Genomic DNA, 127,649 nt, shown 5'->3' with positions numbered 1-127,649 from the left:
TATATTTTTTTAAATCTGTTTTTGCTTTTCAATAAAGCAAGAGGAGGCTCACGAGCAGCAACGCAACAGTATACCGTATCGATTATAATAATTATAGGTGGTGAACATCTGCTGTGCCATCTGTCTGAAACCACAGTCACTGTATTAAATCCCTGCATTTATTGTATTAAGTGCAGCGACAACGCCTGGCTAGGAGCCATGCAGTGAAACCTGATATTGAAACCTAATGGTTCTTGTTTCTTTTTCGTCTATTACACTGCCGCTCTAATAGTTGGGTCAAACTATTACATGGCATCTGGCGCCCAAAGGCCCCAATGGTGTCCAATGCTAATTGAATTTGGCTGGCAAACAATCAGCGCAGCAGCTCAACATGTCTGAACCTGATGAGCTGTTGATCACCAGCGCATCTGACAGAACTGTGGCTTCATAGCAACTGAAAACGTTTGGAGTACAAACTGTCTACTTTTCTAACTCGGGTGAAAAGCGTTCGCAAAATAGGAAAATCTAAAATGTCGCATTTAAGATCGCAGTTTATTCCACATCTCAACCGTCTATCTTGGATGCGAATGCAATGATGGTTGCCAGTTTCTTTTTCTTTTAGAAGCATAAATGTCCCTCCTGCACAGTGGGAGGCACCAATACCCTGCTAAGGATGAGTTACATGTAAATGTGACTGAGATGAAAAGCCTTTCAAAAACTATCCAACAACCAACGTAGTGAAATAGGACTGAAATCAAATCAAGGTTGAATACAGACCCAGAGCCTGAAATCACTGTTTCATTCATCTTTCATTCATTCATCTTCTATACCCGCTTCTTCCTATTCAGGGTCACGGGGGTCTGCTGGAGCCTCTCCCAGCTGTCTTAGGGGGCGAAGGCAGGGTGACACCCTGGACAAGTCGCCAGTTCATCGCAGGGCCTGAAATCCCTGTTTCTTCTTCTGCAACTGTGTGAGTCACTGCCAACTGTGGCCCTCTCTCAATATGTTCACCAGCCAAGATTGGACTGGTGAACCCTGGAAACGCACCTTGGTCTGTTTACACTTCTAACGCCAGTGAACTTGATGTCCTGTCAGCACAATTTTACACCACAGAAAACTTTGGAGCAAAATGTTTTAATGTAGGCGGTATTTCACAAAAAAAAAAAGAAAGAATAAAACGACCGTAGATTTGAGTTTGAAATGTATGCCAAACATTGAAAGAAGCTCTTTGTTACACAAAGCCATTAATATATGGGAATAATTCCACGCTGGATCCGGTGCAAAATGCGTTCTGGGCCTCTGGCTGTCTGGACAACGCCTGCTACCGATGTGAACCTGGTCAAGTGGGCCTGTCTGGACCACGTCCAGGAATTTCATCCGGACCTGGTGAGCTGCGGTCTTGGAATTGGAGAGAGAATTAGAGGAGGATGCTGAGGTGACGGCATATCCTCCCCTGCTGGGAGGAGGTGGGTGACCAGCGGAGGAAGGACTCAAATCCCCTCAGACACGTCCGCGCTTGACCACAGCTGCCTCCATCACTCACATCCCCTGTGCCCCTCCGTCGATGACATCATCATTGTCATCACACCCACCCCCACCCACTCTTCCTCTTCCCCTGCTCTCTCTTATGATGGAGGCCAGAAGCTGGCGGAGGGACCTTGTGAATAATTAAGGAGCTCTGGTGCACTTTATAGCCAGGCCTGCAAGGCTAGCCGGGACATTGGCCCCCGAGTGCATTAGTATAATAGTCAGGGAGGAAACTAGCCCTTATTGACCAACATAATCAATAACTGGGATCCTGTCTGCTGCTGAGTCCCAGGGGTGATGGCTGGTTGGGGTGGCGGTGGGTGATGGGGGAGCAGCGAGTGTAAAAATAGAGAATACTGACCAAAATGTGAGAGAGAATAGCTACACTAATGCTATGCCAACTAAAGCTACACTAGCAGTGCTGCTTGACCGAGGGAATCCAGCAACATTCTACAGTGAGGAATGTTGCTGGAGGAGGCACTTGGGACGCTCATGAGCAGGTGAGCGACTTTAACAAGGAAAAGTGCTTTATTGGCCACTAAATTCCCAGCCAGTGGCGGTCGTAGAGCCTCGTCAGCTCAGACCTCTCCAGTGGAAATATTCACTCAGTGAATAGTGGGGATGGGGAGGTACAAGAGGAGAGAATGGCTGCGTTTTAATTTGGCAAAGTGCTTCCTCAGGGTTGTACCCAGAGGGCAGAGGGTCATAAACACTGGTACTAACTAACCAAGCAGCAGAAGATATTATATAGAAGTTAGATAGAGATTCTATGGAAGAGGATTAGTGCCACAAGAGGAGAAACCTGGTGGGATGACGCCTGTTTACTGCAGTTTGCTTTGAACTGTGGGTACCTGGGTTCATCCACCATCCACTTTGTTCACAAAATTTACATTTTACTTGCGTCGACTTTATTCAACACATTTTGTTGTTTTTACATCGACTTTTTTCTCACAAAATGTTGACTTTATTCATGAAACTTAAAACTCGAAATGCAACAGATCCTCCCTGTGATATTGTTTCCTCTTCTTGTGGCCCTCACCCTCTTCCGTAGCGACGACCCTGAGTCTGATGCATCAGTGGCAAAGGTTAAACCCCTTGATTGGTGTAGAGCCATGCTTGGCGCTCATAGACCAGCAATAAACAATCACCGGCCACTTTATTAGGTTTGGCAGGTTATCGTCTCCGTCCAGTCTGTCAATTCTGACCTCTGACCTCTGGTAGCAACAGGGCGATTTCCATCACATACTGTAACTGTTTCCCATTGAATTGTTTTCCCTCTTTTTTGGGAGCGTTCTCTGTAAACCCTGGATGTGGTTGTGTGGAAAAGACCACAGTAGATCAACAGCATCACTTCCTGTTTTATTTTGGCAGCCTGGTCTTCCCTTGCGTGTCTTTAGTTTTTCTTCTTCTCCTCGTTTCCCCACCTTCTGTGATGTTCACCTGCGTCTGGTCGTTTGTCCTGGAGCTTCCTCACCTGTGCTCCTCAGCCCTCTTGTGTTCACAGTCGTCTTCAGTGCATCGTTGTGAGTAGTTTCTGGCTCTCCAAGCCACTTTCTGTTGTCCATGTTGTGTTGGTTGCAGCGTCTGTCCCCACTGTCTGTTGAAATCTGTCCGCTCTTTGCCGTGTGGAGATGAGACCACATGACAAGGTTGATTTACAATGTGTCAGCAGGAGCAGAAGTGTGGCCCCCGCCACTCCTGCTTTCATCAGAGGTGATATTTTACATGCAGACCGGCTCGCCAAGCCGCTCCGATGACGCCACACTGTCAAGATATCATCTTCAAAAGAACAGACTTTTCAAAAAAAAGAAAAATGCTGACTTTAAAATCAAAGGAATGCATGAAAATGTACTCTTTATCTCTTGGAAATTGAAAGGAAAACCTCTGGACGGTCTAAATGCAGTGAGACGTCATCCAAGAAAACCTTAGAGGAAATAATCCCAGAGATGTGTGAGTGCGTGTAGACGTGACCTCATTAGTCTGATCGCTGACATCAAAACACAAACACTGGCCCCAATTCTGTAAAAACTAAGTGGTGTGATGTAACCTTACAACCAGTACACGGAAACATTAGCTTAATAGGCCTTCCGAGCTTATTATTGTATGTTCCAGGGCAACACTAAAACACAGGGAGCGTTGTGAGAAACTCCGAGGTTGTTTCAGTCAGCATGATGTCATGTGAACATCAAAATGTAATTGAATTTAAAATGAGCAAGGGTAAAAGGGTCGGTCAAAAAGCCTGATGTCTGAATTCAGATATCAATGATTCAAGGCTCAGACGAGGGGACGAGATATTGAGACAGTTTCTTTTGTTTTTTGGAGCTTTCATTGCATGTGAAGCTGCACTGCGGTTCATGAAGTTGAATTGTTTTTTTCTCACCTTACTTTTTATTGCGCCACGTAGTTCAAATAGTGTATTTGTACTGTACATGAGTTTATTGCACCTGGGGAGTTAAGAAGCACACATGTTAACACAGCAGGTGGATATGGAAGTTGTCAGAATGCTCAAGATGGTTTGACGGTTGACGGCATTCATACGAGCTTCTTCCCCGGTGCTCAGCGAAGAGGCGTGTCTGTCAATCGTCCTTGTCACTGCTGATTGGCTGCGATGACGCAAGCTTCCTGCTGTTCAGTGTTTGGAGCTTGCGCTGAATGTGACGCATGCGGAACATTTCTCCCTCTCATTGGCGCGAGCAGTGGCCGACTGGCTAGCGATGATGCTAGCCAGTGTGCTGGATGTTTGCAAGATGCACAAAGTTAAAAATCTTCTCCAGAGCTGTGGTGCGGAGCGAGGAGAGCAGATAAAGTGTCTGATGCACAGACCTCTGAAGTGACCTATCTCAACTCACCCATCCAAACTATTTGCTCCATTGAGAAGGACTTGAAATAAAGACTGGGGGGAAGAAACTGAAGATGATTGTGACGAGGACTTCTTGTGGTGTTCCCTGCTCAACTACCAGCCACCAAAAATCTACTACCACCTCCGAAAGCATTTGGAGCTGGCCACGTCAGATCATTTTTTTAGCAGAGCCACTATTTCCCAGAACTTGTGTGGTGGTGGACGGTGGAAAATGTGGAAGCGTACAGCCGCCAGCAGCGCTCGCATCACTCCAAGCACACGTAGCTCCCAGCTACTCTGCTGAGCTCGCTCTCGGAAGCTGAGCGGAGATAAAGTCTTTTGATTCCCCTGAACTTGATCTCTTGATCTCTTGATCTCTTGATCGTCGAGGAAATGTCCAATTCCTGTATGGCTTCATGCAGGTTCTTCTGTCTGTTGTGCAGAGTACCGTGCAGAAACTGACTTGGAGATCTTGTCTGGGTTTTTTTTTTTTTTTTAACCTGGAATTTCTTGAGTTGGATTGATTCCGTTCCGTTGATGAGGTTTATGTGAAATCACGGGGAGCTTGAGCACAACATTTCAACTAAGATGACCTTTACTGGAGGACGACAAGATGGATAAACTCGATTTTTCACTCAAATTGCGAATGCAGTGCAGGTTTAAGTTGGAAAGCTTTGGAAAATGAATGAGCTTTTCCCACCACATGTACAGCTCGTGGTGTATTCTGGTGATACTGCTCGAAAGACGACGAAGGACTGCGAGAGGTCCATGCCGCTCTGACTGAAGTCCATTTCACACCTGGATCAAAACCTTCACTGTTCGGCCCACAATGGGGGCCTTTCTTCCACAACAGCACACGATCTTTATTTAAAAATGTAGAAATGGCAATACTGAATTTGCCCGTGTTTATTTGTTTTTCGCTGCACTTTTAAGCTCCGCTGCAGCTGCCAAACCATTAGCACCCCGCAGAAGCCCAGACAGCTCTGCCGATGGACCGCTGTTTGTTTGACTTTGTCACGTCAAGTTGAAAACAGAGACTCGGCGGAGAAAAAGGTGAGAAAAGTTCCTGAATCCTATTGAAGGGCCCACTTGTTCAGTCTCCAAACACCTTGGACGGTGTTTAGACTGGAATGAGCGGCCCAGCACCTTGACTCCGCTCTTGGAGGATCAACTTGGAGGCAACATCTGAATTTTTGAAATACCAGAAGGTACGAGGCCAAACTTTGCATTCTTTGGACATCTGGGCAGCTCACAGATGAATTGACCAAGAGAAGCTGACGCGTCAGTAGACAGAGGTTAGATGTCAGTGACAATGACGCGTGACGGATGCCAGAATGTTCAGGATGCACAAACGTTAGTGAGCCTTGTCCACTCACAGACGGTATTCTGCATAGCTTTGTTGCAACCAGGGGGGATTTTTGAGTTAATGCCTCCTTTTATGGTCTCCAACCTGTCTGCCCACTCTGACCTCTGACCCCTGACACCCACCAGGCAGTTTCCTCCACACAGCTGTCACTCACTGGATATTTTTCTTATTTGGTATCTTTGTGAAATGCTCAGACGAGCCGGTCGGGCAGCAACAGTGAAAATCGCAGAGTTCAAAGTCGCGTCAAATCCACAGCGAGGGCCACGATTTAAGATGGGTGCAAGGCTCCTCCCAGCCACCAGAGGGCAGCCAAGCGTTGTCTTCGATGGACAGTGTTTTGTTGTCGAAATAACAGGGCCCATCATCAGCCAATAGTGTCTCAGTATAGGGCTTTGTTACTAGATCCTCCTCCTTCTGCATGTTCTGGTTCTGGTTAAGCTGTTTGTATTAACAAGCTTCTGATCATTGTTCCTAATAACTTGGCCGGCGAGTGTCGATCATTAGTCATGCTTAGTGAGATTCACGAATGCCCACAGTCTGGTTGAATGCACATCAATGCACACCACACCACATCAAGGTATACTGTAAATGCTATGCATAGCAGAGATGAGGGGTTGTCTTGCGTGTTAATAACACTTGTTAGCAGAACATAAAAGTACCTGAGAAGTCCTTCAAAAAAATAATAGAAAAAACTCCTTCTGTAGGTCACTTGTGTTCTCAGTTCATTGCATGTGTGTAACATTGTTTATCATGAGGAGATAAATGATTGAATTGCAGAGAGCAGAGCTGTAAATTGTCATGATCTCACTGAGCAAAATCCTCCCTTCTCTTCTATGATGTCAGCACTTCTGGGAAGCGCTGCCTTGGACTGGACTTTTAGATCTTTAGTTTTTGGAAGCGTCATAAATTTTGTCTTTCTTGTAGAGCAAAATTTGGACTGCTCTGTCAATTACTCACGATTCATCACCAAAGAATCCATTTGTGGGGATTTATTATTCTTTGATGACGAGTTATTTGCGGGTCGCTCACTTGAACGGCCGAGCATAAATAGTTTGACAAGTACTTTGCATGACATGCTGTGACATTTCCCTGCAAATCACAGATGTTCCCTCCCTGTGAACTTCTGGCAGTAAACAGACCGAGTCGGCGCCCTTTCAGAGTACAAGTCTTTAAATAAAGCCGGAGATAAGACGAGTGGAATCTCTACCTCAACTCAGTTTTGAGGTCCTGTTCTATTGCCGTGGGCCTGAGGTCATTAAAGTTCATGGAAATGCTCAAGTGGATCCAAGCAAAGTATTAAATCAAGTCTACGGTGAAATATGGAAGGCTTTTAGAACTGGTCATCGAATTGTCCTTCCTAACCATCAGTTGAAGCACAGAGAGGATGCAAACTGGGAAAGCAGTTTTGTTTTCCTGGTGTGATAGGTTGATGTGTTTGACAACCCCAACATGTGAAGCTAATATCTTAAGGCTTCTTTCAGTTTTTAACTGGCCTGGAATGGGTTGAATTGTCTCAGAGTGTCAGTGTGTGTTGGACTTCCCAGCCTAAACTACCCTCACACGAGCTGAATCTCTGTCCAAAAGTCCAACAAACAGCGTTGCAGGCGGCTGCGGCTGCACGCTTTGGAGTCCCGTGCAGGAGGAATCTGTCTTGTAAACCGATATGGCTTTCTACTCATGACCTCAGCCTCCAAGTATGAGTTCACAGTGCGATCTGTGGGTTTAAAAGCCCGGCTTTGCAGAATAACCCAGACTGATTATCGTGCGTCTCAGCGGAAAACAACAGACGGCTAAAAGCTGGATGGGTGAAAAGGTGCTGGAGCCGCTGCTGCTGCTGACACCTCATAATGTCAAGTCACAGCTTTTAATCCTAAACCCGGGGGTTTGTAGCGCGTTGTTTTGACTTGTGTGAGAAGGCCATCAAAGTGAGTCTTGGCTGTGCTTCTGCCTGACAGCCCGGCCAAGACGCTGCTGTTTCCATGTGGAATTTCCTCCCCGTACCTTTGCCGTGTAAACTACCGCAAACCTAGATCTCTAATGTACGGCGCCCCTGAGTGGCCATTGTAGAAAATTAGTTTTTTTTTCCTCGAATGGCCACTCATGGCCTCCGTACTAAGGCGACCAATGGAGGAGTTCCCTTTGGTGGCGGCAGATGATGTCAGGCCCAAAGCGGCAGAGCGGCAGAAGTGTTCAAGCTGTCATCCAGGGCAAATGGCCGCATGACCCCTCTGATGCACACGGCGACTTGCATCATCTTGCACACGGCAGGTGGTCTTACACAAAGCCCTATGGGTGGCCCCCTCGGGGGTCGGGGGTCTCAGCTGCGGATGGGTTCGAGTGACAATAGCTCCCCACCTGGCCTGTGTCCATTAGCTTTAAATAGTTGCAGCTTGATGCGATGTAATGGGAGCTGCGAGGAGCCTTCGCACCCTCAGCTTATGAAGGATCAACACGTCCAGGGTTTGGTTTGAGATGACAGAGGAAAATATCTCGCACCTTTGAGGGTGCAAGAGGCGGTTTAGATGTTTTCTAAAGTGTTTAATGAATTGGGAGTTCAACTAAGTCAATGGGACAGGCATGCGTAAAATGTACAGTATAGCCCAAGTCTGTAAAGTCAGGGTTGATAGACCAACATGATGCAAAACGCTTGTTAGTCTGACTTGTTGTCACATTTAAAGTGTCCGGGCTTTGGTGCGTCCGTTTGACTGATCCGATTTTAAAGTTGCACAAAAGTGACATCTGACACAACGACCAGCACACTCAGTTGGGTTGCAACATAAAAACAAAGAAAATCGTTTCAATGAATGTGGTGTTGATTTGAGTTATCCTGAACATGCAAGGAAAGCAAAAAAAAAAAAAAATTAAACCACAAGGTAATAAGCAAAAAATAATATTGAGGCTCTTTTTTTTAGTCGTCGCATGAGCAAAACATGTTTTCCTTCAGACTAAGCTAATGGTGATCAAGTTAGATAAAATCTTAATATGCAGACTAAGTTACACATTGATTCACCATTTTAGTCTCAGTAAACGACTGATGGAACGGTTAGACTGTCTTAAAGCCGCTCAGACAAAGTCTTCGTGTGTACTGAGCCCTACGGCCAACGATCGCGGTCCAAGAGAATTTTAAAAGTTACACGATGTTGTAGCGCCCCCTGGTGGATGTTGCAACGGCACGCACATCACTGTGTAAGCTTTTTCTTAAAAAAAACAACAAAACTGAGCCAATACAGTTTGCTTTAAAATCTTTAATTGAGGCTTTAAAAAAGTAATTTAGCCAATAAAAGAATACAAGATACAATTTGAAAATACACACACACAATTCTATGAAACGATTTGTCTCGCTGGACCCTTTACAGTGAGGAAAGCCTGTCACAAGTCTCTAGAACACGGCCATCAGAACAGCACTGGCAATCTCAACGCACATAGAAGTTGCTGCATCAGAAGTTGCTGAACCATGCAGTCGGACATCGTGCGCCAGCTCATTTGGCATCAACAGATTAAATTACAAATGTACAAAATCAGCACATGGTGCCGAGACGACGGCGTCTCACTAGGCCGCTTGCTTTGCAAGGTCTTTCACCACCGACGACTTGAGCTGCGAGATGGTGGCGATCTTCATCTGCTTCGAGGTGGAGTACTTGCCTTTGACGGCCTGCAAGAGAGGACAGTTTGGGTGAGAAACCTGGAAAACTGCGGCCGAGACCTCAAAACCCAGCTGCCGGTGCACCTACCAAGTGTTTTGTCTGCCCCTCGGTCACTTTGACAACGTTCTTGGCAATGTGTGCCATCACAGGAATCAAACTCTCTGCCGTGTATTCCATGTAGTGCGCAAGTGTTGCATCCTAGAGGGGGCGTTCAGGACATTTGGGTGAGATTCAGCAACAAGACGCCAGGTGTTTAACACATTCAGCAGTAGCAGACGGTCTCTGAAAAACGCACCCATTCACCGGCGTTCAGGATCTTGAGCGTCAGGGCCAGAGCTGCACACGCCACCATTGACGGAGGGAAGTGGACCATCTCGTAGTCGGTCATGGTGAGCTCCAGAAGATACTTTGCCAGCGTGTGCTGTTCAGCCGTCACCTTGGGGAGGACGACAATAAAACGCACGTGTGAACCAAGGCGGAAACCCACCCAGTGGGAGAAACGACTCAACCTGGCTGCTGGCACACCTCACAAATCTTTGAGGCTCGTCGCAGAAACTGCAGGGGCAGAGGGCGGCCCAGCTTGAACTTCAGCACCCGCAGGATTTTCATCTCCATCTCCCGGATCTGAGCGGTGGTGTAGGCCCTGTCCGTCACGTAGGCAAAGTCGGAGATCTCGGGCGGATACATCTCCTCGTATTTGGAAGCCAGGAACATGGCTGTGACGCCCACCAGCTGCAGCTGCTTCTTGGGCACCGGGTTGTCCTGTTGGGATACGGCAAACATGGTAGCGCTCCGCGTTTGCTGAGCCGACCGACGCAGTTGAACGATAAAGCCCGGCTGGGGTGCGGACCTGGAGGAAGCGGTCGATCAGTCCCACGGTCATGTACATGGTCTCCTGGAGCAGGCGGAACTTGAGGTTGACCTGCACCAGCCAGTCAACGAGAATGCCGCGCATGTTGCCAGTCACCTCCTGTCCCTGCAGAAAGTTGGGCCTGACGTTCTGCTCAATCTGGAGAAAGAAGGAACATTGTTTCAAGTGATGCGAGCGACGGAGAATCGCATGCATGTGAAGTTTGAAAGCTAAATAGAAAGAAAGGCTTTACCTCTACTTCTCTGAGGTATGTGTAGATCTTCTTGACATATTCACTGCAGAGCATGGGGTTATCATAGTCCTCCGCATCCACGTCCCGGACTGCAGTGTCCAGGATGACGGTGGAGAAGGCCTCGCAGAGGTCTGCGGGCTCGCAGCCAGAGGTCTCCATGGGAGTCGGGGAGGCCGGTTCTGGTGCAGCCTGGAACAGGGGAGTTGATTGATGGGATCCAAAACACCAGGCAGTCAGCTGGCCAATAGCAGCCAGTTGTGGACACAAATACTCACTTGAACCACAGGCTCCGGTTCAACGGGAACGGGAACAGGAACAACTTTCGGTTTTGCCACGACAGCTGCTGCCTTTTCAACCTTGGCTGCGGCTCTGGTTGTGGTCTTCTTGGTGGCCTCCACCTTCACTGCCTGTGTAGAGAGGTTTTACGTGAGGCTGCGTTTCAACCCGGGTGTGGCAGAAAGAAACCGTTACTTTGCGCAAAATGGGTGGAAACATACTGAACTCCAATTCAATTTTAATTACTTTCGCAGCCTTCCACCACAAACAAGCCTCCAAGAACAATTTGAATTTTTTTTTTCCATGAACAATAAAGCTCAGCTGGCTTGCGTTGGAGCCAAACTGTACAAACATTCTTCTTCAGTCCCACAAATTGGAACGTGAAACTGCACACACACGCTGCCATTTTAAGAGCACAATTTTACCTTTTTCAGCGGTTCTTTGGTGTTCAAGGCCACGTTTCCGATTTCCCCAAGCGTCGCTCGGGGTTTGAGGGTCGGCCCAGTCACCGAGCAGGCCTTGCCGTTCATCTCTGCCCTGGTCACGGCCAGGCGGTTCTACACAACACAAGAAAACGTTCAACTCAAAAGATCATATGATTTGCCATCGACTCTAAACAAGTTTGTTTTGTTTTTTTTAGAGGAAAAAATAAATAAAATCGATGAAAGAATCGTATACGGATACGAAGGTGAAGCTCTGCCGTTAGGGTTCAGCATCGCCGAAAAACAAAAGTACGATTATAGTCCCGCAAATTGCTCACGATCTGAAATTCCCACCGAAAAGCGAAACTCAATAAAGGGGTAATTTGCAACTTACTCTGGTCACTCGAAGAGCCATTTCGTTCTGCGCGCTGTTTCCACAAAAACACCGAGGAATCGCACTGGTGGTGAACGGAGCAGGGTAGAGAGCAAAGTAAAGTCTCGGTTTAAATCCTCGTTCCCTGCACGGTGATTCGCTGTGCCCTCAGCCAAGCACGCTTCTGATTGGGCGAGCGCAGCCGGTTTAAATGCGTTCCCTGGTCAACGGGATTTTCTCGTCTGTGCGTCACTTCCCTTTCCTTAAAAACTATAACGATTGAGAAAAGAAATCTAAATATATAAATTAAATATACATAAATATTTATAAATGTATAAACATAAACTATTCATGACGTAGAACAAAGAAGTGTACAATAAATTCCTAAATAGTTAAATATCCGGCCATTACTAAAAACAATTATTACCAAACATGTTAATTAAATGCTATCCAACACATTTACTGCTGCCAAACATATGTCTGTAGCTTAGCTGCAGCATATAGCATAGCTGCTGCCCCATAGTTGTAAAATATGCAGTTGTGTGTATCGTCGGAGTGATGATTTGCTGGTGCGATACTTTTGTTCAGATCAAGTCAACTGGGTTGAGTAGTGAGTGCACCCAAGTGTCACCGTGCTGTTAGTCTCAGGCAACATAATCGCTCACTGATTTTGTTTCACAACACTGTTATATTATAGAGTATCAGAGAGTATTCGGACCCCTTAACAACCGGACACGGGACTACCGGAAGAGGAAGTCACACACAAACGAAGCAGATATAACAGATGCGGCCACGAGTTGGCGATAGAGGGCAATAAAGTAAATCTGATTAATGTACAACTCTCAGTCTGGCTGCCTGGCTGCCTGCCTGCCTGCCTGTCTGCCTGGCTGACACATCTTAAAGAAAATAACAGACGGCCACACAGTCAGCTATTTAGTGGGGGAGAGTTTTATTTTCTTATCTCGTCCGAAAGCATTTCACCAAGTTTCACCGCAACACAAAGGTAAGTTCACTAGCACGCGAGCGTGTTGACGCTAAAGCCTCATAGCCACGTAGCATTCGGTGTTGTTTTCAAAGTGTGTTGTTTCAAGAGCAAACCGCAATTTCACTTCAACGATGAAGTTGCTCTTCACTTCAAATCAGTTAAACGCGACATCACACAAAGGGGTCATCATCATTATCACGAAGGACATTTTGTTACTTGATAGTCAGGGTTATTTTTGGTGAATTAGCACGTGCCCACCAATCAGCTATGTACAACTTTCACACTCTTAACTTCGACCTTTGATGTGTTTCCGAGTTTCCACCCAATATAAACGACCGGGATATCGATTGGTTTATGTTAATCTGCTAGTCGCACCGACGATCTCCCCGTTCTTATGTGGCTTTGTAGTCGGCTAACTTAGTTCCATCTGTGTTTAACGAGATGTGTCTTTTTTTTTTTTTTTAATAACCTTTTCACTCAGTAATTTTAAGTCAGGCACATATATTGTATACGATAGTGTTCTACTGTACCACGAATTAAGGCACCTTTATTTTCAGTCCTTGTCAAAATTGTTGCTTTTAAACATACTTGTAAACAAACAAAAGACAAAGCAGTGGCAACAACAAGGCTAAGCAGCAGCGAGCTAACATTAGCCGAGAGATCAGGACAATCCGATCACTGCTCGCTCGCACGAATAACTCGCAAAACAATGATAACGTGATGTCGCCGAAGATTCCATTAAGTTGCTGGCTAGTGTTCAGTCGCTCGTAATATTAAACCCATTGAAGAGTAGCGTTGCTATTTCATCATCATCCTCGTTCTAGATTAGCTTGCTAGCATGACTCAGTGGATTGTTAAAGCGCTGCTGTTGGGGCCCGGTGTTTTCCTCAGGAAGTTGCTCAGACAGCCAAAACACCCGTTTCTAACCCCAGTCTCGTTATTTATTTATTTTTTCAGGTTTTTTCTCTCCCCCCCCCCCCCCCCCCCCCCCCCCCCCGACGCCTTTCTGAACGAATCACTCGACTCTTTGTGTCACTTTTTTTTTATTCCCAAAAATGGTGTTCTATTACCGCGGAAGCAGAAGACTCTTGCTGCTTCCACGTCAGCGTTTTTGTGCCCATTTGATAGGCGATCTGGCATCGCATGCAACACGGCTCAGACATCCGTCCCTGCTTGTATTATTCTCTGGGAAGTCTATAAATAAGTCGCGTGATCTCAGCCTGCCTCTGCCGAGGCTGCTCGTGATCGGACGTCATAGTGGTGCCCCGTCGTGACACCGGAGAACCTCCTACATACACACACACACACACACACACACACACACACGTGCAATACTGACTACAGTCACGCATTTTTAGCATTCTGACTATATACTATAATCTCTTCATCTGGATTGTGGTAGTGGGTGAAATTAGAGCAGTGGTGGAGGAGTGGCAACAATGTTGCGATGAGACTGCCTTAAGAGAGTCCATTGGCAAAATGAATGAACTGCTGCTTTTTTTTTAGTTGTGACCAACAGTAAACAAAACGCACAACTTTTGTGACGTACACAACAAAATCTACACACTATTTAGATGTGTTGTTGTTGTAGCGTAATAGTAGTAGTACATGTTTCAGTTGACAACCACTAACCAAGGACTTGGGCTCGTACTGATTTACTGAATGAAAGAGTCTTCCATCGTGAGTTAATAATCATCTTTCTCCATGAGTTTATTGACTGTAAGTGGATCCAAGTTGTGAATTTGAATTGGTGAAACGAGCCGAGTCAGTCGGAGGCCAGCGGGGTGAAATCCTGCTGGGTGTTGCAGGTTTTTCATCATGTGACCTTGTAAAAGAAAAACATTTCAGAATCTGGTCAAGTGTGCATTATTATGCAACAGACAATTGGACTCCGGCTAAGTGAGCTCTCTGTGCGCTCTGGTTACATAAATATATAAAGGCGAGATCAATAATTCCAGTATTGTCTCTGCAGTTTGTCCGTGGTACGCAGGCTCCTCGTGGCTCTGGATTGGTGGATTTCATTGAAGCGCTTCCTTGTACTAGAATCTGCACTGTTCTTTCCCCTTAGATGCGACACAATGACAAAATGTACACCGAGTTAATTGCACGCTAACTTATCTTTCCTCTGTGATTTCTTGTCAGCTGACAGGCGACGTCCATCGCTATGGCCCAGGAGACCAATCAGAGCCCGGTGCCCATGCTCTGCTCCAATGGCTGTGGCTTTTACGGCAACCCGCGCACTAACGGCATGTGCTCCGTGTGTCACAAGGAGCATCTGTCGAGGCAGAACAACGCCGGAGTCACCTCCTTGGCTTCTGTCGGTAAGGACGGCCGAGTCTGCTGCTGTCAGCTGTCAGTGTGTTGAGCCTGGCGCCTTTAACTCTTTCTTCCTGCATTTCTACTTTCTTTCTGTTTTTATTCTTCTCTTTCTGTCTCTGTCTTTCTTTCTTTCCTTCCTTCTCTCCTCCCCCAGGTGGCAGCAGTGGGCCCTCGGCGGAGGCTGCAGCCATCCAGAGACTGGAGGCCACCCTCAGCAACGCTGCGGCCGCCTCCTCTGCTGAGGTCTCCGACGCCCTCAGGTGAGCGCATGGCCCGTTTTGTTGTCTTCTTTTTTTCCCCCATTTTTTCAATTTGTTTGTTGGCCATGGCTCAGCGGTTGAGGATAACCACAGTCATCTCGCCTGCTGGTTGCAGTGAGGTCGCAGCAGCGGCTGCCGTGACGCAGCACATGACCGAGCTCAGTCTGTCGTGCGACGAGCGGGGAGCGACGGCGAGCACGGCGGAGCTGACGGAGCCTGGTAGGTACCAAAGATGGAGCGCTGCATTCTATCCTTCGCCTGCAGGGGGCGCGCAACTGCCAGCTCAGGGCAACTGAGACCAGCATTATGTTTGTTTATGTTTGTTAATGTTTGTTTGCTGTCCAGCGTGGTTGTTATATTAAACTCTTTGATTACTTGTAAAAAAAAAAATATATATATATATATATTCCATCTCCTCCTCCGTCCAATCGTAGCGCGCCATTTTCGCGTCAATGTGAAAAAAATGTTTCCATGACACTTTTGTGATAGACCTCTGTATGGATACGTGTGGAAAACCCTCCTCACGAGACAAAAAACTGAGCCGTTTCCATCACCAGCTTTTATTCTGGCCAGATTTAGGCCGCGCACAATTCTAGGAGTCATGGAAACGCAGCTCTAGTGTCAGACTGGCTGGAGTGTCTGCTTCTGGTTCTTGCTGTGTTCAGTTCAGGTCAGTGAAAACGCATCTCGACTAAATTGTGTGTTTGTGCTGCTTGTTTGTGCGTGTGCAGTGCTGAGTCAGCCCACAGCCTCGGCCTCGCATCCCTCCACTGCAGGCAGTGAGGAGTTCAAAGCCCCCGAGCCCCTCAAGCCCAAGAAGAATCGCTGCTTTATGTGCCGCAAGAAGGTCGGCCTCACCGGTGAGAACTCACACTGTCGGGCTCGGGCCCAGTTTGATCAAAATATTCAAGCAGGTCTGATGGTCTGAGATTGCATTTTTGTGTGTGTAAAGAAAAAACGTGGATCAATATCTCAAACTCATCTGCAAATGAAAGGTGGCGCTATAGCTTTGCCATTTATCACCGGCTCACTGTGACTTGTACACCACTTGTACATCAACGTCTTGATATTCTAATGTCAGATATTAAAACTAGAAATCACACATTAATGTTTCAGACAGTTTGTCTCATCTACACTGACCTCTAGAGGCATTGTTTCAGGGCTGTGGTGTAAAATGTAGCTCGATTCTTTTTTTTTTTTTTTTTACAATTTTTGTTGTATTGGCAAACAATTAACATACTGCCCATAAATACATTTATCACAGTGTGCGCTCGCAGTACAATAGAAGTAAACGGTTCCCATATATATCAGAATCTCCATAGATCAATAAGTGCTCCCAGTTAGCTGCCATCTGGCACCAGCATATTTCTAAGGAAGCCCGCTGTGGACAATCCAGCTGCCTGACAGCATAGTGTTTGGTATTTAGACTGAGCACTAGGGGGCGTCCTCCAATAAAGCCGTCAACGCAGCGTCGTTCTGCACATCTGCAACCTTTAAAAATGTGAAAGTCAGCGGTCAGACAGGAAGTTGTGTTTGTGTTACCTCGCTACTTTAACGCCGCCGCCTCCCCCCCTCTGCTGCGCCGTGGCAGGGTTCGACTGCCGCTGTGGGAACCTGTTCTGCGGCCTCCACCGCTACTCCGACCAGCACCGCTGCCCCTACGACTACAAAGCCGAGGCCGCCGACAAGATCCGCAAGGAGAACCCCGTGGTGGTGGCCGACAAGATCCAGAGAATATAGAGGAGGAGACTCCACCTGCTGGGAGTCATGTGACCTCCCTGGCTCCCACCCCCACCCCCTCTGTTTGACCCCCCACCCCCCACCCCCCTTTATTTTTGAGATAGACCTTAACCCAAAAACTTTGCCAGTGAAGGAGTCGTTTCCCCCCCGTGGTTTGTTCCGTGTTGAGGTGCACGGCCGCCCGCTCTCACCGTCTGCAGCTGCTCGTCCAACCCCTGCTCAGAGGGGGCGGCCCTGCAGCACTGCCGCACCAGAGGGAAGGAGGAGAAGAAGAAAGAAGAAGATGAAGCTGTGCCGTGGCTGTCCTTCCTCTAGGGGGCACCCCGCCATCCCAGACTGTTACCAGCTGACTGGCTCTGACTGACTGACTGACTGACTGACTGACGCCTGTTCAGCCTCCTCGCTCCGCTTGCTCTCTGCTGGCTTGAGTAGCAAAGTGTGTGTGTCTGTGTGTGTGACTGTGTGTCTTTTCTAAATATTCAACGAGAGCTTCGCCCCTTCCTCCTCCTCCTCCTCATCATCAGACCTTGCGTCCAACTCGACCCCGCCCCCCTCGCTCCGACCTTGGTGACGGAAGCAGGAAGCCTCTCGCTCCTCTGGACGTTTGAAGAAAAGACTTTCCAGCCAGCCTCCATTAAGGCCCCTCCCCCCACCTGCTGGCTGTTATGTGTATTTGCGTGCACGGCTCTAGGGTCACGACGATCCGCTCGGGACTCCTTTTCTTTGCCAGCTTCCTGCCCCGGACGCTCTCTGAGGTGCCGCTCTGTGCCTGGAGTCTGGATGATGTGGACGTCGACTCTTCACATCTTGAAACCATCCGAGAAGAAAGGAAAAAAAAAGAGACTAATTTCTGTTTTTATCGTAGTAGTTGGTTTGTTTTTGTTTTTTTTTCCTTCTTCTTCTTCTTCTTCTTTTTTTTTTTTTTGAAAGGTGAAGTGTGTGACGCCCTGTGACGTAACACGCAAGCCTGAACTTTGTTTTTTCCACATTGGATAGGTTGATCTCCACTGTTGATTTGAGTCACTCGGTTACTGAATGTTTCTTCTCACGAGTGGCAGAGCGCAGCAGCAGCAGCCTGCACTGCCGACGCTCTGCTGCCTCTTCATTCAAACGCACGTGTGTGGTGGTGTAGTAGTGGACAAGCGGTGCGTGAGCTATCAAACAAGGCTATGTGGTTGTGTGTGTGTGATTTAGTCTTAGGTCAGAGGTTAGTCTGGATCATGTTTTATGATTTTAATCACTTTTGGTTTGGCTGCTTCATCCGTTTTTGTTTTTAAAACCCTTTTAGTTATGCAAGTTTGTACAAACACATCTTTATTTATATAACGCAGTGTGTGTGGGTGGGTGTGTGTGTGTGTGTGTGTGTGTGTGTGTGTGTGTGTGTGTGTGTGTGTGTGTGCGCGCGGGTATGTGTGTCTGTGTGGGTGGGTGTGTGTGAGTGAGTGAGTGAGTAACTTTTTAAGTAATGCAAATTAAACTGTGTGATGTGGACGGACCGCGTTCACAAAAATAAAGCGTTGCTTTTGTGGCCTTGGAGTTGCTTCCCCTCTGTTGGACGACTGGGACACCGGTGTTGCGGGACATTCGGTCGACTTCAGTCAGGTCGACCAGGAGGCGCAGAGGAGCATCAGCTTCAAACATTTAAGATATTGCTAATAAATAAAACCACTCATCTCCCTCTTTTCCTTCTGTGCAATACTGAGGTAGCGCTGTACGATTTGATCGATTTTAAATCCAAATCAGATTTTTTTTAGTCTTAACGATGTGAAATAGAGGAAAATTGGAAAATCAATTTTCCTCGTTCATGCTTCCGGGTTGGCGCCTCTTGGCTACCGTAGCTCCTCCTCCCCCCTGGAGAAGCTGTTGACTGGCATCTGCACTAGCTAGCCACAGCAGCTGTTCCAACCAGGAAGTGATTCTGTTTGCTGTCCTCACCACTACCTGCTAAATTATTTTGGGTGGGCCTCAGGGAAACACAGGATGCATATTGGAGCGCTGAGAACTTTTAGAACCTCTTTATATTAACATTACAGTATACTTACACAGTTTGCTGCATACGAGCTTTCTTTTCTGTTATGGTGTCATCTTGATTAAATCCAGAGTCGGTCCAGTCCAAGACTGAGACCAGACCCAGTGAGAAATACCCCTGAGACCTGAGGGCACCTCATCACCTTATAATGTCTGTATGTCCAGGTAGGGAGCAAATGTTAGCAGCAGCACCAGCAGCAGCCAGCAGAGCCAATAGTCTAGAAGGTGCCGTCCGTGACTGACTGCTGGGAAGTGACGAGCGTGTAATGGAACCGTTTTGGATGTGAGGAGGAGCTCCACTCTATTATTTAATGGGGGAGCCTTGTGCTTTGTCCTCTGGTCCAGGACGTCCCACTGAGGCAGCAGCAGAGTCAAACTCAAATACACAGTGGGGACAAACCTTGGACTAAGTTGCAGGCCGACAATATTTATTTAAAAATAAATAAATAAATAGAATAAAATCTTCCTGCAGATAGAACAGTGAACCTTTTCATCTGGACGCAAGCGCGTTTTGCCTCAACCTGAATATGGAACAAAGCAAAGTTTAATACTATACAATAAATAAGTTGCAACTGTAGAATTGAATTTCAAATAAAAAACAAAACAAAACATTGGAATAAAATAAATAAATAAAAATGATATACCTCTTTTTTTATTTGCAGCCTTCTGATTTAAAATTTCAACAGTAACCTTTTTCCACAGGCTCAAAATAAAATAAAAAATAAAATAATCATAAACAAATAATTATAATACCCTTCAATCAACATGCCACCAGTGAACCTACTGCCAGGCCGTGGAGTAGCAAGAAAAAGAGCATAAAGAAAATGTTGATTACAGCCTGTTAAATAGTGAGCCAAAATACCAGCAGAGCATTCTGGGATATGTAGTATTAGCAGTAGATATGATGTACAGGAGTGACAGGCCAGAGGCTCTAGTAGTGAGTATAGTGGCCTCACGGGCCAAATATAATGACGCTGGGGTCCAGAGTTTGACAGCCCTGCACTGAGGTGTGTGTGCTGCAGGCTGGCTGGCTGTGGCTCTGCAGGGTCACCTGGGGGTGTTGACTGCTCGCCGCGTGAGCCTGGAGCACAGAGAGAAACCCAAGCCTTCATTAAATCTTAAAGGGTGTCTGGGTTTCTGTGTCCACTAACAGCAGCCAGTGAGAGTGTCTCTGTGCACGGCAGAGTGCATGGTGGTGGTGGTGATGATGATTATGATGATGATGATGATGATGATGATGATGATGCAGAAGTGCAGTTTCACCTCTTGAGAAGGAGCGCGTGGCCACAGTTGTTGGGGTTCTCGCCACCTGTTAGCTAAAAAACAAATATCTCCATCAACTGAGTGCAAGGACACCTGCTGTGTGTGTGCGTGGGGTTTTTCTATGTGTGTGTTTGTGTGTGTGTGTGTGTGTGTAAGTAAGCCGACACCTGAGTTGGCTGCCAGTGAAGAGCCTGGACAGAGGGAAGGTCAGCCATCCAGCCAACCAACCAGCCAGTCAGTCAGCCAGCCTGGTCCACACAGCAGAGTAGCCTGAAGACACTGAGGAGCCTGAGGACACTGAGGAGCCTGAGGAGTGCAGCTGGTCATCTCCCATCATGCCCAGGAAGCGCCAGACAGCCGCCCCAGACGAAGGTAAGCAAAAGAACGTAGCTAAAGAGGGAGCGATGAGTTCACTGGAGATTTCAGGTGAGCAGGTCTAACTGTGCCTGAGTGGGTGTGGGGGTGTGTGTGTGGGGGGGTGTATAAACATATAATGTATGTATATCAATCCATCCATTTTCCATACTCTCTTATTCCTGAGCTCGGGGTGTGGGGTGTGGGGGGTCTGCTGGAGCCTCTCACAGCTGACACAGGGTGAAGGCAGGGTGCCACCCTGGACCAGTGGACAGTTACTTATATACAGTACATATGAATATGTATAAACATGGATGTGGATTGAGAGCAGGGACAGTGAATGAATCAGAGTGCAGCCACTAGAATAAACTGAACTGCACCGCTGCCGGTGACTGAGTTGAAGATTCAGCTGCATGTTTTTCTGTGTGTCCCCAGTGAGCATCGACATGGAGGACTTGAGTGACAGCGATGGTGAGTGGAGCTTTGAAAAGCATCTTCATTCATCAGCAAGAGTCGCCAAGAAAGCAAAGACCCATCTTCTCCTCTCTTGTTTTCCATGGCGAGCGTAGACGGAGCCGCCAAGGGAAGAGCCAACAGGAGGCCGGCGGCTGGAAGAAGAGGGGGGGCCAATGCAAAGGGCCGGGGTAAGAAAGCAGCAGGTGACGATGAGGACGAGGAGGAGGACGAGGAAGAGGAGGCTCCCAGGAAACGCAACGTGAAGAAGGCAGCCAGGAGGCGAGGCGGTGGTGAGGAGGAGGAGGAGAGCGAAGAGGAGGCTCCCAGACGGAAGAGAGGAGGAGCCGCCAACAGGAAGAGGGGAGGGAAGGCCCAGGAGAGTGACGAAGAGGAGGAGGAGGAGAGGGGGAAGAAGGGAAAGAAGGGAAAGAAAGGAGGCAAGGAGGAGGAGAGTAAGGGCAAGAAGGGAGAGGCCAAAGGGAAGGACAAGGACAACGACAAAGACAAGAAGAAGAAGAAGAAGAAGAAAGATGACAGGTAGGTCTCATTCTACTGCCTGTTGTTGTTGTTGTTGTTATTGTTATTGTTATTATTATTATTATTATTGTTGTTATTATTATTAGTAGTAGTATTATTATACAAAAAAGGAACTGCGTGAAGAACAAATGTTGAGTTTAAACGTCGGAACGCTTCAAACTCTGCAGCCAAGATGTTTCCTCTGACCAGACTCACTCTTCTCTTTTCTTCTGCCGTGTTCCACTGCAGCTCCTCAGATTCCAAGTCCGACGATGATGACGAGGAAGAGGAGTCCATGTCTGAGGGAGAGATGGCCCAGCTGATGGAGGAGGTGGAGGAGAAGAAGAAGTTAATCGCAAACATCAGGAACAAACCATGGAGGATGAAAAGGAGACTCACACACCTCAGGTCTTCTTCTTCTTCTTCTTCTTCTTCTTCTTCTTCTTCTTCTTCTTCTTCTTCTTCTTCTTCTTCTTTAGTCAGCAGAATATCAGCAGTAATATCAACAATGAATTGTTGCTTTCTTTTACTTGGTGAAACTCTTGGGATGGTGTTTGGGCCATTTAAGAATTGTATTTATATTCTCATTTTTGTTTTTATTGCTCTTTCTTCTTTCCAGGGAGGCTCAGCAATTTGTGGATAAATTTGAAGGAGCTCTGGGCAAAGGAAAAGGCAGGAAGTGGTACGCCTACAAAGTGATGATGACCAAGGCAAGTCACATGATCAAGAGCCGCCGCTCACCTCCAAATACAGCAGAGTTTAGAATAGAATAGAATGGAATACTTTCAAATTTTTCAATCTCAGAAATGGATCAAGTTCCAGCGGGACTTCGAGAACTTCCGAACAGCCTGCATCCCCTGGGAGCGGAAAATCAAGGAGGTAGAAAGTGAGTTTCCCTCCTGAGCAGCGATCATTCCTCAGCGGGTGACGGGTGAGAGCTGAATTCCCGTCTCGATCCAGGTCACTTTGGCTCATCTGTGGCCTCCTACTTCATCTTCCTGCGCTGGATGTACGGAATGAACTTGGTGCTTTTTGGCTTCACTTTCGGACTCGTCGTCATCCCAGAGGTACTGAGGAAAAATGTCTTTCCCTTTGCTGACCAAAATGTGCTTTAAAAATGTAAACAGCAACCAATTGGAAGCTGTTTTCACGTCATTGGAAAACCATGAGGCAGTGATTGTAGAAGGAAAGACTGGACAACCTCCGTCTCTCTGTTTTCCAGGTTCTGATGGGTCTTCCTTATGGATCAATTCCCCGGAAGACCGTCCCCAGAGCCGACCAGCCCACTGCCCAGGACTACTCGGTCCTCATGGACTTCAATGTGAGTGTATGGACAAGAGCCAAGCACAAACAGCACCTGTTGTGTGTGTTGCAGAGTATTTGGTAAAATCTGCTTCATTTCATTTCCCTCCTTTAATAAAACCAATGTTCAACAACATAAATGAACAAGATTAGTTTCTTAGGCAGAGAGTATATATACTTAAACTCAAGGTTATATACTATACATACTCACTTTTAAATGGGTTTTGGAACCTGTTCGCTAACCAACCACTAGAGGGCAGCAAGATGTTTTGCCTCTAATTCGAGGGACCAGTTGCGCAATAAAGTTGACGTGATCATTTTGCCTGCTGGTTTCATGCCATGTGACACAGAGGTTTGTCAGGTCAAAGGCAGCCAATCACCATCACCTGACAACATTAGCACCAATCACATCAATAATAGAAGCCAGCGGGGTGGGTTAAACTGTTTGACTGGTGGGGCCACAGTGGGGTGTAAAATATGACAGCGGAGCCGGAGCAGCAGCAGATGAATGGAGTGTTATGGTGGATATGTAGAAGACCTGTTGCTGTAATGTCAATGGAAAATGAAGCAAAGCAAAGTTGCAACCAAATCAGTGTCTTTGAAACCCCACCAGGGTGTTGAGCTCTTAGAACCACCCAGAACCATCTAGAACAATCCAGAACCACCCAGAACTATCCAGAACCATCTAGAACCACCAGGGTGTTTAGCTCTTTATTGAAATGACTCTGTCATGGAGGAGATGCAGTTGTTTGATGACTGGCTGACTATTAATATCATTTCTTCAAGTTTGGCGGGCCGGATTAAAAAGCTCAATGGGCCGCATATGGCCCCTGGGCCGTAGTTTGCCCACGCCTGAGATACGCTGTGTGTTGACAGGGCTACTGCAAGTACTCAGTCTTGTTCTACGGCTACTACAACGACCAGAGGACCATCGGCTTGCTGAAGTTCCGGCTGCCTCTGTCCTACCTCATGGTGGGCATCGGCACCTTCGGCTACAGCCTCATGGTGGTCATCCGCACGTGAGTCTGCAGCGCCACCTATCGGCAGGACAGCATCTCATTTCTGGTTTTTGTTTGTTTGTTTGTTTGTTTGTTTTGCTATCAGAGACTCAACACCAGTGACACCACACAGTCACAGAAACACTTTTGATTTAAAAAAAAAAAGAAGAAAAAAAAATCCCATTATACATTATTAGAGCCGCCGCTGGCCAATCAAGTCATCAGGAGGCGGCTCTCTCGGTTCACTTCAAAGATCCGGTTGGTTGGCCAACGACTCGTCACTAATGTCTGCAGGATGGCCAAGAACGCAGATGTTGGCGGCGGCGATGGAGACGAGGGCGAGTTCACCTTCGCCTGGAAGATGTTCACCAGCTGGGATTACCTCATCGGCAACGCTGAGACCGCAGACAACAAGTACGCCTCCATCACAACCAGCTTCAAGGTGAAGGACCGTCTGCTGGCGTGGAGCTCCTCGTCTCCCCCAGGGTTGACAGAATACCTCTGATCTTTCCAACGAGTCAAGGAGTCCATCGTGGACGAGCAGGAGAACCAGAAGGACGAGAACATCCACCTGCGGAGGTTCCTCAGAGTGCTGGCCAACTTCCTGATCACGTGCAGCCTGGGTGGCAGCGGCTACCTCATCTACTTCGTGGTGAAGAGGTCTCAGGAGTTTGCCAGCAGGGACGACCTCAGCTGGTATGAGAAGAACGAGGTAATAATCATCATGATGATCCGTCCGTCGCTCTGCCAAACTACCAAACCAGGGAGCGCTGCTTCAAACAGACCTCTGGATTCACTCTGAGCATTTGACCATCAGTTGGAGATCATCATGTCTCTGCTGGGCCTGGTGTGTCCCCCTCTGTTTGAGACCATCGCCGAGCTGGAGGATTACCATCCTCGCATCGCCCTCAAGTGGCAGCTGGGCCGCATCTTCGCCCTCTTCCTGGGGAACCTCTACACCTTCCTGTTCGCCCTGTTTGACGAGGTCAACACCAAGGTAGTGCAGCAGCTGACGGATTGTCACAAATGCAGGAGTGGAGAACAAAAAAATAGGATCCATTTAAGTAGAATCTCGAAATCAATCTTTAAGTTTAAACGTGGGCTAAAAGGTCACTGTTACTAAAACACTTTTATTTCACATCATCTGAGGGTCAATATGTTGCTTTTTACCTTGAAATTAATATTTCCATAATCATGGCTAGAAAGTCTTTGACCGCTGGACTGCTGGTTGGATCTTTGAAGTGGCACCATCAGTGCTGTGCAAGCAATCCGCAGCCGTCGTCTTCCTCTTTGCTCCACGCAGCTGGAAGAAGAACAGTCCATTAAGAACGCCTCCATATGGGCCATGAAGGAGTACTACGCCAACTACACGCTGCTGCTCAACGACACCGAGGCCACCCCACCGCCCATGGACCCTTCTGATGTCATCAGGGGACCCTGCTGGGAGACCGCAGTTGGCGTAGTAATGAGAAAAAAAACAACCCAAAAAAACCCAAATGTTCTCGTGTAATTTTAAAGATTTCAAAATCTAAAGTGCTTCTGCTGTCATTTGAATGGCAACCCAGGAGTTTGTGAAGCTGACGGTGTCAGACATCCAGGTGACCTACCTGACCATCCTGATTGGTGACTTTGCCAGAGCCGTCATCGTTCGCTTCCTCAACTACTGCTGGTGCTGGGACCTGGAGGCGGGGTTTGTAAGTCAGCCAATACCATCACTGTCAGGTTGCAGTGTGACAAACAGCTCATATATGATGAGATTTGGTCAAAGGAGCCACATGCATGAATGACCGTCTAAATCATAGGTGTCAAACTCTGGCCCGCGGGCCAAACTTGGCCCCCAGTGTCATTATATTTGGCCCACGAGGCCAATACAGAACCACTGAGCTGCTGGCCCACTGCTATTGTACAGCACATCTACCACCAATACTACAAATCCCACAATGCTCTGCTCAATCAGGGCAGGACGTTCATTGAAGGATTACTTTTCTTCGTCATATTTTTTGAATGAATGGGTTTGTTGTTGTTGTCATTTCATTTTTAAATGTATTATCAGCCTGTTTGATATCTGGTAAGAATGATATAATGTGTGGAGTTGTGTAATAACAGTGCCTGTGTTCACTTCCAGCCGTCCTATGGAGAGTTTGACATCAGTGGTAATGTGCTGGGACTGGTCTTCAACCAAGGAATGATCTGGTACAAACCTGATCTACAGCATTCATTCACATGGTGGAGGTTTTTCTGTCTTTGTATTCTAAATTCTCACCGATGCTCCTCCCCTACTGTGTGAACGTGGTCTCAGGATGGGAGCGTTTTATGCTCCTGGGCTGGTTGGGATCAACGTGCTGCGGCTGCTCAGCTCCATGTATTACCAGTGCTGGGCCGTCATGGCCACCAACGTTCCCCACGAGAGGGTCTTCAAGGCCTCCAAGTCCAACAACTTCTACATGGGCCTGCTGCTGCTCATCCTCTTCCTCAGCCTGCTGCCAGTGGTCTACACCATCATGACGCTGCCGCCCTCCTACGACTGTGGACCCTTCAGGTGACCTCGCAACTGGCAACCCCGTCCAGAATTACTCTGAAAGATCTAATTAAAAGAAATAAAAAAGAAAGACTGCAAATCCCGCCTACTCTAAAATAATCTCCCTTGAAAATATTATCCACTTTTAATACACAAACACACACACACACACACGCACACACACACACTTGCTGTGTCATGCCGTCTCCAGTGGGAAAGCGAAGATGTTTGACGTGATCATGGAGACCATCGACTTGGACCTGCCGGCCTTCATGGGGACGCTGTTCAGCTACGCCGCCAACCCGGGCCTCATCATACCAGCCATACTGCTCATGGTGTAAGGAGACCCACTGGCTCACCCGCAGTGCCTCGACCCACAGTCACTGTAATCTATCTCAGGTTCTTGCCGTGGTCTTAACAGAGCAGGAAGAACCAGATGCAGTGCAGTTGTCAGAAGTCAGAAGTCTTCATAAAGGGTCTGATGGAAGCTGTTTCTCCATGACAGGCTGGCCATCTACTATTTGAACTCAGTGTCCGAGGCCTACCAGAACGCCAACATTGAGTTAAAGAAGAAGATGCAGATGGTGAGTTGACAACACAGGCAGGCGCAAGCATTGAACTGAACAGTCAGAAGTGCTGACTGTCAGAATGAAAGTTATTATTAGATCATCCATATTTTGATGCCCGTGGTTGGTGGTAGAATATCTTTTAATTAGAATATGTATATATATTTAATTACCATCTCCACTGCGTCTCCAACCTCTCAGGCTCGTGAGGAGGAGAAGAACCGCAGGAACAACACTGACAGCACCAACCAGGTGATGAAAGACCTGGAGGACCTGCTGCCCAACCACTCCCTCGCCCCCGCTGCTCCTCCTCCAGTGGAGCCTGGTCAGTGAGCTTCTCAGCAAACACCTCTTCTTCTTCCACTGCAGCAGCAACTTCAAAGCAGCCATTCTTTACCGTCTCTCTGAGTATAGAGAAGAAACCAGAGCCAGCAGAGGCCAAGCCCACCAGGACCAAGCCCGGCAGAGGTGTTCCCCTGCAGAGAGACGTGGCTCTGGCATCGCCCAACCCCCACGCCAGAGGCCCAGTGAGCCACCCGCCAGGTCCTGGTGCTGGTGCGGGTCAGGGCCGAGGCCGTGGGAGAGGGAGAGGACAACCTCCGAGATAACAGCCTCTGAGGAACACCTCTGAGGAACAGCCTGGGGAAACAAAAGACATTCCTGTCAGCTCTCACAAAGAGATGCTCTAATTGAAGGTGTTGAGATGGTGGAAGTCCACTCCTGAGTGCAAAGACCATGATCACGGCCTCATATTTCCCCACTGACATCAGCCAGTCAAATTTAACCAGGAGGCATCTTTGAAACCTGCAGTCAACAGTCCACTGCTCAGTTGTGCAACACAGCAGTAAAAAAAAAAAGAACAACCCAACTTTGTTTTTCTTGACACATTCAGGCACTTGTTGTTGTATTTTATCTGTCCTTTGACATTTTAACTTTTGGAATCAGTGCGTCCTTCTTTCTGGCTTTGCAATAAAGTTCAAACTCTTTGAATGCTGTCCCAGCAACTCAGGATGCTGTCTCGGTTTTATTCATTTCTATTTGAATTCAACGTCTACAGTTTCCTCGGGTGAATATTTAAGAACTGCCCAAAAAGATCAGCAGATTGACTACGGACATGATCATTTGATGACTCAATTCACAATGCAAAAAAAGTTTAATTCAGCATTTCTATGGGAGACACATTCATCCACGCCTCATGTGAACAGACCAAGTGTGTGTAAAGGTGGTGCGTGCTTGGTAGAAAGAAAAAGTCCTGAAACAAACGTGTCAGAAAAGCTGTTTCTCCAGGTCAACATTCATCTCTCTTCATCTCCGCCTGATGTTTCTGAGCAGCCGTCGCCTCCGCCGCCTCCGCCTGGCTCCTGCGTCTCTCGGCTGTTTGATTACAGGGTGAAGCCGCTGCGCTCACAATGCCAGCCTGAGCAGCAGAGTCACACAAGCAGTCAGGTGCGGCCGCCACCGTCGCCACCGTCACCTCTCAGGAATGCTGTTTGATGATTGGTTGATCCCAGCAGGTAGAGAGAGAGAGAGAGAGAGAGAGAGGGAGAGAGAGAGAGAGAGAGAGAGAGAGAGAGACGGGTGGAGCCATTTAAATGCTTCAACAGCTGAGCTCCTCCAACTGGACTGGTAGGAGCGTCTGGCACAGCACAGGTGCAGTTGTGGCTCTCTTTGATTTCTCAGTGAGGAACTTCAAACTTCTGCATGTTCAGATGCTCACCTGTGTGTCTCTCTCTCCTCAGGGGTTTATCCAACATCCAGCAGTGAGGCAGCATGTCGTTCTTCAAGAAGTTCCTCGGGAACATCGTCCACGACCGAGAGACCGACGACGACAAAGTGACTGTGAGTGCCGTCCTGCAGTAACAAGGAAGAAAGAGTAAAACTTTTGAATTCGTTTGACTTCCTGGGTGGAATGAATTTCTGCTGCACCTTCACCCTCCCCGTCTTACCGGTCGCTCCACTTCCCGCAGGCCGTGAAACGTTGTTGCTGTTTTTGTTTTTGCCAGGTTAAAGGTAAAAAGAAGCCAAAGTACTACGGGACAGTTGCACCATATCCAAACTTCAGCGCCAGCAGCGATGCCGCAGTTCTTCAAGACGCCATTGAGAGTAAAGGTGCGTCGGCCGATGATTCACGAAGAGCGTTTCTGTCATTTTAAAGATGGATTCAGTTTGAGGGCTTTTGTGCTGTTTTGACATCTCTAAGCACAAAAGATGATTAAGCTGAGGAGCAACTGTCTTCCCTGGCAGGGGTGGAGGAGGACGTGATCATCTCCGTCCTGGCGAAGAGAAGCAACGAGCAGCGGCAGCGGATCAAAGTCTTGTATGAGGCGCAGCACGGCGAGGTGAGGTCACTCTCTGGTGGGTCCAGCAGTTCCCAGCCAGGAGTTCTGCTGCTGCTGCTGCTGCTGGAGTCCACTGCTTTGGAGCACAAATGACTCAGTGATGCTGTTCAAACCAAGTCAGACACATCAGAAATAGATACCGCACAGTTACTGTGTTGGAGGGTCAATATCAGAAATCAGTTTACATTCTGGAGGTTTGGAGCTCCACCATCGTTTCTGCTGTCACATTTGCTCCAATAATGAGCACAGCAGTGAAACTCGCCTCTTTTGTTCAGCTGCAGCGTTGTGATGTGTGTCATGGTGTCGGCCATTACGTGTCTGCTTGGTCAGGGGTGACTGATGGCACTGTGGCACCACCGTTCTGCTCACGACATGAATCAGCCTGGCCGACGCCTTGATGAGAGTGAAATACACCATTGTGAACAAACAGAAAAAAACACACAAAAACTGGTTTTGCCAGGACAGTGAAGCCACCAAACCTGCTGCTGCCTTCACTGCCCTTCAGGCTGCTGGTGTCATGGTGTCAGAGGGAACTGACTCAGGAGAAGAGAGGAGATTTTCTATGATCACTATCAGTATTTGATATTTCAACATAATTTTGTTGATGTGTTCTTGGTGATGAATGCAGCAGAGACTGTTGATGTTTTTAGAAGGAGGCTCCAGACTCACCGTGCGAGTTTGGACATTTACTTTTGTAATCTATTATTATACTATATCATAATTCTGTCCTATTTCTTATGTCTTTTTATTCCACTGTCTTACAGCTTTGAGATTTTTTTGTATATATTATTATTTTAGTTTTTTTTTAACTCTATCGTTTTTTAGCTGAGTTATTTAGTTTTTAGCTCTAAATGATAACCTGTCTGCGTTTGGGAGGGAAAATAAGATTGATTGATTGATTGATTGATTGATTGATTGATTGATTGATTGATTGCTTGATCAATCAACTCTGTGACGGCTGTGGTGTGTTGCAGAGCCTGGAACGCGCCCTGAAGTCGGCCCTCAGGTCGGACCTGGAGGACGTCTGTCTGGCTCTGCTCAAGACACCTGCTCAGTTTGACGCCTACCTGTTCAGGAAGGCCACTAAGGTGCTTTCAGGACCTCACACACTTCCAAGACCCCAGACAATGTTCTGCAGCTCTGTAGCCGTTTTTTTTCCCATGTACGACACAACACTATGAAACTATGAATCCAGCACTCATCTCTCTATTCTAACAGGGTATGGGCACTGATGAAGACGCCCTGGTGGAGGTTTTGGCAACAAGAACAAACCAAGAGATTCGAGAAGTGCAGCAAGCCTTCAAACAAGGTTTCAAGTCATGTGTTATTCATTTATCTATTTGTATTGTTATATCTATCTATATGTATTTATTAATTTTGGATGTGACCACTGAACTCTTCCTCAGAGGTTTCCAGAGTGTCAAAACTATTTTAATGCTGTCCTTAAGTAAAAGTATTGATACTTTTGTAAAAAAACAAATAATAATAATAATAATAATAATTTGGTAAAAGTAAGTAAGAAAGTACAAGTTCTGAAATGCACTTATAAACAAAAGTAAAAATTATATATTTGTTGCCTTTTAATGATAGTTATGAGCAATTATTTATTGGATGTTTACACTTTTAATAACAATGACCCCAAAGCCGAGGTCCTGCAAAATAATACGACAGCAGAGTGGAAATTGGTCCGCTTCAAGCAACAACAACTTAAAAAAAAAAAAAAAAAAAGATATCCTGTTCTGTCACCCTGACGCTCCTTCTCCCTCAGAGTACGAGCGAGACCTGGAGGAGGTCATCAAGGATGAGACCAGCGGCGACTTCGCCACGGCGCTGCTGGCCATGCTGAAGGCCAACAAGGACGAGAGCGGCAAGGTTGACCTGGACCAGGCCCGCAGGGACGCTGAGGTCTGGGTCGTTTAGTGCACGATACATATTCATAAGCAGCGGTGTAGTCTAGTTAATTCTAGTGGGTGTACTCTGATGAAAGAATGAATAAATAATCAATACTTTTATAATAAAAAAAAAAAAGAAGTTTCAAACACCAATAAATTCTGTGAAGAGGCGCTGAAGCCACGGCTGATACTTTCAAACAGATCAGAACATAAAACGTCTTTTTAATCCCATTTTTAAACTGGAAAGTGAACGTTGTGTCCAAAAACACACTGATGCGTATCTTTGCGCATTTTTTAGCGGTTGTACGATAATTCAGGACCTTTTCTAGTGGTTCTACAGCACTCCACCGCTTTTCACAAGTCATTCCGAGCACATTTATGAGACTCTTTAACCACAGCAGCGCAGTCGGTGTGTTTTTCAGTCATTGAGTGAGTGACTTGTGAGTCGCCATATATACATTATATATACATTTTCCTCCTCAGATCCTGTTTGAGGCTGGCGAGAACCACGCTGACATCGACGTCTCTGCGTTCATCGACATCCTGACCACGCGCAACGGGCCGCAGCTCTCCAAGAGTGAGTGACTGAAAACCTCAAAGCGCCTCAGCCGACACGTTTGAGTCGCTCGGAGGCGAGGCAGCGACACACATTCTTAAAAAGAACCATGCACCCAGACAAACAGGTGAAACCGCACCCTGGTAGGCAACAGGTGGGACACGCCCAGCAGAGCAGGAGCAGCAGGTGGAGCTGGCCATGCTGTTGTGGAGCTCTGGAGAGCTCCGTGCCCATGAAAAACTCTTACAGTCAGATCTGTCTCCTGACAAACTTCTTCCCTTCTCATAAATACCTGCTGTTTGTGTGTTTACCTGTCAGCATTCCAGCAATATGCTTGTCTGAGTGACATCACGCTCCCTAAAGCCCTGGACCTGGAGCTGAAGGGAGACATTGAGGACTGCCTCGTCGACATCGGTGAGAATAATGACATCGCATGCACAGTGAACCATGCCTTATTTTTCCCATGAGCGGCTTTGAATAATACAGGAAGTACCGGAAAAATTAGAATATCCAGTAAAAGTTGATTTATTTTGGCAATTTAACATGAAAGATGAAAGCAACACATTTTATTGAGCCATTCCACGCAAATTGACATCTCAAGCAGTTCCTTGTTGTAACTTTGCTGATTAAGATTTTCAGCTTATTAAAAGCACAAACCCACAAACTCAGAAAATTATTAGAAAATTTAAGGTTGTTTTTTTTAAGCTGCAAGACCTGATCAGCAAAATCCAAAGAAAAAAAAACTTGAAATATATTGATTTGCATATTATTCCTTTATATAATATGTCACATTCACCTTTTAAGTTGAATTGCAGGATATTTTTCAGGATATTCTAATTGTCTGGGTAGTAGCTGTACATTGACACTTGTAAGTTAATGGGTCTAGGTTTCTGTCTGTTATCATTTATGTGCAAATCAGCAGGCAGCCAATCATAAGTGGATCATCTTTTACGCTGATTTCTGGTCATTTGCCAAAATCTGTATTTAAACCAGTTGAATTGATTATCATGACGTAACTGTAAGTGAACAACTTCTGGATTTCACCCTCGGTAAAATCTGCCATTTCAATCCTGCGTAATATCAAAATTCAACTGAGGGCATATTTGAAAACGCAGCTGTCAATGAGTGACATCACAAGGCGCTCCCGTTCACTTCCATTTGTCTTTCTTTCCAGTCAAGTGTTCCTGGAACACGCCTGCTTTCTTTGCCGAGAAGCTCCACAAGGCCATGGATGTACGTTTGTATCTCAACGCGTGTCGGTTTTCCAGTTGTGTGCGTGTGTTGGCGTGGCTGTTTGTGTTGAGTGTTGCTGGTGTGGTGCAGTCTCTAACTGTTCTACACACGAGGACTAACGGCTTCAACACTTGTTTTGCATTGTGTTGCATTCACAATTTGACATCGAAACTTGACTCAACATCAATCAGCAGTTGGCTTAGAAAACAAAAAAAAAGCCAAAAACTTTCCCTCACCGACGACTCTGTTTAGACTCTCCGGCCCAGGACTGTGTTTCCAGTGTTAGCAGAGTGTTGCAGAGTCGCGCATCTGTCTAATGATGGTGAATGTGTTGCACAGGGGCACGGCACCTGTGAGGACACCCTGATGAGGGTGCTGGTGAGCCGGTCTGAGGTGGACCTGAAGAAGATCCTGGAGGAGTACAGTGCCATGTATGACACGAGTCTACAGGAGCACATACTGGTACGTCTCTCTTTCAGTTTCCCCTCTCTTCACTGCTGGGAAAAGAATACATTGCCTGTTTAGTTTCAAAAATGTTTAAGCTTTACTTTTTATTTTTGTTCTTACAGAAAGACACCAAGGGCCATCATCGTGATGTTCTGCTGGCCCTCTGCGGACCTTTCTGAAATGTTGCTACTTCATCAGAGCTGGCAGGCTTGCCTGGAAGATTGCTTCACCATAAAATTTTATCATACTTTTTTTTTTTTTCAATCTGACTGATTCAATGTTATTTTACCTACTTTACCAACTGTATCCGGCTTAAGTAGAGTAAAAAAAAAAAAACTGTAAGTTTGAGATGAATAAAAAATGTGCAATGCCTGTATGTGTTGTTTCAAAGCCCGGGGAACTGTATATTTCTTCCTGAACATCCAGTTGTGTAGGAGTTGTAGTTTAATATTAAAAAATAATGCTTAAGATTCAGAAGTATGTATTACAATGGAAGGCCCTGTGCAGAAGGAAACAAACAAGAAAGAAAGGAAGAAGAGAAATGCTTTCTTTCAGTCTAGTGGTAAATCAGCAATGTGCAAATTATGGCTCTGATCTCAGGAAGCTGAGCCCGAACCGTTTATTATGGGTCACAAGTCCTGCATTTTTCTTTTTTCTTCCCTTCGGAAAGCTGCTCTTAAAGGATTATTTTCTACATAATTGGCTTTGACAAAGGTTTCTCAGAATAAATTGTGTGACCAGACGATCAGATTCAAACTGATTGGGCCTTGCGCCTCTTTCATTTTTATTTAGAACTTTTTTGAGTGCATGTTGCAATCTATTGTTGTATTAAAATATAGATCTAATAACAGATATTGTAATTAGACCTTAAATAATATTATTATCTGAGGGCAGACAAACTTAATTACATGTAATTGAGTAACTTCTTCTTCTTCTTCTTCTTCTTCTTCTTCTTCTTCTTCTTATTATTATTATTATTATTATTATTATTATTATTATTATCATTATTATTATTGTTGTTATTATTATTTCTTCTTTCTTTCTTTCTTTCTTTCACTTCGAGCGGCTTAATCACAAAAAACACAACAAAATCAACGACCGTTCCTCTCCTTTAATGCGTACGTCATCGTTTCCGCGTCAGCTCCATACTCCGCATGCGCAACGCTGACGCAGGGGACCACGTGACGCTTAAGGTTTTACCGTGTCCGGAAGTGTTGTGGGAGCTTTTGTGGCCAGCCTGGACGGTGTAAACCTTCCCGTTTACTGCTCGCCGTCCCATCAGTGTTTCATTCACATTCACGGCCTTCTTCAGGTAGTCGCGAGCGTTCGACACGGGCGAAGTGGCGGTGGGAGAAAACGTTTGATAAAAGGCAAAGTTAATTGAGTGATGTGGCGGTAGCTAGCGTTAGCTACCAGGCTGAGAGGGTTGCCAGCTGGCGGAGGATTGATCAGTGCGACCCACGTTCGTCTTTCCGACGCCATGCCGAAAAACATGGCCCTAGACGGGGTCAAGTGTGGTGTAGCGCTTCGCAGGTAAACGGTGGGAGCCCGCAGTGATGTCGAGCTCAGCGGGGCCATAAGTTGTTGTTGAAACTGGGGAAAAAATAATAATAATGGAAGACAAGTACAACAGCAACGTCCTCTCAGGAGGAAAACTGGGCATGGTGGAAGTGCCCAATTCTAGGTGAGTTTCTCTCCTTTTAAAATTACTTTTAACATTTAACTCGTGTCACCTGTATGGGAACGGCAGCCTAGCAGCAGTAACAATCGATAACAATCAATACATTTTTTATTTTTAAAAGAAGGGAAAAAACAATTCAACTGTGCAAAAAGTAATGAAAAGCATCTTTGGTCACGTGAGAATGTTTTTTTTGTTATGGAGCTCTTAACTCTGGGCATGGTCTCATTATTTACTATGCACATGGCAGTAATGGCCTCAACCTTCAGTTGGCCTTTTTGATTTTTGCCGTCCCCAGGCTAAAGTTTGTCTCATGCAAATGTCTCTCTTTTCTCCTCAGGTTAACGAGATACATAGTTTTACTAATTGTCTCCAAAGTCCTCAAGGCTCTTGGAATCTTTGAGTCTTACGACATCCTCAAAGTCGTCCACATTGTTCAGTTCATCTTTATACTAAAACTGGGGTAAGCGCTCCAGTTGTTTTGTGTTACTTTGGTAGATTTGTTGTGTTTCGGTGTTTCCAGACGATGACAACACGCTGCTCTTTGTTTTTAGGAGTGCTGTTGTTTTGCTCTTCTTTCAAAAGCCTTTCTCCTCTGGAAAAGTCATCTCCAAAAGACAGGTTTGTTCTTACAGCCAAGCTCACACACAAGAAATACAGTTGCGTTGTGACCCCAGTTGATATTAAATGGAATATAAAAATATATAAAATCATCAGAGCAGCCTTTTTCATGCGCTTTCTCCTCTTTTAGCAAATGTTGTACCTCTTTGCAATACCTGTGGGAATAAACCCGGCTCAGATAGTGGGGCCATACTCAGCAGTGGGCAGATGTATTGCTTTATTCTTGATTATTCTTGATCTGCGTGGTGCTACAGGCCATAATAGAACCAGCGGTTCCTCTAAAAACCTGTTCTTCTTTGCAGTGGATAAAGTTACTAAAACACGCTGTGTTCAGCTGTGTCATCTCTCTTCTGGGATTCTTTGGCCTGACCCTCTGTGGACCGCTGAGGTAAACTGTCATTGGACTCTCAGGCACCCTGTACTCAGTGAAATTTGTTACCCTCACACCCAGGCTTGATTTCCCTCCTGGTCGCCATCATCGCTGTTTCTTTTCTTTTTCCAGGACGTTGTTGCTGTTTGAGCACAGTGACGTGGTTGTCATCGCTCTCCTTGGAGTCCTCTTCACAAGTTCTGGCGGAGGGCCGTCTAAGGTAGGAGTGCATGCAGAACAGCACTGGGTGTATATATGCAGTGGCGTCTCAGAGACCTGCACATTAGGATAACTGGCAACTTCATTTTCCGTAGGTGTGTCAGTGAAAATGTTTTTGTCTTTGTGTGTTTTGCACTGTGGTGAAGCAGCAACTTGTCCAGGCAGCCTAATCTTTTATTATTGATGTCTAGTGAACATCATAGTAGTGTTGCTAAAAATGAACCAGTGCTGCTATTATTATTATTATTATTATTATTATTATTATTATTATTATTGTGAATAATGCTGTTAAAGTGGGGAGAGAGTGAAAGACGCGTCAATCCAAAATGTGACCACTTGATGTCGCCGTTTCTTCTTCAAAATCTCCGAATGTTACAAAAATTGCTGCAACTTTTGCCGCCTTTGCGGCACAATGTTAATTTTATTTATTCTCACACATCAACTCCTCTCTGTAATATTTTTCCCTGTGGTGTGGAGCAGACCAGAGGCGCTGCTTTATTCATCATCGCCGTCATCTGCCTCCTCCTCTTCGACAACGATGATCTCATGGCGAAGATGGCGGAGCACCGTATCCTCCTGCTGCTGCTGCTGCTGCTGCTGCTGCTGCTGCTGCTGCTGCTGCTGCTGCTGCTGCTGCTGCTGCTCCACTCCTGGCTGCTGTCTGTTCTTCTCTGCGCTGCGCAGTGTCTCTGTTTATCCCTGTGTGCTCGTTTTACCTTGACTGCTGTGCTTCAGCTGAGGGACATCACGACAGCGCTCTCACGCATTTCCTCTACACCGCTATTTCCTTTTTGGGCGTGGCCGATCACAAGGTAAGCGGGAACATCCTGCAGTCTCAGAGCGGGGAGTTGAATCAATATAAAAGTCATAAGTATGCGGCGTGCCCCTGTGTCAGGGTGGAGTGGTGCTGCTGGTGGCCTCGCTCTGCCTGAAGGTGGCCTTCCACACGGCCTCCAGGAAGCTGTCGGTGGAGATCGGCGGCGCCAAACGCCTCTACGCCCTGGACAACCTGGTGTCTGCGGCGGTTCTGCTGCCCTGGGTCATCGTGCTCTCAGCAACCACGGAAGTGAGTGAAGAGATCCGGCAGAGCGGAGAGAACTCCTCATCAATGACAGTCAGAGTCGAACGCCTGCAGACCGTCCTCTCATGTCGTTGTCGTCCTCAGAGTAAAGTGGAGTCGTGGTCGTCCCTCATCGTGCCGTTCGGGATGATCATCTTCTCCGTGTCCATCCTGGAGTTCTACGTGGAGGCCGTCTGCTGCGCCAAGATGGAGACGCCGCGCTGCGCCCGCTACGGCGCCTTGGCCCTCTTCCTCAGCGCCCTCCTGCTGGCCAACTTCTGGACCCACCCGCTCACCGACCAGCTGCGCTCGGTCAGCAAGGCGCCGGGGGGGCAGGCCAGCACGGAGCACGTGCTCTCCGGCGGAGTGCTGGTCAGCGCCGTCTTCTTCATCATGGGTGAGTGAGCGAGCGCCTGGTGTGGGGGTCACTACATCGTTTCTGCATTGAAGTCCATTGTAAGCATGAAATAATGATGTTGATGCTCTGCCAGCGTGATGAGTTCACGGTGATCAGTCCAGATGTGCGGAGAGTGGGGACATTTGAGTGTTGAATCAAAACCATTTCATTAAAAGTGAGTTAGAGAATTCCAAGTGTGCAAAAGTCAAAGTGCCAACACACTGGCAGTCAGTCTGAAGAGTTTGAAATATAAATCATGTTGCTTTGTTGACTTTGATGGTTTCAATTTGTGTAATGATGGTCAAATATTACACACTTGGTTTTCATTGTCTGAAATCACATTCGTGTAGACATTAAGGCAGCAGCTACAGTGATGTTCCTACAGGGTTCCACTGGATTCTTGCATGCAGCTGCTTCCAATGCAGTTCAGTGCAGAAGTGAGTCAGTGACCCTAAACCTTTGGACGTTTGTGTATTTTGAGTCATTTCACAATCTTGACTTTGGTGCATATTTGCATCGTGCATGTTTCTGTATATTGAGCTTCATACATTTGAGTTCCTCTGGTTGGATCTGCAGTGCAGACAGCAGTAGAAATGAAGAAAAGACTTTGGAGACATTAAATGCAGAGGTTCCTCCTGAGGTTCCAGGTCAGCCGTCAGGACAGTGAGCCACGCAACCACCCACACTGTCATCATCTCGACACCTCCTGCTCCTTCTGTCCCTCTGCAGCCTCCAGCGTTCTCTCCTCTCCATCCAAGAAGGGCCAGACGGGCACCCTGGTGGGCTACTCACCCGAGGGCGTCCCCCTCTACAGCTTCATGGGCGACGCCCTGCAGCACACCTCGCAGTCCCTCCCTCGCTTCATCAAGGACTCCCTCAAGCAGATCCTGGAGGAGTACGACTCCAGGCAGATCTTCTACTTCCTGTGCCTGAACCTGGTGCGTGCAGTGAACAAACCCCGGGCGCATTGAGCTCCGCCAATCAGATTCGTGCATTAGAAGAAATAAAAAGATGGCTGGAAAGACGCCTCCAGTCTCTCCAGTTGATGGCAGCTTCTAGTATCTTCTGAGCCGCTCTCCTGGCTCAAGCTTTGCTGCCGTGTCTGCAGGCCTTCACCTTCGTGGAGCTCTTCTACGGCGTGTGGACCAACAGCTTGGGGCTGATCTCCGACGGCTTCCACATGCTGTTCGACTGCTCGGCTCTGGTGCTGGGCCTGTTCGCCGCCCTCATGACCCGCTGGAAGGCCACCAGGATCTTCTCCTACGGGTAAAGTTCTCTCTGAAATGGCCTGCAGGATGTTTCCAAGGTGGATGTTGTGAGAGCGCCGCCCTGTCGGTTTGCAGGTACGGCCGCGTTGAAATCCTCTCGGGCTTCATCAACGGCCTCTTCCTCATGGTCATCGCGTTCTTCGTCTTCGTGGAGTCGGTCACCAGGTTGGTGGATCCTCCCAACATCAACACGGACATGCTGACAGTGAGTGAGGACTGCGCTGACGTTGAGGCCTGAGCCCTCCTACGTCTTCTTCTCACCTCCTCTCGCCGTCCTTCTCTCCAATGCAGCCGGTGTCAGTCGGAGGTCTGCTGGTCAACCTGGTGGGCATCTGCGCTTTCAGCCACGCCCACTCGCACGGAAGCAAGAGCTGCTCGTCGCACGACCACGGCGAGCACAGCCACGGGGGCCACGGAGGTCACGGCCACTCTCACGGAGGCCACGGCCACTCTCACGGGGGTCACGGCCACTCTCACGGGGGCCACGGCCACTCTCACGCCAGCCACGGCCACTCCCACGGCGGAGGCATGAACGCCAACATGAGAGGTGCGTGTTGATGATCCATTCTGTGAGACTTCAGACGTATGCAGACGGTTGATGCGCTTCACACCATTCAATGGAAACGACTGCAAATTGTACTTGGTTGAAATTGTCGAAACATGGCTTTTATTTTGAAACGCAGCCACTCTGTTTGAAATCATTCAGAAGGTTGCATTGAATGGTATTGTTTCTGAATGTCCTGGTATGTATTGCATGGTGAGATGAGTGTGTGTGGCTGCAGCTCCAGTGTGTTGCCAGTGGTCCACCAGTGAAGGTGTGTTGTGGCTGACAGTGACCTGCGTCCCTCACGTTGCGCCTTTGTTCCCCCACCAGGTGTTTTCCTGCACGTGCTGGCCGACACGCTGGGCAGCGTGGGCGTCATCATCTCCACCATCCTCATCCGCCAGTTCGGCTGGCTGATCGCCGACCCCATCTGCTCGCTCTTCATCGCCACGCTCATCTTCCTCAGCGTCATCCCTCTGCTGAAGGACGCCTGCGAGGTTCTCCTGCTCAGAACTCCACCCGAGAACGAGAAGGACCTGAACGTCGCGTTGGAGAAGGTGAAAAAAGAAAAAAAAAAAAATCCTCAGTGTCGACTGACCCTTTGTCTCGCTTGAATGTTTGTGGTAGCCAATGAAACAGCAGCTCACCTCAAATGAAGCTTCGCACAGTCAGCGCGTTGTGTCGTTTCTTTGATTGACATCGACTCTCTTCCTGTATTTAAATCCAGACTCAAAAGCATCTCCTGAAGTGATGCTGCTTTACTCTAACTGTTGTCTCATTTCATTTTATTTTTTTTTTATGTGTAGTTTTTAGCTGTTACCTTAATGAATTACCTTAATTCCTCTTAAGTGTCCTTGGGTGCGTTTATAAAAAAAAAAGTGTATTATTATTATTTATAAATATGTGACACATGGCCCTTAAACTGCAACACCAAAGAAACATTTTCCTTCTTCAAATATGAACACCGTGCCTTTATGTTTGTCCCTAATGTGGTGCGTAAAGTGATGTTTAATTTGATGATTTACTGTCCATGTTGCTGCGCACAATGTTGAACTTTTCAACTTAGACACTTTGATGACATTATTTTGAGAAGAAAAAAACAACAACATTTTATGTGTATATATTTTGTCCCACCGCAGCAGCAGCAGCAGCAGCAGTGTAGTGTCTGAAGCTTTGGCCCTACTCCTGCAGGCTTCTTGCCTGATAAGACGAACAGACCCCTCCTTAGCGCAGCACCTGCATTAGGTTGCTTCCCTTGGAAGGCTTCATCTCAACTCCCTAGGAAGACTGTGTAGATAACACGCATTCCAACTCTGGCCCATCCTTTTCACCTTCTGTGTTACAATTGTCTCTTTGTCCTCCTTATATGGAATGTGCCTGATGACGAGACCTGTGGGTATATGGAGGTGATGTTCTAACTATTCTCTGAGAGGTTGTGAGAGCTTCTGCACATCTGGACACACAACCTCCCCGGGCTTTCTAGACGCCTGTTTTGATACCTGACTTCTTTGTAATAAACCTGTTTTTATGCAACTGAGTCGGCGTCCACGAGGACTCCTTCAACATCCACACTTCACTGCTGCAACCTGAAGAATCCACCATAGCAGCCAGGGTGTGGCCAAAGGATTGCCACTGCATCACAGCCAATTGAAATTCTTTTTTTTTTTTTTTTTTTTTAACCAACTAACTCACTCTTTCTACGCTTTGTCTTAATATTCTTCCAGATCGAGAAGATCGAAGGAGTTCTGTCGTACCGAGACCCTCACTTCTGGAGACACTCGGCCAACATGCTGGCTGGCACCATCCACCTGCAGGTCATGTCGGACGTGCTGGAGCCCAGGATCATCCAGCAGGTAGAAACCACAGCGAGGGCAAACTACGGCCCGGGGGCCCTAACTCAGAGTTTCCGTCACGTTTGTGGTTCTGTCGGGTTTGAAGTCAGAGCCTCTGGGCACCGCTTTGCCACGTGGACCCTGGAGGAAGCTCCCTGTGTGTTTCTGACGCGGCTTGTGTGAACTTCCAGGTGACGGCCATCCTGAAGGACGCAGGGGTGAACAACCTGTCGGTGCAGGTGGAGAAGGAGGCCTACTTCCAGCACATGTCTGGACTCAGCACCGGCTTCCACCAGGTTCTGGCTATGACCCAGCAGATGGAGTCCATGAAATATCTCAAGGATGGGACTTGCATCATGTAACGTGACACGCTATGGGACCAAATAAGAATTTCCAGATTCAGTCTCTTTTTTTTATTATAAAAAGAATTGTACAGGATATGTATGTATGTATGTAGGTATGTCTTTGAAATAAATCTGAATATATTGATTTTAGATTGACATCTCCCTCTGTTTCTGACCAGTGCCGACCGACAATGTGTATGTGTCTGTGCAGTTTCCCACCAGAAGCAATGGGAAGTTTCTCTCACTGCCCCCAAAAACCATCAAATCCAAAACCAACTCTTGTTGTTTTTGGACTCTCAGGTCTTCAATGATTCTCCAAAAAAATCCCTGGCCTGCCGTGAAAATAGAAAACTGTCCAATGGAGATGTTCGAGTTGCAATGAGAAAACCAACCTCGGCAACGTTCTGTCTTTATTAGTGAGCATTAATCTAATGCATATTAATGTGAATGAAACCCAGCCTAACAGCAGCTCGTTATGCATCCTGCAGCGTACAACTCAAAAAAAACAAAAAACATTCCCACCTGCTCAGTGCGAGAGCATGAGTCACCAGTCAGTCATGTGCAAACTGATTAAAAAGGGTTTTAATGCATCACACGCGGCCGCTCTACCGCCTCCTACTGGATGTGGTTGGATGTTTCCGCGAGGCTCCTCGTCTCCACATCTGGAAGGACAATGAGGAGGTTTAGATCTGCCATGGTGTCTGAAGCGTTTCTTCAAACGTGTGCAAAAAAAAAAACAGCCAGTCGACCTGGACAGTGGCCGCCCTCCAGGATGATGTCATCAATGGCAATGTCACTCCTCACTGATGAACCTCTGATGGCTTCAAACACGATCTGGAAGGACAGACACGGTGAGAGGAAGCAGTCGGCTGCATTTCAAATTTCAAATCCACTTCCTGCTCTGGGTGTCTTGTCCATACACACTTTGAGATGTGTGATAAAAAGTGATGCGTTAATATACTGAAGGTGTGTGGAGAGCTAAACGCCTCCTCCTATGAGGTGGCTCACCAAAACACACAGTCACTCTGTGATGTCACAGAGGGCGTTGGTATATTTCTGTGTTGTTTCCCAGCAGAAGCAGCATGAAGTTTGTCTCACTGCCCGAAAAACATTCAATCCAAAAACAACCGTTGTTATTTTGACTCTTGGAAGCATGCATGCAGCAGTTGAATCAGATCTTGACTGATTCTCAGGAATGAATCACTGCAGTCAGTCTTGCCTGGTGCTGGCTGTCACACTGGAACTCCACGCTGCCCCTCAGCCAGGCGATGCTCTGCTCTCCGCTGCGCTGCCACAGCACCAGCTCCCCTCCCACCCTGCCGAGCAGCACCCTGAGGTGGCCCGAGCCCGAGCCGTACATGTTGTAGTAGAAGTGGAGGCACTGAGGCCCCCTGGAGGCCCGCAGCGGGCGGGACAGCAGGCGCACGTTCTGGCCGGGCAGCATGGCAGAGGCCTCCAGGTGCAGGTAGTGACCTGCAGAGGAGGAGAGGAACAGGTGTCTGTACTTCAGCTGAGTTTTTTCTTTTTCTGAGGACTGTTCGTCATGTCCAGCAGGGGGCCTCACCGAGCCCTGTGGTGTGGTCTCCAGTGGGCCCAGTGTAGGAGGTGGGGGTGGGGCCCCTCCTGCGCTCCCAGTCGGAGGAGTCGGAGTGTTTGTCCTGAGAGAAGCCGCACAGGCCGCCCTCGAAGTCGCAGTGTCCCGGCAGGCTGGAGGCCAGCGAGGCTGCAGCACCACAGACACCATGATGATGGTGACAGTCAAGACCAGATCATCAACCTGCTGCTGATCATGGCTCTGTGGATACTGAACCAGTGGAACCAGTCAGTCAGCGGCCGGCTTGTGTTTCCTACCTTCCGTCAGCTCGCAGTCCCCCTGGCTCAGGCTGATGTCATCCAGAGCCACGGAGCCGCAGTCCCACAGGCTGCTGCAGCTGCTGACAAAAACCACCTGCAACACAACATAACACAACACAACACAACAGTGGTGGCGGCTCAGTCTGCGCACATTGTTGCACTCCTTGCAATCAAACATTCTTCTCCGGTGTTGTCACAAAGTTTTTAAATCCCACTCAGCGGCACAAAGTAACCTGATAGTCAGTGAGCACAATGAGGAGAGAGAGAGAGAGAGAGAGAGAGAAAGAGAGAGAGAGGGAGAGAGAGAGAAAGAGAGAGAGACCAGCATCGCTGCATTTTTGAGATAAAACGTCATTTTCTTCAAAGACAAACTGCTAGAAATTCACTTTTTTGTATATATGTATATATATACATGTATACATATATATATATATATATATATATATATATATATATAAAGTATTTGTCATTTTTTTCATGTAGATACATGTTTATATGTATAAACATATACATATATATTTTTTGGACTTTTCCCTCATCCATGTCTTTGTGTTTCTACCACCCAGAACCTCCTTCCTCTCCTGCCTCTTGCTCTGCTCACCTGGGTGGGCTTGGACGTGTGGAAGGTGACCTCGGTGGCCATCCAGATCCCTCGGGATTTCTCGCCCTGGCTCCAGATCTTCTCCCGGCCGCCGCTGTGCTGCAGCTGCACCGTCAGAGTGTTGTCCATCTGCTCGAAACCTGCGGTGGGACGGAGCTCCGATCTCAGCGCGGCGTTGGCGAGTTGTGGAGTTTGGTGGCGACCGGCGGCTCACCCTTCAGGGAGAAGTAGAACCTGAGGCAGAACTTGGCGCTGGCAGGTAGGGTGGGGCTGACCAGCCGGTAGGCGTGGTCAGAGTTCGGCTTCAGCTGCGACTGAGCCAGCAGGAAAGACCCTGCAGGAGAAGAGCACAGTGTTTGATGCTGGTCTGGAGTCTAGTTTATTCTAGTTCTACACTCTGATCTCTTTCCCCTCTCTCAGCCTCGTACTCAGCCGTCCATCATCGTTCAACACCAAACCAGCAGCACCAGCAGGCTCAGTAATCCAGCATCCTTGTTTTCCGTTGCATTCTCAAAGCTGTGAAAATCAGCCCTTTGTGATGTCACAAAGGCCACTGATGCCTCACCGAGGTGTCTCATCCCAGCCTCAAAGCACTCTCGCTTTTTGTTTATCACAACACTGTGATATTATTCATCGCCGAGCACATTGGAATCTGTCGTCCAGCGACTGCCAGTGAATCCTCAGACGTCATTGAAGGTCACTTCCTTTTAGAACTGCTGGTCTCCAGCTAGGAGCTGGCCTCTGGCCACACAGCTGACTTTCAAGACGCAGGAGAATTTGTGATTTCCTCAGAATGTAGACGACGGAATTCTGGTCTCACCAGTTCCAGTGGTGTGGTCTCCGATCCGGAACAAGTTTGGCTGCACGGTCACTCTGCTCCACTGGGACCCCGCCGGGTCCTGGCGGTACTGACAGAAGCCAGACTCAAAGTCACAGTTGGCGATGGAGGGGTCAAAGGTCGGCTCTGGGAGACAAACAGCGTGGACATGGTCTCTGGTTCAACGGTTTAAAAAAACATCATTGTGAGGATTTATAGAAAATTGTTGTTTATATTTCAGCAACTGCCAACTGAGACGGGAATTGAACCCGCAACCTTCTGACTTTAAGACCCAGAAAACATCAACAAAAAAAGAAAAAAGTTTGGAATCTCAAACTGCAACAAACCTGACGGTGAGCTGCAGTCAAATGCACGACCTCAACTAAGACAGACACACAACAACAACAAAGTGTGTGTGTGTGTGTGTGTGTGTGTGTGTGTGTGTGTGTGTGCAATCACAATCAGCGTTTTCAGATCTCGTTCCAGTTCTTCGTCTCAGATGCTTTCCCTAATCTCGTCTGATGACTCATCACTTTGCTCACTTCTACTCGCATAGTGCGAATCCTGAGCTGCTTGTGCCTCTCTAATGCACTGGGTCGATCTCCCCCAGGGAACCATGACATCACAGGAGACGATCGGGTCGGTGCGGCTGCAGCTCACCGCTGTCCGTGCTGCAGAACTGCGGGGAAAAGGAAACGTCATCAACCGCCACGCGTCCGCCGCTGGGGCTGTTAAAGGCCACTTCAAAGACCACCTGCAGGGAGACACACAGGCAGGCAGGCGCTGAGGAACAAAGGTTCGCACCTACATACACACTCAAGTGCAATTTATACAAGCGTGTACTTAAGAGACTTTAGTGTGGGGCGCTGACGGAGAAGCAAATGGAAAAAGTCTTTTAAAGCCGTCGCTTGTTGTTCAAAGACATCTCGCTGCACGAGTTGGTGAGAGGTTGTTGGCTGTGATACGAGAAGACCAATCCTGGTTCCCTCAGCAGTGATAAAAGGCGCCTTTGACGCAGTCTCCTGTTTTCAGACTCCTGACACATTGATAAATTTCAAGCTTCTTCACGTTTCAGAAGATGACGAGGTTGCGTTCTTCATCTTCTCTGCCTCCATCTGACCTTCTCCCCTGGACGGTCTTCCCTCACACTCAGCAAACCTCATGTCCTCTCTCCCGTCTGCCACTTCCAACCTCAGCATCCTTTTTGTCCGTTTGTTTCAGTGTTGACATTATCCCGTAACACCTGGTCCATCTCTTCTAGTCTACCGTTTGACAAAGTTTGATGGTATGTTGTTGGTATCTGACGATGCAACTCGATCATGGCCTCGGTGTTGGCCGTCAAAGCCACTGCGTGAAGTCACGACATGCTTTGCCTGTAAAGCTGAGAGGGCAGTGTTTGTATTGACCTGCACAGAGTACGGTGCCTTCAGGTCCACCTGCACAGGTGTCCACTGGCCGGGCCTCTCAGTCCAGTCGCTCTGGTTCTCCGCCCCGGCCCTCCACAGCTCCTGGTACTGACCCAGGCGGTCCCGGGTGTAGACGGAGAAGAGGTTTCCTCGCTCCTCGCTTCGCTGGTACTGGAAACTCAGACATCCCGACAAGGGGACCAAGGTCATGGGAGACACCAGCTTGGCCACTTCCTTGAAAGTCTTGGCGTAGACGGAGTCCACGTACATCAGGTGGCCTGAGGGGGGCACAGAACATCAGCACGGCTTGGGTTCTTCACACTTGACAAGCATCTCCAGCAGTTGGGGGTGTTTTCTGACTTGGCATCTATTCTGTGTATATCAATTGTGTGAGTCATACTTTATACATGATAGATTAAGGTTAGGGTATACACTAATCCATCATGGATAAAGTATGAATACATATACAATCAAGGCATTTGGAGCAACATTGTAACACATTACTTACTGGTGTTTATTTGTGTAGGAACAATACTGATCCAGCTGCCACAGACTGAATAAACCATGTAGACATATGGTACACACACACACACACCACACCATGTACACCTTCCTTCAGCCCGTTGCATTTCTCACCTGTTTTGTTGTTGTACGTGTGGTCATCGGGTATGTTGTTGCGGAGGAGCTGAGTCCCGCCTCCTCCCACGAACCAGTTGACGTTGGCGTTCCACTGGTTGCTGTATCCGCACAGATGAGACTCCTCGAAGTCGCACTCTGGACACGGAGAGAGCAGGACAGGATGAATCAGCACCAGAGCCGCTGTGCTGGGGGCGTGGCCGCCCAGGGCTTGGACGCTGGGAATGCGCCAAACCAGCGCTTTGTGAGAGAGTTTAGGTTCAACAGTGCAGATGAGGGATCTGCGTCTCTTTGTTTGAGTTGTGGATGTGTTTGTGAGGAGACTCACCCAGGCAGTACCCGGGGGTGATGTGGATCTCGAAGACGGCCACGCTGCTCCCAGCGCTGCGTCCAGGTTTACCTTCCAGCACGAGCTAAACAGCAACAGATGTTTAGTTTCCGCCTTCAGTCGGTGGTGGAGCACCGTGACTTCATTGCTCGTGAATGTCGGAGGATGAAAGGCAGTGTTTATTATGTGTGTTGGCCAACACCTGACCGCTTTAACATGAAGCACACGCAGCAATATTGGCCTTCGCTCGGATGAACACTTGGATGAATTGCATCGATAATTCAGATTCACCTTTTAGCCAAAGATTCATTTTAATCTCACTGATAAATTTATTACTCGGTTCAAACAACGGTTGAATTATCTTGCACAATAATCCCTTGAGCAAATTAAATTGGTCAATATTTAGTTGCTGTGTCACAAATCAACTCCACATAACTGGGGAACCGCCCACTGGTCCAACAAGTTGCTCATTGGTCCGACCTCCCATTATGGTTCAGGTTATGGTTAGCGGAGGTCGGACCAATGGACAATTAATCAGACTAATGGGAGGTTGGACCAGTACCAAGCTCCCCGGTCCAACCAGCGCTGTGCCGACATCTCCGCAGTCATCGTGCTTTGCCAGTGTTTCCACTGTGGACAGCCTAATGGTTTCCCACTTGTTTGTCTGGTTGTGCCAAAAAGCACAACAATTGGTGTTTGACACCAGCGGTGCAGTCTGAGCTACAGTCCCATCAGACTTCTCCTCCAACACCGGGCCAATGAACATAAACCCTGATGAGGACGTCACAGAGCAGTGGCCCACTGCCAGGCACTGGAATCTCATGGAAACCTCAGTGTGTGTGTGTGTGTTGAGTGAGACTTCACTGCTACACCAGCAATGTGTACATTAAACACAAAGAAATGAGCCCAGAGGTCAGTGGAGTGTATCAGGAATATTAGTATGGAAAACCACCTTTTGTTGTTTGAACATAATTCTTGTACTGACGGAGTGACTTGAGGTGAGGGCATCATGCTCCTGAACCAGGAAACATCTCAGTGACAGAACTTCACCTACATTTCAAAACAATGTAAACCAGACTATTTTTAAAATCCGGACCCATCACCGCCTTTTCAAAAATATTGAGGTGCTGCTACCGGAAGATTTTTATCCCTCCCTCGCTGTTGTGAAAAATGATTTCCCGCTTCATTTCATGAAGGACTTTGACTGTTTTAGTATTTCTGGGCATCCACACGGTCCTCAGGAAGCTGGTCTGGCACATTCATTGCTTCCAGTGTTTGGCTTCCTCATTTCATTCCAACCAACCTCCGACTCAGCAACAGATGTGAGACTGGCACCCATTTTCTTTTCTTGCTCGTGAACGGAGGGGGGGGTGGAAAGAAAATAGAAGCCAATCAGCCCGAGGTGACATGGTCTTTCTCCAACACCCACCAGACTGAAGTATCTCCATGTAGCGAGGGGCCCGGCGTAGCACAACCTGCCACGCCATAATGTAGGTCACAACCCCATCAGCCGCACCTCTCCCTCGGCATCCACTGTAAACATCTCCTCTACTTCCTCCTCACAGTGTTTGGATTACGCGTCAGGGTCGGCCCTGCGTCTGCGCTCCGTGTCCCGCTGGCCGCCGTGTGCAGCGTCAACCTATTCCTGTCTCTTCCTTTCAAGGACGGCATTTAACATCTGCCGCACCTTCAGCGTTCAGGGCTGAACAAGGGAGGGAAAGTTGGCGCTTTGAGCCGCCCGCCGCAACGTGCTGCACATCAGCTGCTGTCATCTTTAAATCTCTGCTATTTCTTTTAGAAGCGCTGTGGTGGTTTTCTGATCACTTCTGCAGATGATGTGTTATTTACAAGCGTGGTAACTCTTTATTGGTAAGTTAAGATACGATTGTTTCCCATCGTTTCTTTCTCCAGAAGTCAAGGAACGTGCAAGCCAAGCATGAAAGCTTTAACTTCTAAGTGTAGCTCATCATAATTTGAACCTTTTGCTGATTTAAGGATCTTTTCCTCACAGCAGTTTGCCATTCCTGAGAGCAGTTGCCTTCTTCTCACCTGTCGCATAATATTTTCAGCAACTTCAACAACTTCAGTAATCCCCTCAGAGTTGAACGTTTGACAGTCACTCTGCTCAAACTCAAAGTGGCCTCTGCTTTAAATCCTACCTCGTACGGCTCCGTGCTGTTCTGCAGGTCCACGCTGGAGATCACCCAGCTGTCAGAGGGGGCTTGGCTGCTCCACAGCGGCCTATCAAAGCTCTCCCCCTCGGTTCGCTGCAGGACCTCCAGGCTGCCAGACCCAGTGATCTGGTAGACCAGCCTCAGGCAGCTCCAGTCGCTGTAGTCCAGAGTCGGACTCAGCAGGTGCCCCGTGACTTCTTTTTGAGGTTGCAGGTCTCCAGTCTCACCACTCTGGCTGTCGGCTGCCACTCCGTCCACGGCAACGAAACGGCCTGGAGAGAAGAAGAAGGAGAAGAAGAAGAAGAAGAAGAAGAAGAAGAAGAAGAAGAAGAAGAATATCCATAAAAACGAATCTCATTTTTTATTTTCTAGGTTTACTGCAGCTTTTGAAATGAAACGGTAAGCACAAATAGTAAAGATAAAGTCATTTGCAGAAAAAACATTGTGGAAAAACCACCTTGGCTTCATTTCCACTTGTTGAATGGCTGAATTGAAGACAATGTTTGCTGTGCCAGGCTGCCCTGAGCTCTCAGCAGCAAGGGAAACACTGATGTCACCAGGCTTTGAACAACTGCAAGCATTTAAGGACTATTGAGCTTTCGGAAAAAACACAATGTCACTATGTGGCATGTGGACCTGTGCTTTTTATTTGGTGTGGTGCAAAAACGCTTCCATTCACTTTAATTATATATAAAAAAAAAACAGCTTTTGATTTTTGGTCTCAAACCAAAATGTATAGAAAGATTGAATAGCAAAACTCCATCACAGCAATTTGTGGAGAAGAATTTTTAATTCCGTCTTGTAACAGTGAAGAGAAGATTGTTGATGTTTCCGCCTGGTTGGAAGACAAACTCTGCCTCCTCTGACCGTGAAATGAGCAACGACCAGGATAGAGCTGTGACACAAACAGCAGTCAACTCTTTCTAAACAACTACTGGTGCAGCGGTGACGCTGCGCCAATCACCGTGTGCACGTCACTTCAATGCCACAACACGACACAGGAAGGCTGGAGCTTAATACCCATTCACTCAACAGAGGGCACACATAATCAAAAGCAGAAAGAGTGGAAATCATTTGTAAAGAGCTGGCAAGATAATGATGTACTTTGAAATGAGGCTTGGTGAGAGCAGGAGGGACTGTATGTAACAGGACAACTCAGAGCGGTTCACACAGCGGAGACCTGAAGCTCACAGTGAAGGAGGACACTGAGGCAACGACGTCCAGATGAGTTCGGAGCTGTGTGGGGAAAAGTCTTAAAAGGAGTTCTCTTTGTTTCTTTTCCAACTGAGCTGGGCAACAGATGGCGCTGGCAGGCCCTGCAGCATGTGTGACTCACCAAATGAATGGGTGCACTGTCAAAGATTAAATTGCTAATTGAAATAATGAAATGGTTACGGATACTTCCAAAAGATTACCTTTACTGACTTGTTTATAGAGATGATTCAATCTGTAGTAATCATGTCTACTTATGAAAGAAATGAAGACGACTGCAGGCATTGGTCATGCTGAACTCCTTATCTGTGCGTTTTCCCCACAGTCAGCTGTTGTTCATGTAGTTTGGATTGTGATTTGGGGGAAGGAAGTTGAGTGATGTAACAGAGCGGCACTGTCACTGTAAAGACCTAGCAAAGCATGGATCTCCACCTCTGGGTGAAAGAGAGGACGCTCTCTGTTCTCTGGGTCCGACCCCAGGCTTCCTCACTCGCCTCGCTGCTGCTTTGCATCACAAGCAAGGTGGAGGTATTGAAAGTGAACCTGCTGTGTGTGCAAGGCAGCAGGAACCGTCCCGCTGGTCCTGAGTCTCTGCACCAGTGGCTCCTTCTTGCAAGAGTAGCCTCCCATTCAGTGGTGTAGGTTCTATAGTCTCACTGTGACTCCTTAATATTTTCCAAAACTGTAAAATGAACCATATCCCCCATGTTTGATGGTTTGATTTAGCCCCCTCCCTCCTCCTTTGATCCGTCATAAAATCAATAACAGGTGCTGACAAAGATAATGATGTAATAGCAAGTGCTTTGATTTCCAGCACTGTTTGAGCCAAAGGTTATCAAGAACTACAGACATTTTTGGTGGTTTTCCTCTGAAGATTAATTTTAATTTCATCCTGAATGTGACAGTACATCATGCATGCGGCTTGAGTGGGCGTGTCAGACGCTGTGTGATGGCAGGATTCCATATTTAATGGAGGAATTCCAAAATTTAAGATGATTTTTATGCGCACATTTTAAATTGTGGACGTTTTTTCTCCTTGTTCTTTGTGTAGTCCAGTATAGTATATTTGCATAGTATGGTCCTATAGTTTCCCATTTATCACATGATTTACTCATCATCATCATCATCATCATCATCATCATCATCATCATCATCATCATTATTGTTGTAGCTGTTATTGGTAGCAGTAGTAATAGTAAATGTATGGGTGTAGCAAAGTTTTGAGTGCGTGTCGCCTAAAACTGAGAGGACTGAGAGGACTGAAGGGATTTAACCCTTGAAGCAAAGCAAAGAATGCAGCCCTGAAATGTCTCCTTCACTGGCTCCAGATGTCACTGGACGGTTGGACTCAATGCGCTCCAGATGGAGCTCCCTCACCACTCTGCCCCATCGACTGCACCAAACCAACGGCAAGATTCCTGCTAAACTATGCAAGACAAAGAGTCCGGGAAGGTTTTTGCCCCTCCACCTCTACCCCCGAATCAAATCTCCCAGTAATTACCATCTTTGTGGAGGATCCAGCTGGTGAAATCGGCATCCGATGTGTATCCGCAGGTGTCTGACTCGAAGCTGCAGGAGCCGGGCAGCAGCTGGCTGTGGGCCTGGACGGTGGCTGCGAGGGAAAAGCAGAGCGGAGACTGAGGGAACGGTACGTATGAATCATAACAAGGGGAAAGATGCCCTCACGCTGCAGCAGCACTGGCACGACCCTGAGAAACGCTCACCAGCAAGAGCAAGGAGGTAGAACACAAGCATTGCAACTTTCTGTCGTTCTGTTTCCACCCCTCAGGGAAAAAAAGGAGAAAAAGTCAAAGTAGGTCCACTGTTGGAAAAACGCAAAAAAAAAAGGAGAAAAATTGGAAGAATTTAAAGATGGATTTGATGAGATAGTTTTAGAGCAAAGTTTATCAAGTGTAGGGGAGTGAGCGTCTGTCTGGCTCTCAGACTGGCTGCGACGCTGCAGGCAGTCTGCTGGCCGAGTCTGTGCACCCTGAGAGAGGAGGAGGAAGAGGAGGAGGAGGAGGAGGAGGAGGAAGAGGAGGAGGAAGGTGAGTGATGAGCTGGTGAGGGGCCAATGAGAGCGTGGGCGGTACAGGGAGAGCCGGGGTGTGCAGGAAGCAGCAGGATGGCAGCTGGAGGGCACTCCTCCTTCTGACACTTTGCTGATGTTCATTGTTCAGCTTCAGTGGTGGAGAGACGGTGGAAGCTGTTACATACAGAGAGCTTTATATCAAATGTAAGTGTTCCAGTGTGTGGGAGTGCGGCAAATCTATGTTTCACAAAAAGCTCTGGCTTGAGCAGCCGGACTGCAGTGACTGCACAGCAGTGTACAACTGACTGTCCTCCCACAGAGTTGCACATACTGCAGCTCCCCTTGAACCCCGAAGGTAGCGATAGAAGCTGAATCCGTCATACCAGGACTGCAGCGATGTAAAATCACCACCGTGTTCCAAAGCTGTCGAGCCAGCGTCTTCGCACATCTACCGATAGAATGGAATTAAATGTCTTGGACTCATTGTTCCTCACTTCTTTTTGTGGTCAAATAAAGTTTTTTTTTTATCGTCAAAGCAGATGCCAGCGGGCACAAGGATGAGAACACAGAGCTTTTTTTTGTTACTGACAATGTTACTGGCAAGCGCTTGGCAGCGGTGGTGGAGGGAAAAAACCCTCTTTTTTCACATGGCAACAGGATCATAGCAGTGCGAACCGTTAGAAACAGCCCAGGCAGAAAGCAGGAGAGGTGGAACGATGGCTACTGGGTAACATGCGCTGCTTCTGGAAGGTCAGTGTAAAATTCCATGACATAAATTCCATTACATAAGGCACGTAATCAGGTGGCCTTTAACACGAGCATAAAATATATCAAATATAAACTAAACATAACTCATGCAGGAGGATGGCGCCCTCCCTTTATTTAAACAGCAGTGAGTGTTAAGAAGGAGGAGAGGAGGCTGTTGTAGCAGCGCGACACTGCCCCCGCTGGTGGGTCGGGGTTCCTCACCTCCCTCACATCTTCCTGTACATTTGGTCTGCACACATCAAAACACATTCTTTTTGCGGTCAAGTTTTTCATAAATGTGCCGGGGGGGGAAGTGGTCACACTGTGCTTTGCATGCGAGCCAATGCACGAGAGGATCTCCACTGCAAACCTGGCGTCAGCTTGCAGGCATTAATGGTTTCTGACTCATTCTACCATGGGTCGAACTCGCAATTCACTTTCATCCGACAGTGTCGTCTGAAAGTGGAAACTACTTGAGAGTGAGAGAAGACGTGAAGCTGCGAGGAAGACTGGAAATAAACACTGTCACCCACATTTGCTCTCCATCTGTGAGTTCCCTCCTTCACCTCCTCCCCATCTCCTCCTCCAGCAGTTTGCTGGCCTCCCTCTTTCTGGGGTGATTAGTATTTTGAGGAGGAGGCCCCGCAGCACTCTGACCAGATGGGGAGAGTTTATCTATTTATTTATTTATTTGCTTGTCTATTTATTGTCTGGGCAGTTTGTCTGCAGAATGTTCTTTGTGCAGGAAGCGCCGGATCATCTGCACATTTTCTTTTGAGAGGGAACTTCTTTTTTTTTTTTTTTTTTTGAGGGAGAGTAAACAAACATAGCCAGGAAACAGCAGAGGACGGACGGTGCGTTCAGAGCATCGTCCCTCGGGTCTTCTAACTCTTCCCCCCCCACACAACACAGAAAAACAGTCAGACCCTGTGCTGGCTGGCTGGCTGGCTGGCTCCACCCACTGGAGCACATGCCTCTGACTGCATGGAGCAAGAAACTAGTTAATATTAGACTGACAGCTGGACAGACTGACACCTTTGAATACTTTGTGGATCCAGAAACATTGATGTTTGTAGACGTGAACATCAAAATACAACCCAGTGATTGATGTGTTATCAGTGTATGACTTTGTTTTATTAGTATATGGTTTGGCCCAAGATGGCTCAGCAGTTTTTCTTCCCTCTTCCCACAGCCTTCCTGTGGGAACACACAGCACCACCACCTCAGCCCAGTAACAGTGGACTCGCTGTCATCCTGCAGTGATACTTTCAAAAAGACTGCACTGCAAGGAAGAACGCGGTCTGTATTTGTCCTCTAACACAGTTGGTGTATTGTGTGGTGTTTTTCAATGCAGTGTCATGTCTCCTGTGGTATGTTGTGTTGATTCTAATACAAATAGAGAACAGGGAAATAAAACAGACGCTGTGCGCTTGCTCCACCCGCTGGAGCACATGAGTAATAGCTTGACACAAGGAACTACTGTAGCTGGTGTGAGACTGACTGCTTTAAAGACTGACAGTTGAACACTGGGGAAACAACGGCTGAAACATGGATGTTTTCAGGTTTAAGCATCAATCATTTCATCCAATCAATAAATAAGTGTTTTATTGACAAAGTTATGAATCAATCTGGACCAATCATCACTGTTATGCTCCGGTAGTTTGTTTTGAGACGTGCTGCATTGAAGGCCATCCTCAAGTAGCAAGTGACAACTCTCATTTATAAATCCTTACTCTTGTTTTTAGGATGCTGTCTAAGCACGCTGTGTTGACGACAGGGATTGTCTCAACTCTGGGTCCAGCGGTGTCTCAATCAACAGTGCATTTCTCCCCGGGCGAGGTTAGAACACTACAATAATCCCATCCGCTAAAGAGAAGCATTAGCGTAGCCTCTGAAACCACCGCCTCCAGGCTGAGGTCAGTGGACTCCCACTGTCTGAGGAGCCAATCGCAACCTAACGTCCGTCCGTGCTTGGAATCCAGGCCATGGTGTTGTGCCTGAGAAGGGGGAACCGTAATGGGACGAGATGAAACATTTATGTGCGGCGTCTTGAAGCAGAGCCCACCCTCCCCCTCCCCCCTCCGTGCTGGATGCCTGCTGCAAAACCAAAGACACAACACAGTTGCGCCGTGTCTGCAGACAAGGCCACAAATTATTAATGTCCTCGCTGTAAGTAGGGAATTGGCCAAAGCATTGAGTTAATGTGGAACAGTAACAGTGGAATAGCAGTTGCGTCACACTGTAACAATGTCTTATCTCTTCAGAGGTGTCACAAACATCCACACTGACTTCACGGTACCGTTTGTAGTTTATACATTTGTGCAGGGCGTCTGGTGGTGCTGGTCTGAGTTGTGGCAGCATAGGTGGAGGTCATAGATTGGACTCTATGGCCACTACATCATAACACCGCCATCCTCCGTCACACAATGTCGCCGTGGTAACCGCGGCTCCAGCCAAGTGGGGTGCGTGTGACTTGGAATATGTTACAAAAGCCGAGTGGTGTGCAGACACAAGCGCTGTTGATCAGCTACACACCAGGCCTGAAGTGGAACATGACTGGATTAACGTGCCAGGAGCCCCGCAAGCACCGCAGAACAAGCCTGAAAAGAAAAGGAATTTGTGTGATCTTGACAACAGGAAGTGATAATAAGAAAGACACGCATGCACATTCAGCAGAATCCGGGATTACAGGTTGACCTTAAATTGCCAAAATTGTTTAGATAAACTGGCGGCTCAAAGCAAAAGCCTGTCAAATGAAATGTTGTCAGGTGAATGAATAGCTTCTTTTTTTCAATTTGGTAAATAATAAAGAATTGCATCAACTTTCTTGCAGAGAGGCAACAAAATAGGATTTCACCAAATGCGACTCTCGACACTGCACTCATTGGAAATAACGCTTTAATGCTGTATTTTCATGGTATATATATTTATATATATATGTATATATATATATATATACATATATATATATACATATATGAAAAGGGGAGAACATTTGTTATTGCTCACAGCTCAAACTTTAGCTAAAGTTACTTACATCTAGCGTCTCACTTCCATTGTGTTGATTATGTCTTCGCTTTTCAAAGGGTGTTTCCAACAAGGAAACTTCCTTACTTCCTTGGACTTTAGCCTTCCTCACAGGTGTCACTTCGGTGGCGTGTGACTCATCTTTCTCGGCTGATGTTACCCAGGCGGCGTGCCAAGGCAGTTAAACCCCCGATAGAATTTGTATCCCCTGGCCGCGGGAGCGCGCACCGCCAGCCGCCAGGTGTGAGAGAGACACGCCCGAGTGTATATAAAGACGAGTGACACAGTAAAGCTGTCACTTTGTGACACAGTGAAGCTGTCAGAAACTCTGCTGAAACTTGTTCAAGGTAAGACAAAGAGAACTCTTGTCTGAATCCCACATGGCCGTTACATTTGGCCCGCACCCGTTTTATTTTACGCCCCTTTGCCTCCGTGTCTTGCTCCGATTTTTCTTCATTCTTTCTTTTACTGCAGACCAGATTCATGCAAGATAGAGGTTTCAGTTGAAAGATTTCAACTGCCATCAGTGTTGTATTTATATCGTTTCACAGATCTGGCCCAGGTCATATATATACGGTGTATTCGCTGTGTCTTACTGCTTTCAACAAAGGCTAAAAACGACTCTGGCCATTATCTGCATTACGGATTTGGGCCATCACTGTCTTGACAAAGAGATGCTGCCGTGTCGGAAAAAAACAAAAAAACAAAAAAATAAATAAATATCTGCAAACATGGGCCAGGATCTTGTGCCAGATTTAAGCATACTTTTATGAAAGTTTTATGATATTATTATTATTATTAGTATTATTATTATTATTATTATTATTATTATTATTATTATTATTATTATTATTATTATCACGAAATAATGATGGTAGTTTCACGTTATAAAACCGAGCCCTGTTTTTTTTTTCTAGTATGGCAGAAATCACCACGAAAAACGTCATAGCGTGAACCTGTCCCGAGCTCTGTTATTTTTTGTTGTTGTTGTTTGTTTTTTTTTTTTTTTTTTTTTTTAGTATGGCAGCAAAGCGCTTCCGTAGTACGTGACCCAGCAGCACAGGTGTCTTGCTAATTGGAGGCGAGGGGCTGTCACACAGCTACACCCCCGACGGAGCGTGGGAACACTGGGCGGCGGTGACGGTGTGTTTGAGGGCAGGCAGGCAGGCAGGCAGGCAGGCAGAGCCGCAGCGGCGGTGGGCGGCTCCGTACAGGAGGGATGGAGTAACGGTGCTCCGAGGGCTTCGCTCTCGGCCGTGGACGAGACTGTACAGTATGTATGTATGTGTGTGCGCGTCCGCCATCGGCAGCATCAGCATCAGCGGTGTGTGTGTGTGTGTGTGTTTTAAAGGCGCTTTGTGCATCGCTAATCCGCTCTGATGTCACGCTGCGGAAGGAGGGGCTGAGCTCTCCGCTTTAATCAGAGAGCTTCAAGTTGTCTGGAGGTACAAGCCGAGCAAAGCCGAGCCGAGCCAAGCCGAGCGAGCCGGCCAGGCACCGGAGAAGGCAGCGATGTGTCCGGCGGCAGTCCGACCCGGGCCTCTCGTCCTCTGACAGGCAAGGTAACGTTGATCGAGGCGATGTCATGTCCGGTTGTGTGGTGCCAGAAAGGGAATGGCAGTGTGTTGATGTGGAGGTCGCTGCTGCTTATGGCGGAGCGGAGGTTCATCAGTGGCGACGAGGCGGGAGCTTCTCACTCAGGTGAACCTGTGGTCGTCATACGAAACGACACTGTCGTGTTTTATTTTTCAAATATTGTCCATGCTAGTCAGTCCCCGAACGCGCAGCAATGCCGGTCACGAATGCTTAAAACAACGATTTATATAGATTTTTTATTTTTTATTTTTTGTGTTTTTATTTATAGGTGAGCATAGGTTTCAATTGTTGTCACGACCGATTATATTTCAGCATCGGGGAATGAGGAATATAAATATATATATATGTATTTTATTTTTATTTATTTTTTTAAATAAATGAAATCGTTCCAGGCCTTAGTAGGGAATTAAGAAGCCAGCGAGCCTTCAAAATAAAAGCACTTGACAGTTTGGTACTTGGCTGTGAATTATCATCCAGAGCAATGAATGCCTCATGTTAACACGATGCTAGTGGCACGACTGTGTGTGTGTGTGTGTGTGTGTGTGTGTGTGTGTGTGTGTGTGTGTGTGTGTGTGTGTGTGTGTGTGTGATGTGATGTGATGTGATGGAATAAGTTATGATTTAATTTTTATTCCATTAATTTTGAATGCTAAGAAATAATTGAAATAATTGAGCCCATGGCATCATCATCATCAATCATCATCAATCATCAATCATCATCATCATCATCATCATCATCATCATCATCATCAACAACAACAACAAATTATCCTGAAAAAATGAACCTTGGTAAAAAAAAAACAAACAAAAAAACCAACATAACCTCACTTTCGTAAAACTGACAACTACTTTTTGCGAAATAGATTTTTTCAAAAAAGCTTCCATATTTCCACCTGTAATAATCAAGACACACACATGGTTTGAATTGAAACCACTTAGACAAAGATTGGACACGCGCGTCTAAACTGCTAAATTGCTGTAGATGCGGTGGTAGAAAAAAGTATTTGGACGCCTCATGCTTTTGTGATGTAGTGAATCGTGCAAAACTACTTTGTTATGATTATTATGACGTAATGTCAGAAGAGGGAACATAAAGCAACGGCACATTTTAACACGCAGTCATGCGACGTCCTCTCTTCTTTAGGCAGACAGTGACGGTTGCGTCTGCCTCCTCCACACTTGACAATTCATTGGCAATGCCGGTGCTACTGTACATATGCCAGTGAATCAAATGAGAATTCGGTCAGTACTTATGTTTCTTTTTGCCAGTAAACCATTTTTAGGAAGTGCAACTTCAAATATAAACTCACAGATGAGAAGGTTTCTCCTAAAAACGACTGCTTAAAAAACGTGAAAAAAAGAGAATTAAACAAAGAGAATTAAAAGAAAGAGAGGTGATAGGAGTGAAGCAGGGCCCAGTGTTCAGCTGGTACATCTGTGTAAGATCTCACGAAGCACTAATCCAAAGGTCTTCTGATGGAGCATGACTGTGTTTGGCCTGGGCTCTGACACCCAAGTGTAACAGCAGGGAGGAGCCCCTCGACGCTGCACTTTGTGAAAGTCCACAGGAAGTCAAGAACTGATGGTGATGTAATGAGTGAAGGTCCTCCCAAGTGCAAACAGAGCCCCTGCATTGTTGTTGACGCGTACTTGTCTGTCGGAATGAGATCAAGTGAGTTAATGGGCTTGTAAATCCGTCCGTCCGTCCGACCGACCGGCCGGCAGCTTTCCCTGCAGCCGACAGATGGAAGTGCTTACAGCTCGGCTGTGTACGTTTCACTGCTGGGTGGCCACGGCCATCTGTGACGCAGAGCAACTCCCACCTCCCACCCAATCACCCACCAACCCACCAACCCGCCGTGCCCTCCGCCCCAAAGATTAGCAGATATGCGGCCGAGATGGACAGCAGCTCCCCTCCAGTTCCCTCCTCACTCTTCCCACTGTGGCGGCGCTGCGTTGTCCTCACATCACACTACCACTGCCCACCCCAGGTACTCAGGGCCTTCTTCCGTCTGCGCTTTCAGGCCATGCAAATAGCAACGCAGCGCTAATCAGCAGCAGCAGGAGCTGCCGCTGTGACAGCTGGCTCCAAGTTTGTTGTTCAGAATGATTGGGTGCATATGCATGGCAGAAAAAGAGATCAATTAACACCAAGCAAAGCAATACAAAATGTCAAACGTGAAGTAAATACACTCAATGATTAATATCAAATTTGCATGCACCAGTATTTTATTTTATATTTTTTTACATTTTTAAGACATTTACATTTTTTTTTAGATAAGATTGGAAGAAAAATGAAGTGAAAACAATTTTTGCTCCTGAAATCCTGAGATCCATACATTAGAAAATATATATACGTTTATTGAGCAGTGAAATTGTGAAAATTCAGTCAGAAATGAGAAACATTCATTTCTCTCCGAAATATTGCTTCAAGTTGCCGGGATCACATCTTGTTTACAGTTTACAGTTCAAAGTTTCACCACTTGTAACTGTAAACTGTAACTACCGTGTAGTTTGTTTGCTTTTTCTTTTTTTCATTTTCACTTTTTGTATTGTTTCTGGACTGCTGCAACAGTGCCGTTTCCCAATTTGGGATCAATAAAGTTCAATCTCATCCTGTTGTATTCTGGAGTGAGCGAGGGCCTCCTGCTGACAGTCTTGCACACTTACTCTGATCATTAAGGTCAGATGAATAAGTCATGAGCGCGGCTTCAGCGGAGCGTATGAAGCAGCTGTAATGACAAATGCTGTAAATCTTTCATGTCAGAATTTATGATCACCCGCCAGCTTTTTTTTTTTCCTTCTTCAGAGCAGACTGGTCGTTTTTTTTTCCCCTCCGTCGTCGATGATCTGTCGTCCGTCCTCTCGCCGTCTTCTTTTCCTTCTAGGCCACGCTCGACTGATGACCGTTGGCGATGGAGGCTTTTTATTCCCAGTCACTCTCCGGGGGGGGGGAGTGGTTGTGTGTCTCTCATGTCAGTGTCTGGTCTAACAACCCAGGGCCTCCTGCCTCTCGGACAGCGTCTGCCAGCTGCTTTGTGAAGGGATGAAAGTGATGCTGATTAAAGTGCACTGCGCACTGAGATGACTCCCTGAGCATTGAGCTTGATCACTATTGGCAGTGTAGCAGAGGTGCAGGAGTCCACGCGCTGCTGGTCGAGCTGGACTCTGCTGGTGCGCTGGTCAGATGTCTTCATGTCAGATGCGCTGAGTTGTCAGAATGTTCCTTTAGAGTTCACCTTAATTGATCCCACTTTGGGACGACAGCATAAACAGTGCAGAGAGAATTAAAAAGAAAAGAAGATTAAATATACATCATGGATTTTCGATTAATTGTCGATTAAGAATTTAATCGATTAAATTAAATTAGTCGCAATTAATTGAAAATGTTTTACACAGGTTTTTTTTTTTTGTTAAATGACGTGGTGGATACCTGCATACCTAGAACAAATTACTTTTAAACAACTGTAAAAAAAAAAAAAAAGAAGTCAAGTTAAGGTGTTCAATGTTCAGTTTTTTTTTTTTTTTTTTTAATGTTCTCTAATGTAACTAAACAAACTAAACATCGGGACTTGTGGTTTGTAATCAGGAGCACTGTGATGTAATGACTGGCTGATGTGCACATTGCTCCTAAATACTGGGGGAGTTTAAAGTTTACAATATTGAATCATATTAACAAAATGAGGAGAGAATATGATTCTATCACGAAAGATACTTTGAGGTTGAAAGTCATGACTCACTACTGACCTTTGACCTTTATTAAATTGGATCTTTATATACTGTACATGCATATACACAGTATGCATGTGCTGAACTGTTGCCACTCTGTCTCCACCAGGCGTTGCTCTGAGCTGGGAACCAGAGAGAGAAGCCAGTTGTAAAGCACTGAGGAGGCTCCACCCCCAGCCATGAGCCACAAGCACCCGGGAAGTCCGAGCCAGGACGCCGGCGACGAGCACAAGCTGCCCCCGAGGGCCCGGCAGCCCACCGTGACATCACCGGGGGAGCCTCCAGCCCGTCGGTCCTGGAGGCCGTGTCAGATGCTGGGCCAGGATGGAGAACCCAATCCTCATCATCATCATCATCATCATCACCCTCATCAGCACCACGGACCCCCGAGGCAGCGCCGCCGTCCCCAGCAGGGTCAGGGCCGGGGTCCTGGCCGAAGCCCCGGTCAGACCCCCGCAGTGACCCCTGCAGTGACCCCTGCAGTGACCCCTACTGCCCCGGAGGAGAGCAGAGACACGGAACCAGCTCCAATCCATCAACCCCGACCCGCCGTCAGCCGCTACCGCCGTCCCGGAGACCCCCGGCCCCGGCCCAGGCAGCCCCCCCGAGAGGTGCAGGACCCCTCTCCCAGGCAGGAGCAGTCGCCCCCCGAAGACCAGCAGCTGGACCCCCAGCAGCTGGACCCCCAGCAGCCGGACCCCCAGCAGCAGGACCCCCAGCAGCAGGACCGGGCGCCTCCCCCCCAGCAGCAGCAGCAGCAGCAGCAGACCCCCGACGCTGTCGTCAGCCCCACTCACCTCTCGCAGGTCACGCCCCCTGACGCCCCACCCCTTGACACCCCGCCCCCTGACGCCCCGCCCCCTCCAACCCAGACAAACGCAGCAGCTGAGACAGCGAGCGTCCCAGAGAGCGATGAGGACGCTGGGCAGGCGGAACCCGACCAAGAGCGCCCCCTGGAGGCGGCCCAGGACGAGAGAGCCAGCGAGGGTCCAGAGGAGGAGGGAGGGGCCGAAGGGGAGGGGCAGGAGGGCGGAGCCCCGGAGGTCAGCGACCTGTGCTCGGACACGGAGAGCGCCGCCTCGCTTAGCCTGGACGGACCCCTGCACAGCCCGCCGCCCCTGCACTCGCCCAGCCCCCCCTCCTCGCCCGACACCATGGCGTTCCCCCAGCACGACCACTTCAGCTGCAGCCCACCGCCCGACGACAACCAGCCGCTGCCTGAGGAAGAGGAGGAGGAGGAGGAGCAGGAGGAGCAGGAGGAGGAGGAGGACTGGTGCTCGCTGGACACTGACACTGACATCTACCCCAAGACCTATGCAGACTTCTATTCAGAGTCCCACCCAAAAGCGCCCCCCCTGGACCCCCCCACTCCCCCACAGTCGACCCCGCAGGCCAAACCCCCCCCCAGCTCCTTCCCCGAGCCCCTCAGGACCTCCTACCCCAGCGAGACCCCTCAGGAGCCCCCACGCCAGAACGTCCACCGAGGGGCCCCGCCCCCCTTCACCAAGGCCCCCCGGCCGGCGCAGCGCCCAGGAGGCCGGGGGTCCGGGGCCCCCCACTCCCCCCCAGACCGATCGGTGGGCTGCCGCCTGCACCACTACGACGGCAGCTCAGACGGCGAGCGGGACGGCGGCGCCGAGCACAGCCCCGGCGCCACGGAGCGCCCCCGACAGAGGGGGGTGGAGGCCCGGGGAGGGAGCCCCCCGTCGGGGCTGAGCAGCCCGGCGGAGCCCCCCGAGGACTCGGGCTCGGAGGACACCATCAGCATGGCCATCAAGGACATCAAGGAGGCCATCGAGGAGGTGAAGACCAGGACGGTGCGCTCGCCCTACACCCCCGACAGCTCGGTGGAGCCCGTCTGGGTCATGAGGCAGGAGGTCGGTCCCAACGAGGAGGCCCAGCACTCGGCCCAGCACTCGGCCCGCTGCGTGAGTACCAGCCGCCCGGCACCAAGTGCTCCAAAGCTGCTCATTAGATTGAAACCAAAAGTCCAGAATGATCGGAACTGCAGATGAAGGCCTGAAATAAATCAGTTCCTTCCCTCTCTCTCTCTCTCTCTCTCTCTCTCTCTCTCTCTCTCTTTCTCTCTCTCTCTCTCTCTCTCTCTCTCTCTCCCCCCCCCCCTCTCTCTCCTGCTCTCAGTCGTCCCCTCACTCGCCCTCGCAGTCTCCGTCCAGCTACGCCTCTGTTCCGGCCCGCCAGGCCGTCAGCCCGACCAGGCGGGCGGAATCGTCCAGGGTGCTGCACCCTCGGCAGCACCGCCCGCACCAGCCGGCCTACAGCCAGCCGCCCTACACCCACCCCCAGCACCAACAGGAGAGGGAGGCGCCGGGCCCGCCGCAGCTGTACGGGCAGCAGTCCGACCAGCACCAGCAGCGGAGCAGAGTCCAGCAGCGGCAGCAGCCTCCACTGCAGCAGCAGCAGCAGCAGCAGCAGCAGCAGCCGCCTGTCCAGGATGTAAGTCTCCTCACATCAACCAATAAATGCAGAGTTCAAAGTCTTAATTCTGCTTCCTGTGACATTGGTGCGACTTTGGGGCGATCGAGCGTCGTTGGCTTTGCGATGAGACCCTCAACAGCCTGAGTGGATGTGATTTAAGCCCAGCCTTAATCTGAGGCGCCAGATTGGGCTCCCGATCACAGATTACGGGATGTGATGTGTTAATGGAGGGACGTGGGATCATTGAGCCTCCAGCGTCAACCAACGCCAGGCTTTTTTCAAGGTCCAGTGTGTAAAATCTGGCCTGATTTAAAAAAGCTTAATATACTGCCCATGAACACATTAATAAAAGTCCATACTCGCAGTACAAGAAGTGATTTGGTTCTCCTACTGTCATCATGATTCATCATCATATTTATTGTCCTCCAATTTTCAATCAAAAAAGAGTTTAAGAAGCACAATAAATATCAGTCTGTCCAGTCACATAGAGAGCAGGGTAAAGATTTGCCCTTAATTTGCGAATTAACCCAGACACTAATGCGATTAATTGCGATTAAAAATTATGCAATCTAAAATGTAACCTGTAGATGTCGCTGTTTCTTCTCCAAAGACCAATTATTACTCACCTCAACTTAAGGGCAAAGGTATTAGAAGGCAGCCCAGGCAAAACTCAAGGTTGGACCTCTTGTCAGTTAATATCCATGCAGAGGTTGTTGTGTGACAGGAAGGCATCTGTTTGCAAGCTGTATGTTAGTTGTCATAGTAAAATAGTTTCCATCAGTGAACAGCCGGTGGAATCTTAAGTGGGGTTTTTTTCTCCCACCTTTGCAGAATCGCAGACCTGCTCCTCAGTTCCCAACGTTTGTGGACGGTGAGTAACATCTGGCCTGCAGAACTCTCACTGCTCCTCGGCCGTCACCAGTTTGATGCCATCGCAAGTTAACATTCAGTCTGTGCATCCAGTGGAGTTGGTGTGATGCCAGCGTTACACGCATGTTCTGAACCACCGCGTCTGTCCTCCTGCAGTGCCGGGACCCTGTGACCCAGAGGACCTGATTGACGGCATCATCTTTGCCGCCACCTACCTGGGCTGCACCCACCTGCTGTCGGAGAGGACCCCCACCAAGAGCGCCCGCATGCAGCAGGCACAGGAGGCCATGAACAGAGTGCGGGTGAGAGCACACAGAAGCTACAGCATCCTGGTTGCAGGGTTGGAGGTTGGAGATGTTAGCGACTCGTCTCACGATCACGGTTTCGTGGCTTCTGAGCTTCACACCACTCAATGGAAACACCTGCAAATCTCAACGGTCCTGTGTGGGGCCTGGTGCAGACTGCATCATCCTCGCATCACCGCTCCCCATCCGCCGTCACGGAGACGCCGCTCCGCTGCTCCCAAACCCACCCAGCGTTACGTAAACCCTCCATCCAGGCCTGAGGAGCCCTGGAGAGCCCAGATCTTCCTGCTGCGCCTGCCGCTCCTCAGCCTCACCACACACAGGAAATAGAAAAGACTCCCATCTTATCGCTGCTGAATTATAAATGCTTTTGAATTGAGCCGCCAGGGGGTTCACGTATCTGGTAGATAGTAGCAGCTTCCACCCTGAGATGGGTTTGTTTTTCAATCCATCGTATTATTTAGGTCGAGCCGGAGGGAAGTTCAAGAGCGGACATGAAATACAGGCCAGTGAGTGGAGTCAGTGAAGGGAGGAGAATGAGGAGGAGGAGGAGGAGGAGGAGGCTCTGCTGCCTGGCCGCTGATGGACACCTCCAGGACTCCACTGCCTTTAATGGGCCGAGGAGCCTGGAGAGGGAAGAGGCTGCTGCTACTGCTGCTGCTGCTGCTGCTGCCGCCGCTGCCGCTGCCGCTGCGTTCTCTCAGTCATGTCAGGCCCAAGCAAGTGCAGTTGAACCAGGACGATGGTGTGAGACCTGGACTCCAGGTGGCGCTGATGATCTGATGCCTTTGCAGCCACAAGGCAGCAGATCTGAACATCCATGACGAGTGTTCTCAGGATCGATCCAATGATTATTGCTATGATTATGATCATTTTTTTAGGATATTTTTTCTTCTTTGCATCCCAACCCACCTCCATCCTCCACCCTGGTCCATCTGGAGATGAAGAAGGAACTTTGGAACTTTAGAATCCTGAGGAAAATAATAATAATGTGAGGCGAGTGACATTCGACTGAGAATAATTAAAGATGGCGCTGGTGATCTGCGCTGCTCAACACTTTGACGTGTTTGGACTTGGGACCTGGAAACAGCATGCAAATAGTTTGAGAAAAACAAACGATGTTGGCCGGGAGGAGCGCCGCCTCGCAACCTCGCTGCCGCCACATGAGGCCGCCTCCTCCGTCCCTCGCTCGCCCTCCCTCTCTCCCTCCCTCGCTCTCTGGGCTCCAGCCGTCACATCCAGGCAGAGGGAACTCTTGATGCTGTTGACTTGCTGAGGCCTCTGGCAGCAGCCGACTGTTGTCACATGTGATAGACGACAGCGCCGCTGTTGTCCTCCCCCACACGCACACGCACACGCACACACACACACACACACACACCTCTCTAAGGTCCTTGTGGTGCCTTGATGTGTCATTGGGGACGGTCCACAGCCAGTGAGTGGAGGTCTTTATCTCTTCTTCTTCTCTGGCGGCTGCTGACTCCTCTCTGGTCTGTGTGTCTCTGCAGGCGGCGCAGAAGCAGGCCAAGAACCGCAAGAAGGTACGTTTGCATGAGCGCAAGGTGCAGTGACAACCTCCCAGTCCTCCCAGACCTCCCAGTGCGCTGCCTGTTGGTGTGTTTGTTCTCTTCTCCACCTGCTCTGCAACTGTGTTCTGGTTTTTATTGATAATCGCTGTTATTTAGATCAGAGGGGGGGCAAACTGTTAGACTGGTGGGCCCACAGTGGGTTCTACAGTGTGCCAGAGGCGGGTTGCGGAGCAGCAGCAGATGGATGGAGTGTTCTGGTGAGCCACCTCCATCATGGGAGGTGTCGAGATCATGTTGCTTTGATGTCAATAGAAAATGAAGCAAAGCAAAGTTGCAACCAAATTAGAGTCTTTGCACAGCTGCCACTGGCCAGCACGTAGCTCCGCCCCCTTCTGCCCCCCCTGCACTCCTCACTCCTCTCCTGGTTCCTCTCCACAGAGCCCCGAAGGCGACGACCCGTCCACCGCCGAGGTCGACTTGTTCATGTCCACGCAGAGGATCAAAGTTCTCAATGCAGACACTCAGGTAACGATGCGTTAATAACACAACGCTGTCTGCACTCATATCTGCTTATGTTTCAAATTCCAGTTTGACACAAGTGGCTTTTGTGATGCTTTGGACCGGCAGGAGTCTCTGATGGACCTGCCGCTGAGGACCATCTCCTACATCGCCGACATCGGCAACATGGTGGTCCTGATGGCCCGGGGGAAGATGGTGCGGTCCCGCAGCGCCCAGGAGCACCTGGAGCACACGGCCGAGCAGAGCAGCATGAACCACGACGACCGCCGCCTCTACAGGATGATCTGCCACGTCTTCGAGTCGGAGGATGTGAGTCGCTCAGCAGCATTATCGTCGCTAGCTGCGTTTCCATCACCACTAGAGTCGCACCAAACCTAAATATGGCAATAAAGCCTGGTGATGGAGGCAGCTCCACTTGGAAAAACCTCTCAGATATGGCTCAAAGGTCTCATGAGGTGGTTCTCCATGACGCTCTCATGGTGGCTCTTCACACCATTCAATGGAAACACATGCAAATCACATCTGTACTTTGTCGAATTTTAGAATCTTTTATTTTGAAATGCAGCTATTGTCTGTTTCCTTCGCAGAGGTTGTAGAAATATCTCTTTTTTTATTTACTCCCTGTCTTTGGACACAACTTCTCCTGCGATGTCTAAACCTTCTACATTGTAGACACAAACTGAAGGCATCAAACAGATGAAGAAGGATATATGGAATTCTTATTCTACCTGTGTTCATTTGATGCCCTTTAGTGAGAATCTGCAATGTAAACAGTCGTTAAAATGAAAGAAGAGCCTTTCAACATTTTGACTGATAGTGTAAAACACAAGTCCATGCAGTAAATCTCTCAACCAGTCACATGAGTTTGCATGACGCTGAAGTTGGCACCACATTCGCAGCGGTTCTTTCCAATGATACCTCCCATGTTCATTTCTACTGTAGAATTTTGGAAATGATGCACCTGAAAAACTGAAAAATACTGTGACGTCAATGGCAAAGTTGTCAATTTTGGAGTCCCCCCAAAAGGCCAAAAATGATTTCCCGTGAAATCTTATAATCTTATGATAGTAGCATAAATAAGCACTGCCATCTAGTGGACAAATCGCGGAACAAATTTTTTTTTTTAAGGTAGAATCGAAACTTAAGCGGCACCGCAACGAATGTGGTGCGGACTTCAGCGTCGTTGAATTTGTGAGGTGATCGTCACATCCAAGAAACAGCAGGGTTTCATCTGGAGGGAGAGGGAGCCACGTGCTCAGTGGGACATGAGCACCACCTTGTGGCCACATGGCCAAATGCAAGAATGGAAACCAAAAAAAAAAAAAAATATATATATATATCAAGACACCCTTAATTTTTTATTTATTTTTTCACAGAATCTCAATTATGACCACGAAAGACTTGCAGAGAAATGTATTCTTTTGAGATGTGGTTGTTGCACCTGCACTGAACGTCCACTGATGGGTGAAACAAAGTGTACAAGGGCATTGTGGGTAAAGCTAATCCAAGAAATTGGAGACTTGAATCTTCATGCAATACAAATTACAAATGCACTGAGCGTTCAGACTTTTTCTTCCACCCTCAGACACACCAACAGTAAAGTGAAAGATTAAAAAATATTTTAACGCTGTTAGAAATGAAGTTGAAGTTAGAAATGAAGTTGAAGTTAGAAATGTATGAAAAGTGCCTTATGCCTTCTCTCTCTCTCTCTCTCTCTCTCTGTCTTCTCTCTCACTCACTCTCTCTCTCTCTCTCTCTCTCTCTCTGTCTCACTCCCTCTCTCACTCCTTCTATCCCTCTCTCTCTCCCTCTCTCTCTCCCTCTCTCCTCAGGCCCAGCTGATTGCTCAGTCCATCGGTCAGTCCTTCAGCGTGGCCTACCAGGAGTTCCTCAGGGCCAACGGCATCGACCCCGACGACCTGAGCCAGAGGGAGTACAGCGACCTGCTCAACACTCAGGACATGTACAACGACGACCTCATCCACTTCTCCAAGTCGGAGAACTGCAGAGATGTGAGTGGGCCAGCAGGTGGCAGCACGTGCATCCATTTTCAATACCTGCTTCTTCTGCTGGAGCCTCTCCCAGGCAGTGTCACTGGGTGAAGGCAGGGTGACACCGTGGACCAGTGGCCACTTTATTAGGGCCACATGAAGAACCCGGAGAACATGGAGAGAACCCAGCAAATACATGGAGAACATGCAAACTCCACACCTTGAAACCACCAGGGGGGCAAACTTTTTCTAGTCTGCCCCCTGGTGGTTTAAAGGGGAACTTTGTGTTGAGTGCTTTTTGAGTCAAACAATGTCAGGGTTGGTTGTGTGTGACGGAGCTGCTTTTACAACTGTGTGTGTGTGTGTGTGTGTGTGTGTCCCACCCCCACCCCCACAGGTTTACATAGAGAAGCAGAAGGGTGAGATGCTGGGCGTGGTGATCGTGGAGTCGGGCTGGGGCTCCATCCTGCCCACCGTCATCATCGCCAGCATGATGCACGCCGGCCCGGCCGAGAAGTCCGGGAGGCTCAACATCGGCGACCAGATCATGACGGTGAACGGGACCAGCCTGGTGGGTCTGCCGCTCAGCACGTGCCAGAGCATCATCAAGGTAGGACGCTGCTCCTGGTCCTGGGCCTGGTCCTGGTCCTGGAGTGGCCACTATCTCTCTGGTCCCTGTCCAGCAGTTGAAACTGAATCTCATCACACTGATGTTCCTGCAGGGCCTCAAATCTCAGTCCAGGATCAAGATGAACATCGTGAGGTGTCCCCCCGTCACCATGGTGCTGATCCGCAGGCCAGACCTCAGGTACCAGCTGGGCTTCAGCGTCCAGAACGGCATTGTGAGTACCAGGAACACCCGGTGGCGAGCTGGCTTCGCCTCTTGGTGCAGCGTCGGTGACGTAGAAAAAAAAAAAAAAAAGAAGCTCACAGGTGCAAGTCGTGAGTCTCATCTTCTGCTGTGTGGCCTGCAGATCTGCAGTCTGATGAGGGGGGGCATCGCCGAGAGGGGGGGCGTCCGCGTCGGCCACCGCATCATCGAGATCAACGGCCAGAGCGTGGTGGCCACGCCTCACGAGAAGATCGTTCAGATTCTGTCCAACGCCATGGGAGAGGTAGGAGACCACAGCAGGTTCTAGGCCAGGAGGGGGGACAGTTAGACTGGTGGGCCACTGGGGGGCCGGAGCAGCGGCAGGTGGAGGCAGTGTTCTGGTGACTCAGCTCATAGGAGGACAAATATAATTTACAGAGTTGCAGTTTGCCCATGTCTGAACTAGAACCACCACCAGAACCACCTAGAACAACCATAGATTCAACTAGAACCACCACCAGAGCCACCTAGAACAACCCTAGTATCAACTAGAACCACCACCAGAACCACCTACAACCACCACAGAACCGGCCTAGATTCAACTAGAACTACCACCTGGAACCTCCTAGAAACGCCCCTGGACGACCTTGAACGAGGAGGTCAAACTGTGCAGGTTTCTCCAGTGTGGGATTATTTCTGATTCTTCTCCTTGTTTGTGCTGCAGATCCACATGAAAACGATGCCAGCGGCCATGTACCGTCTGCTGACAGCGCAGGAGCAGCCTGTGTACATCTGAACACACACACACACACACACACACACACACACACACACACACACACACAGTGTCACTCACTCAGCCCCCACCATCACACCAGCCCGCCTCCCCTCCACCTGTTGCCTCCTCCTCCTCCTCCTCCTCTTCCTCCTCCTCCTCCTCATATCACTTGACTTGCCTTAATGTGTACAGTGCACCGTCATCATGTCAACATGGACCCCAGCAACATGACGACAGCGGACAGATGATCTCAGCGGGGCAGAATAGAGTCAACGTGACGTCTTTTGTTTGACCAAAGAGAAATTGTCTTGACTGTATCGTGAATATTTCTGGGCAACAGAGTAAACAGGAGCTTTTTTTTGGTTTAAAACAGGCTAATTATCTGAATGTAATTATGGTGGACCTATCAACTGTCAGTCAGGGCAACACGTGTTCCAAGTAAGATGGTCAAGTTCAAGAGGAATGCATGAACCATTGTGCTGATTAAACTCCAAAGTAAAGGCAAACGCTCGTCAAGTGTGTTTTATCAAACACGACAGACACAAGTTGTGTTGATGTACAAATGACTCCACTTGTTTTTAACTTTCGTAAAAGCCCACGAAGCTGTGACCCAAATCACAACAGCTTTCAGAACTCAGAACCAGAACAACTGCCTCTGAGTCTGAGAAGAGACCTTTAAAAGTGGCCTGGAGACCAACACCAACCTCCAGAACTTAAACACTAGTTTGGTTGCACAGTCACAAAGCTCAGACCCCTCAGTGGCTGGATCACGGTAACGGAGCTCCTCCTCCTCCTCCAGCCAGGCACCCACCACAAAAACAAAGACAGAGGAAAATGATGTAAAAAGATTCATTTATTGGGAGTTTTATTGTAACACTAGAGATCACAAGCTACATAAAAAAAAAAATCACTAGCGAGATTTCCAAGAAACATGATTGTCATCAACACGTTCCCGACGCTCGCGTGTACAAAGATTTGAGACGGTATAAAAACTGTGTGTGTGTGTGTGTGTAGAGCGACAACAACAGGATTGTCTGGTTGGATGCAACAAAAAGAGTCAGAGACGTTGGGGTCGACGCTGTGCTGTACACCTATAGCACCACCTATCAGTGACACCAGTGACCTGCTCCGTCCATGCCAGCTGAACAGAACTTTCAGGGTGTCTGTTCGTTTGTCCCATCCGAAAGAAATCTACAACTCATTATCATTTTGTCTTGTAAAATCTGCAGTGGTCAGTAACATTGGTGAGATCAGCTCTGCTTCTACAGTGATGCTGAAGTTGTTTTCTCTCTGCTGAAAGGTCACACAGATATGGAAAGGCACTTAAACTCACACAGAAATTAGTATTTTTTTTTTTTTTTTCTGCTGGTGGTGGAACTTTGGTGAGCGTTCATCTGAACAATGTGGTGAAAGTCAAGAGGACATTTATTCTACATTTTAAACTCCAAGAAGTTCTTCACTGTCCTGACGCTGTGCTGAGCTGTGTGAATAATAAAAGCTGACGTTGGTCGACGACGCCCTGAGCTGCTTCCTATTCCAGAGCCGAAAGCAACAGTTTCCAGTGTGACTTAACAGTCTGGAGCCAGAGTTGAGCTCTTGTTTAAGACTGACTGCCTTCCATGTGACCACGTAAAACCAGCCAGAGGGAAAGTCAAGGTTAAAAATCTGTAGCAAGAGAAGCCCCTCAAGGTCATCTGTCGTAGTTGGAACTACTATCATCATGTCTATGCTGTTATTTTTCAAACCTTCTTGATTTGACAGCGTTTGCTTTGTCATGTTTCTAAAAAATAAAGGTGGTGCAGTAACAGCAATGGCCACTAGGACTAAATATAAATTCTATCTCGACGTAGCAACGTCCCTCAGTGGTGTCTTTACACTACAAAAATCAGCTGCAGTATTTTCACCTGGTGTTTGGTGTGAACAGTAAATTTTCTTTGTTTCAGGCTCAGGTGACATCAACCAAAACCCGAAATAATAAAGAATAGAAAAGAAACACTTCTTCAGACACACGCAAGAAAGAATAAAAACACAATTTTATCATTTAAAGGGACATTACAAAAAACAAAAAAACAAAATTCTATCTTCGTTCAGGAGGCACGATGCAAGCCAGCGCCACCGTCTGGTGACTCGCCGTTACTACAAAAGCTTCTGTTGGGATCCTTGACGTGCTGCGCGCTGGGAGGTGGGTGACGGACAGAGTTTTATTTCTCCTCCAGGATGAGAAGATTCTGGCGTGGAGGCGACACAATGTTGGAGAAAAGCTGTGTGATGTACGCAGACGACTTCCTGCTCTCCTCCAGAACCTGTAGCTCTGAGCCTGCAGCTAAGAACCTACAGCTCTGAGCCTGCAGGACTGGAGCCTACAGCCCAGAACCTTCAGCTCAGAACCTGCAGCTCAGAACCTACAGCTCAGTGTCCTTGTACTTCTGCGGGTTGTAGTAGCCCCTCTTGGTCTGCTCGGCCAGCTGCCTGCGGTAGCCCTCCTCCTCCTCCTCCACCTCTCCCTCCATGTGACCTCTGACCTCCGAGTACGGCGGCCTGTAGGCGCCCTGCTGCTCCGTGTTGGAGCTGGAACTGGAATCACACACGTCCCGGAGGTTAGTGAGCGAGTGAGCGAGCGAGCGAGCGAGCGACAGGCGTCTCTACTGGCAGCGTGATGCCGTGCTGGTTGGAAGGAGGCATGCAGACCTCACCCGATTGGCTGCGGACGGTTGAGGTTGGGCTTTGGCAGTTTGACCGGGACGGCGTAGATGTCGGGATGCTTCTGGGCAATTTCCAGCTGCAGAGAGAGAGAGAGATGGAGGGAAAGAGAGAGAGAAAGAGACAGCGAGAGAGAGAGATGGAGGGAGAGGGAGAGAGAGACAGAGGGAAAGAGAGAGAGAGAGAGATGGAGGGAGAGACAGAGGGAAAGAGAGAGAGGGAGAGAGAGAGATGGAGGGAGACAGAGAGAGAGAGAGAGAGAGAGAGAGAAGGACCCAAATATGTCACAACTGATGAAACAACAATTACAGCAAACAATGAGCCATCTTGAGAGGGTTGGAATTTCAACGACTGGCTGCTCAACATTGTTGTCGTGTGACAATGACCAGAAGTTTTGGGTGCTTTGGGAAAAATGGGAAATGAGTCACAAAGCCAAAGTCGATCCGAGCGAGAGAGAAGAGTTTTAATGTACCCGAAATCAGGACCAAAAAGTTTGACAAATGGATTTGCTGAGTTGGCTGTTGAAGTCGTATATTTGCTCTGAACTGCAATGCTGATTATTCATCTAGATTATCTGACGACGACAACAAACACCACAACACCTTCCTGAAACAGTCGACGACAGTTGACAATAGATGCAAAATCCCTACAAAACATCTTAATTCTCCCAAAAGACACTGCTGGATAAACCCTGCATAGTGATGAAGACGCCCTCCTGCTCTTGCTTCCATACTGCATTATGCCGTAACCATAACCATTGGTTGCAGCTCCTGCGATCCATCAGGATCATCTGAAACTATTTTATCCCTCCAGCCAGAGGAGAGGCTACCACTGGTCCAGCGAGGGTGAGACGGCTGACTGACCCGAGCGTTCTCGGCCTCCTGGAGCTCCAGCATCCTCTGAGCGCGGGCCAGGTGGTCCATCTTCTCAAAAGCTTTAATCTGGAGAGGGGGGAAAAAAAAAAATCAATCAATCCAATCAATACAGGCGACTGAAGGCTGAGAAACTGTGGTGGATACTGCAGAGCATCTGCACAGCGTGAATCAGACACACAACTCAATGAAAGAGTGGTGAGTTGTGGCGTCGGTCTGGTGGCACCATGGTGGAGGATCATTATCAATGCATCACCATTATATATATACAATAATGGATGATGGGTCATGACGGTGGATGAATGACGGGAGGGCGGGACAAACACGGTGTTACCTGGTCCCCCTTTGGCTGTTTGCCGTTAGAAGTAAGAAAAGGAAGAAGAAGGAGAGGAAGAAGAAGAGGAGGAGGAGTGAAAAACCACTCAGTAAACAGGCTGCTCAGAGAGACGACTGACTACACCTCTAGAGGTGAAGTCTGTAATATTTAGAGACTCTGAAGAAGAAACAGTGACATTCGCTCGCCCTCCCCCTCCTGAGTTTGCCAGTGAACTACGGTGGCCTGCACACCCAAACCTGGATACCTGCTCCACCTTCTTCTACTAGAAACACTCTGCTGTCAGGCGACCTGGATTGTCCACAACAGGCTTCCTTAGAAACATGGCGGTGCAAGATGGCAACTATCTAGTAACAAAGTAGCTTGATTAGAAAAATTAATCGAATTAATCGCGGCCTTTGTAATTCATTAATCAGAATTAATCCTATTTTAATTGCGTATTAATATTTGAGTTGGCAACAGAGGTGGGAAGTACTTGAATAGATTTTGCAGGTATTTGTACTTTACTTGAGTAAATCTTTCATTTTGACTTTTTACTTTTAATCCCTAAATTTGTACACAAAAATCTGTACGTCCTCCTTAATTTCATTCTACTGCGAGTCTCCACTTTTATTCATGTATATCAGCATATTAAGCTTTAAACCAACACTGGACCTCTATGAGGTAGACCTCTAGCACTGATGCTAGCTCAGTCTGAGCGACTCACCTTCCCCAGGAAGGACTTGTTGGAGGGGTCCTCCTTCTCCTCCCTCCCCGGGGGGCTCTGCTCCTCCGGCGGCTGGTTCAGTCGCCCCATGGTGGGCTTGAGGGCCACGGGGGGAGGGGCCGGCTTGCCGCCGCCCACGGCGTCACTGCTGATGGTGCTGCTGGAGTGCGAGTCGAAGCTCCGCGACGAGTCCGTGCGGGTCTGAGGACGCACCTGGCAACCGAAAGCAGCGTTCTTCTTTGTTAAAATATGTTATTTAATCGTATCAGCAGCAGCCATCTTGCATGTTAATCATTTTTTTTTTTTTTCTAGGTCTGTCACAGCCATCCGTGACCTTTGAAAGAGGATGAGGGCCAGAAGAAGGGAAAAAATATGACAGGAAGGAGATTTTCCAGTTTCCATTTTGAGGTTCAAGCTGAAATTTTGTGAATAAATTCGCAGTAAGCAGGAAGCAGTCCTCCACTCGGCTTGTGCGCAGAGCCTTTCCACTTTACATTTTGAAATTTCAACTTTACTTACGTTGACTTTCATCTCAAAATTCTGCCTTTAATAGCGAAATTTCGACTTTATTCTCGAAATTTTGACTTTAATCTTGAAATTTTGAGGAGGAGCCATATATATTGGGAGGGGGCTGGGGGTGGGGGTGGTCTCACCTTGGGTGGGTCTGGGACAAAGGAAGGGGGGGGGCTGGGCTCTCGGTGCAGCACCTCTCTGCTGCCCGACCTCCTCATACGAGCCCGGGGTTCAGGGTGATGATGCCTCTACACACACACACAAACACACACACACACACACACACACACACACACACATGGTTGGTTCGTGAGGGTTGGAGAGGGTGACAACACAGCGGTCAACAACCTTTATTATATTCTTATTGTTATTCTTCTTTTTTATTATTATTAATAACTAATAACAATATTTATTATCATCATCATCATCATCATCTATTTGAAACTACGGACCACATTAATTTCTCACAATAATTATCAACAATGACTCAAGGTTTGTATCCAGACAGCTAATATTAATCTGAGAGGTTTTTCCAACTTGAGTTCTTTCCATCAGTCTCTTTATTGAGGGTGATTTTTCTCTGAAACTACCTCGTCGGGCAGCACCGGCTCGGAGGAGCGGCTGATGGCCGACACCGGCTGGGCCTCGTCCATGGTCTCGTCCAGCTCGTTGTCCGTGTAGGCGCCGCCCTCGTCCGCCGTGTCCTCGTAGTCGCTGTTCAGGCGGCTGTCCATGCTCAGGTAGTCGGCGCTCATGGCCGACAGGTAGGACATGCGGTCGTCGTGCAGGTCCAGGTCCTCGTCAGAGCCGTCCAGCTGGTGGAGACACACAGGAGTCACTGATTGGTGGCAGCAAAGCTCAAACCGTCCCACTGCTGGGAGGGAAGCTGTTGTTGTTGCTGCAGTGAAGCGATTTCAACTCTGCAGTTGTGGACTTCAATATAGAAGTGGGTCATATTTCAGAAGATTATTATAGTACAGAGAACCTCGGTTTTGGGCTTTCTGGTCGGTTTTCAGTACAGAGAGAAATAAACATGTGGAAAATAATATTGGTTGTTGTTCTTAAGTGTCAACTGGTACAGTTCATTTTTACTATGTATTTCTTTTTACTTTTATTTGAGTAAAGGAGTAAAATTGTTTTCAAGATTCCAATTCCACAATAAAGTCGGAATTTTGAGAATAAAGTTGATGTAAAAAAGATTTTGTAATTATTGTCAAAGTGAAGTAAGTCAAAATGTCGAGTATAAAATAGAAAAAAAATGTCGAGAATAAAATCGAAAGGCTATTCAAGCAAGTCGACTTAATTCACCAAATTTCTTTTTTTTAACGTCGACTTTTTTCACGAAATTTAGACTTTTTCCACAAAATTTCAAAATAAAATTCAAAATGAAAACTTTAATAAAAATCTCCTTCCTGTAAAATGTTTTTCTCTTTTAGTAGTCCTAATACTCTTTGGTATAAATCGTATAAAAGTATTTTCCCTTTTACCAAATTCTTTTTTTTTAAACAAGTTTCCATACTTTTTACAAAAGCACAGAATACTTCAGCCACAGGAAGTGGAGACTGACCTTGCCCTCGCACACCCACACGGCTCGGTCCTGCTGCTCCTGGATGGAGTCCTTGACGCTGCCGTACCAGGCGTCGTTGGCCGAGTTCAGGTCGACGGTGGCTGAGGAGGCCATGAGAAAAAAACACAGGAGGCTCAGAATCCCGGACAGGGAGGAAGTGACGGACTGCCGGAGCGAGTCGGTACCGGTGAAGAGGTGCGAGCAGGTCTTCCTCAGCTTGACCGACTGCTCGTAGAGCTTGCGTGCGCTGCGGCTGGAGCCCGGCAGCAGGCGGTTCCTCATGGTCTTCACGCCCTGCTTGCTGTCCGGGTTGAGGAAGACGACGATGGGGTACCACTGCGTGTAGTTCAGGGTGTCCACCGCCTTGGGCGTCACGTCCAGTAGAGCGTGGCGGTCCTGGGAGCCCACAGAACCCAAGCAGAGGAGTCAAAGAAAGAACTGGTTTTCTGAAGCTGCGCTCGCTCGCCAGCGAACTACCCGCACCTGTTCGATGATCTGCCGGATGGTGTTGAGTCGCACCACACCAGAAGACTTCTCACTTCCTGCGTCCTTCGGCTCCGTTTCTGAGAGATGGGAGAATCATGAGGCACGGAACCGGCAATCACGGAATGGTTGCAACAGACTCACACCACCGTTCAACAGTTTGGAGTCACCGACTCATCACAACCAGTCAGGGCTGTGCGATCAATCGATTTTAAATCCAAATCAGATTTTTTGAGTGGTAACGATGTTAAATAGAGGAAAATTGGAAAATCTATTTTCCTCTTTCATGCTTCCGGATTGGCGCCTCTTGGGTACCGTAGCTCCTCCCTCCTCCAGAAGCTGTTCACTGGCTACCTCTGTTTAATCACATCTGCACTAGCTAGCCACAGCAGGTGTTAAAACCAGGAAGTGGTTCTGTTTGCTGCCCTCACCACTACCTGCTAAATTATTTTTCCAAAGTCGCATACAACACACACTTGTCCTGTTTTTGTAGCATATTTAACGAGACGCCCCCCCCCCAAAAAAAAGAAAAAAAAAAGAAAAATCGAAATCGAAAATCGAGTTTTCAGAGAAAAAAAATTGGGATTTTATTTTTGATCAAAATCGCCCAGCCCTAAAACAGGTCTCGTGACATGATGATCTTGAATTCAAGATGTAATGAACCATTTCCACTACTGTGTTTTCACAGGTTCACTGCAGAAGGAGAAGCGACAACGGCGCCACTTACTGGCGATGATGAAGTCGTTGGGCATGTCGGTGGCCAGCTTCTCGTTCACGGCATCAGATATGGGCCCAAAGATCACCACGGGTCTCCTGAAACCAGCTGATAGAGACAGCGAATCAGACAATGATTCAGTCAAAAGACTCTCTGGAGGTCATTTAACTCTCTTCTCCAGCAGCAGCTACCTTCTCGTAGGACCACCCTCTCGTAGGCGGGGAACCTGGTGGCCACCGGGGCGGCGCTCAGGTCCTCGCGGCTCTTGCGCAGGTCCTTCTTCTTGGCTGCCCTCTGACCTCTCAGCCTCCAGAAGTCTCCCCTGTCGTTGCCGGACGCTGCCCGGGCGGCGTTCTGGACGTTGGACATCTGCTCCGCCCTGCCAGCCAACAGTCGGGGTCGTCACTTGACAAAACTCAAAGCCTCTCGCTCATTTTTCCATCGCAAGGAGACGATGCGGATGGCGAGCGATCTTCTAGGTCTGCTGAGGACCGACCTGCTCTTGTTGGGGATGATGCCTTTCTCCAGCAGCTGGTTGTCCTTGTCCGAGCGGATGGCCAGCCAGTTGCCCAGCTTGCCGTCGTACAGCGTATCGGTCACCTTGAAGATCTCCCCCCTGCTGAACGGGAGGCTCTGGGGGGCTTCCTTCTCGTACTCAAAGTGGGTCCTGATGAAGAAGGAGTCGCCCCGACCGGACTCCAGGATGTCTTCGTACACTGAAAAACACCAGCAAGACACGAGAAGTTTCACGAATCCACTCCACTCTCAACTGTTTGTTCTAAACCTGGGAGCAAAATAAAATGCACTGCACTGATAAGAGTTCCTTTCCAGCACCTTCACGGACTGGGCTGACATGATTTCTCTTGGAGCGCAGTTCTCAAACATGGAGCAGAGGTACCTTCTGGTTTGCTTTGAGCCAGGATGGTCACATCTTCTCCCTTGGGGATCTCCAGGAGGTAGAGGACGGCCTCCTCTCGCACCATCCCTCTGAAGTCCATGTTGTTCACCTGAGAATCATTCTCAATCAACACAAGGCCTTGAAAGTAGCACATTTTGATGCTTGGGCTTTGTTGACTCTTCCAACCCTCTTTCATCCCAGGAGCTTCTTCACCTTCATGATCTGGTCTCCCTTGCGGAGGCCCTCCTGCTCCGCCGCGCTGTCCTCCTGGACGCCGGCGATGAAGATGCCCACGTCGTTCCCTCCGGCCAGCCTCAGACCCACACTGTCTCCCTTCTGGAAGTGAACCATCACCGTGCTCGGCCTGGCGAAGCCAAAGCACTGTTCAGAACCTGAACCTTCTTACTGTTGACTTGAGTGAAGGACTGCAATCAGTACTTTAGCCGGAGTATCTCCTATGTGTGTACTCTTATAAACACTCTCTGCCACCTGTGCTATGTACCACTACTCACCCGTACACCTCCAGGTCCTCTGTGCCTGGTTTCTGGGGCACTTTGTGGGGAGCGTGGACCCTCGGCGCCGGCGCCACCACCACCGGCGACGGCGCTGCAAACATCAAACTCCTGGTTTCTACTCACGCCGATGAAAGAAACTGACGACTAACTTTGCGGATTGAAGAGCGGCGCCCTCACCTGGCGGCGTCTCCGATCGGTGCTCCTCCCTCTCCGCTGCCGGAGGGGGCGTGTCTGGAGTGTCCCGTCGGTCCGGAACCCTGAAGGGCGTCGCCTGGGCGCCCATCTTAGCCAGCCTGTTGTGTGGCTCCTCTCTGAAGACACACAAAACACACACAAACTGACTTTAAAGCACAGTCAGGACTGACAGCAGCTGCGTTTCCATGACAAAATAAAAGCCATATTTCTAAAAATTTCAACAAAGTACAATTGTGATTTGCAGGCGTTTCCATTGAATGGTGTGAAGATCGTCGGCCATGATTCTGGTCAAAGGCCACGGTGTGAACCACTGCACCGCCGTGAAGCATTTACACGTTGTCGTAATCAATTTACAGAAATATTACAGTCCAGAGCTGCGTTTGAGTTTGACTTGTAATCCCACACACACACACACACACACACACACACACACACACACACACACACACACACACACACACACACACACACACACACACACACACACACACACACACACACACACACAGCGACAACAGCAACAAAGCTATTGTCACATGTGAAAATGGAAGCCTCTCCATCCACTCAATTAAATTCCTTCTTCCTGGTTTAATGCCAGGGCTCTGATTAAGCCCCATGGGGGCAGAAATCATCATAATCCTGCATTATCCTGATTATAGGCAGCATTAAGCAAAACTGATAAAAAAAAAAAAATTATAAAAAAAAAACGACACAACAGTCAATCAGAGGTGGATGGACAGAGGGCCTAAAAATAGAAACTAAAGTGGTGCAGTTGGAGACTGACCTGGGCTTCTCTCTCAGCCTCTCGGTGGAGGAGTGGGATGACAGGTCCGACTGGTGGACCCTCCTGTCGTCCTGCGGGGAGTAGGAGCGGTACGACTCGATCTCCGAGATGTCTGCAGCGGAGGAGGAGACAGGATGAGAGCGTCAACATCAGCTGACAGTAGACCACAGCTTTCTGCTCGTTTCTCCTTCCAGGACCTGCGCGTTTTTATTATGACGTCATTCAAAATCCAAATGGCCCACAGGTGGAGGAGGCACTGAAACTGAAATTACACAGTGAAGGTCACAGGGGTGGGGGGGGCGGGGGGGGAGAGAGGAGGTGGTGGTGGTCTGGGGGCTGGAGTGGGGTTGGGGGGTCTCCTTAGCGTTGGGGACAAACAACTCCGGGGGGGAATTTTGGACAAACAACGCGATGGGAATTATTGGGCTGACGGGACCAACGATGAGCTTCAGGTGATTTGAACCTCCAAGAGCTGCAAATCCCTCCACACACACACACACACACACACACACACACACACACACACACACACACACACACACACACACACACACACACACACACACACACACACAGGGCTGCTGTGGTGCAAACCTTCACTTAATGAAATTCTGTCATATCCAACAGTGGGATTATGATGGCAGATTAGATCACCCTTCCTGAGGTGAGTGAGCACACACACACACACACACACACACACACACACACACACACACACACACAAAGTCAGTCCCAAAACCAGACAAAATGGGTCACAAGTCTCCCAGATACACCCCCCCCCTTCCTGCCCCCCCGCCCTTTGGTCAGTGAACAATCCACTCCCGACCAACCACAGGCCGCCCTCCTGGTCATGTGACCTCAAAACCAGGTATAAACGAGTGAGCCACCATTGGCCAGAACCAGAACAGCCAGCGTGTTGGGACCGTGGATGTATTATCAGAACTGGATACCGGACTGACAGTATGGCAGCGCTGCGATTTCTTTCCCCCCCCAGTGGCCACTCGAGGTACTGCAGCAAAACTATCCCATGGGCCCAAAAGGCATTTTTTCCACAGGTGGCAATACAAAAAATAAAGGCCTTTAAAACAGTTGACAGGACGACTGTGACCTGAAACACGATTCATAGAAAATCTTTCTATTGTAGATTTTTCACTTCTGATCTTTGAGTCGTTTTTGAAAAAATGCTAAAGGCCAGAAAATCATCAGTTCAGAGTTTATTCCCAACGTGACGTCGCTGCTGTGTCTCAGCTCGTTCTGATTGGCTGCGTCCTAACGTGTCTGTAAGTGACCTTCTCCAGAATCCGTCTGATTGGCCAAATAGATCATGTGAGTTACAGAGGCATGATGGGAAGTGGCCCGACTGGGCCCATTAATGTGGAAGTCAGAGACTTTTTTGGCGTCTGCACTGCTGGGTGAGAAACTACACTGAAATAAAACAGCTGCTGCTGCTGCTGCTTTGTCCAGTATGTGCGTGCGTCAAGATCATGAGGTCATAATTAAATAAAACTAAATGCTGACGTGTGAGCAAAACCTTTATTTTGTCTTTGCGATGGAGAAACAAGTCACGTGCACAGATACAAGAGGAGCAACAATAACAGTCGACAGCAGATCACATGGAGTTCATGCACAGTGCACAGTGGTTTTATATGTTGATGATGATGATGACGGTGGTGATGATGAAGATGATGATGGTGATGGTGATGGTGGAGGTGAAGGTGACGGCAGCCGCTCGCAGGGTTTTTGTGTTTTGCTGGCCTTCTACACCGGGAAGGACCTGCTGCTTGTCAGTGTGGAGTTTCTCTCACCGTCGAGCTCCGAGTCGCTGTCCACCATGGGGGGGACGCGGATCAGCACCTGCCGCCTGTCTCTCTGCACCACCAGCTGCAGCTTCCCGCGGGACTTCTCGATCAGCTTGCCGGCGTCGCTGAGAGACAGGTTCTCCGTCACCGTGCCGTTAATCTGAGAGGCGGCGGCGGGAGAGAGACAAGACGGTGAGCTGCTGCAAACCATTTGAAAGCATCTTGGTAGCGTTGTAGTCCAGACCACACCAACCAACCCAGACCAAGAGCTCATCAAGACTGGAGAGCAGTACAGAGTTATTGGCTGAGACGGAGACCAGACCCAGTAATAATGCCTCCGAGTCCGAGACGAGAACTTTAGAAAGTGGTCTGGAGACGGAGAGCAACCTCCAGTGCTACAACACTACGCTACATCCTGGTGGAATCAATTTGCTTTAATGACAAATGAAGAGGTTCAAGTTGAGGCAACTGGCCTGGTTTGGCTCTGCTGAAGAGCTGAAGAGGAGAAAAGTCTTCTTCTATCTCGAAGACCTCTCCAGCTCTCCAGCAGAGCAAAACCACTCCAGAACTCTTTCAGAGGTCCATTACAAATTACTACTGTATCTCAGGTAAGATGAGTGTTTTCTTTTCTCATCAAGTGTCACCCTGAATGAATCATTTTTGGGTAAGGAGAAAAAGATCAGACAACTTTTCACTCCGTTTTCAATTAAAGGCCACCTCGTAAGGTTTGAAGCCATCTAGTGGAGAGTTGGCATACTGCAAGCAACTTTTTTTTTTCTTTTTTTTTGTTTAAAAGCCAGCGACAGTGAGGGAAGTCAGAGGAAACGTAAACGACTCCCCTGCTCTCCCCTTTCAGTGAATGTTAGCCTGAGGTCAAAGAATGAGTAGAGTGGACACCTGCCTTTAATATGATGTCGCCTTCCTGCAGGTGGCCGTCTCTGCTGGCGAGTCCAGTGCTGGTCATCTCCTTGATGAAGAGCTGGCTGCCCAGGCGGAGGCCGTACTCTGCAGAAGGTTTATTCTATTATTGACTATTGAACAGAATCAAGTAACCTCAGCCACAGGGATGATTGGCTGCTCACCCTCGTTGGGTCGGTTCTTCAGCAGCAGGACGTTGAGAGGTTTCTCCAGGGGCTCCAGGTCTCTGGCGGGGCGGGGCAGGGGGATGGGCATAATGGCGGCGGGCGACGGCGAGCGGTCCAGGCGGTCCCGGCTGGCGCTCCGCTTTGGGGGCGGGCGGTCGCGGCCCCGCTCGAAGCTTTGGTCTCGCGGGCCGCCGTGGCTCCGGGCCGGGCTGTGGCTGTCGCGGCGGCGCCTGTGGTCGGGGCTGTAGTCCCGGTCCAGGGTGCGCTCGCTGCGGTAGCGCCGGTCGGGGCTGTGCTCGCGGTCCAGCGCTCGCTCGCTGCGGTAGCGGCGGTCCGGGCTGTGCTCGCGGTCCAGCGCCCGCTCGCTGCGGTAGCGGCGGTCCGGGCTGTGCTCGCGGTCCAGGGCGCGCTCGCTGCGGTAGGGCCGCTCGGGGCTGCGCTCCAGGGTGCGCCCCCTGCTGCCGTCTCTGCGGTACGGCCGCTCCGGACTCAGCTCGCGCTCGCCGCTCCGGCCGCGCTCCCGACGATCGTAGTCGCGATCGTAGTCGCGCTCCCTGGTGTGGTAGCCCGAATCCATGTACCCCCCTCCTCCTCCGCCGCCCCGCTCTCGCTCCAGGCTGTGGTCCCGCCCACCGCTGTAGACGCTGCGGCGGTCGGGGTCGTAGTTGTAGTCGTCGTTGTAGTCGTTGTTGAAGACTCGGTCATCAGGCGACGGCGGGCGGTTGAGCAGGTTGACCGGGACCTTCCTCGGCCTCTTCACCGTCTGTGCAACACCACAGCACAGCGTTACCACTTGGGACGCAAATCATCCAGGAATTCATTCATCGCTAGCTGATTGACCTTAACGACCGATTAACGATTAATTGATCAGCAGCGATTCTTCCTGAGGACAATGACTAAGGAAGACATTGTTTAACCCTTAGATAATGTTGAGGGTCCAGTGTGACACATTTCACATTAGAGAACAGTAGAAACACCCTCAACATTCATCCTCTGACTTTATGTTGACATCTAATGAGTCACATTTCAACTTTAATTGGAAAAAAAAGTTGTTTAAAAGTAACTTGTTCCATTATGACCATCATAGCATCTACAGGTGAACTGCTCTTTCCTGCCACTACACTGTCACGATAACATCAACTAAAAAATGTGTAAAAAAAAAAGTCAATTAATTGCGACTAATTCGATTGAATCGATTAAATTCTTAATCGACAATTAATCGACAATTAATCGATCATCGATTAATTGTCGACATCCCTATTTACGACACAATGCAACACAACTCCAGCAGCGGCGGCGGTGCCTGGGGTCAACGTGAGAGAACGACGGCTTCGCTCAAGGGGAAGGAAAAACGATTAAAAACATTGATACTTACAATTTTTGCAACTTTACCGCATTTGCGGAGAGTGTTGACCGCAAAGGAGTGGATGGCGCCGTCCATTGGGATGGCGTTGACCTGCACCACCCTGTCGTTCTCACTGGACACAAAAACACACAGTGATGTGAGCCCAGTGAGGTCACAAGGGGTGATCAACTGTTCATTTCAGTTCACTATCATATACATGATCATAAATCATTAGAAAACAACGGAGAGTGACGGCCAGTAGAAGAGTCGGTCAGACAGAAGCTCCTGAGGTGGTGCGACTGCTGCAACTTGTCAGAAAATGTTGAACAGTAAATTCCTGTTTATGATGCTAAGAACTGCGATGACGCAACACAGGTGACAATGATTTGACCGCAAACCTCGTAACAATCTACAAAAAACTGCAGCCGTTCACCAGCAGGGGGCTGAACATGAACATTGTGAGGTGACGGAAGCGCTTTCTTCAATGTTTTCAATAAAATAAAGTCAAATGAAAATGAAGTGTTTTGGAGTACGCACAGCAGCAGTCCGTCGGCAGGACCTCCCTGCAGGACGTCAGAGATGACGATGGAGGTCTCGCCGCTGTCCTCGTTGGGATTGTCCCGCCCCCCCGACACGGCGATGCCAAAGCCCATCTTTGGATCCTGCAGGGATGAAAACACGCAACACAGCAAAATTAATCACAAGAAACTGCCATCTATTGAGTGTGTGTGTGTGTGTGTGTGTGCGCGCGCGTGCGTGTGTACAGAGCCATACAGAGTGGTGTAATCCCTGAGGCTTGTGTGACATCCCACTGAACAATCACGGCCGTATGTGTATTTTGTACACGACGATTACAAAGATCCATACTGTCCGTCCATCCATCCATCCATCCATCCATCCATCCATCCATCCATCCTTTGCAGAAATGATGTTCACATGTGATGAATAACGACCACGATGCTGGGCTTTATACTCCTTCCAACACAAATCAGGAGCAGGACGGTGGCAAAAATAGATTTTGAGAACAACAGCCCAACCTACACCACCACAGCGCTGGCCAACACCGCCAACACCTATAATCTCCCTCTGTGTGTTTAAAGCCTCTTGACTTCTTTGGAAACACGTTGAGCGCTGGAAACAATTCTACCTGCCACTGCTCCAGTTTGGCCAGATGAGATGAGGTCAGAGATTTGATGACCCCGCCTCTTTATCCTCTGCCTTCCATCTGCACTAAAAAAAAAAAAAAAAAACCCAACCCACACACAATTCAGCATTTCCCTCTGTCTCTAACAGATGGCCGACCAGGCAGAGGGAGGGAGAAAGTATAAATACAACTGAGTTGGGGGGGAGGGGTGGAGGCGTGTGCATATTTTTTTGAAGCTTTTAGTTGATAAAATTACGGGGAAATTTCAAAAAAATATTTATATTTTAATTTGTATCACAACAACGTGTCTCTGAAGTTTTCAAATGGCTTTCTGAGCTCCAGAGACCGAATCAGTTCATGCACAGTACCAACACAAGAGGCAGCGGTGCAAAGGAGAGGTGGTGGGATTAACGTGCTGCAGGATCACCAGCGTGGCTTTTTATTACACCGATGAATCCCCAATTGACCATCGTGGCCGCAGCGCTGCTGCCTGTGACTTAGCGGATGGCGAGGTAACATTTAGATGACCGGGAGCGACAAGCAACGCTGATGGACGCCACTTTTATTCAACATAAGGGAAAAGAAAGAAAAGTCAATGTGTATTTTTTATTTATTTTTTTTGCTTCGGTCAAATCGTGCATAATCCCGTTCCAAGAGTCTCTTCAAATTAAAGTCAAACTTTCCCTCAAATCTCTGACATTGCCTCAACTTTGTATCTACTAATCCGTTTGTACATCAAGCATATAAAACAAACACAAAAAAACAAACATGAATAATGCATATTCCCTCAAGCCAGTGAATGATAAAACCCTGTGGTAAAATAAACATGTTCTCATGACATGAAACTGAACTAAACTAAAAATTACAAAAGAAAATGTTAAATACTTGATAAATATGAACACTCAAAGGCAATAGAAGCACATTGTGTGAGTGAACCTGCAGCAAAATAATAATAATAAATGAAGAAATGGTGGACAGTGCAATAAAAATGTAGTGGAAGAGAATCAAAGAGGGATGCAGCAGCAGATTGTGACAGCTGGCTGTGGTTGGTTGGAGGGGCCGGAGGGGGGTGAGGGGGGTCAGCAGCACGGGACTTGTTTTTTTCAACCAAAAAAAGAAAAAAATCTGTTTTTCTGGCGTCAGTGACCTCAGCAAGGGACAATGAGCTCATCAGGCTGATTAGCCAAGTTCAGTCTCACACGGTGGTCAAAGTGATGAAGATATTAAAAAATAATATAACTGGGGCGCAGCATTACCACAGATGTGATAAGTTTTCAGTATTTTATTGTTGTCTATTCAAATAATGTCATCAACTGACTCAATATCCAATCACGTTAATCACAGATGTGGCTGTGATTAATCTTGATTAATCGCAATTATCGGAAGTTTGATAGAACCTGACAATTTATTTCAGAAGCCACTGAGCGGAGGAAGGAAAATGAAGTGTGATGATTAAAACATATGCAGCCACAAGCATGTGGATGTTGGCTGAACTCATGCTGGATAGAACCACAAGTCTGAAGTGCTTCTGTCGCCACGTCGTCTTTCCAGGCTGGCGACCGCTATGAGTGACGGACCTGCTGCCTCCCACACAGAATTATCTTAGCGTGACTTAGTTTTTATTCATCTGAAGCCAATCAAAACAAACAAATAAATGATGATGTCTCTGACGCAGGTCCGTCACTGATGGTGGTCCCCCAGGAAACACCACATGGTCCGGACAACAGAAGGCAATCCTCTGGATTTTTGGGTTTACAGTGGTTGGAATCCAGCATCATTTAAAATAACCTAAGCATTGATTTGGAGCAACCGTTACGCTACTTGCATGTTTTCTGGGGTTGTTTCCATTGACTTCAAACAGCACTTGCAATGCAAATCGCAATTTTGTCCAAATTTTCGAAACATCACTTTTATTTTGTGAAAAATGTCATGGAGACGCATTTGTGGTTACTATGTAAAAACTAATTGCAGTTGTTGGATGGGATGAGCAGAAACACAAAACTCTGAATGTAAATCTTTCTACTGGACAGCGCACACAGGCGATGTTTCCAGACAAGGTTGATTATGGATATTGAATAAAAAAATAAATTAAAAAAAACCCAACGTGTCTGCATGAGTGCACTTGGCAGCGGTGGAGTGGACGGCAGACTGTCTATTACAGCTGTAATCTGGGCCCAGTGTGCCTCCTTAACCATGAACTGGCCGCAGCAGCAGCAGCCTGTTAAACCATTGAAATCCCCTCCCTGTGCGCCACTGTGCACTGGATAAAAAGACAACTGTAAATGAGAGTGTGTGTCTGTGTGTGTCTGTGTGTGTGTGTGTGCTGCCACAGATGGACTCACCCTCTGCAGGGTCACGGTGTACTGCTCCCACACGGTCTCCTCCATGACCGGGTTCTGCAGGGAGAGAACAGAGAAGATCACCTTGGGCTCTGTCACTGCACTGCAAGGATTAATCACGGGTTTGTTTTCTGTTTTCTGTTTTTGTTTTTATTTTTGCGTGACGTAACGGCCGCAACGCTTCGTTAGCCCGTTCTGTCATTACACAACTGGGAGCTCCCAGGAGAACGACGCCACAGGCCTCTTCTGCAAGTTTGACCGAGAACGATGGCGGCCGTGGGGAACGCACGCTTTTGGGGGTTACAGGCAGTTATTCATCTTTGGCACGGGAAAAAACTTCTTTCATCAAAGTGAGTCTTTAGAACCAACAGGTGGAACACAGGTAGACTTTAAGTCCACTGAAGGAAAACAACTTAATGATAAGGAGTGAGGAGACACGAGATGGTCATTAAAACAGTGGTAAAAAACACAGACGACCACGCTTGCTCATTGGTGTTTCGGCTGGTATGAAATCCAAGCAGCACTTCAGGCAGTTCAATCAAAGCACAAAACTTTCCATCGAGTCCAAACCAGTAAAATGTAACTTCCAAAAGCCAACCCCCCCCCAGCCAGCCAGGACTCAGCATCTCTTCACTTTAAAACACAGAACTCAAAGACTTTCAACTCCAACCATCTCTAAAAGACTCTCTGCAATCAGCACCAAAGCCCTGCTCGAACCCGAGCGGCGGTAGCGGAGGCGCACTCACAAGTCCCTGGAGGATGCGTATGGTCTTGACGGCGTGAGCCCATTTCCTGTGCAGGCTGAGGACGGTCTTCATGGTGGGCGTCTTCCTCCGAGCCAGCGAGCCAGTGAGCGTCGGTCTCTCCCTGCTCAGCGCCGCCGCTGCTCTGCCAGCCTGATGTGCGCCACAGCCTCCTCCATGGTCACAGCTGCACAAACCACCAGCAGCTTCCCTCCCCGCATCTGCCCGCCCGCCTTTGACGTAAGAGGACTGCTGCTGCTGCTGCTGCTGCTGCCCTACATTTAGTCGCAAATCCCACCGTCTGCAGACGCCACAAACATACAGACGCTGCCATTCCTGCACCGCCGTGATTAAATGTCTCAGAGTTCCGTCTGGAAACACCTCTTCTCCCAACAGAATACCCCAGTCGGGATCTCCTATGAGCTAAGAGGGGGGGACTTGAAAGTTGATGGGCTTGTTATATTAAGGCGGAAAAAGAAGGAAGAAGCAAACCCCAAACAGTCAGAATGCACTTTTTGATCTTTTGACCTGCAGAGCAGAACCTCAACACCAGCAACGGCAGTGGGATCAATCTCTGTTTCTGTGGAAACCCGACAGAAACAGCACCACCGGGGAAGCCGAGCGACGATTCTGAACTTCAATGAAGATTTTATCTTTCGTTCACTGAGCCGAGTAGAAGAAAAGCACAAGCTGAGGCTCAAAGAGGGCTAAAGATAGCACAACCGTCCCAAAACAATGGCCCTGATCCACTGACGCAAGGAACCACATCTATTGTATGTTTACAAAAGATGTAACAAACAACTGAAATGATTCCTCAAACGACCCGGACAAGAGGACAAAGTGCTCCCTCCATCTTCTAGAGGACTGAAATACACTCATGAGGCATCAAGTCACCACAAGAAACTTTGCAATTTCGTTAATAATCACTTTTGTACGAATCAGAGCCCAGATTTTCATCCTTCAAAAAGCTTCCAGCTTTTTTATTTTTTTTTTTTATACAACAATCAGAATTGACAACACAACCCAAAAGTGTGAACCATCAGGACTGTGTGACAGACTGGAGTCTAATACAAATAGATTTAGGCAAATATGCTCATGTATCCAAATAAATGGCATAGAGGCAGTGGCTACGGTGGCCCGGAGGAGGGTTTTAATGTTGCACAATGTCAGGCCACCGTGACGGCTGCTCACAATCAAGCCTGCTGCATAAGATGCAGCCTCCTGTGTGTTGCCCATTACGTAACAAAACACAAGTGCGCGTTTCCACTAATGAGGACAGAGGTGGAATTACTGGGTCATCCTCGCAGGACGTGACTTGGACAGCAAATGATTTGAAGCGGCGCTTCGTCTAAAGACTGAACTGAAGTGGCGGCGGCTCTGACAACAGCAGCAAGAACAATAAGGTTTCAGAAAATGTGTTGGATATGAAAGAGTTTGTTAAAAATCTGTAGATGGACGGCTTTTTGAACGGGAGGAAGGGTTACGCTCCAATGTCAACATTTTCACAGTGGTTTGGCTCCACACTGCAATACCAAATTATACCACAAGGTGTCTCCAGTAAACCAGGCTCTTTACACGCACTATTATTTGGCATCCGTGGGTACTGGTTTGCCGACAATGTAAAGAAGAAAAAAAAAAAGATGCAGAATTTGACACTCACCTCTGTTTTCTCTTATTTTACTTCCACATCCTTGATTTATTTGTTGGTATATTTTTAAGTATTTCAACAGCAAATTTTATTCTGATGTGTTTTAACAGTTTTGTTTTTAATGCATCAAGTCATCAAGTGTGTATGATGACTTTGAATTTCACTTTTTTTTTAGAAAATAAGCCTAAAACAAACACTGCTTGATAATTTATTTCATGAAAGTGGCCTTGAACTTGCTGAACGGCTCGACAGAGTCCAGAGCTTAATTATGCGTTTCAAAAGAAACTGACAGAAAAAAAAAAAACATGTCAACTTTTTTGGTTTTGTAGAAAAACGTCTAAATAATGCCAACGTCTGCAAACATTGGAAAACTACCTTCTGATCTTCTGATCTCCCACAGAATCAAGACATTTTCTTGATCATTAACATCTTCAACAGACACATTGTATTTGTGCTACGTGAAGATAACAAGATGTGAAGGTCAGGCAACACTTTGAAGTCTACCAGTATTACAGGCCAGCAAGTATGCAGCAGCATGACTGCGATTCAGAGATAAGCGCCACCTTTCTCCTTTCTAGCCGCACAACTTTGGAATTCTCCACCCCTTCCTGCCAAATGCTTCACTGGTCAGGTCACCGACCAACTCAAACATTTTCAGTTCGTACAATGGACGCGTCTGGTACGGCAGGAAACCTACCCAACCCGAGCACGAGCTGCATTTGTGTGACTCAGAGTCAACAGGTTCAGTTTGATAGCAAGCATGGGGGCTTTCGATTGATTAGATTGTTCCAACTTGTAGGTTACATTTCAAATATAACTACTAGTATTTGTTGATAACGTAAAGGCACTCATTAAGCCTTACTTACTATAAATGTCAGGGAATTTACATTCTTTTCTTCTGACACATCCTGCCGAAAGCGTCGTTATTCCGCCCTCTGCTGTTCGGACGGCGTTATTACAACATGAACAGTAGTTCACGTTACAAACGACTGAAACAAACAACTTCCCGAAAAAACAAACAAATAAACACACACATTTAAAGAAAAAAAAAAAAAAAAAAAAGATGACTTAGGTATGTTACGTATTGTGGGTGCACGCAATTAAATGAGTGATGCTTATAACGCCGCTAAAAATATTCAAAATAAAAAATAAAAAAAAGCACCACGAGGAGAGAAAATACAACGGAAAAGCTCTGAACGAGAAGAGCAGAATGGTGACAAGAAAAGGGGTGAGTGGTCAGTAAGGTGTTATAAGCACGGTTCTGGACCAAGTTCTATAAGTTACCGAACAAACGGACGTGAGCAGATGATAAAGTTAGCAGGCAGCCACCACCACAGCAGGTGCAGGGAGGATGCAACAGTTTTCCAACCGAGACTCTCGGAGCCCCCAAAAACAGCTTCACGCGCGACACGGCGTTAGCATCACTCCGAATCACTTCGACATGGACGGAAGTGTAACTGAAGCATAAGCACGGGTTTACTTACGGTGAAATAGCGAGTGTGGTATGTGCTCAGGGCGAGCAGCCCCCCTCCGTTCACTGGCATCACGCACTTTGAGCCGTCTGCTAGCAAAGATCACAACTCCTCCGCCTTTACACGCATATGATCCAACGAAGGAAACGTTTTTTTTGGGGGGGGGAAACGGTGCCACTCGAACGGCGTATGGTTTCGTCTCGCTCGTCGTTTACAAACTACAGCTTTGGCAAACCGTTAATGTGTTGAGACCTTTAGGGGTAAAACTTAGCGCCGACAAGTCCGAGCTCGGCGAGGATCGAACCAATTAGTTTGGGCGGGAGTCGTAGTTGCATTGGAAACCAAGAATTATGTTTAACTTTTTAAAAAATGGAGTGTTTTACAAACGCAATCCTAATATTGTGCGTTTGTTGTTATATTTATGTGTGTATCGGTAATCAGCCATTGATAACTGCTTCATTAATACTTTGTATTTGAGAGGCGATGCGCCTGCAACAGCGCCACAATGGACCCGTCCGAAATTCCCATCGATTATCCCGACAGCCTGCTGCGAGGACCTCAGACAGACACAATAACGGATTATTTTTTTGGCAGCATACTGCCGAATTCAAGAGAGGGAATTTTAAATTACAAAAGCGCTCCTTGCCGTAGTTCTTTATCTGTTAATTCTCATTTATAAACGCCCAAAAAATAATTTTCCAAGTGCAGGACAACAATGAAGGGACATGATATTTAATCACTAAAGAAGACAGCCTGAAAATTAAAAACTTTATGCCAAACCTCCTTATTAATTTTTAGTCTTAAGTATTTGCTCGTGTTTCTCTCTCCATGCAACAAATGCATGCACCAATGCACCCATTACTGTTTCTGAAGAGGTTCAGGACTGGCCAGTTACAATGTTGAGTGTTTGTGCATGATGAAAACCAACAAGAACAGAGAGCCAAAGGCATGCATCATATGTATTTATGATTTGTCAATGTAAATATATAGTTTTTCGCTTTCACTGCAAGTGCAGGAACAATGCAGTTGTGTGAGGAATCAGGTTCAGCCATGAAGCAATGTTAAAAATGTGCGGCGGTCACGTGAACAGCTAAGACAATGGTATACATCAAGCAGACAAGTATGTGCAGCTGTCCTACAATAACCTATTGTTGTTTGTGAGTTTGTTCCGTCACTACTCACAAGTATTTCAATGAATCAATCATGGACGAGGAAGTCAGCTGTACTTTCATTAAAATTAAAAGCAAAACCAAAGTCAATTTCAGTGGCTTCTATGAGCAATAAACATTTTATCATGGAAGTTAAAATATCTCTCATCAAAGTGCAACATTTGTTTCAAGCCGTTGAGCTGCTGGGAGGCCAAGCAGGACAATTAAATTCCAACAAAATTAGGGTCACTCAAGTTGAGTTTGCCACATTTGTCATCGTCTGACCACTAAAAATAGGCCACGCCAATGCAAAGCATCTTCAGTGGCCTCAATAATTTGCCTGACCTTGTCACTTACACAATGACACTTCCGGGACATGACGCGCCCCTCTGGTTAATCATCATCCTGAATGCAAGGCAAGGCATGCGACGGAATCTACTCTCAAAGGTCCAAAGAGTATAGGAGACCTGTAAACACTGAGTCACCAAACCAAAAACCTCAACACGTCCAGGTTTAACTTGCCAGCGAACCTTGTTTACAACGTCTATTTTTGGATAAAGCCCAAATAAATAAATAAATAAACCGTGTATTTTAGGCTTTATTCACTGACAGGATTACAACAGAATCTTGTAAGATTAAAATTCATGAGACACACAATCATCCTAAGTGATGTTATTGCATTGAAATCTCTGCAGCAAGACAGGCCGATGGGTGCAGGACAACAGATTAAGCATCACAAATACTGCCGCTTTTGTGTTATTGGATTTAAAACGAATGTGCAAACAACACAATTAATGTCATCAATGTTGTGGCAAAATACATCAAACACGTATCCAGATTAGTTGGACTGTATTCAATGGATAAAACGAAGGAAATATACTGTACATCGCGTAAGAACGTACCATCATAATAGCCGAGTAGCTGCGTGAAGAGAGGCGGCGAAGATACAAGTACTGGGCTTCTTTGGACCAGCGGAACTTGCGGCTGCACTTGAGCAGGTCAGTGCTGGTCTGTTCCGAGCCAGGCTGGTCCCTGTGAACAAGGATGGGAGGAAAGACACAAAAACACATCAGCTACTGCATTTCTAAATGAAACATGGTGTCCTGAAAGTCTTAATGACGATGCCAGTAAATCAGGATTGCACCTCAAATGAGGCACCATACATATCATATATCAGAATATCAGGATTAGAATCAATTCTATTGTCCCAGTTTGTACTGAACGTGACTCTGGTGCATCCGTGCAGTGGATTTGTGTGGACACAATAAATGATAAATAAAATATAAACCTGCCAATGCCCCACCCAAAACAGAACAACAACAACAGAAGTATGTCTCCCATCCCTGGAATGTTTCCATTTTCCAGGAATGCTTGGTGGATGGTCACTTCCTGCATAGGCAAAAATAAGGTCAGATCAGGTGACTTTATAATGTGGGAGGGAGAATAACCAGAACTCTCCAGTCATCACGACTGACCATAAATCCCAAGGTGTTTGTGGAACTTATACGACGCCATGTGACTCAACCACTTGCAGTCTGCAGCCGAGATTAGAACCTCTGAGGTGATCGCAGAAACAAGTGCGGGCGTGTGGCTTCCCCACCATGCTCAAACAACTCTTCCCTTTCACAACTTTATGGCAGCCAGTCCGTTGCCTTCTGTTGCATTAATATGATGCGACTTGATACAGACTGCTACCATAATAGGCCAGGAGTGAGGGAAGCCCGCTGGCGAGCCGGCGTGACTCAACCTGCTCTATTTGTCTCTCAAGAACCACGTGTTGTAGGTGTAGTGAAACTGTGCGTCACTATGAACAATTGAAGCCACTCACCACCCCGAGACTGTAAAGTTTGCACATTGAATTGCCTTCACGGGTTCATAAATAACAGAGTCTGAGGTGTTTCTAATGGGAAACGCTTGTTCCTTTGTTCATCTGTCCTAATTAGAGGACTAATTATGCACTGTGTTGACATCAGTAACTCACATGTGGATTTATAGCGTAAGATTTATTTTAAAGTAAGACGAACTGAGGTCTGTTAGCAAAGTGCCAGTCTCTTTATGTGGCGTTGTGAAATTTTCCATTACACTCATAATAAAAGTGTAAAAACATAATAAGTTGTGGCTGTTTGTGTGCATTCTTGAGTTTACACAAACATGTTATCATGTCCAATTGTCAGTATGTTGTCGTTATTGATGTTGAGCTTCTGATTGTTTGATGATCAATCCTCGATCAAAAACAGTCGTCTTAAAAAAGGCCAATCAGGGCCAAGTGAATGATAAAAAGTTTAAAAAAAGAAAGAAAAGTTGTGTACTTATTCTCTCGTTATCTTTTGTTTGTCTTCTGATACAAATTCTTCTGCATTTTTTATGCACACACACAGTCTCAAAGGTAAACCTTGTTGTGCCATGCCAAGTCACCTCTGACCTCTGATATCAACACAACTGCTGCTCACTGGATATGACCTCCTTTCGGCACCATCCTCTGTAAACGCTAGAGATGGTTGTGTTTAAAAGGTGCTCCAGCAGTGCACCAGCAGTAGATCAGCAGTTTGCGAAACACTCAGAACCGCCAGTCTGCTGGCAACCACAACCAAGCTGTGTTCAGTCAAGTCATTCCTCCCAAGAATGTTACTGAAGAGAACTAGAGGGGGAATAAATCAATAAGATGAATCAAGTCCAAAAGCTGCCATTTACAGTCCCATCCTCTTCATCATTGTTTTTTTTTTTTTTTTTTACCTTGGTCTTGTGCATGGCCGAGAAGATGAGCAGTTCAGTGGAGTCTGGAGGACTGCACTGTTGAGGAGGCTGTTGCCCTCCAGTCCTAAATTATTATTTTTAAAAATCTCCACATCTGAAACCCACCTAAGCCTTGACAGGGTAACTAGGTCTGGCCATGATCCATAGGAAATATAATACTTCCCCCTCAGACACAGACATAGCCACCCACGCCCATATACAGTCATGGATTAACTACTTGAAGGCCATCAACTGCGGAATCGCCCAGTAATCCATGTCCTGACATCAACTTGTTTAGAAAGCTGCAGAAAGCCAGTTGAGGGAAAGCGTAAGAAGAGCCAACACCTCTCCATCAGTCAGCAGCTACAACTGCAGTATGCGGAGCAGCAATGGCTTTCCAAGCTGTCATCGAGCAAAGGCAGAGTGGACAAGTCGCCAGTCCATCATGACAGTATCTTCAGCCTTGATAAAACATCAAGGTTCAAGGTTGACAACATCTGGTTGTCAGATGAAATGACGCTGATGCCCCGTTGGAAAGCCAGTCCCAATGATTGTCACATCGGTGGGCGGCAGCGGTACTGCACCCAGGAATCATTGGGTGATTGAACACCCCAATTCCAACCACGAACACTGAGTGCCAAGCAGGCAAGGGGGACCATTTTTACAGTCTTTGCTATGGCCCGGTTGGGTATCGAACCCACAACCTACCAGTCTCAGGGCGGACACTCTACCACTAGACCACTAAGCCAGTCTTAAAGAGGCCACAAAAGCAGTTTGGTATCTCTTGATGATGATACTAATATGCACTTCCTCATCCCTCATCTGTATTGATCACTGACATGCAAATTAAATAAGAGGGTTTATCCAATGTCAAAGCTTATAGGACAAAACAAAACAAGCTCAATACTTACTACTTAATAATAATAATAATAATTTAAAAAAAAACAAACATATTTCTTTTGTTAAAAATCCAAATAGTCTGACTCCATTCATTTTGTAAAAAAAAATATCTTACACACATAGTTCAGATACAGCACACCTCAGATTACAGTCTATCAGTGTTAAGAAACATTTTTGTAAAATGTATCGAATGAATCCGATCCAACTAGTCAAACCCGTAACTCCAGTTGAGTTGTACAGTGCGCTACAGAAAACATCAATAGTAATTGCACATCACACGACTTAAACCTAATAAAAATGTAACCCGATTTAAGACCAGCTGCCACCTGTTTGGAAATATCCTGCAACAAACAACTGCACAATAAGACTTTGCCCAGCACTGACATCTCAGCACTGGGGCACATCAAGCTGCAGTTTAAGCCTGCTGCCACGTTCGCTTTTCAATTCCTTCCAGTCACATGCACAGCGGCTCTAACTCACCCCGGGGGTCTCCACAGTTTCCTGCCGGGCGGCAGTAGTTCCCGTTTGTTCAGAGGTACGATCCCCATGGCTGCCTGCATGATGGTGATGAACTTCTTAAACTTCATCTTCCAAATTCCCCTCCAAATGCAAAAAAGGCATCACACGGGGCACAACGCACCGGATGCTGCTACGCCTCCACAGATCATCTTCCCAAAGAGCGAAGAGCAAAGAGACGTGAAGCAGATTAAAAATCGAAACGTCCGCTCTTCTCTGTCCGTCATGGGGATATTGCAAACTTGCGAGCGTAGAAAATGGTCTCCTTCCTTCCGCGGACATAAGCCGAAGCGTCAGAGGTCCCCGGCGCAGCGGCTACTACGAGCCCCTGTTCACCAGCGCTCAGTCTGACAGATGTCCTTTTGGCTTTACTGAGCGAGGGGGAGGATAAAAGGAAAACAAACAGCCACGTTTCTGCCAGGCGGTGGGCCGGCCGTGTGGGAATGACAGCACGTCACTCTTACATAATTCTGGAGCTTCTCTGGACATTACACTAATGAAAACGCAGCCTCTGCCACCACCACCACCACTACTACTACCACTGCCGCCGCTGCTGCTGCTGCAGTAGTCACCACTGGGATAATTGTGGTACTAAGCTCTGACAGATCATGCACGCTCCCCACCCCCCTCCATGAATAATCTGCACATGCAGGCTTAGCCTACGCAGAATTCACACCCGGACGGTCCCGTGTACTTCAGTGCTGCATCCTCACACACCTGTGAACTGTGGCTCACCCCTCCAGAGAGGTGTGTGGGCAGCGGCGTGCGTCCCACTGATCCTGTTTACGCTGCAATCGATCGCCGCTTCCAAGTGTCCATGTGGACAACTGGAACTTTGAACTGACACAATCCTCCTTCAGCATCGATTCAACAATAAAAACAGGCTCTTTTTTCATCTTCGGTTTATTGAACTACAACACTTGAAAAGTATGTTTCTATTTGACTGAATAAAATAATGATAATTAGTCATTAGTCATTTCTTATTATTACATTTTTCAAAATATAAATTTACGAGAGACACGTTGGGATTATTTTCAACTGTTATTTCTGATGATTACGTAGCAGCTGTGTAGCAGAAGTTGATTTAGATCAGTTGATATGCATCAATAGTTTATAGATGAGCAAGAAGATAACTTGGCAGGCTTCTCTTCAGTACTAGAGGCTTCAAAATCCTGCTCTTATTTTCTTCTTCTTCCAAACAAACGGCCCAACACAGATTCAGAAAATCCATCAATATTATCCATAACTGATCAAATTGAGGCCACAGACTAATCATAACTGAGGCCAGTGGTTCTTTTGAAGAGCAGTGGAAAAGACTTCCTGGAACAAGAAGCCCGGTGTTGTTGGAGCCATTAACTCTTTAGAGATTCTGTTCATTCCTTGTGTGATAAGACACTGTTATCTTCTTCCACCAACAGCTGTTTACCCACAGGTTGGGGCATATAAACACAAAAGGCTGCAAGGGTTTGCACTTAACGTGGAAATGTTAGCTCCCAGCAATGATCACTTCAAAAACTATTCAAATAGAGAGAGAGCAACTGAGATTTATCAACCATCCCAAATGTCTGATTTGGACAAAGTCCTGATGGAACAGAACCTGAATGTCTGATTTGTTATGGCGGCAGTGGTGGTGATGGGGTTATCTGCTGATCCAGGGAAAAGTAACGGGGGTTTTACTTAAAGATAGGCATTATGCAGATACTGCAAACGTGCCATTTTTACTGGTCAGTGAACTGGTTACGCGACCTAGTGTCCTAGTGCTCTTTAGTTACCTTTTTATTGTTTTTTATTGTATTTGTGGTACGTGCTTTATTATGAGAACTTAAAAAAAGCCTCTGTAAACTAGATGGCTTGAAAATTAAATTAAAAAGACTTTATAGAGGATTAGACTTTAAGAATGTTGAAAAGTTGCACTTTATTTTAATCGCGGCTGTCAGTTCTGGTGCCATATTTTTGTTACAAATAGCACTTTTATCAACATTTCCACATACCTTTATATTCTTATCTTGTCATTGAAAAATCTAACAATTTCAAGTGGAGCACCTAGACCATTCAAAGCATGAACGGTATTTCCAGAAGACTGATGACTCATTAGGAGGTCTAACCGTGTCATAAATCTTTCAGAAATCATGCGCCTCCACTCCAAATTTCAATAATGCAACCACCTTGTAGAACAGGCACGCATCTTCCCCTCTCACTTGGACACGCAACACAGATGCCCAGATTAAGTGTTTCGTAGTTGTCGGGTCACCAGCTGACAGCAAGCCGCCATGTTCAGAGCGGTGGCAAATAAATAAATAATCTCTGTGGCTTCTTGATGAGCTGCCAGCCAATACAAACTCCGGACAGGATTTAAGTCCCAGCAGCATGAACGTCTGGATTACGGCTGTGGATGGTCGTGCCATGGGAGCTGCAGCAGATTTCACTGAGCAGGAGAAATCCCAAAGCACTACAAGGGAGGTGGGGGCGCGCGCCAACATCACAGGCGTCTATTTTTGTACGCGAGCAATGGCGGCACAAAGGGAGAGGATTTTTTGAGTTCACCCAGGATGCCTTCTTCATCAAAAGGAGCCCAGATTAGGAGCTTCTTCTGGGACTGAAACACAGCCGAGTTCGAATGTAGAATTCACGCAGCAGCAGCAGCAGCAGCAGCAGCAGCCGCAGCAGCAGCCTGACATTCATGGGTAGCTTTATCTTAATCCAGCACCTTACACTAATCTCACAGAGAACACTGGACCCGCATCCTCCGTTCAAATGTGTACAAAATGCACTAGTCAGATTAACATGCGGCGCATCAAGGTGCAGTCCCACCTGTGCACATCTGGTGCGCGAGACAACAGTCCATTTACAGACTAGTAAATGCTGTTGCTTTGGTGTGCCGACAACAACGCCTGCAGGACTCTTTACTCTGCCTGAATCATTAGAAAAGACAAAAGAGTCTGACAGTAATGTCATTCAATGGCTTGTAGGCCAGAGAATCTTATCCAAGAAGCTATGGGAATGTTTTTGTTTCACCGTCCCAACAGTCTAATCAGTCTCATTCTGACTGCATTATGACCTGCATCAACCCCACAGCCTGTAGCTTTACATCATTAATGAGGCTTGGATTTAAATAATGAAGAGAGGAGAGCGCTTCATTCTTGCAGCTAATTCCTCCCCTGCTGGAAGTTTTCAGGATTTAATGAACTCTGAAAAGCCCCTCCGCCTTCACCGGGCTGAGCAAATGTAGCTGGACTTGTTTGGCCGTCTTTAATGCTTTTACATAAGCGAGTTTGTTTCTCTGCCTCTTCTCACCCCCCACCCCTCCACCCCCACCCACGTGTTGGAGTCGTGCCGTAGTGCCGCGTCGCTGATGCCCCAGGCCATTATGCAATCTCCATATGCAAGGCATGTGCAGGGCAGATGGAGGGACACATGCCACTCAGAAATCTCTGAAGACAGTGTAGAGTGAGGGAGATTGAGAAAGATTGGCGCTGGGTGGAAGGAAAAGACTCATGCTGTGTCTCAATTCAGGGTCTGCACCCTTCGAACCGAGCGTCCTCCGTCCGAAGGAAGCGTTCTTCGAGGACCCGGCCTAGAAGGACGGACCAAACCCCGCCTCCCCGGTAACCACTTGGGACAGTCTAGCCTTCGACGCATTTCCTGGTTATGTCACCGCCGTTCCCTCCTGCTGGCCAACCCCGGAAGTGACATTTTCATAGCATCAAGCTAACCATTGGTTCGCCATCTAACGATGACGTTGGATGTTCAAACAAATAAAAACCCGATGTTAAAAATGAATATTTTATGTGAAATTTGAAACTTAAATTTATACTTTATAATTTATAAGTGTCTTTGCCAGTAGATGGCGCTAAAGTTTCAGCTGACTTGCCAGGATCCCACGATGCTTTGCAGAAGCACGCAAAGCATCATGGGATACAGAAGTACGTGAAGGATAGTAGCGGTGCAGCCTTGGAATCGGCTAACAGTAGGGTGCATTCCCAGTATGCATTTGGAGCGTCCTAAGGACTTTTGGGAATTGGGACGAGCCTTTGCGCAGTGCTATGACGCAACTTCCTTTCAAAATGCGTACTTCAAGGATGCAGAGCCTGAATTGAGACACAGCATCAGAGTGTATACACGCTGACGCAGGTACTGTATAATCTGGATGATGTCATATGCAGAGGCCAATCACCAATGACAAACTACGACGAGTCACAGCTTTGCATTAAAACGACGTTAGGAATGCGAATGTGGCTGTTTTTTAATGCAAAATAATATCTCATCTTTCTAATCTCATCCAACAGCTTTGATATTCTTTGCATTTCTAAGTGGACTAAAAAAAGACCCGGTGTCCCTCTGGGCAGCGCCAACCTGTGATGAAAATGTTTTGGCATTTGGCAGGATGAATCTTTCAGCGTTAGCGGCAGCGCTGAATGAAATGCCAAGGATGGGGCTGTCATCCATACAGCTGGCAACTCAAGGACACTTGAACGCGTGAAGGGACAGCAGTGATGCGTCTGCAATCGTGACGCAAAATCCTGAATATGCACGACACGAATTAGCCACAGTTGACGCTTGATGCTTCCGTTCAAGCAGAACTAATGCAGTCAAGTTGGGAGCAGCGTGATAATAATGTTTGATGTTTCCATCGCCATCCATTGTCCACCACCACTTCTCCTGCACTCAAGGTGGTGTTCCTGCAGACAGGTTGCACAGAAAGACTAACAACCATTCATACTGCAAAGAGCAGTGCTTTTCAACCTTTAATGAGCCACGGCTCATTGTTTTTAAAATCCCATGGCACACCACCAAACAAAAATATCAATTAAATGACTCATTGTAGCCTGATAATGACAATACAGTCTCTTCATTTACTGAAACTCTCTCAGTGTGGAACCTGGGCCTGTTTAGAAGCACATAAAGCTGATATCCTGGGAGTAATTGAAGGAGGTAAATAGTTTTACATTTCTTTTAAAGCACAGTCACTCCATAATGGAATGTTCTTCTTTTCTTTTCTTTTTTTTTTTTACACCAATTAAGTGCAATTGGATAGTTTTTCACAGTACACCTGACATTATCTCACAGTGCATTAGTGTTCCACAGCACAGTGGTTGTAAAACACTGCTATAGAGTTCCCAATTCAATTGACCTCACACACACACACACACACACACACACACACACACACACACACACACACACACACACACACACACACACACACACACACACACACACACACGACGCTGGCCGAGCCCGGGCTTTCAACCGTGACAGTCGCTGCTGACGCAGATGGCGAAACTTCAGGCCTTCGCTTTACACACGCAACGTCGGGTGGGAGAACGAGACGAAGGCGCGTGAAAGTAACGACGGGCGACTCTTTAGGAAGGTCCAAGGAGGACGAGATCAAGTGTTGTTTTGTTATATTTTACTACTGTCATGTAGTAAACATGGCCGTCCGCGCCGCTACACAACCGCGCAAACAGGTCGACGTCCGGGAGGAGGCGAACAAAGCGACTCACTAACTCACTGACTCACCAGGTGAACCTCCGTCCGCTTCCTCTTCCTCAAGGTGAGCGCTGGCTCGAACAGGGCCGACGAAGGGTAGAATCCAGAAAGCGTCCAGTTGTGAAGAGGAGGATTGTTGTGTTCTTCTCCTCCTCCTCTTCTTCCTCCAGTGGACTGTTTCAGTGTCGCGCAGACAGTTGCCCAAGCGAAGCCACTTCCTGGTTCTCTCAGCCTCAGGTATGTGGGCGTAGCTTAGCAGGTGCGCTTGGTTGCCGCGGCGGTGCTGCAGCGCCACCTTTCCTTCAGTCTCATAGGCCCCACTGACTTCCGCAGGGTGCGGCAGGCACTGACACACACCTGAGTCACACATCCTGGCTGCCTTCCGCTGGAAACATTATGGGAAAAATCATAAAACAACACCCTACGACTTATTGATGCTTGTTGACCGTACAGTCGATACCAGGGGTGGGTGGGCAAACTCTCTGACTGGTGGCTGACAATGGCTTCTAAAACTTAACAGAAGGGCCGCTTTCTCATGGGAGAAAAAATAAATAAATAATATCACAGGATAGATAGAAAACGTTTGCTTCAATGTCAGTTAAGTATGACAATTTAATTGTTATAATATTGCGATTAAAACTGCTCCACCCACATCTTGTTTTTTTTCAGCTCACATGGATTTATTGACTCTTTTTCGTTCTTGCTAAACATGAAATCTGAGCGCCGCCACGACCATAGAAATGATTTTTTTTGTCACCCCCTGTTTCACACATGTGCTACACTGAGCCCTATAAAGGCTGAGTGGGCTGGATTCTCTACCGACCTGACTGGTTCAACCTGTTCCAGCTTGAGATGCCGTGGCTTGCCTCACACCAGAACACTGGAGAGCTTGTTTGCTCTCCCTGCAGTCTTGTTGTAAGAATGAAATTTGACTCAGTGCAAAGACGCAGCATCTCGTGTGGCCTATGTAGGCTTTGATCCTACAAACAGCGTCTGAGCCAGCAAACTAAGCCAGCTAGCATGTATTATTCATCAAAGGGAAACACTTTGACTATGCAGTAAACACGTTATTTTAGAATACTGGGAAATGTTTTAGGGGACGATAATATTATATATTATCAATGTTTGGAATATTTTAAAGTTATGTATTCACAATATGGAAAGTGAAATAGAGCTACTTTGAAAATTGACTGTGATCTAGAAGCAGTCCTGCCTCTGGCAGATGATTTCCTCCCACTCAGACTCTGCTTCGCATTTGTAAAACAGTCAAGAATAATTAAGCTACTCATTCATGTACAAATTGTTTTCCGTGGCAACATTGACACTCGTCCAGTTTGTTCCACCTTTTAATGCTGACGTCATTTGTTTAAGTCTTTAAATGTTGTACTTTGACTAAAACTAAAACAACGACACAACTCGAAAACTTGAAATTAAATACTCATTTATTTCACTCATGGAAGTCAAAAGTATTGCTTTAATACAGCTGAAGGCCTATAAATTTCACAAAGCACATATTAAATATTTGAACCTTTTTTTTTTTCCTCCTGAAATGAAAGAGACTGCATCATGTCTGTGTTGGGTTGCATCGTTTGTCTGAGTCAATTTGCATTTTGAAAAATGACACATTTTTCATGGTCAGAAAAATGAAAAAAACAAAACGTAAAACAAACTAAACCACGGTCATAGCATTCCAATGTGATATTCCCAAAGGAATACAAGTGTAACCTCTGTATGTTTTAATGCCACCACAGATGATTTAGATGCTTTTTTTTTTTTTTTTCCAATCCAGGTTTCTCAAGAACTAAACAATCTCAACACATCTCTATAAATTTGGACAATTTAACAAAAGTGCACATTACAGATACAGCAGCTGATTACAAGACACACTGACTTCAGCATCTCAGTCCTTCTGGAATCGGAGCATTTGCACAGAAAATGAGGCAGCCACAAGTCTCCGGAACCCGTCTGGTGAAGCCCTGTCATTGCGCTAAGGAAGCAAAGTGTGTTGACGTGAAACCAAACAGCTTCATAGTGTTTGACTCGTGTGTGTGCGGCGGTCCAGTGATGCCGACTGCCTCTGACTGAGCTGAGCTCGCTAGGTTGCTGTGAACAGGACGTGGACAGGTTAGAGAAGGAGGCACAGCCCCGTGCTGCCTGCCGGCGGCGGCGGCGACACTGCTGTTGCCGACAATGTTCAGAGGTCCCGATGTGGCCGCACCGCTGTGGGACGACGGAGATGGAAAGAAGCAAACGCTCTTTGCTCCTCACTGCAAAACACACAGCAGGAAAAGGTAGGGTTTTATCAGTGAGGTCAGAAATGATGCCATCTGTCTTTTGACTGTTTCTAGGCGCCCCAGTGAGAGCCTGCTTGTCCAGGGTCCACCTGCCAGGACTCATTGAGGACACAGTGCTTTTAGTGTCAGTGCTGCAAACTCTTGGAGCGTCCCGCAACACCACCTGAATTTAGGCACTTGTATCCCTTGTAGACATCTTAGAAACATTATTTAAACCATTTTATTTTATTTTAATTTTTGGCTATTTATCAAAGTTCTTTGGCCTTTTAAATATTTATAAGTTTCATGTGTTTTTTTTGCTCCTTTTTAATCTTTTAATTCTTGTTCAACTCACACTGTGTGTTAATGTTATTTGTACTTTCGGCATCATGGCAAATGAGGGTCACCCTCAATGATCCTTCCGAGAACTTTAAATAAAGGTTGATTGATTGATTGTTTGGATGTCTCAGCAGAGGGGCAAACTTCACACTGGCCTACAAATGTGGTCTTTAATCATGGAATACAAAATTGAAACCTAAAATTGTTTCAGGAACCAGGTGTATGCGTATTTTTTCATTAATATGGTGTAATCATATTCAAGTTTGTGGGGTCACAAAGGCGGTGTTTTTGTTCCCCACTGATGCAGCCCCATTAAACAAATGTGGAAGACACAGTAAAGTCTCCATTGTAGCTGGAGCAGGCTGATATTGGGAGTGAAAGAATGCCGCTTCTGCCCTGCTTTGCTGTTTGTCGCTCTGTGTCATACGTCAAAAGGCTATAGGAGAATAGATTAACGATTTCTGGCTTTATGCAGAGACAGAGTAGAACTAATGTGGGCTAAAGATCAGCGCCACATAAGCCTGAATGAGGATTTTGTTGTTATGTAAGCCAAGTGAAGTGGAAGAGGGAGCTTGGTGGAGGTTTCTGGGCTGCCCACACACCCTGAAGGGAGGGTGGAGGTCCAGGAGATACTCCAGCACCCTGCTGAGTCACTCCACACGGCTTTCACAGAATGCTGCTGGACTCCAAACACCATGACCAGGCTAAATATTGCCTGGCATGATGCAATACACACACGCATATAGACTAAAAACTGATTTTTTTTTTTTTTTTACTGATTGATGGGACATTTAGATGATTGATTTGAAAAAGAGGAACAGCCTTTATATGCTGCGGCTCTGAATAGCTGATCCGTCAGTCTTTGGAATGTTAATATCAATCGTCAAATATGATTTGCTCCCTATTTTTGTTGTTTCTCAAAATGACAAAAAACAAAAGCAACAACAACAACTCTATTTCTAGGTGAGATGCTTTGTCCAAACGGTTTGTACCAAGTACACGTCCAGCTCAGAATCTGATTGGCTCCCGCTGCTGGGCAGAGGATCTTCCAGAGCAATTGTTGAAGCAGAATCTCGTCGTTCCTCGCTGGAATATAGAAAGTACAAATAAGTATAGAAACACATTGCTATCTATCTATCTATCTATCTATCTATCTATCTATCTATCTATCTATCTATCTATCTATCTATCCCCTGCCACATGACAACACACATCCATCTTCTTGTGTTCTTCACCTGTTGTCCAGCTCCTCTGCACCATCCTGGGCGATATCAAAAGAAACGGATCTTGGCCGGAGATCCGCCTCTGTGGAGAAACTGAAAGCTGCTGCTGCAAAAAAGAGGATTGTGAATAAGGTTAAAAACTTCCCTGCTGACAGCCTCTAAGTATTTGCTTTACATCATGATATGAAAAGTGCTGTTTTGTGCTCACAGTTTGCGTCCAGCTGTTCCATGCTCTGGGCTTTCTTCTCCTCCTTCTTCTCCTCCTTGGTTGGGGAAAGAGCCTCCTGTGAGGCCGACTTGCCGGCATAGAGCGAACCCTTCTTCCTCTTGGAAGAGGCTCCTCGCAAAGCTGAGAGGCGGAGAGACGGTTTGAAATTATGGCGGGGATGGCAGATTGTGTGTGTGGGGGGGGGGGGGCTCAGGTGGGCGTCATGCGGTGTCTTACGATGGAGCTTCCTGAAGACAGTGGAACCCATGAACTTCAGGAATCTGTCAGCGTAGAAACTGGGCCTGTGAACTGACACGGTGTCCTGAAACACAGCCAGAGCCGTCAGTGATGTGTCACACATGCACTCTCACACACACTAGACGCAGGTGTACAGTATGTGGTGAAGGTACGTACTCCATCGTGAACAAGAGCTTTCCAGGAGTGTTCCACCTTCTTGATGAACCTGAAGTTGTACATTAAAAACAAATGAAGCATAACTTAGCTTGCCGGTTGATTTACAGTCACAAGACCGCAATCTATGTCATCTCACGCGATATCTAAGCAGAAAGGCATAAAAAAAGGGCAATTCTACCTTTGAAAAAGTATCAAAATGAGTGTGGAGTCAAGAACCAAGCCAGGGTCTTCAAAGATGCTACATGTGATATCATTTGACTTCTAGATGCTGCAGCAGTGTAACTGCATCCACACCAGAACCAGCTGGCGACACCTGCATGTCCTCAGCAACCTCTAGTGAAGCCAACACCCCACCTATAGTGCAAGTAGCATCACCAGCACAGCTTTATGGCGGACGGTGAGAGGTTGTGCCTGTTGCTTCTGTCTTGATTTGTAGTTTTCTAAACTACAATGAGGCTGGCTCGGCTATCAAAAGCATTGTTGTGCATTGACACACTGTCATGAGTGAGAAGGAGTCTAAAGTTCCAAACAGGAAGCAGAGACACAATCTGCAATGTGGGTGTGGGACTTTGATTTCTACTCTCAATACCAGTGTATTTTTGTCTCGAAAAATACACAATAACAAAACTACCACTATACAAAACAACGGCAACAACAACAACAACAACAAGAAAAGTGAGTTCATGTTCACCTGAAGGATGTCAATGATGCCAAGAAAGATGAGTAGATTCTCGTCTCTGTGTTTGGCCGGAATTCCACCCAGTCTGTGATGAGACCAAGTTTAACATTGTGCGATTACTGTGTGTTAGTTGAGCAAGAACACAAATTTGTTTGGAGACAGAGAACAAAGCCTAAAGAGACTATTTCAAACAGATTTGAGTGCGATTAAAAACCAAATCCAATCCTGGTTTATCATTTTTTAGAACTATGTAATGCCGTACTCGTCTAGAAACCAAAAATAATTTGTTTAAAAAAATTCTTCTCATCAAATGAACCCGAGAGACGTGAATAGAAGATGGCAAAAAGCCAGTAAAGTGGGCGAGAAGTCTTTAAAGTCATCAACATACGTGTCGTCATCAGTCACTGGTTCAGGGTCCTTCAGGTTTCCCTGGATGGACTCCAACGCAGTGGAGTAGAGAACTTTCTGTCCTCTCTTGCTGTCACATCTGCTCCCTCTGCTCAGAGGCTTCCTGTCCAGAACGTGAATCCCCAGCAGGAGACTGTAGTCCATGATCTTGAAGCTCTCCAGGACCTGACGGCACACAGAGAGTCGACGTGAGAGGGAGCGACGCTCTGAAAGAAAGGACGGCTCCACACCTTCATCACTTTGCATATTCACTGGCTTTGTTGGCTTGTTGTTTGTCTACGCTGCGTACGTGACAAGTTGACCAACGCAGATGCACTCTCGGGCGGAGTTAGCCTACTTAGCAGGTTAACCAGGTCAAATTGCTTGAATTTTCGCTTTAACTGTATGGACTGTAAATATACCCGCCATGTCGGTCAGGAATTTTTCACAGACTACCAACGAACCATTGTGAAACTTGCACAAACAAACAACAAGCAGATTTGGGGGTCAAAGACATCTTGTTTTTTATGGTGTCATTCTTCTCCTTTGTCCTTTCTTTGGTCTTCTACATCAAGGTCTTAGGTACATGATGCCTAAGGCCATGTAGAATCTACATGGTCTTCACTACAACACAAGTGTTTTGCAGAACACCCAGTTAAATGGCACAGAACCAGCTGCTGGTTCCACTGGTTTGTCTCGGCTCGGCTAAGTCTGATTGGCCCGTTGTTAAGTACATTCAGGTGAGCTTCTAAATGGTGCAGCGTCACAACACGAGGTGAAAAGTGCTAATGCCTCAGTGCAAACGCTGACGTCAGGAGGTGACTGCTGCAAACAGAGCTGGAGGCCGCGGTGTTCAGTGTTCGGAATGCAGCTGCTCAGCCTGATCAACAGTCAGGTGCTCCGCTCAGCTGCCTGCTAATCCTCCATTAAGTGGCCAATGTTTGTTGTTTCACAATAAATAACTAGCAGCAGGGCACTGGTGAGGTCATCACAACAGCTCGAGGGCCAGCACAGCCTGTGCGGCTTATTGGGGCTCCTGTCGCAGTTGTGTAAGTTGTGTTTGCAGGGTCAGACTGGGCCCTGATCAGTGGTGGAAACCAGTCACTCATGTAAGACTGAAGTGTGAGAGTCCTCTGTGCAAAGACTGCAATAGTCCATGTTTCAGCATGTACCATATGTAACATGACATAGCCTCAGAAATCACAGTGTCTGACTCATGGATGGACCAATACCTGTGGTCTATACATCACACCAAAAAAGGGGGTCACGTGACCGGTTATTCACATATTGAAAATTTTCAATTTTTCAATACATCTTTGAGATCACAGCTCCACTTGAACCTTACAGTTGAATATCCCTGGGGTTTCAGTGGAGGCGGACTCACCCGGCAGTCCCTCTGTAGTGTCTTCATCATGGCGTTGTAGGTGTCAGAGTCAAAGTGCAGGCCGTCGTGCATCTCCTGGAAGTCCAGGTCCTTGAAGGTGGGCGAGCTCTTGCCGCGCTCCTTCCGCGAGGCGCGCCGCTTGTACGAGGACCCCTTCAGGTCGTACTTGTAGTGCATCTTCAGAGCGCGCGGCAGCACGTTGTTCATCACCACAATGCGGGCGGTGAAGCCGCTGCACTGGATGCAGTAGAGGCCGTAAAACTTTGGCAGCAGCGTCCGTGGGTTTTGGTTCAGATTCTGCATTGAGGAGGAGGAGGAGGAGGAGGGCAGGAAACACAGCAAGAAGAAAGATGATGTTCAATATTGTTTCTGCTGACCAACAATCTCAAAAGGGTGCTAATTGTTCTCAAGCAGGAGTTAAAACCCACTAAACACACACACACACACACACACACACACACACACACACACACACACACACACACACACACACACATGCTTAATCAACAACAATCTCTTTCTAACCAGGGCCTTATGATCCTGAATAAACCATTTGTCTATTCATTTTTATTTTAACTTAGTTCTGAATGGATGCACTGGACACACTGCCATACAACTTGGTTTCGTATTTGAATTTTGAACGTATTTAGGCTGACCTGCCATGTGGGGTGATTGACCTGCTGTATCTATGTGTTTGGAAGAGCTGTCAAAGATGTCGACTGAAGAGGCGTTTTGTCCGTTGCATTTAAAAACCAGACGAGCCTAATCAGAGAAAATGCCACCTACTGCAGCAACCACACCAATCACTTGCAGTTGTTGACAGCTTGTTAACACTCGCTTCTTTTTAGCACCCTCTTTTTCCTCAAAGAAAAAACAAACGATGGCAGGTCTTCTGGGAATTGCATCCACCCAGCTGCCGTGCAAAGCTGCAAAATGCAATTCTTGCATCTGCGTTTATTGTTTGTTTTTGTGTAGGAATGGTATTTGTACATATAGAATGGAAAGATCAAGAAATCAGTGGCAAAATTTGAACATTTTTAGATCCCAGTTTCACAGAGATCCAAAGATTCGAAAATATGAATTCACAAATGGAATTCACGCAGCCCTCGTGAAGAAGGAAATGCAGCGGAAATTTGTCGCATTTGCGCGCTGTTTTTACGATGGGTTGGCAGCAAAGCGTGATTTTGCAAAGTTGTACCCTGCACAACATCTTTGATTCTCAATGTGGACTTGGAGCAGAGTTTGCTCACCATGTAATAACCAGGCAGCAACTTCTGCAGGAACTCGGCCTCCTTGTGCTGCACCGTCTTGATGATGAACTCGTCGTCGCTGGTGAGGTAGAACCAGGAGCTGCTGGCTCCGGGGTTGGACAGCTCAATCAGGGGCTCGTTGCAGATGGAGTACTGAAATGCAGAGCGAGGCTTTTAGCAGGAGCGTCTCTCGCCACGCCGAGCCGAGCCGAGCCGAGCCCAGCTGAGCTGAAGCGCAGTGACTTGGCACGCTCACCAGATAGTCATCCGGTTTGATGCCAAACAGCTCTCGGAAGTAACGAAACGCCAGCGGCGCGTACGTCTTGAGCCGAAAGTCCGGGAAATGATGAGCTGGAGTCAGCGTGCTGCCCTCGCTGGAAGAAAACACACACGCAAATAAACTGAAAGCTCAATCTGCTGGTTGTTGATGCTCTCATTTCATCCTGTTTTTTAGAGTCTTTTAAAATGTACATATATTTCAAGTGTAAGTGGTGGATTATTGACCCTGATGTATCATACTGAAGGCGCGTCTTTCTGTCAATGTTAAATCATCACGGAATCTCATTTATGCGGAGTTCATTTTTTGATATTCAATTTGAAATCCAAAATTGTTGGAATTTTAAACCAAACTTTTGGCACAAAAATATGGTTTTGTGTTTTTTGATTGACATGGTTCTCCACTGAGCGGACTCAAGCTGTGGCATCAGCGCCATCAGTGGCATCAGTGGCTGACGCTGAGCTTTCTGGCAGCTGACGCAATCTACAGTCTATTTCAAGCAGCAGGGGGCAGCTTCCCAGCGCCTCTCTGTGATGCACCTTCAAGCTATTGCTGTGTTTTTCAGCTACATCGTCACAGGAGAATTTGGGTCGGATACAAACAAGACGGAGGAAACAAAAAACCAACATCAGATTTCGTTTCACGTGTACGTTTGGTCACCAGCGCATTTTATTTTTTGTTTTGATCGGATTTTGTATTTGAAATTGAACATCGAGAGAACGTTGGATGCACAGACCCGCGCGCCTCATTCAGTGCATAGATTTCTTTTCTTTTCATGCAGTCCCCCTAACAGTGCCAACAACAATTCTGAGCTTCCGTATTCAAGGTGCATTTACCGTCAACAGTGGAAAAACAATCATATTGAAATGAATGAATGGGAGAAAAGGAGAAGTGTACCTGGGCAGGAAGACACTCTCCACCACAGAGAAGTCCTGCATGAGAACATCCCTGTCTGGCTTGGAGCTCAGGTTTCCCACAGCGTAGCCGATGCCCAGCTGGATGGCTCCCTTCAGGGCCGACGCTGTGGGCTGACACCGTCACACAGCGACAAGACTCGGTTTTTCAAGTTCAAAAGGGAAGTGACACGGTCGTTTTTTTCTGACAGAAATACGCTTTTCTTTCTTTTCTTTCTTCTTCTTCTTCTTCTTCTTCTTCTTCTTTTTTTTTTTTTTTTACCAGAACCTCAAATTCTAAACACTTTTCAGAAATGTTGGTACGTTGAAATTGAAAACTTAAAACCCTGGAGTGTCTATGGGTTATATAAGAAGATCATTTTGAAAAATATATCAGTCACAGTTGTTACTGTGTAAGGTTGCTTGCCCATTTAGGGTATTTAAAAATGTATATGTAAAAAATGAAAATGGAGCCATCACATTGACATTCATTTTCCTCTGAAACATTGAGACCACCGGCAGGCAGCAGGAAAACCGTCCATGTTGCATTAACTACAATATCATTGTGCGTAACAATACACCTATGGGCTCCTTGTCCTGTTAGTCCAGGCTGTGAGGACCTCAGCGGAGGGCGAGAATGGAGCGGCTCTTTCCAATACATTAGAGCATGAATGTGGCCGTGCAGTTGAGCCTGAAGCTCAGTCAGCATCTACAGTAGATGCACAGGATGTAGATTTTGCAAAGAAGACAGCACTTCACTCGCTGATAAGTGCTGATTGTATCTCTGTATTGTCACTGCTAACATTACGCAAAATCACTTGACAGTTGCTAGAGTGGTCCACTGCCACCTGTGTGGGAGAATGGCAAGTTGCAACCAGGCAAACTCATTAGACTGATAGATAGATACGCAGATAGATAGATAGATTGATAGATTGATAGATAGATAGATGTACTTTGTTGATCAAAAAATGAGAAAACTCCACTGTTCCTGCACTAAAAACCACAATCAAACTACACAACAACCACCAGGAGTCTGCGGTGAATTAAAACAGAACAAGAGAACGAGAGCAAGATGTGCCAAAGCAGAAAAAACCTAAGTGCAAATGCCAACTTCTGCCTACCTTCTTGTGATCCTTCACCACTTTGGACGGCATCGTCGCCGTTCCTTTACCGTCAGTGGCTGACATCTTCTCCACGGCCGCAGGGCAATCAGATAAGCCGCTCAGATGTTCCTCCTTCGAAATGTGACAAAGTTCCTCTTTCACCACCGCTGCCACCACCACCGCCAACAACAACAACCAGCCTGTTACGCCGACTGGAGCTGAATGAGCATGGCAGCAACAGAGAGGTCCAGGTGCGCCGCCGCTGCTGTGAGGGAGCAGGGAGAAGTGAAGTGTCGGCCAGCTGCGTCTGGCAACCCAGCTTGTTTAGTTGTTTTCTTTAAAGCCCACTTTGTTTGTCCAGTTTGAAATCCTCCTGGCTCCACCGGTTCTCCTGCTGTAGGACTTCCACTTCCTCCCAACGCTGTGCCGCTCGCTCACTTCAGAGGAACCACCAGCATTGGGTTGTTGGAGTCTGTGGCCCCTGAATACCACACAGCAGCAACCTTTAATCCTAATTAAGAAGGATTGGAGAACCATTACGCAGGCCAAGAAAACCCTCCTGTTTGGTAACAGTCCACAGTCCAGTTGTTGCTCTCCCAGAATAACATATACAGTACATAGATTAAGACCTGAACTTATCTTAAATCTGTCTTATGTAAAAACCATTGGTGGTGTGGATTCCGTCCTTATGGGCTGGGCTGGTGAGTGCGTGACCAACATAGGAAAACAGTTCTTATGGTGTCTCAGAATTCAAAGAAAAGCCTGTTCAGGAGCACTTGCTGGCCTCAGGAGTTTGAGGTGCGTCATGGATGGGATATACAAGAAGAAGCAACGTAGGAGAAAGTCCAAGGCACTCTTCATTGTAGCAGCTTGGTGACTCAGAAGGTCCTCAGACTCTGTGAGGAAGGCTTGATTGCTGAAATGCCTCAGGGTGTTGAATGCTTTTGAATGCAAAGCCACGGTGAAGGCTTTTTAAACCTTTCCATCAGAGTGCCTTGGACTTTCTCCTATTTTGCTTGTTCAAAACACATTGGCTGTGACGCAACAATGCATCTAAATGAACCTTTAAGGAGCAGCAGTCTCCCTACGAGGGTTCCAGCAGCAGAACACGAGCCTCCCTCTGATTAAATAGCCCACATTTAAATATGTTAGACACATATTCGTCATGCAAACGTTGCTGCTGCCGCCTTCAGTCGTCAGTCACGACGAGGCAGCTCGCCTCTTTCCATAGAGTCTCCTTCCTTTTCAGACCCGCCGCTGGTATAGCGCGGGAATAGCTCCATTTTTGTGTGCTTTCCGTGTGTCTTTTTGTGTTGCGAGCTGCTGGCACACATCCCGGCACACACGTCCTTGTTTATTTAAAGTACCTGTTCAGGATGTGGTGTTCAGGATGTGGTCTGACCTCAGCCAATGCAGCTGATTCATGCGCACCAGGATGGATGACAGCAAGTTCTCCAAAAGACATTTGTTTTTCGGTTTCGACCAAGCGCTGGTGGTGCATCCTTTCCCAGCCTGAGCAACGCGTGAGTGTTGCACAGGTCATTTCAGGGGGTCCGCCGGCCCTCCCACCCACCCGCGGCCCGCCTGCCCGCCGGTGATGTAACACAGCGGTGCGACGCCGGAGAGCCGAGTTGGATTAAGATTTTGCTGGTGCGTTAGTTTTGCTCTGTGCATAGTTTGAAAGATTAAGCAGTGTTGTGATTCACAGCAACACAAATGGCACATAATCCACCACCACGCCAATAGCATAGCGGTGCTGTTGATACTTGGGATTTGTGTCATGTGACCCTTAACGCCTTTTCTATCCAGTGTTGTGTTTCGTAACGTTGCTCTCGGATCCATTTGCTTATTAATTATTATTTTTAAATCCTATTTTCTCCACAACATTTATCTGCTAATGTTCATTTCTATGTCTTATCTCCATATCGGATCCATTCAGTGATCAGCTTCACCTACTGCTGGTCTTTTCTTGTACATTATGTATTTTATTTATTTGCCAACCACTTTGAGCCACTTTGCTCCATTCATTCATTCTACAGGTTATTTTTTACAGGCAGTTGCTAGCAGAGACTTCATCTGTGGCAGTTTCCTAATGAGCATTTTTACAAGGAATATGCCAGGAATCAGGAACCTTCCAGTGGTTTCACCACAGGACTGTTGTATAACTGGTCAGGTTCTGGGCGAGCATACAAACCTGCAATGCTCACGATCTCTTCTGCATGCATGCAAATGAAGCTCAGCCTACTTTCTCTTGCCGTCTGACGGGAAGTGCAGCACATTTCCTCTTGTTATGCTATCAGCAGCTCTTCTTCCTCCTGAAGCCAACACACAGGAACAGACAGCACAGACTGTGACCAACAATACTGTAGTGGTTGTAATTCAGAGATCTTTTTCAGCGCGAGGAATAGCAGCCACGTAAACAAACGTCAGTCAAACTGGAGTCACTGCTGCAGTTCAATAAGTCCTCAAGTGGAAATTTCCATCATAGACTCCCGCCAAAAGAAAACGAGAACAGAAAGAAGTGTGAATGCACCCTTGGTGGTGTCTTACCTTCACAGACATGGCTGTGGGAGAGGAGAAGCTGATGCAGAGAGCAGCCCAGTCATTAGACACACAGTGGCGTGAGAGACTCGCAGTGAGTGGCAGAGCGGCTGCTGTAAAGTGAGCAGCAAACTGAAGAAGAGAATCATCACCACTTCCTCTGCCTTCTCTCCCTTTCTCTCTCTCTCTCTCTCTCTCTCTCGCTCTCGCTCTCTCCACCCACCTGTTGTACCATTCCCTCACACCTCTGAGTCACAATGGCTTGTTGTTGTTGTCAGTATTACAGAGACAGTGTAGGAATAGATGACTTTTTGTCTTTCTTTCGCAGCGATCGTGACCGACTAGGCTCCAGCAGAAGTCGATGATCTGCCGTCACTGTGGAGTCTGAGCCACTGGATGGAAGTCAGTCTTCCAGTGCACTGCTAGATTAGAGGCTGTGTGTGTGTGTGTACATAGCATTTACTCTTATAATAACTTCACATAGCAGTGGATAACTGTATATAATGAAGATACTGTGTATATATATATATATATGTATATATATATATATATATATATATATATATATATATATATATATATATATATGCATTGTATTTATACTTATGTTGTACTTATCTATACAAAGCTTTGATTAATATATATATATATGTATATATATATATGTATATGTATATATATATATATATGTATATATATAGCTATATGTATATTTATATACATATAGCTATTCTATATGTATATATATACATATATATATATATATATATATATATATATATATATATATATACGTATATATATATATATATTTAAAATTCTGATTAAATTTCTGATGATGTATTCAATCTAGCCTTAAAATGATACATATATTTCAGCCCAGGCCTAGGCTAGGTCTAGATAAGTCTGAACCCCCTTGGTTGGATTTAGACTTCCAAAAATTGAAAAATCTGATCTTTTTTTTTTGTTTTTCATGTTTAAGAATAAATTGCATCTGGCAGTAGGAAGGCAATGCAAAGCAGCAACACTCAGTCGGTTCTGTGAAATATATCAAATCAGAATGATGCCGTGTGGGAGGCCCTGCTTCATGATGTCTTCTCTGCTGCGCTGGTGGAGCTGTGGGGGCGGATCTGTCGCGGCGTCGCGGTGGCCAATAAATGAAAGCGTCAAACCAAGAAGATGACAAGTTTCTTTATTTATTTATTCTTTTTTTTTTTTTTTTTTGTCGTTTCTAGTCGTGATTCTTGCAGATCCAAACCTTCTATCTACCGAGTGGCCTCCTCCGAGGTGAATCAAATCAAATCAAATCAAATCAAATGTATTTATATAGCCCATTTTAAAACAAACAAAGTTTACCAAAGTGCTGCACATAAGCAAATGAACAAAACACCATTCAAACAGATAAAAACAACTAAACCAGCAAAATGAAACCCTCTGGTCAACAGAGGTCAACAGAGGTCGTCACAGTGTGCAAGCTACAGTGTTGGCACATTGACATGAAGTGGAAAACATTTCCTTGTAGCACTGAAGCCTGTTAGCTTCAGCATGAGGCCACTTTGATAAGAACTGTGACATCCACCAAGTATCATCGCCCATGAGAACCAGCTATTCTATTCTATTCTATTCTGTTCTGTTCTGTTCTGTTCTGTTCTGTTCTTCTCTATTCTATTCTATGTTGTCTTTTTGAGAAAGTGTCCACTCTGAGACTTGCTGTGATGCTCAAGTGTGGGCCTCACAGTCAATACTGCAGTATTACAGTATCATAGTGATCAGAGTAATTGCGATTGCCGTGGTAATCATCACGAAAACGTTCTTGATGCGCACAGGAAGTCTTTGCTTTGACTCACGCTGGAGAAAGCGCCGGTCTTCATTGACCTGTGAGGGACGAGTCACCTTGAGGTCACGATGCGATGGATTGCTCTGACCTGTAGGGGGTGCTGCTGCCGTTCTAATAGCCCTGCCAGCTAACCCCACTTCCTGGATGAACCATCTGCAGTTCAAAGTGACGCCCCTGGTGGTCTGCGGTGTGCAGTGCAGCTTCTTTGGTTTCTTCTTCTTCTTCTTCTTCTTCTTCTTCTTCTTCTTCTTCTTCTTCTCACACCTGGCTTCTGTACTATTGTGATACACATTTACTCCTCAGAAACACTGTTGAGTTCTCACCAGTATTGTGTCGCCACTTGTATTTGTTGTTTGTCTTCAAAGTGGGCCAGAGTTCAAGCTGTTGGAGGTGTGTTTGGGAACACTGTGGTGAGTGGGGGAGGGGGGAGGGGGGATGGGGTGGGGTCCTGTCTGGAAGTCACATCTCTACTTTGTCCTCCAACATCCACCACACAACCTTTGCTCCATTTGGCTTGAGCTCAGCTCAGCAGAAGAACTAAGATGCAGTGCAGCTGCTGGTCTGCAGTCAACAGTCTCCACCTCTGACAGTGGAAACCTGTGGAAGCTTGCTAATAGGAAAATGAGCAGTATGTGAACCACTCAGACAAGTCAATCTGACTCTATATAAGCTGTGCAGAGATTCATCTGCTTGCGTGTGTGTGTGTGTGTGTGTGTGTGTGTGTGTGTGTGTGTGTGTAGTTCAGCATCATGTGGCTGTTCACAGCTGTGTGTGCAGTAGACTCCTCGCTCTCCCACCTCCTCAGGATGGTCTGCACGGTGTCGCCGTGGCAACACACTGAACAGTCACAACAAACACAGCAAGTGAACGGTGCAACACCGCAGCAGCTCCACGTCTCCTCGTGACCCCACCAGGAGGAGGAGCTTCAGCCGCAACCACGGCTTTCAGGTGAAGCGACCAATGGAGGAAGTTCACACCAGCACAGCAGCTCCACGGGGAGCGGTCTCGTGACATCTGCATGGTTTTTGTACTTCAGCAGAGAGCTGCGTTTCCATGTATGCATTTGGCTGATGAAAAATATTGTTGGTTTATGTTGTGCACACAATTTGTTATTTTCAGAAAGAAAAAAGTTGGCGAAGGCAACACTAACGTTTTGTCTCGTGCGTGAAGTGAGAGGTGATTCTCACATGGTTGAAAACATTTCAGTGAGCTGAGCCTGAACTCTGGACACACTTTGATACGGATGATGAGAAAACGCCAGGTTAAATCACTCAACAGAGCAAAGCTTTGTTGAGTGATCGTTTTTATGTTGGCAGTAAACCACCAAAATGAATTGATTATATCTGGAAATGGCCATAATAATAAGGCCCCTTGAACAAAGTATCACAATTAAAACCAAACCAAGCAAAACTCTCTGCTTGATTGGGTGCGAGCTTCCTGAATTAAACTGTGGAATCATCTTTCCAAGCCAGTTCTCCACCACTGTCACTCCTGACACTGAGACAGTCAGAGACTGGGCAATACAGTTTTATTACTGAACAAACAGCCGACAGTGCATTGAACACAACCTGTTGCACAGTGTGAATGTACATGACACACATCTTGCTGTGAGGACTGACAGGACTGACGGGACTGACTGTCTTGGTGTGGGTGCTGAGTTTGAATTCAGACTTTTCTCTGGTTGACCAGCAGAGCCGCTCTGCATGGCGATGATGCACTGGGGATGGAGGGATGTTGACACAGCTGTGTGCTGGGGACAGAGTCAGGATCTGACCTCAGTGCTGCTGGGACACCTAAAACAAACAGAAGACATGAAGATCTGCTCTTTGATAAACCAAACCCAGCGCTGGGAGTCTCTGCTGATTTAATACCAGGCTGCATTTCCACAATAATTCACCTCCTCTCCCCTTCTTTCTTATTTTACATTACACTCTATTGTTTTCTGATCACTGTGATCTCCTCACTATGGCTGCACCTCGCTGGGATGATGGAAAGATTATGAAATCACCCTCCGACAAATTAACGTCAGACCCACCAAAGACAAAAGTCTCTCTGCCACGGCCTCTGATGAGTTACAAGCTGGCCCTCATGTGTTCAGGTCATTCACACAATCTAAACTACAACTACACACCTCAGCTGAGAGACCTAGGACATTAGAACCTGGTGATATTCGCCTCTCACCTCTTTCTCCAAGGTGTCGATGTCCCTCCGCCGTTCTTTAAGCAGTCTGCGCTCGGCTGAGAGTAGCGCGGACAGAGCTGCGAGTCGTTGCTTCACTTCTTCCACCTTTGGCTGCGACACAACAACAACAGCTGCGTTACAGTAACCCCATTTCAGGATTGACGTGCAGCTACAAGAGAGGAAATAGCACATCGCACCAAGAGGTTGAGGGTGATGATGCGTTAATCTTTAGCATCTTTAGCATCTTTCCAGATTTGTATTTTGTGGGAAGTTCTCTGCACGCTACAGCAGAGTGTAAAGTTCTATGTTGTTAAGAGAACTGTTAGCGATGGTGTTGCTCTCACTCTCAGGGTTCTGAGGCTGGGCTCAGCTGATCTCAGGTCAGACAGACCGGAGGCTCTGTGAAAGATCTGACTCATGCGCTGCCTCATGGCTCCCTGCTCGCTCTTCAGCTCATCCAGCCCCACCTGGAGGTCACTGATGGTCCTCCACAGCCGGTCGCCACCAGCTCTCTGAACCTGCTGCTCTTTCCTCACCTGAGGAAGAACACAGAGAGGAAAGAAACATCCAGACTGCAACATACGAGAACTATGTGTTAAGTTCCTCAGGTCTTACATTTGTCCTTCATTCCATTCATCCGACGCTTCTTAGCATGAAAATTAGAAGTCTAAAGATGAAAGAAAAGTTTGACTATCCTACTGTGCACTGAAACTAGCTTCACATTTTCTAAAATGACTCCAAATAAAAGAGCTGTTGGGTAGCAGGACCCTGCAAGACATCGACCACGGTATAAAGAATGCTATTTTTTCAGACTGTTTGCTCCCCACCTGCCTGTGAGTCCTTCCAGTTTGCAGACTGCTTGCTGAGCTCCTCCAGATGCTTGGTGGCCTGCTCCAGCTCCTGCGCCCCCTGCTGGCCTCGCTTCTCCAGCGTCCTGCTGTGTTCTTCAACCCCCTTCAGCAGGTGATCCAGACCCAGGGACAGCATCCTCAGGTGGGGGACGGGCACTCCAGCTCCCTCTGGAGGTGCGGAGGGACGACCTGGCAGGGTTGCACAGTGGGCCTGCTGCCAGAGTCCCACCAGGAAAACCGAGAGCTGCAGGACTCGACTTCTGCTCATGATGAGGAATGGACTGGGGGCCCAGGGAGAAGTGTCTTCACTGGGCTCCACTGCAAGAGCAGAGCTATGGTGGTACCTCAGGAAGTAAATCCACGTTGGTCCTCGGAGAGCCCTGGTGGTCTGCTGTGGCGAGGGTCTGGTGTGAGATGCAGGATGTGAAGAGCGAGGCTACAGCGTCACAGGGAGGGGAGGAGTTCGCAGAATCCCCACCCCCCAGCCCCGCTCCCTTTTGTTCTTGTCTGGTTATAACAACAAGCAGGAACAGCTTTGAGTGAATGGCCTTCTGATGTCTGAGGGACTCCAACTCAAAGGTAGAACCTGTGAGCTGAGAGTGCGAATCCCACAGCTGGGATCAACAACTACCTGCTGGGTGGTTTGATTAAGTTAATGTTCTCCTGGCTGAACTGAGGGAAGGAGGGAGCGAAAGAGGGAAGAGAAGGAGGAAGGAGGAGAGAAAATGGCAAGATAATAAAATCCTGTGGCATGAGAGCAGAATCACATCATTAACTAAATGAGTAATCGAGACAGAGAGATAAATGCATACATGTATACAGATGACCATAAATAACCAAGCAAAGAATTGTGTGAATGTGTGCGAGCTTCCAGAAATTAAATACATACATTCAAACCAGTGCATGGAATAAACCTGCAGACATCGTGCGAACATAAACCTTGATGCTCGTGCTGTGCTGCTTTGCAATGTGATGGTAAAAGCTGCACGTTTCTCTAAAGTCAACTGTCAGATGAAATGCTGAATGTCTGCTCAACTGCGCCTGGCTTGACAGTTAAAGACTGGGGCGACATCTGTTGGCCATTTCTGGGAGCTACGACTACTGCACAGTGTGAAATCTGCTGGTGTTACAGCCACAAGAGTCACGCGGGCAGGCAGAGGAGCCGTGAAGTGATGATGCTGACAGAAAGCAGGGAAGATATTTCCATGAGGAAAATCATTGAAAAATAGTTTAATCAATGAAACAATGCATTAATGAAATCAGCTGCTTCACTCATAAATTATGCATGTATAAAACAAAAATGTATTTCATATAATTTGTTGTGATCTTAAAAATATCGTTTTTTTTTTTTTTTTTTACATTTTTCAAGCCTCCTTTGATCCCACATTATAAAGAGCTTCATGTTTGAGTCTGGAGTGAATAAATCAGTGCTGCTTCAGTCCTCTGCACTGGCTGCTACTCCTCGGGTCGGCTCTCCTGATTGGCCGCTTTGAGCCCCGGCGGCGGGTCGAGGTCCCACTCCAGCAGGACGCAGCGCCCCCTCAGGGCGTGGCCCAGCCGCTGCCTCTCCTCCGGGCCGCCGCCCCAGCGCTGCAGCGCCAGGCGAGTCAGCGCCGGGAGGCCGGCCACACAGCGCAGCAGCGCCGGCAGCCAGGCCGAGCAGCTGGCGGAGGTCGAAGGTCGCAGGCTGACGTCCAGGTCCTCCAGCGAGCCCAGGCCTCCGCCGGTGGCGGCGGCGCCGAAGAGGGTGGACCAGCCGTCGTCGGCCAGCGGGCCGTTGTAGGAGAGATCCAGGAGGCGCAGCGACGCCAGGCAGCCGCGCTGGCAGGACACAGCTGCAGTCGTGATCAATATTATTATTGATGAGTGATCAGGTAGGTTTCAACATAAACAGAATAGTTATTTATAGAAAGTTTTTTTTTCTTTTCATAGTTTTAAAATCTACATTTTAATTGTTGCCATTCATCTAGAAATTTTCAACATTTTCAAGGTAACCCTCAGAACATATTATGGACGGGAAGGCTTTAGGCTTTTCTGTGTGTGTGTGTGTGTGTGTGTGTGTGTGTGTGTGTGTGTGTGTTACCCAGGTGACACAGGTCGCTGGAGGTGAGCTCGCAGCTGCAGAGGCGGAGCTCCAGGATGACGGACGGCTGCAGGGCGTCGAGCAGCAGCGGCAGGCGGCCACTGACCACTTTTGACCAGGAGAGGTCCACACTGCGCAGGTGTGGCACGGCCAGGGCTGACACACACACACACACACACACACACACACACACACAAACACACACACACAGACGGTTAGAATAAAACATTTTTGTGGTTCAGTTCAAAACAAGCAGCAATAATTTGTACTTTATATACTTCCACTGTAAACGTTTTTTTTTTTTTAATGAAATTTAGTATTTAGTTTCATAACATTTATACTATTTGTTTTTTAAGTTAAAATTAGTAAAAATCTTAATAGAAATGAATATTGTTAGTGGTCATCATCCATACGTTTTCTTTAACTCTATTTATTTTGTACTGTTTTAATCTGTTGTTCAAATAAATGACAACATACTGACACTACAGCCATGAGTGAAATAAAGTCAACTAGCTAACTAGCTAACCAGCTAACTAACTAACTGTACTGTAGCAATGTAGCAGCGTACTCAGCGCAGTGAAGGACTCCTCATTCAGACTGCAGCTGCTGAGCGGCAGTTGCCTCATCTGAGCCAGAGGAAGGGCGGAGACCAGTGAACGCACCACGCCACCTGCGGCCTTATTGGACGACGCGTCAAGCGCCGTCAGCGCCTTCAACTGGGGCAGCACCTGGCCTGGAGGAGGAGGAGGAGGAGGTGGGGGGGGGGGGGGGAGTTCAGGGTCAGTCACATGACACCTAGGGGCCAATGGACATCGCCAGCAAAGGGATTCAAGGCGTCAGTTGCAGGAGCTCACTGAGGGCGCTGAGGTCGCAGTGCGTCAGGCAGCACAGGTGCAGCTCCAGGCTCTCCAGCTGCCCCAGGTGTGCCAGGTGAGGGCAGAGACGCTCCAGGGTCCCCGACAGACCTTTGTTACCGGACAGGTCCAAGTGTCGCACTGAGGGGAGACGGCAGAGGGCGCCACCTGCAGGGGCAGCAGAAGGAGACGCAGCCAGGAGCTGATTTATCTGCACCTTCTACAGTTTGATTGCTCCGTTGACTCAAACAGTGACTGAAATTCTCTTCAAGCAGATGTAAAAAAAAAAAGTCTGTGTTAGCTGAAAAATTGAAATGAAATTGTAATCACTGGTTGCTACCACAAGAGGGCATGAGATGTCTGTGATTACACAGTTTTCAGTTTTCTTTCTTCCGTCTTATTTTCTGTCCTGCACTCGGGAGGTTCTGCAGTGTACAGGATTCCTGTTGTCTTCCACTAGATGGCGCCGTTTATTCTTTTTATCGCGGCTGTTCTGGGTTGAAGGAGGGATGACAGCAGGACCATTAGGAGAGACAAACCACCAGTCACACTCACACTCACAGCATCGCCACTGAACTTTCCTCTGGACAAAGAGATGGTGGAGTTTCTTTTCTGTTGTGCTCCAGTCAGAAGGACAGGGCTGTCTTCTAAACAGGTGCATCAAACAGTCTCGAACATCTCCAGTCAGAGAAGAAACAGTTCTGTTTCCATCATTTAAGAGTTTTCACTTCGCCTCACAAGCACGTTTTTCAACAGTGGGAGGAAGTTGGAGAACACAAGGGGGGGGGGGCTTCATTTCATTACTTCTCCTCTGTCCCACTTTCAGCCAAAAATTACATCCTGTCATGTACAGAGGAAGAAGAGCAGGAAAGAAAAATCCCCCACCGAGAGCGTCCACACTGTCCGCCGTCAGGCCGCAAGCGTGAAGACGCAGCGTGGTGATGGATGCAGCCTGAGAGAGAGCGGCGGCAAACTGGCTGAATGCAGCCACGTCCTGAGAGAGCTGAGGGTTGCAAGACAGGTCCAAGACGCAGAGCGACGGGAGGACAGACACCATCCCACCTGAGGGAGAGAGAGAGAGAGACAGAGGGAGAGAGAGAGAGGGGGAGAGGGAGAGAGAGACAGAGGGAGAGAGGGAGAGAGAGAGAGAGAGGGAGAGAGAGAGAGGGAGAGGGAGAAGGAGAGAGAGAGACAGAGGGAGAGAGGGAAAGAGAGAGAGAGGGAGACAGAGAGAGGGAGAGGGAGAAGGAGAGAGAGAGAGGGAGAAGGAGAGAGAGACAGGGGAGAGAGAGAGAGAGGGAGAGAGGGAGAAGGAGAGAGAGACAGGGGGAGGGAGAGAGGGAGGGAGAGGGTGAGGGAGAGAGAGAGAGGGAGAGGGAGAGAGAGAGAGGGAGAGAGAGAGAGAAGGGGAGAGAGAGAGAGGGAGACAGAGGGAGAGAGAGAGAGAGACAGAGGGAGAGAGAGAGAGAGGGAGAGGGAGAGGGAGAGAGAGAGAGGGAGAGGGAGGGAGAGAGAGGGAGAGAGAGAGAGAAGGGGAGAGAGAGAGAGGGAGACAGAGGGAGAGAGAGAGAGGGAGAGGGAGAGAGAGCGAGAGGTCGAGAGAGGGGGGAGAGAGAGAGAGCGAGAGGTAGAGAGAGGGAGAGAGAGAGGGAAGGAGACAGAGAGAGACAGAGAGGGAGAGAGGAGAGAGAGAGGTAGAGAGAGGGAGAGACAGAGAGAGGTGGAGAGAGAGAGAGAGAGCCACAATCACTGCTACAGTGTTCCTAGTGGAATTCTGGGGGAATTGCAGCGGCTGCCCAGATGGAAGCAGGCGTGGATTCATGTTGGTACCCAGAGCGGCAGCGTCGGACGCAGAGAGGCGGCAGTCCACCAGGTGGAGCTCCCGCAGCGAAGGCTGGAGTTTACCCAGCAGGCTTTGCAAAGCTCCGCCCACGCCGGTGTTCCAGGACAGGTCCAGGATCTCCAGCAGAGCCGAGCAACCCAGAGCGTCGCCTGCTCCAAACACAGAAGATCAGATCAGATGATGAAAATGAAGCCATTCAATCAGAAGTACGAGTGCAAACTCTTGGCTGGCAGTGTGTATGCAGTGTGTATACAGCGTCATCAGCAGAGACCCACCGAGGGCGCTCAGGTCATCAGCGCTCAGCCTGCAGCTGCAGAGCCTCAGCGCTCTGATCCCGCCCAGCAGCCGCAGGTGGGAGGTCAGCGCTGGCAGGCATCCACCAATCAGCTCGTTCCAAGAGATGTCCAGCTCCTCCAGCTGAGGCAGGAACTGCAGCAGCGTCCCTGTTGGAGGGGAGACAGGAGTGATGCTGCTAGTAGCGTGAACGTCAGAGGAACAACAGAGGAACTTCTGATGATGAAGAAGATTTTTTTACAGATCCTAAAGTAGAAGAGTTAAGTTAGGACACCTGGACTGGTTGCTGTGATGTTGAAGAGGTTTGGCCTCTCGAACCTCTTCAACGTCACAGGAACCAGAACCTGTCCAGTTGCCCTGACTCAACTCTTCTACTGGTTGTGGCCCACCAGTCAGACCGTTAGCGCCCCCTGGCTGAGCTCATTAATAGTGTGTTCTCCTGACTGTCACAGGGCCAGGGTTGGTGTTAGCCACCTAGCTCCAGCAGGTCTGTCGCGGTGAGGTCGCAGTGGGCCAGGCTGAGGCTGCGGCTGTCGGCCGTCTTCCCCAGGCGGTGCAGGAAGAGACGAACTCGACCCCAGCCGAGCTCACGCTCGCCCTCCGCTGCCACGGCGACGGCTGCAAGGCACACAGAGAAGAATCTGAAGTCATTCGCTGAACACATTGCATGAAACCAGAGTGAGATCACAGTTTAGTTGACACCCGTGGGGCCTCAAAGGTTGACCGCCAGCAGGTGGCGCCGCACCTGACTCTCCATCCTCGGGGATCCTCTCCGAACCCCAGGACAGGAAGCGAACCAGCGGCTTCCTGTCGGTGACCGAGCGTTTCCTGCGGATCTGGTTCATGATGGCGCCCAGAGGGGAGCGCCGCATGCTGCCTTGGTCCCGCCCCCGCACACCGTCTGACCAATGAAACGGCACTTTCACTTTTTCAATGAACGCTTAAAGCCAAAACACTTGCTCACACCGTTCAGATAGCTAATGACAGTCATTAAAACAACAACAAAGCAAATATTTTATGAATAAATACAATAATAAAAATAAAAATGTGTCTATA

At 47.5% G+C, this 127,649-nt stretch overlaps 10 protein-coding genes across 14 annotated transcripts in view; 5 read left to right on the top strand and 5 right to left on the bottom strand.

The window, feature by feature from the left end:
- Positions 1-9,116: 9,116 nt before the first annotated feature.
- On the bottom strand, positions 9,117-11,708 carry ccnb1 (cyclin B1). The gene is made up of 9 exons (XM_076029331.1): positions 11,551-11,708; positions 11,160-11,291; positions 10,734-10,865; positions 10,459-10,647; positions 10,206-10,364; positions 9,881-10,117; positions 9,651-9,791; positions 9,443-9,553; positions 9,117-9,363 (listed from the first exon to the last, which is right to left on the bottom strand). Exons 1-9 carry the CDS (start codon positions 11,569-11,571, stop codon positions 9,262-9,264), a joined length of 1,224 nt encoding a protein of 407 aa, XP_075885446.1. The 5' UTR covers positions 11,572-11,708; the 3' UTR covers positions 9,117-9,261.
- A 611-nt stretch (positions 11,709-12,319) lies between these two features.
- Positions 12,320-18,363, top strand: LOC142890371 (AN1-type zinc finger protein 5-like). The gene is made up of 6 exons (XM_076029345.1): positions 12,320-12,532; positions 14,657-14,835; positions 14,988-15,093; positions 15,209-15,312; positions 15,825-15,953; positions 16,685-18,363. Exons 2-6 carry the CDS (start codon positions 14,679-14,681, stop codon positions 16,831-16,833), a joined length of 645 nt encoding a protein of 214 aa, XP_075885460.1. The 5' UTR covers positions 12,320-12,532; positions 14,657-14,678; the 3' UTR covers positions 16,834-18,363.
- Positions 18,364-18,508: 145 nt separating this feature from the next.
- tmc2a (transmembrane channel-like 2a) lies at positions 18,509-27,843 on the top strand. 2 transcript variants are annotated; one of them, XM_076029323.1, is made up of 21 exons: positions 18,509-19,144; positions 20,281-20,496; positions 20,914-20,949; positions 21,048-21,471; positions 21,700-21,858; positions 22,070-22,160; positions 22,255-22,336; positions 22,411-22,517; positions 22,673-22,771; positions 23,629-23,771; positions 24,045-24,192; positions 24,274-24,462; positions 24,568-24,747; positions 25,054-25,212; positions 25,316-25,444; positions 25,876-25,943; positions 26,050-26,289; positions 26,480-26,605; positions 26,774-26,852; positions 27,036-27,159; positions 27,249-27,843. In XM_076029323.1, exons 2-21 carry the CDS (start codon positions 20,460-20,462, stop codon positions 27,440-27,442), a joined length of 2,814 nt encoding a protein of 937 aa, XP_075885438.1. In that variant the 5' UTR covers positions 18,509-19,144; positions 20,281-20,459; the 3' UTR covers positions 27,443-27,843. The 2 variants fall into 2 exon arrangements, 1 of the variants encoding a protein (XP_075885438.1); XR_012927070.1 differs by lacking the exons at positions 27,036-27,159; positions 27,249-27,843 and having other exon boundaries at positions 26,480-26,667; positions 26,774-26,850.
- A 724-nt stretch (positions 27,844-28,567) lies between these two features.
- On the top strand, positions 28,568-34,061 carry LOC142890364 (annexin A1-like). Its single transcript, XM_076029333.1, has 11 exons — positions 28,568-28,673; positions 28,838-28,943; positions 29,079-29,173; positions 30,148-30,261; positions 30,392-30,482; positions 30,942-31,078; positions 31,549-31,642; positions 31,940-32,035; positions 32,796-32,854; positions 33,194-33,316; positions 33,424-34,061. Exons 1-11 carry the CDS (start codon positions 28,605-28,607, stop codon positions 33,478-33,480), a joined length of 1,041 nt encoding a protein of 346 aa, XP_075885448.1. The 5' UTR covers positions 28,568-28,604; the 3' UTR covers positions 33,481-34,061.
- Positions 34,062-34,488: 427 nt separating this feature from the next.
- slc30a5 (solute carrier family 30 member 5) lies at positions 34,489-41,784 on the top strand. The gene is made up of 16 exons (XM_076029325.1): positions 34,489-34,985; positions 35,320-35,442; positions 35,534-35,600; positions 35,903-35,988; positions 36,103-36,190; positions 36,670-36,757; positions 36,925-37,001; positions 37,085-37,255; positions 37,355-37,646; positions 38,376-38,584; positions 38,755-38,912; positions 38,990-39,119; positions 39,206-39,461; positions 39,789-40,015; positions 41,183-41,311; positions 41,482-41,784. The coding sequence occupies exons 1-16, from the start codon at positions 34,915-34,917 to the stop codon at positions 41,650-41,652; spliced, it is 2,343 nt and encodes a 780-aa protein (XP_075885440.1). The 5' UTR covers positions 34,489-34,914; the 3' UTR covers positions 41,653-41,784.
- A 275-nt stretch (positions 41,785-42,059) lies between these two features.
- On the bottom strand, positions 42,060-52,642 carry LOC142890358 (MAM domain-containing protein 2-like). Its single transcript, XM_076029326.1, has 15 exons — positions 52,387-52,642; positions 52,164-52,274; positions 49,436-49,722; positions 47,277-47,361; positions 46,949-47,086; positions 46,313-46,590; positions 45,567-45,660; positions 44,910-45,053; positions 44,304-44,423; positions 44,090-44,229; positions 43,486-43,582; positions 43,199-43,357; positions 42,854-43,107; positions 42,384-42,468; positions 42,060-42,296 (listed from the first exon to the last, which is right to left on the bottom strand). The coding sequence occupies exons 1-15, from the start codon at positions 52,415-52,417 to the stop codon at positions 42,250-42,252; spliced, it is 2,070 nt and encodes a 689-aa protein (XP_075885441.1). The 5' UTR covers positions 52,418-52,642; the 3' UTR covers positions 42,060-42,249.
- Positions 52,643-59,234: 6,592 nt separating this feature from the next.
- LOC142890350 (amyloid-beta A4 precursor protein-binding family A member 1-like) lies at positions 59,235-71,535 on the top strand. 3 transcript variants are annotated; one of them, XM_076029312.1, is made up of 13 exons: positions 59,235-59,306; positions 61,903-63,721; positions 63,936-64,250; positions 65,064-65,103; positions 65,259-65,404; positions 66,916-66,948; positions 67,375-67,461; positions 67,564-67,764; positions 69,288-69,467; positions 69,844-70,056; positions 70,169-70,288; positions 70,421-70,561; positions 70,982-71,535. In XM_076029312.1, the coding sequence occupies exons 2-13, from the start codon at positions 61,973-61,975 to the stop codon at positions 71,051-71,053; spliced, it is 3,297 nt and encodes a 1,098-aa protein (XP_075885427.1). In that variant the 5' UTR covers positions 59,235-59,306; positions 61,903-61,972; the 3' UTR covers positions 71,054-71,535. The 3 variants fall into 3 exon arrangements, with proteins under 3 accessions (XP_075885427.1, XP_075885429.1, XP_075885426.1); XM_076029314.1 differs by lacking the exon at positions 59,235-59,306 and adding an exon at positions 59,625-59,649 and having other exon boundaries at positions 63,936-64,241; XM_076029311.1 differs by lacking the exon at positions 59,235-59,306 and adding an exon at positions 59,625-59,649.
- A 335-nt stretch (positions 71,536-71,870) lies between these two features.
- Positions 71,871-103,863, bottom strand: tjp2a (tight junction protein 2a (zona occludens 2)). Of its 2 annotated transcripts, none has more exons than XM_076029308.1 (25): positions 103,710-103,863; positions 94,943-95,072; positions 89,033-89,086; positions 86,084-86,208; positions 85,577-85,679; positions 84,199-84,964; positions 84,018-84,121; positions 83,123-83,276; positions 81,318-81,429; positions 80,516-80,649; positions 80,336-80,429; positions 80,037-80,187; positions 79,824-79,932; positions 79,422-79,641; positions 79,117-79,304; positions 78,938-79,033; positions 78,211-78,290; positions 77,913-78,123; positions 77,728-77,828; positions 76,751-76,975; positions 76,301-76,408; positions 75,648-75,860; positions 74,599-74,676; positions 73,729-73,814; positions 71,871-73,609 (listed from the first exon to the last, which is right to left on the bottom strand). In XM_076029308.1, exons 2-25 carry the CDS (start codon positions 94,946-94,948, stop codon positions 73,438-73,440), a joined length of 3,690 nt encoding a protein of 1,229 aa, XP_075885423.1. In that variant the 5' UTR covers positions 94,949-95,072; positions 103,710-103,863; the 3' UTR covers positions 71,871-73,437. The 2 variants fall into 2 exon arrangements, with proteins under 2 accessions (XP_075885423.1, XP_075885422.1); XM_076029307.1 differs by lacking the exon at positions 103,710-103,863 and adding an exon at positions 98,154-98,519.
- Positions 103,864-105,103: 1,240 nt separating this feature from the next.
- Positions 105,104-116,811, bottom strand: pip5k1ba (phosphatidylinositol-4-phosphate 5-kinase, type I, beta a). The gene is made up of 16 exons (XM_076029356.1): positions 116,660-116,811; positions 116,304-116,424; positions 114,458-114,620; positions 114,128-114,374; positions 113,011-113,141; positions 112,093-112,210; positions 111,837-111,989; positions 110,587-110,883; positions 109,204-109,388; positions 108,828-108,900; positions 108,137-108,193; positions 107,960-108,044; positions 107,723-107,863; positions 107,527-107,620; positions 107,275-107,377; positions 105,104-105,946 (listed from the first exon to the last, which is right to left on the bottom strand). Exons 4-16 carry the CDS (start codon positions 114,191-114,193, stop codon positions 105,944-105,946), a joined length of 1,506 nt encoding a protein of 501 aa, XP_075885471.1. The 5' UTR covers positions 114,194-114,374; positions 114,458-114,620; positions 116,304-116,424; positions 116,660-116,811; the 3' UTR covers positions 105,104-105,943.
- Positions 116,812-122,814: 6,003 nt separating this feature from the next.
- lrrc31 (leucine rich repeat containing 31) overlaps positions 122,815-127,649 on the bottom strand; it is a 5,559-nt gene continuing 724 nt past the window's right edge. The window contains exons 2-10 of the mRNA XM_076029327.1: positions 127,339-127,494; positions 127,068-127,211; positions 126,575-126,742; positions 126,287-126,448; positions 125,342-125,518; positions 124,457-124,624; positions 124,171-124,335; positions 123,603-123,758; positions 122,815-123,354 (exon numbers count right to left, since the gene is read on the bottom strand). Of these exons, the coding sequence (XP_075885442.1) occupies positions 122,975-123,354; positions 123,603-123,758; positions 124,171-124,335; positions 124,457-124,624; positions 125,342-125,518; positions 126,287-126,448; positions 126,575-126,742; positions 127,068-127,211; positions 127,339-127,494 (1,676 nt within the window). The 3' untranslated portion in view covers positions 122,815-122,974. The remainder of the gene's footprint in view (positions 123,355-123,602; positions 123,759-124,170; positions 124,336-124,456; positions 124,625-125,341; positions 125,519-126,286; positions 126,449-126,574; positions 126,743-127,067; positions 127,212-127,338; positions 127,495-127,649) is intronic.

Source organism: Nelusetta ayraudi, unplaced genomic scaffold (genome assembly GCF_046127955.1).
Source record: "Nelusetta ayraudi isolate G7.1 ecotype Tasmania unplaced genomic scaffold, CSIRO-AGI_Nayr_v1 ptg000026l, whole genome shotgun sequence".
Taxonomy (NCBI): domain Eukaryota; kingdom Metazoa; phylum Chordata; class Actinopteri; order Tetraodontiformes; family Monacanthidae; genus Nelusetta; species Nelusetta ayraudi.
This window is presented reverse-complemented; position numbering and strand designations above follow the sequence as displayed.

Excerpts from the sequence above, each read along its gene's own strand:
- ccnb1 (XM_076029331.1), bottom strand. The coding sequence starts at position 11,571 with ATGGCTCTTCGAGTGACCAGA. Across the intron at positions 10,648-10,733 it reads AACCGGAGCCTGTGGTTCAA|GCTGCACCAGAACCGGCCTC; the intron begins GTGAGTATTTGT and ends CCCCTGTTCCAG. Across the intron at positions 10,365-10,458 it reads CATACCTCAGAGAAGTAGAG|ATTGAGCAGAACGTCAGGCC; the intron begins GTAAAGCCTTTC and ends TTCTTTCTCCAG.
- LOC142890371 (XM_076029345.1), top strand. The coding sequence starts at position 14,679 with ATGGCCCAGGAGACCAATCAGAGCCCGGTGCCCATGCTCTGCTCCAAT. Across the intron at positions 14,836-14,987 it reads CACCTCCTTGGCTTCTGTCG|GTGGCAGCAGTGGGCCCTCG; the intron begins GTAAGGACGGCC and ends CTCCTCCCCCAG. Across the intron at positions 15,313-15,824 it reads GGCGGAGCTGACGGAGCCTG|TGCTGAGTCAGCCCACAGCC; the intron begins GTAGGTACCAAA and ends GTGCGTGTGCAG.
- tmc2a (XM_076029323.1), top strand. The coding sequence starts at position 20,460 with ATGCCCAGGAAGCGCCAGACAGCCGCCCCAGACGAAG. Across the intron at positions 21,859-22,069 it reads AGGAGACTCACACACCTCAG|GGAGGCTCAGCAATTTGTGG; the intron begins GTCTTCTTCTTC and ends TCTTCTTTCCAG. Across the intron at positions 22,772-23,628 it reads CGGTCCTCATGGACTTCAAT|GGCTACTGCAAGTACTCAGT; the intron begins GTGAGTGTATGG and ends GTGTGTTGACAG.
- LOC142890364 (XM_076029333.1), top strand. The coding sequence starts at position 28,605 with ATGTCGTTCTTCAAGAAGTTCCTCGGGAACATCGTCCACGACCGAGAG. Across the intron at positions 28,674-28,837 it reads CCGACGACGACAAAGTGACT|GTTAAAGGTAAAAAGAAGCC; the intron begins GTGAGTGCCGTC and ends TGTTTTTGCCAG. Across the intron at positions 32,855-33,193 it reads AGCTCCACAAGGCCATGGAT|GGGCACGGCACCTGTGAGGA; the intron begins GTACGTTTGTAT and ends TGTGTTGCACAG.
- slc30a5 (XM_076029325.1), top strand. The coding sequence starts at position 34,915 with ATGGAAGACAAGTACAACAGCAACGTCCTCTCAGGAGGAAAACTGGGC. Across the intron at positions 35,989-36,102 it reads ACCCTCTGTGGACCGCTGAG|GACGTTGTTGCTGTTTGAGC; the intron begins GTAAACTGTCAT and ends TTCTTTTTCCAG. Across the intron at positions 37,256-37,354 it reads TGCTCTCAGCAACCACGGAA|AGTAAAGTGGAGTCGTGGTC; the intron begins GTGAGTGAAGAG and ends TGTCGTCCTCAG.
- LOC142890358 (XM_076029326.1), bottom strand. The coding sequence starts at position 52,417 with ATGCTTGTGTTCTACCTCCTTGCTCTTGCTG. Across the intron at positions 47,362-49,435 it reads ACAGCACGGAGCCGTACGAG|CTCGTGCTGGAAGGTAAACC; the intron begins GTAGGATTTAAA and ends GTTGCTGTTTAG. Across the intron at positions 43,583-44,089 it reads ACACGTCCAAGCCCACCCAG|GTGGTTTTTGTCAGCAGCTG; the intron begins GTGAGCAGAGCA and ends GTTGTGTTGCAG.
- LOC142890350 (XM_076029312.1), top strand. The coding sequence starts at position 61,973 with ATGAGCCACAAGCACCCGGGAAGTCCGAGCCAGGACGCCGGCGACGAG. Across the intron at positions 65,104-65,258 it reads GTTCCCAACGTTTGTGGACG|TGCCGGGACCCTGTGACCCA; the intron begins GTGAGTAACATC and ends GTCCTCCTGCAG. Across the intron at positions 67,765-69,287 it reads ACGTCTTCGAGTCGGAGGAT|GCCCAGCTGATTGCTCAGTC; the intron begins GTGAGTCGCTCA and ends CTCTCTCCTCAG.
- tjp2a (XM_076029307.1), bottom strand. The coding sequence starts at position 98,260 with ATGAAGTTTAAGAAGTTCATCACCATCATGCAGGCAGCCATGGGGATC. Across the intron at positions 89,087-94,942 it reads GCTACTCGGCTATTATGATG|AACCCGGTCATGGAGGAGAC; the intron begins GTACGTTCTTAC and ends CTCTCCCTGCAG. Across the intron at positions 80,430-80,515 it reads CCGATCGGAGACGCCGCCAG|CGCCGTCGCCGGTGGTGGTG; the intron begins GTGAGGGCGCCG and ends TGATGTTTGCAG.
- pip5k1ba (XM_076029356.1), bottom strand. The coding sequence starts at position 114,193 with ATGTCAGCCACTGACGGTAAAGGAACGGCGACGATGCCGTCCAAAGTG. Across the intron at positions 107,864-107,959 it reads TGTCTTCAGGAAGCTCCATC|CTTTGCGAGGAGCCTCTTCC; the intron begins GTAAGACACCGC and ends TCCGCCTCTCAG. Across the intron at positions 107,621-107,722 it reads GGAACAGCTGGACGCAAACT|CAGCAGCTTTCAGTTTCTCC; the intron begins GTGAGCACAAAA and ends TCTTTTTTGCAG.